The 144,179-nt window shown below is 45.6% G+C and overlaps 1 protein-coding gene and 1 pseudogene across 1 annotated transcript; both read right to left on the bottom strand.

Annotated features, from left to right (window-relative positions):
* Nucleotides 1-10,619: 10,619 nt before the first annotated feature.
* Nucleotides 10,620-26,897, bottom strand: LOC126538431 (monocarboxylate transporter 9-like). The gene is made up of 4 exons (XM_050185276.2): nt 26,676-26,897; nt 18,728-18,871; nt 13,557-14,744; nt 10,620-11,347 (listed from the first exon to the last, which is right to left on the bottom strand). The coding sequence occupies exons 1-4, from the start codon at nt 26,881-26,883 to the stop codon at nt 11,136-11,138; spliced, it is 1,752 nt and encodes a 583-aa protein (XP_050041233.1). The 5' UTR covers nt 26,884-26,897; the 3' UTR covers nt 10,620-11,135.
* Nucleotides 26,898-99,643: 72,746 nt separating this feature from the next.
* Nucleotides 99,644-128,252, bottom strand: LOC140216533 (uncharacterized; annotated as a pseudogene).
* Between the last annotated feature and the right edge of the window lie 15,927 nt (nt 128,253-144,179).

The raw sequence follows: 144,179 nt of genomic DNA, 5'->3' as shown, positions 1-144,179 counted from the left end.
CGGTAATGCCGTTCCCAACTGCACGTCATGTTCAACTGAGCAGCTTGTATATATAAACAGCCGCTTTCCGTTATCCGGTGCACTATCATAATAATATAATGGGGCATCCAAAGGAACGACCTGCCTCACGTAGACTTAGAGGTATATACGAATTTGCTTTGTTTGTTGAAGGACATAAGTGGGCTACAACATGCACTACTCAATTTCAATGCGATGAAAACATGGTGAGACTGACAAAAATAAAATCTTTCCTTGCCTGAATCGAGTTAGCATATTTACAGGCTGTCCCGTAGCGGGGCGTTTATATTGACCGACAGATACAGAGACGTGTTAAGCAGAAGTTACCCCGTGCGTTAATTCGCTCAGGAACTGGCGGCCCTCTGCTCAACAGCCGCGACTCGGCAGTAGCAGAATCATTCGGAACACTCCTCACTTGCATCGACACGCCCTCGAGAATTCAAAGTGTTGTTATGCATTACATTCGAACAGAAACGACTATTGGATCATATCTAATAGTGAATTCAGGAATCGCATACGATCTGAACAGCATATAGCATTAGATTGAACTTGTATGTTTCCACTTCATTTCACATGCTCGCACATTGAAGGCGATTGCCAGACCAGCGATGGAGATTATATAGGTCTTTACTTCCCAGTCGCCCCGATTAAGTCCGAATATACGTAGGGTAATAACCTTTCTCTTAACACTTTTGTTCATATTAACTTTCTATCACTGGAATGATTCCTTCTTTCGCAAAGCCCACTGGTACACTTGGGGTCGGTTCCATCTACAGCGCACAAGAATTGCTGTACACTCTTATTTCCGTCGGTGATAAGGCTCCAGCCACAGGCAGTCGGTCGAAGCTGCCGTGCCCATTGCCGTGAACACGGCACCACCATGTGACAAAGGCATGGTGCTGCCGCCTTTGTTACTGCAAGCGCGCTTACTCCGGTCGAGGGTTATCACTGCTTTAATTAGTGCATTTCGTGTATCTGAAAATTTTTCTAATATTACATATCGTGGATCTCTCTATGTTCTTTGATTTACCGATAAGTTTACTCATCCGCTTCTCTTTTCCGCGCCACGCACCTAATAAACCTGGTTTCTTTCGCTATAATATTGTTTTCTTCGATTATTGTGCGTCACTTATAATATGCCACGAGAAGCGGGCACGAAAGAACATGATGGAATTTTCCCTGCGTATCTCCACGCTGCAGATCTGTGGCTGCTGTGACACAATTACGTGTTACTTTTAGAAACCTGTTTTGAAGCCAGCAGTTCACTTGGCTAAAATTGCAATTGGTAACAGCCGACAATAGCCATGGGCACAACAACGCAAATAAAGACATTTAAAGACATATACTTTAGAAGCCCTCTACAACAAAATCTGGGCGTCCGAGCAACGAACGCGTTCTCGCTAGCAGACGACGAACTTCATAATGACAGCAAAATTGAAAACGTCGGGTTGCATAACCAACGCCTCAAATATATGTGTTTGGAAAAATGGTGTGAACGTAAATTTGCAGTTGAAATAAAGCACTGCTTTAAGAGCGTACAATGCGCAATCGGCCTCGGCGCCCGCGACGAAAGTTCATTGAATATGACGCGGTGCGCGTCCCCGTCCCAATCCAGTTCGCTCCCAGCGCCTTCGCACAATTTTTCCACACGGGCCGCCTGAGCGGGAAAGCACCGTCCGTCCCTTTCGACCTCACGTTAGTACACTTTACCCTGGGCCTTTTATCCCAGCCACAAGCATCGTTCTCATTTCCACCGCCACTAACTTGACCATATTCATATCATTACAACCCTCTCTCTGTCTACAATATCTACACAGACGGCTCCTACACTTTACACTCAGCCGGCTCAGCCGACATCCTCTTTAACCCACAGTGACATATAAAAAAAAGGAATCAGGTCAGTATAAAATCCGTGGCGCTACCAGTTCCTACTAAACATAAACGAGCACGTTCTCAGAAGCTCGTATTTACATCTACACATGACCCGATAACGCTCCTCCACACATTTGCACAGGCTGTTTATCGCTGCTCACTGCATTAGCCAGTCTCAGCACTGTTAACGCCTACATTCCTGATAATCAACGACTTCTTCTATGCAAAACACCGGTGAGCCATATAACCCTATTTCATGACCCAGCACGTATGGGTGTCGTTGGTAACAAGCTCGCAGAAACTATTGCAAACTCTGCGACATCGCACGGCATCTCCCGTCCAATTCTGGCACCATTAAATTCGATGGGATCAAAGATGAGTGCCACATCTCATGCTCAATGGTGTGTAACCTGGACAAGGAAAAATTCAGACGCCGAACTTTTTAAATGGGTTCCAAACATCCATAGCCTTGCCTCGTTTTTCACGCCTAAAAAGCATTATACTTGCAGCTTATGCTCGGTTACCGTTTTATTATTACAGACGTCATCTTTGCCCTCACATCAACTATGCATGCGGTATGGCATGCACGAACGTCCTCCACTGCTTTAATGATGGTCCATTAACCCGTCAAATTGATACTCTGATAAAAGACTCTTCACTGCGATAATGCCTACTCATTATACATCACTACTAATACACAGAGGGAAGAGAGCACTATTAATTCGGCTATGTCATGAAATTTCATCTTCCACATTCCTTGTTCTTCAACACATAACGCCTGAATTTATACACCTTTTTTTATGCCAGCGTTTCCTCTGTAGGCTCCTATGAAAAAGCACACAATGGTTGAGGTTGCCGCAGAGGACCCGACAGACGCACTGCCCGACTCATCACCTCGCTTATTCACGCACCTGCACCAGTATACTATGATTTCCTTTCACCCACAAACCTGTTTAAATCCATATTCTCGTTTTCTCAAAGCTTTCCCAGCTCTACAGCTCTGCCTCACAAATCTTTATGTCTACTATCAAGATGTCTCGTCACACTGCTGACCATCATGCCGAACCCGTTCATGACGCTGTTATTGCTCCGGGACAATAAAGAAGAGAAGAATTTCTTTTTCTTCTTCATAGTCATTTCTCCTTCATAATCCTTCACATCATCAAGAAAATGTAATAGCAGAATTGTTGAGACATCGCAAGTCCATTCATACCAACCCAGTTATCCAAACACTATTTACTATTAATTCAATACTTCTTACTTTTCACTGACTGGTTTCGGCTATACCGCGGTAATTCTTTATATACAATTGCCTTTTTTATAAAATTCCTGTTTGGTTTTTCTACAGCTTTTCATTCTACTAATAATTAGCTTTTAACCTCCTATGCCTCTGATGGTGCGGGTTTTCCTCATATTTATTTGGGTTACTTCTTGTATTGGGGGCTCAAATACATGAGCCACCCGGGGCGTCTTCTTTTCCGCACCAATGAAGCACCACGCTTCATAGATGACCCAGAGGTTGAATAACCGGTAACCACAAACTTGTGCAGAAGGTCCATATGCGTTACAGTACGGCCCAACTCTCGAGCGCGCTCATCCGAGCGAAGAGGCTAACCTCCCTATTTTAAGGCGAATGCCTTTCTTTCTTTCCATCTTCCCCTTCCCCCAACGCAGAGTAGCTGGCTACAGGAATGTACCTCAGACCGACCACTCTGCATATCCTATCATTAAACCTTTCTCTCTCTCTTAAGTTGCTGATTGCAATGGCTCATACCCAAACAACGTGGCGTCCGGCCTAATGGTACAAAAACTATCATCGTCAGCAATAGCTCATACCTCCCTAAGCAAGTAAAAAATTCAATGGCTCATCCCACTCATAATGCGGAGGCTGTAAGCGCTAAGTAAATTGAAGTGAACAGAGCATACATTCATTTGAATCACCCACACAACACACAGAACAGCATACATTTCGATCCCCTGCTGAGAGGATGCAACGTAAAGTCGAGGATAAACGTCGCTGTCGCGGATCTGACCCCGCTACACGAGCACGCGAGGCTCCAGCTAAATGTCGAAAACGAGCCGAAGAAGCCGGACTGCGAGAACAGCAACGCGACGATGCGAGACAGCGCATTACCAAGTGTGCCCCAAGCTTTCTCCTTGACGTGTTACAGGAGTGTAACATGCTTCCGAACCTTTTTTTTTTTTTTCCTCGCCGAACATTTTTCATGTCGCCGTTGATGTCCCCACAGCAGAAACGAGAGTCGATTACCATAAAAAAATGTTATAGCAATGGTTAGTGCAGATATGCAATGTATGAGGGGCTGTAAGGACGCACTAGAAGTGCCAGGCGGGCTGATTGTCTTGACTGTATCTATGCAATGTTAATAAAAGTTCGGAGCAAATTAACTTCTACGTTAATTTGAAGTATATTGAGCAATGCCTCAATTGGTTTTATGGGGCAGTAATTGTTAACTGTTCTCGGTTACATTTGTGAATGAAGTAATTGTAATTGTAATCCGTTGCTTTCTTTTTCTGTAACGTGTACAACTCTGTTCAGTACACTGTGCAAAACACAAGGTGCTCTCGTTATGCATCGTACAATGTAATAAGCGATATTTGGAAACACTATCTAGAACGCTCACGAAGAATAGCGTCAGCCTTTAGACATCAACCAGTTCTCCTTTTCGATCTTAAGAAAACCTCGAATTATCGAGTCATGAATGTCATACGCTTTACATTCAAATAATATGAAGGCAAAGTTCGTGCTCCAGGCTGCAATACGGTCACGACAGCAAAGCAAATCCCTTGATCTCTTGTAATGGGCTTGAAGCATTCACTGCGACTGTTAATCCATGTGGAAAGAAATCAATTTAGGCTTACTTGCGTATTTAATCTCATAGTGATCATCGGCCTGCCACAAAAGCCGCAGATTTGTCGGAATGCATTGTTCCGACAACGATTGCTTGGGCCTGAAAGCGACAAATCAGCTTATATGCAAAGCACACAATATTTTTATATTTTTTTCAAGATAGGTTATTGGACACTTAGCGCTGAATGATTCTGTAAAACCAGCAGTCACCTGAAGAATTTTGCCTTCAGTGATCAAATTGACCACACACATGTTTACCTGAGCTCTGTTCTGATGGCTCATTATTACCTCGCCGCTGCGGGAAAGATCATTTTGCCATGAGTTGCAATAATAGCTATGCAAACACTCACAAATGTCTCAAAATTACGTCCACAGCATGAAACTGCCAGCGCAAGACCTAAATATGCCCTTCCATATACGAAGAGTTGTCTGCTGCGATATCCAACGCTTTCAACTCAGCGGTGGTGATTGCAGTTGTGGCGCTAACGTACGCCGTCGAGGTCACTCATTTTCTGTCCGCGTACTAAAATGAACAAGCTACAAATTGAGCCAGCACTATGTATGAAATAGCTTCAAAACAAACCAGACGCCCGAAGGATCACTTCATTGATCGTTTACGAGGCACGACCTCGGTGCCCCCTTTTTTTTTTTTTTTTTTTTTTTTTGTCCTCGTGTATCCGTTTGTTGCCATTGTGTGATCACGACAGCTCGACGAGCATCGCGCGCAGCTCAGCCGACCCGGTTTTCATGCTGCGACCTTCGCACAATACGGTTGGCACAATGTCAGGTAAAAAATAGCGCGATGTTCGTTGCACAATGCGGTGTTGATACAGAGCCGGGGCAACCGCCTTAGGGTTCGATAAGGGCAGGAAAAGAAGTAGGCGTTCATTTTGGTCCTGGCCATCTCATCATTTCTCAAGAGCTCGACATCGAAAAAAGAGCATGCGACTTTATGAAGCAAAAGTGTGTGTTCGTGACGAGCGTTCATGAGGCAGGAGAAAATAAACGCGGCAGAACGTAATGAGAAACTACAATTAGCCATTCCTTATACATCTAACAAGCACTGAGGCCAAGGAAGCTATGGTGGAAATGGCCATCTCATTTGTCCCCGAAATCGGCCTCCAACACCCTTCCACGAAAGATGTGGAATTTGGCGCGTAAAAAAGGCTCTCTCTTTACTAATATTCTCCAACAACCTGTCTTTGATTGCCCCCTGTGCGAACGCAGTTGTCGGCAAGTGCTGTAGCCGCTACCCCCATAATTTTATATTCTCCTGTCCTTCCTGGGAGGGCCTCCGCGTTCGTACAAATTTCGAAGCTGCACGGCCTCGTCCACGCGGTCTACGCATAACATTGGCCGCCAAGAGCTTGGCTTTTCGCGTTCTCTAACTGTAGGTCACACAATTCACTGTCTCATTGGCCGATTTTTCAGACCATAGTATCGTAACAGCGGTATACCACTCTGCGCCACCAGATTGCACCACCGCTGCATCAGTGACGAACATTTCCTGCGGTAAAAGTGAAAAAAAAGTGCGGCAGCTGTTTCTCGTCCACTTTAGACACTATGCTAAAATCGTGATATCTTTCATCCGTCCTTAATTTCCGCTAGTGCTATATTGATATTTGTCGAGGTTTCTCGATTGTTGCTTCAACCGGGGACAATGCAGTCGTGGCGTCTAAAGGAATCTAACCGACGGTAATCGTGCGACGATCGTAAAATTATGCAGAAAGAAATTTTTGAAATTTTAGAAACTGTACGTTCGTAGCAATACGCAGGAGAGAGAGAGAGAGAGAGAGAAAGAATGATAAATGAAAGGTAGGGAGGTTAACCAGGACTGAGCCCGGTTGGCTACCCTACACTGGGGAAAGGGAAAGGGGGACGGAAAGATTAAAAAAAAGTAGCGAGTATTACAGTAGCCTGAGGTACAGCAGGTGGTCTGTTGAGCGAAGCCAAAGGGTTGACGTTGCGCTCACGTGGTAAAGACGGCATTGCGTCGCGGTTAAGCAGGCCCACATGCAGTGCTCCAAAAGTGTCGAAATACTATTTTATGCTGTATTTTACAGTAAATATTAATTGTGATTTTCCTTCATATTCAGATGCTTTATTCACAGAGCTCGGAAAGGAACCAAATTGAAGATAAAAGGACGGAAGAGCATGGAACGATATGAAATTGAAAGCCCGTGGCTGCACTTAGTGGTCGGCTGGCTTTCGTCATTAGCGGGTTTTCATTCGTTTTGACCTTTGGTACTATTTTGGTCCTTCGACAACTTCGTTGAAAAAGAGAACTGGTGAATGATGTGATGAGACACCTCAGTTCAGATACTCGCAGAGGAGACATACTGGATTGAGTATAAGGCGACGTGGTATAGAAAAGAAATTTAAGCAGCGAGATGGAGGAGTGCGCAGAGCATACTACCTCTTAGTTCAAGGAACAATTAAAGAGGTCCTGAACCACCCCCCGGGCTTGGTGAGAAAACAGTCCGCGGATACCGTACGCTGCTGTGAACAACTCAGCCAATTTTCAAAATCGTGCGCGGTGCGTAGAGCTCCGATTGATTGATTGATTGATTGATTGATTGATTGATTGATTGATTGATTGATTGATTGATTGATTGATTGATTGATTGATTGATTGATGATTGATTGATTGATTGATTGAAAACTTTAATATTCCACTGAGCTGGGGTGCACGCCTCTTAACCTACACGTAGGTAAGGGGCGAGGACGAAGCAGTACCCGTGCGTTGAGGACGGTGAGTCTTCCCGGCCTCAACGGCCAGGCGGATTTCTCGACGCTGGTCGTCTTGAGCCTCGCTCTGGAGCAAGGCCTTCCAGCCTTCCCTACTGTCAATGTTTTCCTTGGCCCCTGGGGAGCCAGCACACTCCCATGTTATATGGTCTAGCGTACCTTTTTGCTTACACATTTTGCAGAGGGCGTCATTATAGTCTCTCGTCTGTATTATGTAGATCCAATGTGGGGCTGTATAATTGTTTCCCTGGAGGCGCCGCCAAATGCGAGCGTCCTTCAGAGAGAAACATTTCGAGAAGTCACTTTTCTCTCAAGAACTGTCTTCTCAACAGAAGCCTGCTCCTTACTCTTTTCTGGAGGCTTTATTTCGTAATATAGCAACTTGCCATGCGCGGCTGCTATTGATGAATAGCTGACATCAATCATGAAGGGTGTTTCGATCAGCGCACTTCTCCGTATTCTTAACGTGTACATTTATGGACGAGGTTTCATAAACAGGTTGACGTAAGCGAAAGTCTGTTTTCGAATTTCGATAATAATTACGTACTTCCGGATGGAGCCGATTATCGTATGCACACGCTCGACCACGGCTACCCTGTTTATTGGCGTCGTAGCCTAGTAGTTCTGCTAATTTCGACTAGTTTTGAACGCTCATCTAGCCTCGAACCACGCGATACTTAAGGTTAGACGATGCGCGCACTTACCAGCTCGCGCTCACTCTTGGCCGCTCCTGGTTAGGCGCCTTGGCATACTATTGATAGTGCATCGAAATGGGCCAATTGAATGCGGCTACTATCCGCCGCTCAGGCTGGTGAAGGACAAAGCCGGTCCGCACCACGTAGCACGGTCAGACTGGAGAACATGAGCGCGAGCACGCACTAAAGTCCTGTCATGCACGAAGCAAACTCCGCGCATTCTGACTACAGTTGCATGTAGCTGAGGTCTGCTACGCGGCCTAGGTACCGCTGCCGCCACCAGGGTCCCGCGACAAGTCCGCTGCCCCAGCGCACTGCGGCTCGCTGAGGACAGCCGCGTTTGGCTTACCTTTGGCGCGTCGTAGGCACCAAAATTGGAAGCAGTAGCGTCTACGTTCGCACCAGATATTAAACTTGAACCGCGTACAACAGGAATGTTCAGTAGGCGGAGCGTTTTGCGCACGCCCCACTAACCTTTGCAGTGCAAGCCATTGAAGAAGGAACAGAAGTACAGTGAGAGCCGTGTTTGTCATTAACTCCGCTTCTGCTGAACGCGCTGGAGTACTTTTTGAAGTTTCCTATTCTAAAGTTGCCTCTTTTAGCTTCAAATGCATTTCTCCACATCGATAAAAAGTCGTTCAGGGCCTATTTAATCAAGTTTCCAGAAATATATTACTCCCACTTTTGTTGCTATTAGGATGAATTTTATTCTATACGTGATTTTCTTGTTTTTGGAAGAGCTCGTCCTTTATGCTTCGGGCCTTTAATTCCATGAACATAAAGCCCCCGAGAAGAGCTAGTACTGTGCAACAGCGAGAAAAGAAATGCGAATAGGCTGTGTTATTTAGCGCAGCCGCCAAAGGCTGCTTGAAATAGTCGCGTGGGCCATTAAGGTGGCCTGACGCTTCCCAAATTCAGTTACAGTGAAGACGAGTAACCTCTAGGATATGAGTTCTTGATAAATGACGAACTGCCACAACCTAAATTAATTTTCACGGTCGACCAATAACATATTACTGCATTTTTGCAATTGCATTTTGTCAGTATTGCTTTATTTTTTCCTTGTAACCCCGTTTGCTTGATCTCCCTACGAATATATTTATGTACCTGCTCTTTGCAACTTTGTAATGTGAATTCTGTTCCGTGTCCTAGTATTATCTCACTGAGTGTAAAGAATTGAACGTTTTCTGCTTCGTTGAACTCTTATACGAGTTTATCGGATCAGAAAACATATAACCTAAATGCGCATTTATCTCAATACCCGAGCATATTGTGATATTGCTGTGTTCTTATCTGTATTGACACGTATACTTATTTAGCCTTCTTTCGGGGACGGCGTTTCACCCGCTAACAACTTAAAGCTATCGCTCAGCGCAAGACAAGCCAGCATGATTGGAACCCACACGAATATTATCGTTGATTCTATCTCTTGTGTATGTTCTCGTATAACTTTGTCGAATCAGATTATATGGCTGACACTAATTGTGTAGTAATTTCTGGAAGGCTCGCGGGCGAGAGCAATTACGCTGGAACCTTCCACGAGCCATGTATTAAAGTCGACGCGCTTGACTCAAAGATTAGATTTTCGACGATCGCCGACTGTGTTGGGCGCAATCGTTGTGCTTTGTGTGTAACCTGTCTCGTGGGCAAAGGTCCCCGCAATGAATAGCTATTTTTGTCATCGACAGTTTTTGTAACTGCATTTTTAAACGTCACTACAACGTCATAATATCCTTGCCTTCGTTTGCTTATACCGTCACATTTTTTTGAAAGCTTGTTCATATTCTATTGTGCATATTACTCTCTATTTTCGCCTGCTTATGCCTGTAAGTTCATTGCCCACTCTTTTAAAAGAAAGTTCTCTCTCACCTATCGCATCCCCTTGCCCCTCCTCCAGTACAGGGTAGCCAACCGGAGAAAATCTCTGGTTAACCACCCTGTCTTTCCTTTGCCTTTCTCTCTCTCTCTCTCTTTCCCAGACCATGTCACTTTGGCACATCCTTCTCTAATAACGCATTAGTATACGACATTTGTAGATGAAAGCTTCAACAAATCTTAAACATGAAGTGTCAGATTACGATATCCTCTAAAACCTAACCCGCGTTGTATTCAGATGTTCTAATTGCACTATAACCACTGTGCGGAAAAAAGCTGGCGTATACATATATTCTGCACAGTAGGTATTGGTTTTGCGTACTAATAAGGCGTACTAAATTGCTTCCATGTATTCACATATTTGGAGCGGTATATATCTGGCCATTTTGCTAATTCCACTCTATGACCACTGAGTGGTTTTTATCCACTGTATTCTCCCTCGAAGAAGTGTTCCATGTTCTCGTGTCTTGACGGGTATCTAGCAAGACACAAATAAATAAATACGATAAGCTAGAATAATGATGAACAAAAATGCGACCCCGTCAGTGCACGGAAAACAATGAAGTGTTTATTTCGGCGAAACGCAAGTATCTCGGCGCTTGCGTTTTGGCAGCGTAATGGATTTGATTACTTAATGTTAGCACACCGTTAAAGCCCGTTGTCTGCGAATCAGTTTAGTTCGTAAGCATATCCTACATTTTCATCAGTTATGCAAAACGACAATCTGATCGCATTTAACTGATGCATTGATATCAGTCTCTCACGCAGTTTCTTCAGGCGTCGGTCAGCTCAGAAAAGCGCAAGTTATGATGTAATGCAAAACCATACACCATGACCTTCTAATACGGCGCATATCACTTCAAATATCACATATTGACAAACTAGCTCGTTAGCTTTTTTTATATATACATATACGTTCGCAAATCTATTCTGACAATTCACTAATAGTGACATTGTGATATTGATGAGCACGTCTCGTCGTGGCAGTGCAGAGCGATATATACCACGAGCCTTTCTTCTAGGGCTCTGGTACCGACGACACTAATGTCCTTGTGCAGTCAATAAATGTCCCTGACGTCCACTTCGGAGTCGAACGATCGAGCGCGAAATCGCGGAGGTGCACACGGCGACCCCTGGGCCAGGTTCCGCCGGCTCCGGGATCGAGTCCGCCGGAAGTCCAAGACGAAGAACGCGACGGCGCAGGTGACGCACATTGCGGACAGCATGCGGTACAGATTCTCGTACGACCCCAACGTGTCACGAAACACGCCTGCAAACGGAACACAAGACACATCCGTCAGTTTTAAAAGGCACTCCCAAATTATTATCTGCATCGCGCAGAGCGAGCGATGCAAATTCCCCTTTAACCAAAAGGCACCAGTGCACCGGCTCAAGGCAATTGCAGATGAGGTTAAGAGGTAGGTTTACGCACATTCACATTATAATTTTACCAGGGAAACATGCTACCGCGTTCTTTCAAGCACCGAGGCAATAAGAGGTATGTATACGTCGAGCTTTTATAACGCGGCAGCGTTAAGGACCCGTGCTGCAGAAAATCCGGTGTCGGCGTCCCCATGAGCGAAAGTTCCCGCATATATTTAGGCATATGTATATGCCATGCTTCGCCATGCGACATGCGGTATATGCGCCTTACACTGCCAAACCATTCTATCACTAAAATTGGTCGTGCCTTGTCTTACGTCCTTGACAAGGTTATTGATGGAAATTTCGAGAGTGACAGTCCGCAAAGAAGTGCCATGAATCAAAACACCAACAGCGCATGTCTTTTATGTTAAATCTGAGACTGAAATACTGGGAGTGCGAAGCAATGACAGAAGATCGGCCCATGCAAGAGTCCGCGTTTCTACCAGAAAGCTCGCCTTCGTGCACAGCCTTCGCTGCCAGCGTTTCCCGATAAATATTACGGTTGCTGCACTTGCCGGGAAGCGTGAGAAGCAGCCAGCCATCTTTGAATGCTCTCGCGTTCCACTCTTAAAGGCGAAGCTTAAGCGTCCTCGAATTTTTTTTTTCAATTTCCTATGAATTCGTCGAAAACGGCACTGTAGCTAGTGCTTTATTAGCCGCCATCCTGAGAAATAAGGAGTCCATTAAAGTGACACTAGGAGAGAAACAACGTAAGCTGTATCAGTAAGCTACCCGTCCACAATGACAAATAAAGCCACCAGTACTACTACAGGATGCTTCGCAAGCCAGAATACAGGCAACAACGAAAGAGTTGTGGCGACGAAGCCTTGAAGTTCCCGCATCAGCTCCCCGTGAGGTAATGGGTATATAGTCAAACATTTAACGGTAAAGGTGAACTACATTGTATTCTTCAGAAAAGTCGAAGTCCGAGCTCAGCTAGGTTGAAGAGAGGCCAGAACGGCCCCACTACGAAAAAAAATAAAAGAAAACACTTTGGTAATCCTGACGTCATATTGAGGTACAACCGCTCAGGTTTCGGGGCTCAGGTTTGATGGAATATACCTATGGCTGAGTGAGCTCTATCAAACGCTACCACTGCCACTAAGATCGACAAATGTCCTGCCGTGCTACGCCTCTCTCTGGACGCAGAGCGAAATGTTAGTGTAGCTGCCATTGCGCCATGTGTGGCACGACAGCGGCGCAAGCCATCAATGCGACACATGAATGATCGTGTAATGGCTTCCGTAAGCGATAATGCAGTATAAGCGATAATGCAATTAAATGCTTTGATTACATGGGGTTCTAGCCAGCGATCTTCAAAACGTTTTCCAATCAAAAAATAAAACGAATGCTACATCTTGTGCACTGCCCCTTTTCTCTGTAAAATGGAGGACACTAATGCTTGTTTTTTTGAAATTTCCGTGAAATCTTTCAGTTTCAAAGTACTGCTTAGAAATATACGTGTATATTATAATCGTCTCCATGTTTTCTGCTTTTAGACGTTTTAGGCGCAGGCCACGGAAAAGAGACACTTTTTAATTCCGTAGTTGCAGGGTTACGAACAAGATGCTTTCATTTTCTTTACATTCAAATTTTTTTTTAATTTTTTATTGCGGTTGGGAAAACCACGGCGAAAATTAACATAACTTTGCCAGTAGTCTTTATGATTTAACATGTTCCTTAATGCCAAAGATTTCTTTCATTTGTGTTAATTCACTTGCTAGAAACTTACAGCGTTTATGTGCTCAAGCATATGAAGATATAACATACCCGAAGGCCGACGTGGCCAAAAGCCACATGTTTGTCTTTAACTTCTGTTGCATACCGGCAGCAATAGGATGCTTATATGCATGTGCGAAAATACATATGGGCGTCAATTTCAAAGCAAACAAAGGAGTAAACCTATCCCCTTCAAATTCTAGCTGCTTCTCCTATCTCAGCCCTGAGTTATCCCATTCTCATTTTTCATAAAAATACGTTAGTGGTGCGGCCTGACTCGTTACGCTTTAGAAAGAGGTGCCACGAGTCATGCCCTTTATAGGTGGTGTACTTACCTATGAGCAGCGGTCCGCCGAAAGCCACAGGCAGCATGGCGATACCGGCAATCCCCCAGCACACAGCCAATCTCTCTACGCCGAAGTGGTCGCTCAGCACCACGGGCTTCAAGGCCACTATACAGCCCGCAGGAATGCCCGTGACCACGGCAGTCGCCACGACTTGGGAAAAAGACGTAGCGTGCGGCATGCCGATCAGACAGAAAGCTTCCACCAGCAGGCACAGCGCCACCAGGAGGTATCGGCTGAGCCGGGCACGATCCCAGAAGAACGGTATCACGAGCCGTCCCAGCATTTCAGCCGTAGCCACGTACGTGATCATGGGCTCGGCTTGACGTCTCGTGGCACCTCTGTCGGCGGCGTAGTCGAGGACTGTCGTCTCAAAAGTGATTGTAGTGTACTCGCCGACGGTGAATGTGATCACGAGAACGTAGAGGACTGGGTTTCGAAGAAGCATCAAGATGCTGTTCCAGACGCTGCCCGATGCCTTCGCTTCGAGGCAAGTTTCACCTTGAGCCACTTTAGATGACTTGCACCCTTCTTCGCAGCTCCTCGTTGCGTGCATCTGTGCGCGCGCTTCCGACTTTGGCAACTTCATATCAATGGCGCTTTCAGGGCCGTATTTACCTGGATAGCATGTGACGCCATTTTCATGGCGGATCTCACCCTTCGTGCGAACGACGTCTTTTACGCCATTCACTGTGCAGCCTCTTGTACACATCGAGTCAGAAGTATTGTTATTCTGAGCACGTAATACGAAACCATTGGACAAGTTGCTCTGCTCTTTCCGAAAATCCCCTGAGAACATGTCACCGCCCTTGCTTGCGCATTTTGAAAGAGCGGCCATTGCTGTGCCTTTCGTGACTACTGCACAGTGGCTTCCTTTATCGCAGCTGTTGCGGTTTCCCTCTGCAGGTTCGACGTTACGTCGTCCGCAGCATAAGGTAACTGGTCGGGGTTTGTTCATGAGCATGGCGATGGGGAGGGTGTTAACCGTGATTGCCGAAAGTAAGAGCAGGGCACCATGGAGACCGTACTCTCTGACGAGCGCCGAGAGAACCAGTGGAAAAGCGAGTGGCGCCAACGTCATGCCGGTGTACTTGAAGCCGCTAGCGGTGGCCCGGTACTTGTCGAAGTACAGCATGTTGTATATTGATAGGGAGAGCATGATCATGCCTACCGCTAAACCTGCAAGAGGGCAAGAGAGAATATTTTAGTATCTAAAACGTCACTTGAACTTGCACGATGAATGAACTAGTTCCCTACACGCTTTGACGAGGTTCATGCGGCTGCCCGGTTCATTATTTGCACCGAGTATGATTTCCCTAGTGGGACAAACTTCTGTGAAAAACGACTATCAGCTGGTAAAATTAGCTGGGTAATAATGTGGTGAAGTAGTGTACGAAGTAATGGAGAGAAGGAAACTTTGTGGAAAAAAATGAGCAGCAGTGCAATGCTAGGACTGGGCAACTCAGACTAAACGCTCGTGAAGGCCACAAGTGTCCCACAATTTATTTATTTGTTCATTTTGTTTTCTTCTTGCTTGGACCTCCCAAATTTAGCTATTGTCACCCATGCAGCGCAGTTCAAGAAAAAGAAGCTTCATGTATGGAGAACACCACCCTGTTTTGTGTGTGCCTTGTTTCGTCAAGAGGTTATAGCGCCATGGCAAGTTTTCTTTAATAGCGCAACGACGCGGGAAGGGAAAACAACGAAAGAGAGAGCGTTTTTGCTTTCCACCTCCTTGCGCTATTAAAAATTTTCACCATAATATACAAACCGCTCCCAATTACTGTGGCTATACCGCCATTTTTATTCACAAAATGGCCCATTCGGATCCGTCAAGTCCAGAGCGACTCTCACAACCACTAAATCTGTGCTTGCTCGCTCTCGCAGGATGGATGAATATAAAAACTTTAATGAGGTCCATTAGGTCACGCTAGTTTTCCAGCCCGAAGTGAGCCGCTCCCACGTTGGGACCAAAAGGTCTAGCTTTTCGGTCGCTTCGAAACAATGCTTTCTATTGCTCTCTCGCTTTTAGACAATAGCCTTCACTCTTAATTTTTCCTGAAATACAATGGTTTCATTCGCAAGCCTGTGCCATCAACCGCTGCCACCGAAGAAAAACAAATGCACAGAGGAACGTGTTAACGAGCATTTCTGGCAAAAATATCGTTTCGGTCCTTTACTCTCGGTTGAACCGTTACATATTCTTACACTCGATAAGTGATGGCAGCAACGGTTGTTTCGTGTACTAGCGCACTCTTATTCATCTGAATTGTTAATGTTTTTTTACTTATACAAGTTATTTATGAACGCAACTAAATTATGCAGCACAACAGGCCCGTGCACATTACGGCCGACGTTGAAGGAGAAGAACCTAGGTAGAATGTCTGCGGTGATCAAAGCTGAAATGCATCGTGAAGGCCAGTCCACGAATATTTTGTTTGGATGTCCGCCTAAAGGTTCACATTGGCCAGTTTGTTTGTGCTCAGTTAAGAAGAATATTGCAGTTATACTTGTTTTCTAACTTCAGAGGTGCTCCCATCAAGCGAGCGCCTTAGCGGAAAAATATTTCGCATGCACCGGGTGATGTGCGTAATTCCTGCAAGCCGTGTCTTGTGTGGACGATCTGATAGAGTTATTTCTAGCTGCAGCTGGCACTCGAGCATATGGTAGCAGATGTTGGATACCTGATTTATTTTAGGTATTCAGTCACATACATTTATACACCATGGTAACGACGGAAAGAGATAGTTAGAACAAGCAGCAATATGCGCAGAAGAGAGAACAACACACCTTAAAAGCGAACAAAACTTGTTTTGCTCCATATGCGTCACGGTTCGTTGCGAAGGCTTAGGGTACGCGCGAATAAAAATGCTAAACACGAGGAACTAAGGCTAAGGTTATTGAAACTCGTTACTTTTATTGCGTTTGCAAACGTTAAACGTTCAAAGAGTAAAGGAAAGTGCTGACTTGGAAAATTCCACAAGGAATTGAAATTCTGCGGTTTCTACGTGCCAAAACGACGATTTCATCATGAAGCATGCCGTAGTTAGGGACTCCGGATTAATTTGGACCATCTTTAACCTGCTCCCAATGCGCGGGACACGGTGGTTTTGTACGTTGGGCCCCCTTGGAAATGCGGCCGCCGCGGCCAAGATTTTATCTCGCGGCCTCGTGCTTAGTATCCCAGCATCTCACTCACTAATGCTATCTCACTAACGAATGCTAAATGTTAGTGGGAAAAGGCAAAGAAAGTTAGGCTGAAAGAACAGTGAACACTGTTGCGGAAATTGCGGTAATGAAAACTAATATGTATACCATACTGAATCAAGTGACCCATGTACGGTGTTGCGCTGCTTTGTGCACGACATAAAAATAATGCAAGAATTGTGAAGCAGAACAATGTACAAGACTGGCGCTACGTTCCGAATAGTTATTGATGAAGCGACAGCGAATGAATATTCATAAGCGCTCGCATAAACAGTGAGCACGCACTGACACATTACAGTGGCCATCACCCGCTCCAATGCGGCATCATTCGCCTAAACAGCCATATATAAATGTTTTTTTTTTTTTTCACGGTACAGCAAGATCAAATCGTGGGGTGATAACATATAGAGTCTTATGATGCAAGTACCAGAAGGAAACCCGCGGATCGCTGGTACGGTAGACTCATTATTATTAGGTATGCCTGTACTAGCCACTAGGGTAAGGACTCATCGGAAATAAATATTCGGCCTGCAAACGACGATACGGCCAGGCAGCCGCATACACTACTCTGGGTGTGCACACGTCACCCAGGCCCATCTTTTTTTTTTTTTTTCAGAAAGTATTACGTCGAAAAATCTCACCTAGGCACATGGCCTTTACAATGATTAGAGGTAATTCATAATCAACATTATAGGGTCCCGAGAGATGTCTATACGTTATATACATTTTAAATTGAAACACTCTTAATAGTTGAAATTACGCCACCGAAGTGGAATACAGATATCGCTAAGTATGGACAGCTGGGATAGTTGGTTGTGATCAGCATTATGAAACATCGTTCGTGTTGTCTTTCTCGTCTCGTCCGTGTTCAATTGTGTGCTGGAACGATGTTTCATAATGCGAATACAGATATGACAGGATGCCCTTGTTTTCGCACAGCCGCTTCACACTGCCTGCGAGGAAGCGGACATATGACGACGACAGCACGTTAGGAGCGAGCACAGGCACCTGTACGCCGCACTTGCAATTTTCATTTAAACTTTAAGCAACGTTATCAGGAAGGTCAATTCTTACTTTTATGAAACTTCCGCTGTGTCGCGCATTTTCGCAGTGCTGCCTCGCCGTATTATTCACTGTCCCTGTGCTTTCGGTTCTTAATAGCAATTCCAGCTTGGTTACGTAATCCGCAATCCTCCTAGTTAGCTCAAATTGCACACCAACTGCTCCGGAAATGCGTTGGTCCCGAGTTCAATCCCCACACCAGGATGAATTTTTCATCAACTTCAAAAGCTTTCTTACTGAGAAACCCGTACGGGTTTCCGTTTTGCAGCCTCGGGCCATTCTCACTTGGATGACAGATTTCTTTCTCATGAAACTTCTTTCATGTTGCGGATTTCCACAGAACTGCTTTGTCATATAATATCGTCTGCCTATCATGTTTTACGGAGAGTTGCGTTGCGTACCCTCTGGGGCATCAGTTGTTCGTTAATGCTTCGTGCTTGTTAAGTGGCCGATTATCGACATGTCACCTTTCACTAAATGTATACGTTTCTACGCACTCTCTCTCCCGCATTGCAACCAATCACATGCGTGATTTCAAAGGAATGCTCTCTTTGCCGCTTCATCCCACACTGCAAGTTCTGTCTGCTACTATCCTGTCGATTACGCAACTTGGGTCACTAGGTATTTTCCAATGGGGCATGTAGCAATGGGTATGTGAATGACCTTGTCCAAAAATCTTCCTAAATAGTTGCGCGCCACTGGGTAGGTGCCCAAAATACAAGCATTACAAGACGCAAGAAGTTAACAAGTCGGCAACTGAAAACTGAAGAAGTCTGCTACAGAGCAATGAATCCTGCCATAAGCTGGATCCTACTTGAGGCTAAGGTTGCTAGTGGCAAAAAAAAAAGGAGGAATCGCATGCAAACACGTGCACAGTTGCATGTCGTGCTCACCGCTTATGAAGCCCAGAGTAAAGCACATCCACGTCATGTCCGGCACGAAAGCCGACGCCACTAGCGCCGCAAAGTTCAGGAGGCTTCCAGACACCGCGATTTGGTAAATGGTGAACCTCTCCTGCAGCAACGTGACCAGCAAACCTGCAACATACGTGAGCCAACCAGCGTTGCAATTTGTACGGCAAACTGAACGCGGACACATATGGTCATGTTGAAGTACACGCACTGTGTGTGAGACGTTTCAGCATGTTTTGAACTGTGCAGCGTGTGGTTAGCACATAGCAGCCGAACGCGGTGAAGAAAAGCAGCTGCGAAGTTTACTACCTATAGGGATTCCAGGCCATATTAAACGACCTCGTCCAACCCGGAAAATAAAATTAAAGCTACAATGGTTTTTTGTTGCCAAAAACCTATTCAGTGCCACGCTAACCACATCGTTGAGCACACGCCGGGAATATCAAGGCTGCAAAACCTTAGTGCTATAACCTTGTAAAGCAAACAAAAGAAGAATAGCAAGATAAACCTCAAAATGTAGAATAGTCACTTTAACTATCATTATAGATCCGCTAACTTCACCGTCGCTTGCAAAAGCAATCGGCAAAACTAAACTTAGCACCAAAAAAAAGGAGTCAGGGTGCGAATAATCCCGCAAGAGTGCGTACATAGCGCAATGTCTAAAAAAAGGTTGTCCTCATTTAGCACCAACCACACCGTGTAAAAAAAGTCACAGCCTTGAGCGGCACACGCAGCACAGTCACAACGTAAGCAGGAGGAGCGCATTTTCGGCTGCACGCACTAGAGGGCCTTCGCGGCGAAGTCTCTTTGCACCGTTTTCGCGAGAACCATCTGAACGGTTCGCCCGGCGTCGACGGCGAGCTGCGACTTGCGCTGCTCTCTGCACAGCGGTCTGCTGTTATACCCGTTACCTTGTTTTTAGGTATAGATAAAATATTTATTACAATAATCGCAAGGGAACACTTTCACTTTGGTCAGCCTAAAGAACAAGCTGTCTTCTGAAAGGAATATTCAGCAGTACAATCGCATCCATGCCCTCAACTAAGCACACGAGTAGTCTCACAAGTAGACGAGAGGCAATATGCAGAGCGCCTATCCAAATACGCAAACGGATACGCGGATATCGTCTTGTTGTACGGATACACTGCACTGAATTTGATGAGGTTCCTTGCATTTAAAAGAAAATGTTGAAATGTAACGACTGCTGGCCGAAGAATATTTACTAAGGTCAACAGTTTCCTATTTAAAACGTGTAAAGTATCGCAATAATAAACAAAAAAACTGAAGGACCACGTTTACAACTATCTAACTCCTCAACAATAGCTAATATCACAATTCTTTACTCTGCACCAACTGAGGCGTCTACAGGGGGAGGGGGGGGGGAGGATTTCTATATTACACATCGCTCTGAAGAATGCCATCTACTTTTTCGTACAACATTTGTATAATCCTCGTAAACGTCCTACCCATTTCATGTTGGTGTAAAATCACACATTAGCATTGGTCCACCCGAGATGTTGTAACAGATATAGTTGACAAAAACGCGATATTTGTTGGTAGTGATAAGTTACGAATTTCTTAACTTTGTGTTACATACCGTCGAACCTTAAGCAAGTTGTTCCTGAATAATTCAAAGTATACAAGTGAGACTAAAGGTGATTGCGCTTCTCTGCTCTTCAGTTTACGTCATGGTTAAAAAGCCGCGCTGTTATACTTTAAATTGGGCTTCGATATCTCCACAGCTAATCTTTTTCTTCAATTTTTCTAAATACTTGACAAGCCCTAATTCAAAATTATGATTTATACATGCGATATCTTACAGCCTTTTCTCTTAATCCAACAAAAGTCCTTAAGCTAGTTCTAGAGTCTAAACGTTTCACAAGCATTTGTAAAGGGAAAATTGGAGCTGGCATGCTTCAAAATATTTGCCACGACGATGGAGAAACATGTAGCTTTATTGTAGAAGAAAAAGTTTTTCCATTGTGAATCCAAAAATACAGCAATGAAAGTTATGATGAGCTAGACGCTGAGGTTAAAGTTGTGGAATTGCACATGCATCATTTTCAACGCGGACGGGGGCGTACCAAAATGGCGCCAAAGAAAAATTTATAGAGCCGTTACACCCTACTACGCGGACGCGGACGGGGGTGTACCAAAATGGCGTCAAAGAAAAATTTACAGAGCCGTTACACCCTACTACTAACAACGCACATACACACAGACTAAAGCGCACAGGTGTAGAATCCCGGCATAGACTCCCGCATGGAGCCAGCCTTCCGCGTCTGATTTCCGCCCGCCGCCCTTGATCATGTGATCAAACGAGTTCATACACGCGGCGGGAAAGCCGATACTGAACCTCGACACTCCGTATGAGGCGGCCGATAAAGTGCGATTGATATTGACTTGTTTTCCGCTGATTTAGAATTGCTCGCATGCGTTGGAAGTGTGTTATCGCGCGCCGTCGCTTAATGTTTACGATGGCTGTTACACAACGCACCATGCTCTGCATGTTGGCGCTACGAAGGATAAAAAGAATTCCTCTCACCCTTGAGACCTACGCTGTCGCGTATGGAGTACATAAACTGCTTAACGCGTGAGTCGCGACGCCGGTGAATTATTGACGCAACACTCTCAATGAGGCAACTTAATGACGCATAACCAGGGAGTTCAACAGCTAGTGTATTTGCTCGCGACGGGCATACGGATTCAATTGAGTTCATGCATGAACAGACAAGTAATGGATGTGACAGCGCGCGCCGTGTTTGTGCGAGCATTCGCGCCCTTGACATGCCGCGAGCCGCGAGCGCATGCATTGGTTACAGGTACTCTTTGCAGCCTTGATATTATTCTCGCCGCTTAGGATAGAAATTTGAAAGGCTCAGAGAGGCTGCTATCATGCGTCGCCGTACGTGCTACGCAGTATGTTTAGTAATCGCAGATAAACATTTGAACGCCTGAACTTAAATATGAGGCCGTAAACGTGAGGTGAGAATTCAGGTGTTGTTCGTAACAACAACAACAAAAAAAAGTGTTCCTGACTGTGGCGACTGCGCGGGTGCGGCTCCTGCACGTATGCACAACTAGTGGCTTTCCCGCATAAATTTTCAACCCAAGATGGCTGAATTTTTCGCTATTGCTTCATCGGGACTTTACACAGGGACTTTATGGAAATTTATGACCTTTAATAGCGACTTTGTATCGGGACTCTACGTAGGCGCCCGCATGAAGGTCCCCTAGCGGAAGCTGACAGATGGCGTCATCTTCCAAGTGTTCGCACCAGCTCCTCCTGATGTCACAAGCTCCGGAAACGTCTTGCGCAAGCTACATAACTATTTTGTACTAAATAAAAAGCGAATTGACATTGCAAATTGTGGAAATACTAAATGTTACAAGCTTTGTACGCCTTCAGTCTTACATAAAAGTACCTCAAATGCCCGAAGCAACCGCAAAGTCAGCGACCATGCGAAAAAAAAAAAAAACGTCATAGCGATGCAGTTTACGCATGACAATGAAAAAATTCAGTTTCGCTTTTCCACTAGCGAATAGAATTTTATGCTGCAGATAAGTAAATATCTAGAAGAAGCTGGTGATATTTATCATTGCTCTACAGCATTCCTAAAATTTCTACATTGGATCACAAATACTTCTCAAACTGACAATGGAATATCAGCTATTCGGAGAATAAAATTATTAGTAGTAGTTATACTAGCAGTAGCGGTAACAGTAGGAATAGTTCGTTGTATAAGGTTTAATGACGGAACAACAATGGAGGCTATGATGTGTCATGCAAAGGGTGAGGTTTTATAGTTAGATGGTGTGTAAAGTAATGCAATACCACTTTTTCAGTTTGTAAAGAAAAGCTTGTGTCTCCAGTGACCTAAAAAATTGTCACTAGATATAAATGCGTCTTACGATAGGATGAGAAAGGAATGAAGTCGCGTTAATGTTTTGTAGAAGTCATGAAAGAATTTATGTGTCTTCTCCTTTAACTCGAGTAGTAGTAGTAGTAGTAGTAGTAGTAGTAGTAGTAGTAGTAGTAGTAGTAGTAGTAGTAGTAGTAGTAGTTGTAGTTGTAGTAGTAGTAGTAGTAGTAGTAGTAATACAATATTTATTATTGATTTCTTTAATTTGGACCAACCATGACACTCACTTTATTGGCTTCGACTTGAGTTTAAAGCAAAGTAAAGTGATCGGTTAGAAAGGCAGCATTGCAGGTATTATAAGGAACGGTGAAAATATGTCCACCTTGTGGTAGTAGAGTATCTCCGACAATAATTCCATTGAACGCACCTGTAGATGCCATTCTTTTAGAATTTGAAAAGGCATTTGACAAAGTTCCACACCAACGGCTACTCTTAAAACTTTCCTTTTTCAAGTTTAATCCATTTGTGCTATATTGGATACCTACCCTTCACAATAACCGGCAACAGTTTGTATTTGCTAACACCCAGTGATCTAACCGATCCTCTGTACTTTCGGGCGTATCACAATGCACAGTTCTCGGACCACTACTCTTTCTAATTTACATTAATGAACTTCCTACTGAGATCTCTTCTAATATTCGATTGTTCGAAGACGATTGTGTAGTTTATCGACGCATAACTAACGCTTCAGACATGAATTTGCTTCAAATTGACCTAAAACACATTGAATTATGGTGTAACGAATAGATGATCGTCTTTAAATGCTAAAAAAACCTCACTAGTTTCTTTCCATCACACACAGCATCACCAATCAGGGAAATGCACCATATACGGCTCCAAAATATCATCCGTTGACTCATATAAATACCTTGCCATAACCTTTTCGACTACCCTAACTTGGTCACAACATGCCATTAACTTAGCCAATGCCGCGAATCGAACCCTCGGCTTTCTTTGCCGGAACCTTGCCCTTGCTCCCCCATCAGTAAAATTATTAGCTTAGGTTACATATGTCCGCCCTAAGTTAGAATATGCATTCCCTGTCTGGGATGCTCATCAACATAACCTATCTAATATACCTGAATCGGTTCAAAACCGCGCAGCCCGCTTTATTTACTCTGAATATTCTTATCATGCAAACGTCTCTGACTAAAAACCCGTGCCGGACTTACTAATTTTTTCACAAAGTATATCATTCACCACTCCAGATTTCAGCTATATTACCAGCTCATCGTCAGTCCAGCCGCATTAACCACAGAAAAGCCATGTATCACCCCCCTCCCCCCCCCCCCCGGCGCAGACTTGCTCCAATCTACGATTACTCTTTGTGAATACCGCGAGGGACTGGAACGGTCGGTCTGCCGATGTCACGCATCACTCCGACGCACATCCCTTCAAGGCTGCTCTCTCGAATCACTGTTTTGTTAAACTAAGCCCATCCCTCATGTAATACCCTATCACTGGGGCCATTGAGGTATAATAAATAAATAAATAAATAAATAAATAAATAAATTTTTTGTTTTATTTATTGGCGCAGGGATCCGACAGAGAATAATTTCTTGAAATTTCGGTGCCACCGTGTAGTCAGTGGGGCGACAAAGGCAGCCATGCTGGAACCATTCATAGCCCTCGAAAGTGAAGCTAGTTGAAGCCGTGCGTAGAGTCTTTTCCACGTCACTTTTGCATCGCAAACGGCTAAGGCCAAGCAAAGCTGCATCCGTGAGGGGGAAGGGCAGGTCGTCGGTGACGGTAGCCCCGCAACATCCTCGTCCACTTTGATTTCACCGAGGCGCGCCTCCTCGTTGTGAACGAGGCCGGTCTGCTACTAGTCATTACCCTCGCCCATCCTAGAAGGCGCGACGCAACAATCTCCTTACGAGAGTGTTCAACGCGACAGGGAGGGGTCCCGGATCGCTGACCATTAGGTGCCGACGACATTCGATTGCCGTGTTTTCAACGGAGCGGCTCATTGCCAAGGACACAGCAACGCGGACGCGGTGTCGAAAATGTACTCGCGGACTTTCCAGCGTCTTTCCCTTTCGTCTCTTTCGTCACATAACGTGGCCTGGGGGTCCTTTACGGAATGCAGAGCGATTTGTGTGGTCGAATCGAGAGTTATCCAGGGAACACGTACCATGGGACTGTTCTGGATATAGAGATCTGCAGCAGAAATACCTGCGACCATGCGTTACCTCCTCTCATCTCTTTCTTTTTTTTTTTTTGGAGTGGGTCGCCACAACCAAAGACAATGGAGCTTCAGATACGCTCCTCTACTACTGGGGGTGAGCACGTAAGACCGGTCCCAATCGTTGCAGCCAACCCCTTTTAGGCCGAATAGCCATTCCGTTTGTGAAAGAAGGTTTCATTTACTCATTCACTGATTCAGCCAGTCGTCCATTCATGCGAGTTTATTCATTCGTCCATTCATTCATGCGAGTTGCACGATTCGCGGCCACTGCAGTCTTTAAAGTGCAACAGTACAGCCATTCTTGCTTTTGGTTCAGCCCCTACTGTTCTTTCTTTTTCTGTCTTTTAGTGAAGAGTTATTTGACAATGAAACCGCTGTGCGCGTTCAATACTAGTGGCACCGGCACGATGACATGAGCATTTTCGTGGAATATTTTTGTGCCATGAGTAACTGTCACGGAGCACACAGCCACTGAGAAAAGACGCCGTTCCCGAAAAGTCGTTAGCCACGAGGATCATAGCGCCGCTTTCCCGCGGAGCGCCCTTCTTCGAGTCTCAGGAAAGGGGGCTTCCTGCGTCAGCACGTAGCCTGAGAGCCGCAGCGCCCGCTGCCTACCCAACTACGGGCGACTGCTTTTCTCAAAGAGCCGCGCCGCAACCGACTAGTTAGTAGGACGTCAGAGAAAATTTAATCGGGCTACTTTAGAAGAAGAAGGGGAGCCCAGAGAAAGCGCGCACGCGGTGACGCGAAGCGTATGTAACACGCAAGTGTTTATTTTTTAGCAGATGAAACGGGACACTGCATACATGGAACGTCAAGTGGATAACGGTAAATTTACGATTATTTATCATTGTGTCGTTCCACAGCGCTGTGCGTACAAAATAGGCAGACTTCATCGACAGAGGCTACTACCCTTAAGCCACAACGCCGTCTTTGCCTACGTGCTAAATTAGCTGATTCAACTTGTCATCCTTTTCGCTAAAACAAGTAGGTGGAAGTACAGCTTCGCTGCGTCGCTTACAAGTATCTCGCCGTTCTTTCTGTGCCTACCATGTTTACCGTAGAGGACACTCAGTTTTGTTAAGTCATATTCTACTATTTTATTAAGTTTTAGATGAATAAGAGTGACGCAATAAACAGCTTTAGTTCTATCGAGTTTCCATATCAGCACTGCGGTAATACCTTAAACGCCAGCTGCAACGAAATGTTGACCAGCGTTAAAAAACGAAAGGCCATTTTCAGATGTCAGTCATAGACTGAATGGAGTCATCGTTCTACACATTACAAGTTAACTGACCTCAAGAAACTCACAAAAAGAAACGTTTTCCCTACCGAAACTGGAAAAGGAAAAAGGGTACACCACCATTACCGCTCCCCCAGAAATGACGCAGACCACGATACGTACACAGTTAGCGTCACATCTGGGCTTGACATATGAGTGCCTGAGGCACCTGCACCACCCTGAAAAATTTAAGGGTCAGGTTCTGATATCTGTCGCATCCGTTCAAAGACCATGAAAGTGTTCGTATTCTCTGCTGTAGGCTGCTATTTGAAGGGCGTTAACACACACAAAAAAAATTATACAATTACCCGGCATGCTGCTCTGACCAGATTACATTGGAAGTATGTAATTTATAACCATTTTTTCCACAGCATACGTCTTTTAGTCGTCTGCATTCCTCTTCACTCCGTTTTGCGATATCTGACATCTAGCGAACGGCTGACTGCAGCCTTTCCGTGCGGCAATGCATCACGAGTAAAGCTCTCCGGTAAAGTCATGGCCTATGTGCAGCACATACAGAGGCTTTTACAAACGTACCGGCCACGTGCGCCATCACCATGTTGAGCGTGAGGGGCCAGCTGGCGCTCTGGTGGCTCACCCCGAACTGGTCGATGAAGGCCACGTAGAAGAGCGCCCCGTTCTTCGATATCAGCATGGCGAGCAGGGCGGACAACGCCGACAGCGGTGCCAGGCTCCAGCAACGGTCCACCATGATGTCGCGGCGGTTTTGAAGCTGCTTTGCCATGTGGACTCCCTGGCTTCCACCTGCAAGCAACAGTTGGAATGTAAGAAGTCCACGGGCATCGCAGTGTCCTCACAGCGAGCGGTTAGATACTTTTTTTACATTTGTAAAGAAAAATGTTTTGGGGAAGCGAAAGAATGTCTCGCTTATGCGCGATGTCGTCGTGCCCTAAAAGTGGGCATCATTGTGATAACAGGATTGCACGAGTAATGCGACGAACAGATAGTCGTTTCTAAAGAGTGCGTTCGCAGATGCCATTTCTTCCGCGCCACACGCAGTCCATTCGCTGGAAATATATGGATGAAATGTTTCGAGCACTTATTTGTCTTGTGTTAAGCCCTCCTATCAAGGGGAAACTCTCGAAAGTGGGCATTGGGAGAGCGTCTAGCGGCGGCTCGCACGGGTGCGGCCCAGTTGATTTATTTGAACGACGGCTAAGACGTTCCGAAACCCATGTGAAGCGTCATGCCAGCCACACGTTTGAGGTATGCTACGACTGCATAAAAAACTCGGCTCATTTTGTATATTTTGGTAAAATACGCCCCATATCTGTTGAGACTCTGAATAATTTATATTCATTGCTGCTTACACGCAGGAGAAACCTCGAGCCGTAAACAAGAGAGCAGTGTCAGCCATCCACGAAGCTACCCGGTCATTAGGATGAATTAACTACGAACGAAGGTCACCACAAAAACATGGCTCCGAGATCGGTATGTCATCCATTCGTCGCACTCAGTGCAAGCCTTTCCGGGTAGCAGCTCGCACCGCACCTGCTGCGTAGCCGTACGAAAGAAATATTATCAAGAAATGATTCAAGGTTAAAACATTTCCATTTCCAAACTACGACGTCAAATATTGATTTCGTGCCCAGAATATGCCATATGACCGAGTCATAGGTAACATAGTTTCCACATGTAACAGACGTTATCGTGAACAATTTTACGTTTGTGGCGGTGCTTCCTGATTTGCGAAGCACCACATTAATTCACCTTAAACGCGGTGGTCATTCTTTATGTTAGCAGTATTATTAAAAATCGCCTCTCGCAGATAACTTAGTTCGCATCCTTCAGCTGGATTATTCAGATAGGCGGACACTAGTTTCACGAGAAATCGAAACACCTATTTAGCTCATTCACATATATTCACTAATTAGCTTCTTAATGACATTCCGGCACATACTACAATTTGCGTACTGTGGCCGTGGGTTTTCACGCCTTATCCATCTGGAATAAAGATACAAAATGACACTAGTTTGAAAATATGCGTCATCAAACTAGCCGTAAAAATGCACCTTCATTACTTTTTTTTACAATACTTTCTTTGATGCCCTGGAGCACAAAAGTAACTGGAATGCCTTTGTATTTAATCCTGCAAAGTAATATATCGAAACTGGTGTCATCCTGGAGATTCATATCATGTGGATTCATCTTGAGAAGTTACCATCTGCAATTTGCAAATTGCAATATGTGCCGTAATGTAATCATTACTAAGTTATAATTATCGAATTTTTGTTAAATACTTGATTATGTGTTTCGATTTATCGGAGTAGTAACGTCTATGTCTTCGGATAATCGAGCCCAAGGGCCTAACTTAGGCTATCTGCCCTCGGCGATATATGAAAATTCTGGGCAACTTAAAAAAGATCACCCCGCACATCCGCACAACAGTAGCGTCGCTTCCGCTTGTCCTGCCATCTGTGCGTTGTCTTTCGACTTAACCAACAGCTCGCGCAACCTGTGTTATGCGGCATGAATCTGTGCAGACTAAATAACTAAAGTTCTACTTTTACTCTCGACTCCACAGTTGCCGTGTCCAACTCCCTCTGACGACAACGCGACACATTATCCTGTTCTTAAATAAGAGGAAGAGTCTTCATTGAACAGAGAAACAAGTGTGCGCTTATTTGCATTCTGCCAGTGTCTTCAAGGAGTATTGACGTAATAGTTCCAACGCCTAATTTTTTTGCGTTATGTGACGGTCCAGGACTTCTAAGCCCCAGAGAAAATACTGCCAAGCCTTAGAGCCCTCTAAACAGTTCGCATATAATAGCTTTTTAAAGCCAATATCGGTTTCTAATTTGTGGTAACATCATGACGCCGAAGGCAGGCACGATGAAGCCAAGATATTGCGAGGATTTGGCACTCGCAATGGGTTGTCAACACGTCGAAATGTTCTGTACCCATGTGAACACATTCTACGTCTGGACGTCAAGATACAATAATCCCTTGGAAAACGAAACCACAACTGGCTGTAGAAAAACTATTACAATTACAATAAACTATTTAAAGCACTCTGCAGCATCTTATTATTTTTGCATTGTTGTTGTTTTTGGACTGCGAACTTAGTTTAACAACAAAATGAATAGCTAAAAATATCATGTCGGTACTCATTTGACATTCTCACAGACAATGCCGCAATATTTCGAAGTGCAAAGATCCCCAAACCTAGCAACACCGACGAAGAGGTGTTTGAATGTAATAACGAAGTGTACCTCTCATGCGCAGCAAGCATATCGGCGTAGATGCCGTTAGGGGTCAGCCTACGAAGCTCGCTCTTACGTTCCAGATCCCTGTAACTACTCGTGACGCCTAGTGATCTGCCCAGAATAATTTCTTTTCAATTTCGGAGTCTTCGACTCCCCACCAAAATTTTTGCATATGAGTGACTTTACTTTCCATCATTGTCAGAATGCTGCAAAGCCTTTCAGTGAGCCTCGCGCTACACCCGCAACATCGCGCTTCTTATTACAGCCAAACATCACTACCTGATTTCCGTCTAACCGAATTTCTGCCACACCAGCACTTCAACGCTTTCTGTGTGCACAGGCTTTCTAGATGGATAAAAGCGCTCCCTCTTTATTTAACAAAATCTGGATGATTTAACTTGTTCTGAAATGGTGCATCCTCATATAGCACACTTTCACGAATGAAGCAAGCTATTCGAAATCTTATACGCCATACGGCGCAGAGAGTATTTCTTAGAGACGCGTGAGATCTATATATACCGTCCTTTTCACCCGGACCAAATACTGCTGTTAACAACCATCTCCTCCTTGTGACGCAAGGCGGTGAATCTCTGCGCGCACGTAAGAAGAGTAAGACGATCCACTGAGCCAGCGCGCTTGTAGTGCTTGGCACGCCTACGAGTTGCAAGAACGTGAGCCGCCGTGTTAGCTAGTCGCAAGTGTTTTCGACTTGCAGATATTTAAAAAAAGCAGGAATGGGTTTTCAGATCACGCGCCTCCGTTTGGTCTGGTACAAAGCACCCTACCGGCCCTGCTCGAACCCGGAAGAATTGAGTTCGCGTCTATGTCCCCTACCCACCCAAAACATGAAAGGCAAGGTCATGGGACACCGAATGTGAAGGCGCAAATCGCGATATGATCCGTCGTTCGGATAGATTCAGCGTTGTGGAGCTAATAACCTTGTTATCTGCGTGTCAAGCTATTTCTTAATCAACAGAGCTGACGCAGCCTCGGTACCATGCAGCTGTGCGAGCAAAATAAGTAGGATAAGTTATGCCATTTTAAGTGATTCATTCACGCCAGTAAAACTGAGACTACGCTGCTTCAGATACGGTACGGAAATGTGCATGTATGTTAAACAGGGTAAACGTACAATAATCGACATATCTCTGCTGTATTTCATTTAGAAATTCAATAATGTCACTCCATAAGCAACACAAGATATGTTTTTTTAACTCACATCAGTGTACACTTGAGTTTTTTTAATTTATCCAATAGTTTTACAATGTATGTCGACAAGAGCGCGTTTTATTTTCAGACAACAAATGGTGTTTGCCTTGAGTAAAATTCCGTGACGTAGGCTTGTCTCTCTTTAGGGGCAACATATTAAAGCAAAGCTTTCATCCCCAATATTTGGCATTCGTCGTCGTTTCCTCGTCGGATATGTTTGTAAAGCTTTGCTCCACATATTTGTGATTTTTCCCCAGGCCTTAGTTTGCCTTGGCTATTTGTGATATTTCGTCCTATTTGGTGCATGTAAAAGCGATAAAGAATTACTTTTCACGAGACGTCCAAGTGACAGCAAGTGTTAAATTAGCCATCGATAGGTTGGATGTGTCGTGACAATATGAGCCCACTATGCTCACGGTATCTTTTTTTTTTTTTGTATTCCCTGGTCACATACCCCTCCAAATCCTAAATTAAGCCCGGGAACACAAACGCAAAGCTCAAAGTAGCGTCTTTGATGCACCGTATTGAGTTTTCACTTCTGAGTAGTTCAGTGAAATAATTATAATTAGTTTCTCTGGGCCATTGCGGTAGCTTAACGGCTATGGCATTGCGCTCGTAATCACGACGTGGGTGGTTGGATTCGCGGTCGTAAACTGTACATTTCTAGGGGGGTGAAATGCAAAAAAAAGAAAGAGAAAAGAACATTCGTGCACAGTGCATTGGGTGCGAGTTACAAAACACAAGGTTGGCAAAATTAATCCAAAGTGACCCATTGCGGCGTGCATCATAGTCATATCGTGGTTTATCACACGTAATACGCCACAATAAGTTAATTAATGTGTGCTAAGATGGTCATAGACTGTTCAAATATGGCTGCTATATCGACATAAAAGCTATACCTGACCTAATTCAGTCCCTGCAGTTCGTTAAGACGCATACAGCACGTAAATAACTCCTTCAAGCCGCGATCAGCAGCCCTTGCCTACTCCATATTAGCGTCTCTGCTCTGACCGCATCCTGGTGCATCACTTCCAGATCTCTATGGAGGTAGCAAGGGCTCGACCGCTAATGTTTTTCTAAGCCCACTTAGCCCACGACAACGGCGAAATAACATGCATATAACTTGTATCGTAATACAATAGCCGGCCATAAAAAACGAGGATGCTACCAGGCCACATTAACGGAATACCTGAAACTCCTCGACGAGAAGATAAGAATTGAAATTTTGCTCAAATTCGCAAGTTGCACCATTGAACCAAAAGGCCGCGCGGCCCACCGGGTAACAGAAGACATTAAGACTACCTTGTCGCCAATCACTACTTTGTTTTGTACAAACTATAGAGCACGAAGCAATGACATCAAAAACAAATAACACGCTCGGACCTACCCTGAGGAACTCCTGAAAGAGAAGGCACAAAGGAAGCCGGAATGACTAGCATTGAATTTGGATACGCACACAATGTGGCGGTCATCTTGCTCCTTTTCCATATTCATCTGTCATTTGCGCAGTACAAAACTCCCGGTATCCGTCAAGCTACGAGAGCGATGATCGGAAAGGAAATGGACACGGAGAGAAACGTTTCTACAAAAGCAAAAGAAAAATTCACAACTGCTCAAACGAAGTTTATCCGGATAATTCATCAGGCAGTTTTAGCTCTCGGACCTATTCTCATGCAATATCACCGCCCTTTAAGTGCCCCTCAAATGGAAGAATTGAATCACTTACACTGAAATAGAAGGTTCCTCTTCGACTGATATCCCCAGAAGGCAAGTTAGCGTGGCCGCAAAGGACGGAATCGATGTCGACGCTATCTTCTTGTAGCTGCTCTTCCAACCAGATGACTCGCTTTTCTTTTGTGCGAGAGCACGGATGTTTCTCACCGTATGCCTATAAAAAGCCCATTCCCATGCAGCCATATGGCATATCGCCAGCGCCGACGATTGCTGCAACTGAAATGCTTTCGCTTTCGATAGCGTCCACGAACGCTGCGCGCGGTTTCGGAGAGAGAACGCGAAACCATCACCCGGCTAAGCACACGTGGCCCCGTGAAGGTTGAAGTGACGATCCGGTCATGAACTTTAATAGGCGGAAAACGTGATCGTGTTTTCGAAATGTGGATAATAGACGCTTGCGTAATCGCGTCGGGGTACTGCATCGCCACATGTATGCCCACCCCTCCTTCTGCCCATTCCCATCTCCGTCTCACACAGCCTACACCTTCGACGCTTAGTCGCGTCGCAGTGTAATTGTTAAGGGTGTCCTGTCGGGCAAGTGGGGCCTTCAAGGTTGCGAAGCGGATAAACGTCCAGCGGTGATCCGAAAAACTATGCCCATTCTCCAGATTTTGCTTTTATCTCGCGCTCTCGAGGGCCACTTTAGGACACCGAAAATAAAGCTTTAGGCCCTTCGGCTAAGCACACGGGACAACGGCATGTGAGGCAGCAGCTTCGCCATACAGGGTGATAATTTTGAAGTTTTATGGTATTTTAAAAGTCGCCAGTTGCAGATAGCGTAATTCTTGTCCTTGAGCTGGATTATTCCAAAAGGACGAAAAATTGAAACACATTCAACTAATTTTTTAAGAATTCGCTAAATGCCTTCCTAATTACTTGGCGGCCCGTATTGTAGTTGTTGGCCTTGCAGGACGTCTCAACTTTAAAGGAATTTCTAGAATGACATCATTTTGGAGATATTATTTGCCAAAGTGTGGGACGAAACGGATGGACATTCAAGTTACCTTCGTGCTTCAATGCATGAAAGATCGCTTTGCTAAAAAAGTAAGCGGAACAACAGTGCATTTCACGGCGAGTTTGATGTCCCATATCTCCAAACTGGAGGCATTCTGGAAATTCATTCCAAGTGAATGCGCCTTGCACACTCACCGGCTACAATTTGCTAAGTGCAACATTAGTGGTGAAATAATTAATTCGGAATTCGTGACATCTTGCGAATTAGTTGAATATGTGTTTCGAATTCTTGAGCACGTAATGCCCGTCTATTTGAATTATGCAGATCAAACACTACAATTGTGTTAGGTGGAACAGGTGATCCTTAAAAATTCCGTTACACTTAAATATGATCAGCCCGTATACAGGGCAACGATATTCAAAGGCACCTGTTCGGTTGCACGACCATTTGTTGAATAATAAGAAATGTTTTATCACGTTGATGACTGAAGCTGTCGGTAAAAGCTCCTCTTCTCAGAGGCAGCTTGACGAGCGCCCATAGCCACCTTTGTACGAAACTGTAACCAGCGGGAGTTAGCACAAGGGTACAAGCGCAGAAATGAACAGGAAGTTCTCCAGCGAATCGCGTACCATGCAGCAAATCTAACAAATACATGCGAGGCATATCCTATTTCTGAAAGCGACAAAACCCAAAAACACAAATGAAGGGTGAATACAGAATCTATTTACATAAAAACTTATGATTTGCAATTCTCTCAATTTCTCTGATGTACATTGTAGAACATCTACGCGAACTTCCCATATTTGTTAAGTAGTGTCGGCAATTGAACTCTGGGGTTCTACGTGACAAAAGCACGACTTGATCATGAAGTACGCCGTAGTGGGGGTCTCCGGGTTAATTTAGATTACCAAAGGATCTTTAACGTCCACCGCAATGTGCGGGACCCGGGCGTTTTTACATTCCGGCCTCCTTCAAAAAGCGGCCGCCGCGGCCGAGATTTGACCCCTGCGACCTCGTGCTTAGCAGCGCTACACCGCAGCCGCTAAGCCACCATGAGGAGTCAGTAGCGTTGGCAATATGTAGGGCACCGTATCTTTTGGATACCTTGTTTTCGGAAATACCACTGGCAGCATTGCTTTGTGCCAACTATTTATTGATATACTGTACTGAGCGTATACAAGAAAGGTCATGCAGAAAATGCCCATTCTGTTTCATTTTGCGCCTGAGCTCTACAGGTAATTTAAAGGTGTAGAGGTTAAGCACACGTAAAATGGCAGCCTGTAGGAACAATTCGCCGGTGTTGCCATCGTAATTCCGTACCACTGGGGCACCGTGGTGAGTGAAATTCATGTTGCGTAAAGAAGAATTGTAGAATTGACTCCGTGGTATTTTATGGGTCCCGAAGCTTCAGCGGGCTTTGAGAAACTCCTTTGAAAGCGCATCAGTGCTCCGAATGTAGCCCCACCGCCATAATCGAGACCCTGGCCTCTTGCTGACTACAGAATGTGCCGCAGCACATTTATGAAATATTTACACGAAGGTGTAAAAAATAGTTTTACGACCTCTATGACTGGCTTACAGATCGACAGAAGGTAGCGTTATGGAGGCTGCGTGTCGGAGTTGCGCTTACACCGGCTGTAACCCACTTCTCGTCACAATACCACGGACCATATAGTTCTTTCTGTGCGTTCTACGATACCACTATTAAAGAAAGCGAATGTAATGAGTTGTGAAAAAGTGCTTCCTCCTGTCCACTTTCTTCGTTTCTCGTCTTTGTGCGCTTTTACAGTTTCAAGAATATAACGCATCTGTTGTGCAATTGTCTCGGGCTTCATCGAGCTACCAGGACTTAGGAAGCCAACCGCCTTGTGTGAAGAGAGAACTGTTTCTCACTGATTCGGACTAGTAAACGTTTGCTCTTTCTCTCGCTCTCTCTCATCGAGCCTTTCTTCGCCACGTTCCTGCGACATGGAACGCTGGATGCATGGCTCTTACTACTGTTTACTTTTGAACTACCCGTACTAAGCTAATCTCTTTGTGTGCGCAGTAGCCGTAAAGACTATAATACGTGCGGGACTGCCTTACTTCCGGTCTAGTGCAAACAGCTCATTATGATAGTTTAACTTTAGACTTATAATGTAGTGTTACATTTCACCAAGCCTGTTGTAATGTGCCTGTTCCCATTCATTTCATTTTCATTTTTCATTTTTTTATTACCTTAAAGACCCACGAGGGGTATTACATAAGGGGTGGGTACATATATTTTGGTTAGCGAGTGTTAACACAATGAAACATGATTGGTAACATTATCGGCAAAGTTGGATGAGCACATGATGGCTGCGATGTCGTTGGGTAGGTCGTTCCAGTCTGCTGCAGTACGGGAGAAAAATGATGCGGCAAAAGTGGTAGTTCGGGCACGAGGTCGGGAAACTTGAAGCGGATGACGAGTGCGATGAGATATGCGGGCTGGAGGGACGATGTAGGGTGGGCGACCTAGTGAACTATGGAAAAATTTATGAAACAAGCAAAGGCTGGCAATGCGGCGACGAAGTGATAAGGGCAATAAGTCTGATTCAGCTTTCAAAGCTGACACACTGATGTCGTAAGAATATGATGAATGGATGAATCTGGCTGCTCTGTTTTGGACTGATTCGAGTGCATTTATAAGGTAAGCTTGGTGCGGGTTCCAAATGGGTGACGCATATTCTAATTTTGGTCTGACAAGGGATTTGTATGCTAATAATTTCACATGTTTAGGGGCCTGGCGGAGATGACGTCTTAAAAATCCAAGTGTTCTATTAGCGGATGAAATGATGTTCGTAACGTGTGTACTCCAGGACAAGTCGCCACACAAGGTAATGCCTAAGTACTTGTATGATAGAACCGGTTGTACAGGGACGTTGGCTATGACGTATGGGAAATGAAGTGGGTTACGGCGACGCGTGAAGGACAAGATATTGCATTTTTGAGGGTTAAGTTCCATTAACCAATTGGCACACCATTCCTGAATGCGGTTAAGGTCGTCTTGAAGAGATGTTTGGTCAGAAGCGTTATTAACCTTGCGATAAATTACACAATCATCGGCGAACATGCGAATATTACTAGAGACATGTGTTGGTAAATCGTTAATATAAATTAGAAACAGAAGCGGACCGAGGACAGACCCTTGCGGGACACCTGACGTTACTGGGATAGGATTGGAGTTGTGGTTGTTAACGGTGACGTACTGTGAACGGTTAGTCAAGAATTCTTCTATCCATTTAAAGATATTAGAGGGAAGGTTCAAATATGAAAGTTTTAGTAGTAGGCGTTTGTGAGGAACCTTGTCAAACGCTTTTGCATAGTCTAGAAAGATAGCATCGGTCTGTACGTTAGAGTCAAGATTAGCCTGCAAATCATGAATAAAAATGGCCAGCTGTGTTTCACATGAGAAGCCTTTTCGAAAACCGTGTTGCGCAGAATGAAAAAAGTTGTGACAATCGAGAAAGCTCATGACATTGGAGTAGATGACGTGTTCCATGAGTTTGCAGGGTACGCTGGTAAGGGAAATGGGACGGTAGTTAAGGGGTGAATTTTTTTTACCCGATTTGAAGACTGGAACGACCTTACCGCTTTTCCACTCGCGTGGTAGTTGACCTGTTAACAGTGACTGTGAAAAAAGTAAGCATAAAAATTGCGCACAAATATCCTTGTTATTCTTCAAAAGCTTTGGGTTAATATTGTCGATACCGGATGAAGATGAAATTTTCATGGTTTCAATTAGGGACGAAATGCCAGATGACGTAAAGACAACTGGTGGCATAGCATAATTTATCACTGAGGGTGGTGCTGAAAATGATGGCGGTATTTCAGTTTCTTTCGTAAATACGGATGAGAAGGCAGAGTTAAACATAGTAGCGCACTCAGCATCAGTGAAGACTGTGCCTGACTCATCTGTGAGGGTTATTTCTGGTGCGTGATGAGGATTGATAACTTGCCAGAACTTTCTGGGGTTACTAGTTAGCATATTCGGCAAGTCCGAGTGAAAAAACGTATGCTTGGCATCAGAAATAGCGGCGAGATATGATCGTTCAGCTTCGTGATATTTCGCCCATGCGCTATGCGTCCCCTGAGACCCGGCTGAACGGTAAAGACGCTTCTTTTTGTTCTCCAAACGTTTCAGTGTTTTAGTAAACCATGGCTTTTGTGAATTAGAGTGAAAACTAATTTGGGGGATGAATCTATTAGTTAGACTTTCGAGTTTGTCTTTGAACAGTAACCAATTTTCTTGAACACTGCGGGAATAAAAACGTGACGAGAAGACTTGAAAAAACGCGTTAAGTTCATTATTTATGGCGTTATAATTTCCTTTGTTATAAAGACGGATGGTTTTATGGTATTTGCGGCTCCGGTTTGGCGTAAGGAGAAGGTTAGCGTGAATTACTTTGTGGTCGCTTATTTCAGGTAGGTATGTAATGGGCTGAACGCTGTCTGGGTGATTGGTTAATAAGAGATCTAAAATATTTGCACAGTTCTGTGTTACACGGGTAGGTTCAAATATTACCTGAGTAAGGTTGATGTTATTGCAAAAATCTAGGAATTCCCTTGTCTCTCCATTGTTAGCTATAGGTGCGGGCTGGGTATGCCAGTCAATATTCGGAAAGTTAAAATCGCCGAAGAGGAAGATGTGTGAATTCGGATGCTTTGCGGACAGTTGACTTAGTACGTTATTAAGCTGACGGGAAAAATCCTGGCTACTATGTGGCGGCCTATAACAAACGCCTAGTAAAACTGTGTTAGGTGCTGCGTGAAAAATTAGCCACAACATTTCGAGGTCAGATGAATCTTGTATTAGGGAACATGACAAATCTTGGCTAACGGCAATGAGTACGCCCCCTCCTCGTGAATCTTTACGGTCTTTCCGAAAAACTTGAAAGTTTGGTAGGTCAGTCAGTATTTCGTTGTCTGTCATGTAACTGTTCAGCCAAGTCTCAGTTAGTATAAGCACGTTGCTGCTTGATGACGAAACAAGGCTAGAAATAATTTCACGCTTAGGAATAAAACTACGAATGTTAGTGTATATAACGGAGAGCGAGAGGTTAGATAAAGAAGCGTTCTTGGCGCAGTTCCCAGAGGATTCACGACGAGGTGATTGCTAATCTGATTGTGAGGGCCGAGTTGCTATTTCCTTGACTGTTTGCGTGGTTTCGTCGAACATGTAGCGCTTGAGACCAATATGCAGTGTCTTAAAATTCAGAGCAAACTTTGTTCTCTTTTCTTTAGCGAACGCGACTAGATGCTTTCGCGCATTTCGTATTTTTAGGGAAAAGTCCTCGCCGACGCTGAAGTTAGTTTCCTTAAACTTATGACCATTCGATAATATGGTGTCTTTAATCTTAGATGAAGTAAACTTGACGATGATTGGACGAGTGTGGTTAGATTTGAAACGCCCAAGGCGATGGGCACGTTCAATGTTCTCAGGGTTAATTGTTATACTCAAGTTCTGACAGCAATGGTTGATGACTGTTTCCTCAGAGCCTGCAAAATTTTCGGATGGGTTAGTATCGGGAATTCCATAGAATATAAGATTATTGCGGCGCGAGCGATTTTCTGCATCCTCAATTCGCGCATCTAGAATGTTTAAATGTCGAGCAAACCCAGCACTTTCAGATTTCATTGCTTCGAAGTCGGTTTTTAGATGTGAAAAAGCTTGGAAATGGGCCTCCAGATTGGTCATTCGCTTAGTCAAGCCGGCTATCGCAACTTCAGTGGAATTGATCTTAGTTTTGAGGTCTTGTATTTCGAAAATGAGCTTGGTTTGACCGGCGGATACATTTTTTAGTTCAGCGAGCACATGGTCGATAGTGTTAGGGCCGGGGTTAGATTCGATATCACCTGCCAAGAGCAGCAAGGCACGCAAAACATTGCCGCAATCAGCTACAAGAAAAACGCAGCACTGCGGGCTCGGCAGCTTCACTAAGAAATAGTTGCTAGTTTTTTTTGCAAACAGGGAATATTTGTTACCAACCTGCATGATGAATACAAGAGGATTAGTGACTTGTGCGGGAGCACAGCCACCGAGCCCACAGAGCGGCGGTGGTGGTTGCAGCACTTTTATATCGGCGGGTGATGACTGTGGTGATGCGGCTTTCCATTGGGCATCCAGGAATAGAAAACCGGGTAGTGGCGTTGTCGGGCAGGGTGAAGCGTTGATGTTGGGTGGAAGCAGGAATAAGGTGCCGTTATCACAGCAGCTGGGTGCTGTAGTCGACACAGTGGCGGGGGAAAGGTCGAGATGAGCAGCGAAGAGCGCGTTGGCAGCGACGGCAAACACCTGCATGATGAATACAAGAGGATTAGTGACTTGTGCGGGAGCACAGCCACCGAGCCCACAGAGCGGCGGTGGTGGTTGCAGCACTTTTATATCGGCGGGTGATGACTGTGGTGATGCGGCTTTCCATTGGGCATCCAGGAATAGAAAACCGGGTAGTGGCGTTGTCGGGCAGGGTGAAGCGTTGATGTTGGGTGGAAGCAGGAATAAGGTGCCGTTATCACAGCAGCTGGGTGCTGTAGTCGACACAGTGGCGGGGGAAAGGTCGAGATGAGCAGCGAAGAGCGCGTTGGCAGCGACGGCAAACACCTGCATGATGAATACAAGAGGATTAGTGACTTGTGCGGGAGCACAGCCACCGAGCCCGAGCGAAAGGCGACGCCAAGAGGGAACCCCTGCAACCTCGGCTCATTTAGGCTGGCCAGCTTGGTGCCACTGGATCTCGGGAGCAGCCGATAGCGTGGCCATGCAGGTCGAGTGCGTTAGCGTGTTTTGTCTTGTCTTGTGTCCCAGACAGTGACGCATACGCACTATGTGGGATTGGCCAAGAAGCAGTCGGTTTTTCGTATGCTTAGAAGTAAAGCCAAGCTAGATTTAAATAGTGGAGCGTGTTCCATTCCCGCGCCACATCCACGTGAGCCGTTTCCTTCTCCACCTGGTCCGCAGGCGATAGTCGCGCCACTACAAAATCTTTCTGTAGCACGGAAGTTGAGGAAAAGCGTTACAAATTTCCCAGAGATTTACGGAAATGTGAGCTCATGACGACCATATTCGTTATCGGATACTACGATACCCGTATGAGGTGCAGAAAAAGTTAAAATGCCTTTAATTAAAAGACATTCGCCTTTAAATAAGAACGAAATGAATGATGATGATGTGTGTTGTTTAATGGCGCAAGGGCGAGTTATGGCCAAAGAGTGCCATGACAAATGGTAATTTTAAAGCCGTATTGTGAATGGCGTGGACAGTGAATTCATCATGGTAGATGTGACATGACTGTAAAAGGGCCTAAAGACTGTCGCCGTAAATGCCGTAAAATAATGACACCGATTGGTTAGGGACGTGGATGATGGCAATTGTGTTTTCGTAAAATCATACGACAACGAAACAAACGTGCCTTCAAGAGGGCTCTCGAATACAACGGCTGTTAATCACGTGTTAAAATTATTTTGCCAAATTATTTTCAGGGTGTCGGTTTCGTCTAAGAAAGCTAAGACTACTTGCAGATTAAAAAGCGGTTCATCGCTAAAAAAATACAGGATGAAGAGGTATACTTTCGCGATATACAGAAGAAAAATATTAGAGCGCAGCTCTTTGGCGTCCGTTCCTGGGTTTCGCGTCGTCGTCGGCGTTGTCGTCGGCCTCGTAACCAGCTCCGCCCCCCTTTCATCCCCCCAGCGCTAGCAGCGACCGACTGATACCGCTGGATGCCGCTGACGCCGCTAGAGAGTCAAGATAACGTGACTGCATAGAACACCGTCGCCGCCATGCAGAAAGAGGAGGAAAGGGTCCCCCCCCCCCCCTGTTCTTGTGTGGCGGATAGGGTGCTCTTCAGTTGCCGACGCGCCGGTTATTTCACGTAGGCCCCGGCACGTCGACGAATACGTGACCACCTTCCCACGGCTAGACCTGGTTCTTAGCGCTGCGGAAGCGAGGGCATCATATTGTTTGTGTCGGCATCGGCGGCGTTGTCCCTGAAACCAACTCCGCAGCTGGGGTTGACTCACTATCGGCGTCAGCGGCATCAGTCAGTCGCTGCTATCTCTTCCCTCCTCCCTTTATCGTGTTGTCCGCTTGCTGCGCGCGCTTCTGCCCCCATCGTTTGCCGCTGGGTGTACACGCCGCCCCCCTCCCCCCTCTTCCTGCGAGTCTCCGGTTGTCAAAGCGCCGGCTCGAACTTAATTCCTTTCTTCGCTCCTCCTCCAATGCAACCCCTGTGCGGTGGCAATCAGAGAGCCAGATCGGTGGCGGCGGATGTGTATATGTGCACCGCCCGAGCCGAAATTGCCGTTGCCGTTCGCCCTGTGCGGTGGCAATCAGAAAGCCAGATCGGTGTCGGCGGATCTGTATATGTGCACCGCCCGAGCCGAAATTGCCGCTGCCGTTCGCCACTGCGAAATTATCTTGCTGGTAGTAGCTGCCTACTTCGCCCCTACCGCACCCACGAAAGACGTCGTGCACTTCCTGCAACTCGCATTAACCGTCCATCGATCCACACCGATGTTAGTAGTGGGGGACTTTAATGTTGACATAAAGACAAACAGCAATTTCCTAACACTTATGCGGGAGAACATCCCGTTCCTCTCGCTCGTAACGCGTCCCACGGCTGTGACAACCTCGCGAGGCACTTGTATAGATCTCGTCTTTGAGAATCAAGCATTGGTGTACCAAGTCGAACATATATCAGTCTATTTCTCCGACCACAAAGCTTCCTTCATGACTGTCAAGAACTGTTAGTGGAGTCTTTGTTAAAGGAATACGTGTGAAAAATAAAAAAAAAAATTTGTGATAGCGCATACATGTGTTGCTCGATTTCTTTGCCTCAATCTATCGAAAAGGTGAAACAGCTTATTTGCTGCGCTCAAATTTCGCATTAGGAAGTAACGTAATCGTCGGTAATTTTTTTTTCTCTGTATTTCTAATGCAGGACACAATAAGAACAGGAAGTACTGTCTGACTATTGCCGCACATACTACAAGTTGGAGGATCGTCCCTAGGCAAGAGCTAAGAGTGAGTAACAAAAGTGTGTCCTATTCTTAATCGGCAAAAAAGTACTTCCTTATATCGTGCCGTTTTTCTAGTTATCCAGTTCCCTAGTTAAGGTTTTATCATGGGAAGCTTATTCAATGCTTGGGTATCCCAGTCTCATTGGCAGTGGTTTCTCAGTTTATAGCGTAGGAAAGGCTTTAGGTTTGTGGCAGGAATGGGAATATTTCCATCTCTGGCGCAAAAATTGACTGACGTAGCGTTTTCCTCAGCAGTTACGTTGCCTTTTATACCTTTGTGGTCAGGTACCTTGCATAAGACAATCACTTGGTTGTACACATATGCGGAGCACAACAGCTCATTCAAAAAGGTATTCTTATGGTTTCGCAAACAAATTAGGGCTCTCACGACACCTAATGAGCCTTAGCAAATGTGTGAGCCTTGTGTGTTTATTAGCAGAAAGTGTAGCGTATGCTTCTGCTGTAAAGATACTGACGTGTGGGTTTGGTGGCCCAGATGTTGAATATGGGGATCCGAGACCTGCGTAAGCAACACCAGCAGGATACTTCGAAGCATCTGTGTAAAATTTATCATAGGAATATTTCCCCTTAAATTCAAGAAAATGCAAATGTATGTGTGCCTCAGGTGCTCGTTTCGATATTTATAAGAAAGAGATGTCACATTGGACAGTCTACCACTCCCAAGGCGGTGGAAGCCGACTAGGATACATGAGGACATTCTCTAAAAGTGGGGACCCTGTATTTTTTTTTCTTTAGAGTGCTTCCCACCGCAGGGAAAAAGGAGGCCTAGTGATTGGGAGGTTACGAAACAACCTGGCAGTGGCTAAGTCGTGAATAATTGAATGACATCGATGATTCAAAACTGATTTTACCTTCAAGGCATAAGAAAAGCCTACATATGTCTTTTGTTAGTATAGAGACCATTCGGTAGATTCAACGTAAAAGCTTTGCACAGAAGTAGTCCTAAAGGCGCATGTAGCAAGGCGGATGCCTAAGTGGTGGATAGTATCTAGTATTTTCAGAGTATTAGGTCCAGCACAATTATAAACTATTGCTGCATAGTCAAGGCATGTTAATATAATGCTTTTGTACAAATTTATAAGGCATCTCCTGTCGTTTCGCCAAGATGTGCGTGACAAGCGCAGCAGCAGGTTCACAGTCTTGAGGCACTTTGCCTTAACATACTTCGGGTGTGGTACAATAGCTTACTGTCTAAAAGGATCCCTAAATATTTGTGTGCACGGCTCACAGATAGCCGTTCTCCATTGAGATCTATTACGTGGTCCGCTAGTATACCTCTCTTGTTAGAAAACATGACGCATGGACTTTTTTGAGGGTTCAGTTTAACCGTTCTCGTCCGCCCACTTATACAATTTATTTAAGCAAAGCTATACTTGTCGCTTGCAGATAATTAGTACATGATTTGTAACCTTCTAATGTCATTCACATATACAGCTTAACACATAGTACTTGGTATGACAGTCTTGGTCAGGTTCATTTTGGCAATAAAAAAGTGCATCTCAGCACACCATCTTGCTGAACACCAGCTTACTGTGTAAAAGGACGTGACAGAACGTTACCAACTCTAGCACGGAACGTACGATAGAAGAGGTAACTCTGAATCCCTTTCAGCAAGTTGCCTCGAACTCCCATTTCAGACAGATCACGGAGAACTCCAACGCACCAGGTTGCGTCGTATGCCTTCTCCACATCTAAACATACTGACCAGAAAAACTGTTTGTGGACAAAGGCAGCAGGAACATTTGGCTCGATGCGGACAAGGTGATCTGTTGTGAATCTACCCTCTTTGAAACCGCACTGTAAGAGATCGAGTACCTTGTTTCTTTCAAGAAAACGGATGAGGCAATGTTTAATCATTTTCTCAAATAGTTTGCATAGAAAACTTGTCAGACCTATAGACCTATAACTGTTGGGCGAGGAAGGGTCCTTGCCATCTTTGAGAATAGGGATTACGATTGCTTCTTTCCAGGCGTACGGAATTTATCTGGCAGAGAACATGGATTTGAATAGTGACGGTAGTGTTCTTTGGGTTTCGAGCACTAAGTGTCTCATCATCTCATACACTATTCTGTCACTTCCTGGAGCGGACTTGTTGCAACAATTCAGCAAGGCCTGGAACTCAGTCATTCTAAAGGGAGGATTGTATCCTACATTGTATGTGCCTTTCCGACGCCAGAGTCAGCTGCTCTAGACAATAAAAAAAATTATGGGTTTTTACGTGGCAAAACCACTTTCTGATTATGAGGCACGCCGTAGTGGAGGGCTCCGGAAATTTCGACCACCTGGGGTTCTTTAACGTGCACCTAAATCTAAGCACACGGGTGTTTTCGCATTTCGCCCCCATCGAAATGCGGCCGCCGTGGCCGGGATTTGATCCCGCGACCTCGTGCTCAGCAGCCCAACACTATAGCCACTGAGCAAACGCGGCGGGTTCCTAGACAGTCAGCCTAGTCCTCAAGAGTGTCTGCTTGTGTGTTTACTAATGGTAGAGGATGCGTTTCCCGGCCTTTTATTTTGTTTACCGTGTTTCAGGCTTTTCTTTCGCCTGTATAAGAAATAATGTGGGAGATGTATTTTTGCCAACTGTCCCTCTTGGCCCGGCGGCGCGTTGTTCTACCTTCTTATTTTATTTTCTTATAGCTGATAAAGTTTTCTGTAGTCATAGAGTCACGGAGGTGATATCAAGCCATATACAGTCTTATTCGCGCTTCCTTAAATTAATTGTTCCACCAGGGAACATAGGTGATGCATTTGTTTGCGGGATACATAATGACACTACGTCGACAATAAATGCAGTTAAATATGACACTGCATGGTCAATACTAAGCGTACAAATGTCATCCCAGGTCAAATATGTCAGCTCTCTGTACCGCTGCGAGTTCGCTGAGTCAAGTTCCCGCAGGGGCACACGTGAAGAGCATTCGTCCCGTTTTCATAATTTTAAAACAATCGGGGAATGGTCACTGCCATATGGATTTTATGCAATTTCCACTCCAAGTACGGCACGGCTGTAGTTGATGCAATGGTAAAATCGATAGACAAAAATGTTTTCCTTGCGACGCTGTAAACAGTTGGTTCTTTCTTATTTAGCAAACACTCACCTGCACTGAAGAGGAAATTTTCAATCGGACACCCTCTGGCATCACATCGAGAGTCGACCCAGAAGGTATGGTGAGCATTTAGTTCTCTAACGACAATGCAGGGCTCCGTAAGTTGTACAATAAAGCTTTCAAATTAAATTTTAGAGAGTTGACAGTTGGGTGGGATGTACAAAGAAGTAATTGTGCACACAGAGAACTCTTAAATTAAATTTGTGCAGGAGTTCCATTTATGTCATCAAGATTGTGGAGTAGACCTCTAGTGCTCCAATGTATAAATCATGGAGCCATATTGGAAGTGTTTTGTGCTGCGTGTCGAGAGAAGTAGTTCAAGTTAGCTCATGAGACGTTTCCAGGCACCGTGGTACGGGCTTTTCCTTTTTCCCCTACCCGCTCCACTGAGCTACACCATTGCTTTGGCGTCTGGGACACTGGAGGAGTGTTGGTTGCATGCATGTTCCCCATCACAGTTCACGCAGTGGAGAGAGTTCTCACAAGCTTCAGAGGTGTGTTCGTGGGCACTGCATTTCGCACAGGTTTGGCGGCCCCTGCAGCTCTGCGAGCTGTGGCCGAACCGTTGGCATTTGAAGCATCTCAGGGGGTTTGGCACGTATGGCCTAACACGGAGCTTAATATACCCTGCCTCGATCGACTCGGGCAGGACAATCGAACTGAAGGTGATTATCAAGCCTCTTCAGACGTAGTGAATGATGCCAGCATGGCGGGGACACTCTGGCGTTTGACGGGCGTGTCTGCACGGGCAGTGGCCCTGGGACCGGCTAGTCCGGAAGTTTGCTGGTCCTTCTTGACTGGGCGCGGAGCAGCACTGCCTGCTCCTCCCATAAGGGGCTGGTGGCGTAACCGCCATCACACTCCGTGGGACTTCGGCGGCCGCCGATCAATGTGGTGCTGCCTTATGGCGCTGTGGCGCCGATGCGGTGCTGCCTCCCGGCGCGCCACATCGGTGTAGGAAGGACTAGACTGATTGTCGAGAGAAAAACGCTTATGTGCCTCTGGAAAAAGATAGGTTGACTTTTACTTTCAGTTCTATGATCTGTTTTTTTTTATTTTTCCACGAAGGGCAGGATCGCGAGACGGCGGGATGATCTCATTCACAGTTGGCACAGTGGTTTGCTTAAGTACAGATGTCAGAAGTGTGTTCAGAAGCGCTACACTTAGCACAAGTAGCACGTCCTCTGCAGTTTTGCGACCTATGTCCAAAGCGCTAACACTTGAAGCATCGACGCGGATTTGGAATATCCGGCCTGACGCGAAACTTACAGTAGCCGTTTTCTATTGATTTGGGTAAACTACTGCTTACGAAAGTGATGATTATATGCTTGGTCGGTATTTGCTTGTCATCTCGCCTTATCATTATCCTTTGTACTTTAACGACGTTCTGCTCTTGCCATCCTTCAAATAATTCACGTTCACTGAGCTGGAGGAAGTCATCTTCCGAGATGACACCACCCACTGTGTTCATCGGCCTGTGTGGGCCCACGAAAACTGGAATGTCTCCAAATGCTACGAGTTTTGAGAGTTTGTCATACTGCAGTTTGTCGCAAACGTCAATAAGATCGCCGCTTCCCATGCTCGTTGCTTTATAACCTGGGCCGATTGCTTCCGTCAGGGATTTTGCTACAAGAGATGGTGTGGTCATTCGCACTGTCTTAGTTTCATGTTGGCTGTGCACAACATGGTACTTTGAAAAAGGATGTTTCCGTTGCATGAAAAAGCAGAATATTTCATCGGTGTGCTCCCTCTTGAGGGGGCGATAAGGCAGGAGGGGGAGTATTTCGCATACAAAATTTGGAAATTGGGCGGCGATGGTGGCCACCCACCACCGAGCCCAACAAGGGGACGCTACAAGATTGCTGGAATACCTGCAGACGCCAGCCATGCATCGCCGCTATCAAATAATATAACATACCCAAGGTTGAATAATAAAGCCAGGTTAACCCTTGCCGCCCGGAAACTCGGAAGAGAGAAGAAGTGAAAGGAAGACCGGAAAAATGAAAATACGAGAGAAAGTCGAAGATAGGAGAGGACAGGAAAAGGCGACTGCCTATTCCTTCTAGGTGGGCCAGTCTGGATGTGCTGTCTATGTGAAGCATTCTTTTTTAGCTGCACCGAATCCACTAAAGACCCTAAAGCCAGTAAAGGTAACTACTTGTTATTTATTTTGCTATTTTGACTTTTATTCGCGAGAACACATTGAGCTTCTTCAATTTTCTTGTTCTCGCTACCCGCGGGCTGCCAGACCCAGCCAGAGCGCATGCGTTTTTTTTTGTTTCTTTTTTTTCGTGTTGCCACTGCCGCCGCGCGGTGCACTTCGGTGACCTTTCGTTTTTTCTGGCCGAGTGGATTTTAGCCTGGCTGATTTTTGAACGTTTTCTACTAGCAGACGAGAAAACGAAACAACGGTCACTCACCGCCATCGCTGTGGGGACTAGACGGACTGAAACGTGTTCGCTTAAGCGCAACCTCTCCAGAAAGTCGTCTCTCGCCGGTGTAAGACACCAAACAGTATGCGTATGGTTCTCTGCGGACCAAGCGTCTCACGTTTTCTTCGATATTCCTTCGGTAGCCACATTACGTGCCCAAAGTAAGCATTCGATTGTGGCCAACATGCTTTCCTTTGCGTTTTCTTTATTAGTGTCCCCGCGCCACACACACAGAAAACACATTGTTGCGGCGCAGCGAATGGTCGCGTAGTGAAAGTTCAGTTTTGTTATGTCTTCTTTTGCGGAAAGTAATAGGCCACGGGACGCTTCAGTTGCCGCATGCTCTTATTATGCTATTGCGATAGCAATTATACGGACAATCCATCCGCATTCCTACCGTCGCCGTCGCCCTCATTCCCTACAAAGTCCAAGGGCGATAACAGCGCCACCGCACGCCGCATTTGGTATGTGCAAGTGAAAGCGGGCGGGTGGGGGGGGGGGGGGTACACACACACACATGGGTGAGCAGATCATAGTGGCTTAGTCTTGTGTGCACAAGGGCGAAAAGCGGGGAGCAAGTGCGCTGCCCTCTGTCGCAAGCGATACATCGGAAGGAGTGGAGACCGGCGTTAGGATTCTGTGATGTGTGAATCTGTGATTGCGCAACATGTATATTTGCTTTGTTTGACGCATTATATACAGTGACTTTTCTTAGATACGTAGATTTCTTGAAGACTTATGCGTATATTTAAATATCTTGTTGCGACGTATTGTGCATATGTGCAGTGAACTTTGTTTCCAGTGACAATTATTTGCACCTTATCAAACTGTATATTCGCATTTGTATATTCCATTGTATTTTCGGATTTCTAATGTACGAGGGCGAGTCAAACGAAAGTGAGCCAACCAACCCCGCGCAATAATGGTTCTGTTCATTATCTGCGAGGCATCTGCGAGGCACACATGCATCTCCCATTTACAAAAGTGACACGCAGCTCTCAGGATAAACGTTCTTTAAAGATCTCATACACAGGGTCTAACATGGTTGTGTGACATAATGGATGCTCGGAAAGTTGAACAGTGCGGTGTCGTGAGGTTTTTGACAGCTGAAGATGTTTCCGAAAGAGAAGTTAGTCGCCATGTGGCTGCCGTGTACGTTGAACATTGCATTTCGTTGACCACAGGGAAGCGTTGAAGGAAACGGTTCAAAGACGTATGTGAAAGTTGCAAAGACGATCCAAGACAGGGCCACAGCCACCGTGCACTCACCCCCAACGCAAATGCAAAGGTTGATGAGCTGATTAGACAAGGACGGAGGATAAGCATAGATGACATGGCAAAGCGTGTGAGCATCAGTCACGGCTAGGTTCACACCAAATTCATGAACATGTCGGTTATCGGCTCTTGTGTGAGCAATGGCTGCCCAAAAGTATCAACCACCGTCACAAGACGGAGAAGTTCGGCGCTGCCCTGACTCATCTGAGCCGGTATCACAAGGAGGCTGACGACTTCTTGTCGGCAATTGATATCGAGAATGAACCATGATGCCACTACTAGGAGCCCAAAACACGACGGCAAAGCTTACAGTGGAAATATTCGAATTAACCACCCCAAAAGAAACCAAAGGCTGTCATTTCTGACGGAAAGGTGTTGTTGACTTTTTTTTTATATAGTCAGGGGCCACTACTAATAGAATTTTCTGAACCTGCAGAGGCTATAAATCGTTTCTTATATTGTAACATGCCGGATCGGCTGCGTATCGCAATCGAGAACAAACGACGTGGAAAATTGACGAACATGGTCATCTTGCTCCACAACAATGCCCGTGACCCCGTCGCTGATGTGGTTAATAGAAAATTGGAAAAGTTCAACTGGGAAACGCCGCAACATCTGCTATACAGCCCAGTCCTGTCGCCTTCTGTCTTCCTCATTTTTGTGCGTTAAAAAACTGCTCAAGGGAACCAGATTTGTGTTGAACGATGACGTGAAAGAATCAGTTAGAGACTTCTTGGAGCAGCGACCCAAATATTGCTATGATACGGGAATCACGCGACTCGTTAATCAGTGCGACAAATGTCTAAATGCTGATTGAGATTACTTTTAAATAAAGTACCCCGTTTTCATGTGTTCGAATTGGGTCACGTTCATTCGACTCGCCCTCGTATATTTTGTGGAATTCCTGCTTTCTTTTTTTTTAATACGACGGTAAATGCCTCAGGGCATACAGGGGTAGGGGATGGGGGTGAATAAGGATGATTAAATTAATGAAAAAAAATTGCGGATCTAGTGAACGATCTAATGCTTTCTATATGTGCTCTCTGTTGCGACCACAATTTCGGTGCAATTACAATACACGACCGGTGACTGCTGCTCCTCCTCAAAACATTGGAACAAATGACAGCGTAATTTTCATTTTTCCTTGGCCGTTGGATATGTACAAAAATGTAAACAAGGTTTCTGACTGACAAAGTTTCATTACCATACATGTCCTCAAGTTGGCCTTTACATTTTTCATATCAGTGGCATGCACTGCTTTGCTGGTTTGGAACTGATATAGTGCTAAAGATTGTGTGATATTTTCTTTACTTCTCAGAGAATAAAAATGCAAGCATTGATATCAGTTATTTCAGGCCAATTTTTGCGACATACGAGTGTATTCTTTTATGAAACCATGCATATTTTCTTGTCTTGACAGTGCGTAGCGTTCAAGAATTCGCTTCCAGCATCTTTGGCAATGTCAATGCAGTTTTTATTCGTGTATTTGATCCCTCGACAAATTCCATAAGGAGGAGGCCGAGCTGCAAGTGAATCCCCCCCACCTTCCCGAACGAAATTTCTGGCTACGCCACTGGCTGAATGCTACATTAAATATTGCAGCACAATGGCAGCTCAAATTTGTCACCATGGATGTCACAAGTAGCAACTTAATCAAGAAAGCATAAGCTTCAGAGTGTCACTTGCATCCCTTGATAAAATCAAAGGAGCGAGCATGCCTTCAAGGTATTGAGTGTGGTTTGGTCTGTGGTTGCGCCAAACAATTGCAACTTGTCCTTGTGTTTCACTGTAAACTAGCCAAGGTCTCTATTTTGGTTGAAAGGACGCTAGGTACAACCCATACTTTAAAGCTATCTGTGAAGCCCTTTCTCGTAGAGAGGAACGACGCCTCAGTACACTATATCCGGAATACCTCTTCCAGTGAACCCGTGACAGCGACAGCACCGCCGGCGTGACGCCTTCACTGTGCGAGAATGTTATAATCTCGTGGCCGTGGTCTACTTTACGCGATTAAAACGCATGGTGCCCAATAGAAACGGGATGAACTTACAGTGTGCACGAAGACATCAAAAAAGGCCAGGTGGTGGACACTTTCTAAAATGCCGAGGGAATGTGTCTAACTCAATCGGCTACTCAGGCAGGGCAAACATATTATAGTTCCAAATGGTTTTCATAATCTCACTGTGGGTTTATTTAAAGAACTTCAGTGTCGAACACAATCGTGTGGTCGTTCCTTAGTGGAGAGGTGGGGTCTACGTATTTGAAATATTCTAACGGTGGATACAGGCCCTTTCCGAAAGGAGCCTTTGTAGTCCAAATTATTCCTTCTGGTCCTGCTTAAGCGAACGATGAGTGAGTTGCCCATATATTACAATGCAACCTGGTACAACGCTAGATAACACTGAGAGATGTCAGGTTTCTATAGTGTCTTGTTTTCGTCGCTCTCAGGAATACATTCCAAGCGTATATCTAAATGCATAATGCGAAGGCTCTCACCTTTGAACGTGTAGGATAATATAAACTCGCACGAAGCGCCGTACCACGCCAGCCGCAAGACGAGCTCTCAGCTGGCGGAACGAACGCGACAATTGTTTTTCGCGAGCGCTGCTATAAAACGATGCCTGAGAGTAATAGGCGTGCTTCCCTCGCCGTCTTTACCCTAGGCGCAAGCGAGCGGCAGCGCGCGCAGGCGGCGGCAGCGCCGCGATAGCGGAGCGCAGCCGCTCCTCTGACGTTCACAGCAGCGTTACGTTTTTTGACCAAGATTGTACGTGCTCACGATGCAGGAATGGGATGTACTTTATCCTATCTGCTTCTATTTCAGGGCACTGAATAAGAACGTGGTTAACTGTAAGGCTATCGCCCCATCTACTACATGTTGCAGGATCACTTCCAGTCAGTAGGTGACAGTTAGTGCCGTAGGTATGGCTAGTCAATTCGGGCTTAATGGCGCAGAAGCGACTAAGGCCATGCTGCACCAGCCAAAAGATATTAAGAACTTAAATGTTCAAGCAGCGAAAGCTGCATTACTTTATAGTGTGTGCGAAAAACCGCTTTCTTCTAAATAGTTCAACAAGTCAGTGAAAGGCACTAGCAGATCATCTCCCAGTATAGAGGCGGGGTGTAAAGGTATGTGTAAGTTATAGAGCTTCCGTAAAAACTTCCGTCTATGTGTTTCAGTATGTGGACATGTCATAGTAATGTGCATTACTGTAAGTGGTTCATGGCATTCCTCGCAAGTTCGCGGGATTTCGTTTTGAAGTAGAAAATTGTGCCTGGTGTGTATGCGCAATTCGAAGTTGAAACAGATCACCTCATAGAAGCGTTGCTGGTGGCTGCACGACTTCCACTTGCCAAGCAGAGGTTTTGTTGCGTGTAACTTGTTATTTATGCACTAGACCCATTCAAGTTGCCACTTTGATGCCAGGGCCTTACGAATCGCTCGGATACTGTCATTCCATGGAAGTGCTGTGTGCGTTATGAGTTTGTGCGCTGCCGTGAATGCGCATCTATCTGCTGCTTCATTCATTCCCCGTGTATCCCAACATAGCTTGGGAGCCGAAGAATCGTATGGTTCTTCCGCATTTATTACAGGCCACGATGTTTAAGATATCGCCAAGCAGAGGTTCGCACGCAGAGTTCACGTTTAGAGCTCTGAGTCCACTTAACGAGTCAGTATATATGATAGCATTGTTCAGCTTGTCGACGGTAATTTATTTTACTGCCGTTCATATCGCATGAGCTTCGGCGGTAAAGACTGAAGCAAAATTATTTATCCGAATGCGATTTTACCAATCTTTCCTTATGGTAAAGACTGAAGCAAAATTATTTATCCGAATGCTATTTTACCAATCTTTCCTTATGATTCTCACACCCACGTATTCTTGTGTTTTACAGCCGTCAGTGTAAAGTTCCGTGTTATTTTTATATTTTTAATAGCTCGGAAATATTGTATTGTGTGTTCTTGTGGAATGTTCTTTTTTTGTTTACGTGTGTTAGTGTCCAGTCACACAGCTATGTAAAATACACCACGTGGGCAACCTTGGTGGCCTTTCAGCTACACTCTTAATCTGGTTCCATATAAGTTCCAGCTAAAAGGGTGATCCACATATGTTTATCTTGATCAGAACGCTTAATAAGTGGAACGAGACATATAAGTGTAGCTTATGTGGGACGTTCGTTCAGTTTTCCTTATGTTTATCGTTCTTCTCTGGAACTCAGTAGGGGCGGGGGGAGGCGGTGTTGTATGATCCAGTTAACGTTCTCCTTAGGTTCCAGTAAAATTTGTAGACAGTGCCCTTGAATATTTTTTGCTTGTGTCATGTTCAACATAGCAGGTGCGCTGCAGTGAAGTTTGCGGTGTATCGTGCATTAGCTACAACATTACACCACATATAAATTTGGCGCTCTTTGGGCGAAGATTCCCTTGACACATACACACATCGCATATAAAATTGCAGGAACTTTGGCTGTATCTGTGAAGCTATCTTACAGCAGTTGACATTTATAAACTGCTAAGGAGAATTTTTAATGATGTCATTTTACATAACAAATGCCTGTTCAACAACGCCGTAAAAAGATTAAAGGACGGAAGCAAATAATATATCTCAGAGAAAAGCAGAACTTGCAGGAACCTCTTGTCAGGTTGTCTGAGGCGCTCAAACTGCCTTTGTGAACCTGGTCTTGCTGCCACTAATTTCAGACGCGCAGTACCCCAAAGCGTTGGTGTCGTAGCCCTCTCTTGTGCTTGTCTCAGTTCGCGCTTAAGTTTGAATGACTAATGTTCACTAACTAGCTCGTCTCTCCATTTTACTTCAGTGCGTCTAAAATTATCAATAACTTGAACTCTAGAAGCTCCGGCGTCTTTCGGTGCCCACTCTCCTGTTTAAACAAAGCCCATAACCGCCTCGGCTCAAGAATTTCTGGTGGACATTGCACTTTCCGGGACACCTTGGTTACGAAATAATTGTTGACGCTGTCAGGTGTTGTGCATTTGACTAACAAGTAGCACCATAGAAACAAGGGCTTTGGTTCAACGTTCAGCCATTTTCTCGCTGTGGTCTAGTACATACAGAGTTTTCAGCGCTTAAGCAATAGGTCAATGACTACAGCAATCAGTTATAATTGGTCCTTTGGTCACGTTGTGGCATATTACGCATGCTCATACGCATGCAAGTGTGGTTGCGTTTTTCTGCTCGTGGTGGCTCTCTTATTTCGACAAGTAAACAAAAATATATTTTTGCAGGGAACGGTCGACTCCACTATTCAGAAGTGGGCAACGAAATTAAACTTTGAGAACTCAAGATACTTCGCAGTATCTGTAGTGAACTGTGTGTATTATAACTGATATCATATTATTTTTGTAAATTATGCACTTCAAGAAAGGAAAAATTCCCTTTGTAAACATCGATTTCTTCATGGTAACTGCAGCTCGCCGAATGACTCTTCCGTGTCCTGCTGCTCCCTTGTTTCTTGTTTTCCTGCAGTGCTGGCGTTCAGGAGGGAAAACAATTGTTTTGAAACGGGCCGGTGCATTACTTTCTAATAAACTGTGGTACACTTTCCCCAGGCTATACGCTAGTAATTTGTCATGTGTATATCAAAGAGCGTCGCATTACACTTTTTTGGTAATGACCAGACTTGGTTTGGTCAAGGAAACGCAGGAAATGAAGCAGCGTGCATCTTGTGCTTATTGTAAAAAGCAACGCTGAAAAGCTGTCTGCAAACATTATGTAGGTTTATTGCACGCGTTCGCGGCCAGCAGCGCCAAACAACTTTGGTGGAACTTAACGTGTTAAGCTGGGCGCTATAATCTTTATTATATGCAGTAACACCTGCATTACGTATAATGCATGTATTAAGTACTGCTCAGCGCCATTAGGAGCAAGATCGATGACATTGAAGTTAAGTTGAGTTGTGCAACCGCCGGAGTGAATAGTGAACATTTTGTAGAGCTTTTGAACTTTTACCTTCACTCCATTGTCGTCAGTTTAAAAAACCAACAGTCTCTACAACGCAAGGGTATTTGCATTGGTTCGTCGCTTGCCCCCAATCTTTCAGATATCTTTCTTAGCGCCTTTGACAAGTATGTAAATAATATTCTGGATGCGTCATGTGCTCATTCTGTAATGAGGTACGTCGAGGACTACCTGGTGATTGTTACCCTGATACCAGGGTCGAAGCTAGATGAAACTGTAGAATCGATAATTGACCCTTTTAGAAATGCTTCGGAGGCTCTAAACTTCACGTGCGAAAGGCCATGTGATAACTGCATTCGTTTCCTGGACGTCAATTTCACTTTAATGAACACGCATGTCTGTTTGGAGTACCAGCCAAGGTTGAACAAGCAACTGATTTCATATGACAGTGCCCACTCCAAGTTAGTAAAAAAAGTGGTTGCAATAAACTGCCTAAAGGAATCTCTAAATAAATCTTGCATCCACAACGTAGAAAACAGCCTTAGGAACCAGGTTACAAGACTGCGCCTAGCCGGTTTCCCTTCGCATTTGGTTTCTAGCGCCTGTGATAAGCTTCTTCGAAAGATCAAACAGGTAAGGGAGAACATTAACAAAGAGAAGCCAGTCGATAGGAAGAGATTACAAGTGATTCCATATTGACACAGGGTGTCCCACAACCATAAGAACGTTGCGCAAAGGCACAATGTTAACCTGTTCAGCGCACCGTGTAAACTGGCCAAGATATACCCTATTCTGACAAAGGCAAAGCCTGAACCATGCTCTAAGAAACACGCAGCGCAGTACACTGAATGCACAAAAAATGTCGTATATGAGACACTCCTAAGCTGCAACCAAGTTTATATCCGTCAAACCGGACGGTGTTAAAATGAAAAGGCTCGCGAGCACTATTGGGCCGTAAATAACAATGCAGGAGGTCATCTGACTGAACATTGTAAACGTCACAAATGCTGTCCGTATCTTCGTGACACCAGGTTTCTAGAAAGAGACATATTAGAAGCTTTCTAGATTGCGAAGGCCGGTGGCACGTCCATTAGGTGCCCGTCAGTGGCACTTACCGAAAAAGAGATTGCTTTTCTGATGCGAAAGAGAGGTCGTGAGGTCACAGTTGTGCTTTTCGTGTTTCTATCTATATAAATCCTGTTTCTTCAAATAAACGTTTAGTTAGAAGTTAGCGCCTGTCCGTCATACATGTTCCTCTTTTAGCGCTCGTTTTTGTAGCGCTCATTTCTTTTCTTCAAGTATGTTAAACCAACTCGCCCACATCTAGGTTCTGCTGGTTCAAAGAAGGACAGGATAGTTGCAAACACGATCCAAGACCCGGCCAAAGCTACCGTGTAATCACCCCCAACATAATTGCAAAGGTTGATGAGCTGATTAAACAAGAACAGAGGATAAGCGTCGATGAGCAGGCAGAGCGTGTGAACATCAGTCACGGTTCGGTTCACAGCATAATTCGTGAACATATCGGTTATCGGCTCATGTGTGCGCAATGGATGCCCAAGATTTTGAACCACCACCAGAAGATGGAGAAGTTCGGCGGTGCCTTGACTCATCTGATCCGGTATAACAATGAGGGCGACGTTTTTTTGGCGGCAATTGCGACCGCGGACGAATCATGGTGCCACTACTACGAGCCTGAAGCACGACGGCAAAGCTTTCAGTGGAAGCATTCGAATGAACCACCCCCAAAGAAAGTAAAACCGTCATTCCCGCCTAAAAGATATTGCTGACTTTTTTTCGATCGTCAGGGGCCATACTGATCGAATTTGCTAAACCTGGAGAGACTCTCAATCGTTTCCGATATTGTAATACGCCGGATAGGCTGCGTGTCGCAATCAAGAACAACCGATGTGGAAAATTGATGACTGGGGTCATTTTGCTCCACGACAACACCAGTCCTCACGTCGCTCTTGTGGTTAATACAAAACTGGCAAAGCTCAAGCGCGAAACGCAGCAACATCCGCCATAAAGCCCAGACCTGTCGCCTTACGACTTAGTCATTCTGGGGCAATTGAAAAAAAAAAAACAGCTAAAGAAACCACATTCGTGTCCCAAAACGACGTGAGTCAGTTGCGGTCAAGGAGCAACCCAAGCAGTTTGATGAGACGAGAATCAAGTGACTCGTTGGTCAGTGGGACAAATCTCTAAATGCTGATGGAGACTACTTTTAAATACAGCAGTCCGTTTGTCATATATTTCAATTCCGTCACATACATTTGACTCGCCGTCGTATGTTTCGCAGAACACCTGCTCTTCATATGTGCTCTCTGTTGCGACTATAATTTCGGTGCATTACAATGCACGACTGGTGACAGCTGTTCCTGTGCAATAGATTAGAACAAATGACAGTGTCATTGCGATTTTTCCCAGGCCTTTGCATATGTACAAAAATGTAAACAGAGTTCTTGACTGAGAAAGTTTCATTAACATACCTGTCCTCAACATGTTCATTTCATCGGCTTTACATTTTTTTTTCATATCAGCGGCATGCAGCTCCTTGCTGGCCTCAAACTCATATAGTTCTAAAATTGGTGTTACATTTTCTTTACTTATTCAACAGACAGAAACTATCGAAGCATTGGCATCAGTTATTTCGGGCACAATTTTGGGGCATACCAGTATAATCTTTTATGAAAAAATACATACTTTTCTTGACAGTGCGTAGCGTTCAAGGATAGGATAAGAATAAACTTTATGTGTTCAACGACTATTGGGGGGGGGGAGCTTTTGGTGCCCGGGGCTAGGCTGCGAGGGGTCCATCGCCCGAGAAAAATCTTCCGAGATCTTCGGCAATGGCCCTGGCCCGCTGGACGGCCCACGCCTAGCCTTCGGGTGCCTCGCTGAGGAGGGCGGCTTGCCATCTCTCAGCGAGGTGCCCCGATTCAGAGGGTCCTGCTTTTGTCTTCCCCCTTCCTCTTGGTCCTTCTTCCTCATGGCGTTGGCATTTATAAAGCTCATGGGCCATATCGGCCCGTTCGTGCTCGCACCACGGGTAGCCGCGCGACGGGTGCACCGTGGACCACAGGCGGTGCAAGTGGTAGGGGTTGCTGAAAGTGCCCGTCTGCAACCGTCTGAGGTCGACCGCCTGGGACCTATCCAGCCGCCCGTGGGGTTGTGTATATTTCCTTCGTTCTTTCCTGTAGTGACCAAGCACTTCTCGGTACGTGGCGGGAAACTCCTGGACATCGCGGTTGGCACCGTCCTTTTGCAGCCGCAGGCCGAGCACTAGCAACTTAGAAACCGTCGGTATTCGGGTCCCCTCCCTCGTCGTGACACGGACGCCCAAATGACGGGCGTCTAGCACGTCCTGCGGGAGGGGTCCTTTCTTGCGTGGTCTCTGAAGCAGGATCTCTTACTTGTCGGGTTAGCAGACGAGTCCCGCGTCTTCGAGGTGCCGCTCCACCTCCGAGACGGCCGCTGCAGCCGGTCTTGCATTTCGCTGACCCTCGTGTTCTCCGTGGTCCACACCGACACGTCTTCAGCGTAGATCGTATGAGTGATGACCTCTATCGCGTCGAGATGCTCCGGCAGGCCGATCATGAAGAGGTTGAAAAGCATGGGGGTACGGAGCCCTGCGGCGTTCCCACACCACCCACTCAGACCGTTCGCGACGGGGCCCCGTCGATGTTGACTGTCGCCTCCTGCCCATTCAGGAAGCTGCTGACATATCGGTGGAACTTGGCCCCGAGATCGAATCGGCTGATCTTGTCCAGTATGGCCATGTGCTTCACAGTGTCGAAGGCGTTCTTCAGGTCTAGCCCGAGCAGGGCGCGCACGTGCGTGCTCGAAGCGTTCACGACCTGTTACCTGATCTGCAGCTTGGCGTCCTGCGTGCAAAGTCCCTTCAGGAAACCGATGATGAGGGTGCCGTAGGCGTCCTTCTTGAGGAGCATCGTCACCCTGTTGAGGCAGGCATGCGCCATGACTTTCCCGACGCAGGACGTGAGGGAGATCGGCCTCATATTTCGGACCTCTAGCGGTTGGCCTGACTTTGGTATGAGTATAACGTCCGCAGCCTTCCACTCTTGAGGAATTCGGCCCTCCTTCCGACACGCGTTGATGTACTCGCAGAGCTTCTCGATGGCGTCATCGTTCAGGTTCGTCAGTATTTTGTTGGTGATCCTCTCAGGACCGGGCGCCGATTTGGTCTTCAATAGCAGGAGGACCGTTCTAATTTCCTGTACGGAAAAGTCCGCAGCCAGCTCCTCGTTGGGAGCCCGCCGGTACTCTGGGTGACTCTGCCCTACCGGTCGAGCGAGGTGCGTCTGCACGATCTCTTCCGCGAAGGCCTCCACTCGTCCTTGTACTTGTGTCGCAGCTTGGCGATCTCTGTACAGGTCGCCGTTCTGGTGCTTGCCGGGACGAGCAGCTGCCTGAGAATCTTCCAGGTGCGTCCCGTGCTCATGTTCCCGTTCATCGTGTCCCACAGCTCCTGCCATTCTTGCTCGCACAGGCGGGTGCAATGCGTCTCGATCTACCGGTTCATTTGGGTGATGTTCTTGTGTATCTTCCTGTTGAGATTTTCTTACTCGCTCTCCGTTGCATAGATTTCTTGGCCGCAACGAAATGTGCCAGCCGGCTGTCCACTCTGGACGGTTGGGGAGCGCCGTCGTCCCCCACTCCGCGGGATCTGTCTCCTTCTTCTCTGGGGGGTTCTTGTCGTCATTGCATCTGTTCGATCTCATCGGTCGCTTTCTCTACGGCCACGAGTAGTTAGTTTTCTGCAACATTCGCTGATGTCTTCGATCGGGCCCTCCTTCTTGTCTCGTTCTCTATTTTTCCTAAATCTGTCCCAGTCCACGATTCTGGCCTTTTGGTAGACGTCTTCCTCGCTTCTATCCTCTCCCACGGTCACGCACAGGATCCTGTGGTCACTCCCCAGATCCTCAAAGGAGTTCGGCCAAGTGACCACGCCCGCGCCCGACCAGACGGAGAGGTCGGGGGATGTGTCGCGGCACACTCCCTGTCCGATCCTGGATAGCGACCCCGGTTCGTTGAGTACAGTCAGGCCGAGCTCGTCCATCAATCCGTCTAGCCTCTTCCTTTTCAGCGAGTCGGCTCCATATCCTCATTGCGTGTGCGGCGCGTTTGTCTCCACATATCAGCAAGGGATTGGAAGTGGCCTTGGCCATCGTTCCGCGAAAGAGGGCGTCGAAAGTGTGAGTGCAGTATCTTTGCGAGGGGGAGCTATATACGCTGAGCACGAACAGGCCGGTCTTTCTTCTTCCACTACTCGACATCACTTCGATCAGGACGTGGTCTATGTCCGACTCTTCATGGAGCACGAGTTCGTGTTCCATGAAGGCCGTCCCAAGCTTAAACAGGGTGCACACCCTGACGTAGCGTTCACGAATTCGTTTGCAGCATCTTTGGCAATGGCAATGCAGCTATTATTCATGTATTTGATCCCTCGACAAATTCTGTAAGGAGGAGGCCGAGCTGCAACGCGAGCCTCCCCCCCCCCCCCCAGCGAACGATATTTCTGGCTCCGCCACTCAGTGCCAGCGAGTGTGAGTGGAGGTGAGTGCGAGTGTGAGTTAGTGCTAGTGAGTGAGCGGAAATGAGTGCGAGTGTGAGTGAGTGCAAGTGAGTGTGAGCGGAGGTGAGTGCGAGCGCGAGTGAGTATCAGTGAGTGTCAGCGGAGGTGAGTGCGAGTGAGTGTCAATGAGCGTGAGCGTAGGTAAGTGCGAGTGCGAGCGAGTGCCAGTGACTCTAAATGAAGGGGAGTGCGAGCGAGTGCCAGTGAGTATGAGTGGAGGTGAGTGTGAATGTGACTGAGTACTGTGAACGTGAGTGAATGCCTGTGAGTGTGAGTGCGGCTGAGCGTGAACGTGAGTGCAGGTGAGTGTGAACGTGAGTGAGTGCTTGTGAGTGTGAGTGGAAATGAGTACGAACGTGGTGTTTGTGAGTTAGTGGACATGAGTGTGAACATGAGTATGAGTGCACTTGAGTGTGAATTTGGGTGAGTGGAGATAAGCGTGATCCTGAGTTATTGAGTGCGGGTGAATGTTACTGTGAGTGAGTGCTTGTGAGCTGAGGTGACTGAATATGAGTGTGAATGACGGTATGAATGTGAGTAATGGCTCGTGAGTGTTAGTAGACGTGAGTACGAAGGTGAGTGAGTGAGCGTGAGTAGACATGAATATTGACGTGGGTGAGCATATCACAGCTAGCACAGCAATTGAAGACGTTTAAAGTTCCCTTTAAGAGTGGAGCGCAATAGCGTAAACGTCCTACGCTCGCATCGGAAATCATGGGAGGCTGTTGTTGGCGGGACCCTGTTTAAGAGGAAGTGGACGCAGCATCGAAGGCACATGCGTATGTCTCGTCCGAACTTCATCATATAAAACCCCGTTTGAGAGAGTGCACATCATCGACCAACAGTTGCTGAATTCGGCAATAATGAAAAAAAAAGACAGTGACTGTATGGGTTAACGCGCTGGTCTCGCAACCTATAGTTCCTGGGGTTGGATCTCTGGCCCGGTATTTTATTTTCAGGTTAACGACTATTTATTTCTTGCCTTCATCAGAAATTTTCACTCATGGCCAACAGACGCCGACAGCGCCGACACCAGATTTTATGTGGCCCCGCGAGAAACAAAACCAAATAATCATCTTCACGACTCAGGCTGACAAGCACGCCACTGGAACTCGGCCAAGTACTTTTCCGGTGATCGTAGGCGTAGCAAGAGAGGAGGCTACCTCTGAGGGAGAGGGGGTATATTAAGATTTCTCCTTTATGGTATGTGATTTACGCATGGTTCATCGAACTTCTCACATAATAATTTCCGAGGTGTTACCTTCCAAAACTACGATATGATTAAGAGGCACGCCGCAGTGCCGGACTCCGGATTAACATTGAACACCTAAGGTTCTGGCATTCCGCCCCCATCAAGATGTGGCCGTCATCACCATCAAAACGTGTCCTCTAGCTTAGCAGTGCTACTTTTCAAATGACGCTTGGCAGAACCACAAGAATAGCCTCAAACGACAACACAAACATAAAAGCCAGCGGATTCTATTATGCTCAGTTCGACGTGCTACCGGTGTAAATTCTAGGATTACAGGTATATTGGGCTGTTCACCATGTTTGTGATATTTGCGTTCAAAACTGCTTTGGTAACAAAGTGAAATAAAATCTGCAAGAAGTTCCAATTAACTACTTTCTTTAGGACTGAAAGAACTCAGCGTAGAGACATATCTCCTCATCCCAAACGCCTTGCGGGCTTCCTCTCGGCAGTTGACACTCGCCCTCCCAGTTTCCGCGCTCAGGAGGCGTAGAGCACCTTCCATAGAGGTGCGTGAGTTGAGGCATTAAGTAATAGGTTCTGCTGTTTGCGCACGTGTATTTAACGTATTTTATATTGTGTAATACTTGAGAAACAATGAGAGAGCGCTGTTAACGTGCCCGAAGCAAGTGATTTCAGTGCATTTCGGCAGAATATCTGCTCTTCTTCATTTTTTTTTTCTTTTGTCGCATTGTGCTGGATGTCTTCACCTAGTCGGAAGTGATTTGAAGCCAGGTCACCTTCTCCAGGCCTGCGAAACTTGCACTTACCACACTACTCTAGTTTATACAGTTTTTTCGTGTTCACGGCATTTATTGTACGAATGCCTCTTCCGCTGAATTCTCGTTGTTAGGCGGGCCAAGGGTAGAAAAATAAATCCTTTCCTGTAGCCAAAAAAGCGCGGATTGAATGCGTTCAAGCAGGCGAACGAAAGTCGCCTAACATTTATTAATTTCTTTAGAAATACTCCCGATCTCACAAGATGTGGTTGCAGGGATGGCACAGATATAAATACAAAAGAAGCACAATCAAGTAATTTATACAATGGAAAACCCTGAAACATTAGCAGAATTACTAGATTAAATTATTAGTAGCAGTACCCCTGATATGAGTAAAACATAGAAATCACGAAATACACAATGAGAGGATGCACAATGATGCTCTGAGATTATTCAACCAAAATCCCTATGCAGGTTTTAAAAAGAATTGTTCACAGAAACTGTTCCGCATAGACATTAATTTCCACCATAGATAATGTTACGCTTCGCTTCTGTCACAATTGTTAGCGCGAGCGCAAAGCGCAGAGACATTCAAAATCAGGAATGGGAAGACCTTTGCATACGGCGCCAAAGGGTCGAGAAAATCTCCTCAGCTTTAAGGCGCCGACGATTCGCCGAAAGACGACTCTTGTAAGTCATGCAATCTTTGTGTTTAATTAATTTATGGGTTTTCTGCGCCATCTCTGCCTTGGACAAGCCATACTCTGAGGAGTGGTGGCCGGATCATACTGAGCGCATCTCTGCCTTGGACACGCCATACTCTGAGGGGTGGTGGCCGTGTCATTCTGAGCGCATCGCTGCCTTGGACACACCATACTGTGAGGGGTGGTGGCCGGGTCATGCTGAGCGCATCTCTGCTTTGGACACGCCATACTCTGAGGGGTGGTGGCCAGGTCATACCGAGCGCATCTCTGCCTTGGACACACCAAACTCTGAGGGGTTGTGGCCGGGTCACACTGAGCGCATCTCTGCCTTGGACACGCCATACTCTGAGGGGTGGGGGCCGGGTCATACTGAGCGCATCTCTGCCTTGGACACACCATACTCTGAGGGGTGGGGGCCGGGTCATACTGAGCGCATCTCTGCCTTGGACACACCATACTCTGAGGGGTGGTGGCCGGGTCATACTGAGCGCATCTCTGCCTTGGACACGCCATACTCTGAGGGGTGGTGGCCGGGTCATACTGAGCGCACCTCTGCCTTGGACACGCCATACTCTCAGGGGTGGTGGCCGGGTCATACTGAGCGCACCTCTGCCTTGGACATGCCGTACTCTGTGGGGTTGTGGCCGGGTCATACTGAGCGCATCTCTGGCTTGGACACGCCAGTTTGTGCTACTGACAGGTGACAGCTCTATCTTTGCTAATCGCTGAAACCTCTCATGAACGAGGTATTCCCGGGCGCGTCCTAATTCATCCTCGTCGGCCCGATCTCCACAATCGTGCGAACCGTGACCGAAGGGTGTCGCGAGGTGAACGGCCGATCACAACACCGGGTACTTGCAGGTGCGCGCATAAGACGGTTATGCCCATTTATGATCCGATCTTGCGCCGCGTTCCTGATTAGACCAAACCGTGCTAGGGTGACCTAGATTTCTGGGAGGGTGAAGCTTTTCTAGAGAACTGCCACGGCGCCGTGCTGCTTTGCCGCACCTGCGGTCTGTCTCCACTGGGGAAGCTGCGCCAAAGCGGCGGGCGTCTGCTATGCGCTTGATATTTGGTCGCTTTACCCAACATTGCGATAAGTAGGCGCCTATAATGCACTACGTAACTGCAAGATAATACTACAACGACTCGCCACACAAAGAACACGTTTGTGTCCTGTAAAAACGGGGATTTTGTATATTTCCTTCTATGCTTGGAGGTTTGTCACCACGGTTTGTCCGTACTTGTGGGACTGTTTCTGGCCCACATTCAGCACGCAATGCATAGTGAGCAGAGGCGTTTAGTTAAGTGTGGCATGACGAACGTAAACGAGCTGGAAAATAGAATAAGCACGGTATGACACGCATAACCAGGAGAACGAAGCAGATATGAACGGCTTGATCATGCTAACGATTTGCACCTTTCATTTACTTCGTTTTATTTCATGCGTTGGATTTGCTCTACAAGTCCGCCTCCCACGCTCTTCTGTTTCCTTCTTAACATGAAAGTAAATTTAGCAATTTATTCTTTATGCTCGCCGGTTCGTACATAGCAACTGTACTTGCTGATCAATTATTACGTAGTTGTAATTACATAATGAAAAGAGACAACTTATGAAGACGTAAACTTTATTTTGCAGTGCATCAAGGGTGGTAATTTTTTGCAAACACACATAACAATGTCATGCCCAATAAATGCTTGCTAGTTTACCTGTCAATCCTACGTCAGGTAGTAAATTACGCTTATGCCACTGGCAGGCCAGTTGCATATGATAGCTTGAGACAAGTTACATGTTGATGATTTATCTGAGGACTCAAGGATTATATAAAAAGCTGTTGTAACAGTTGAACTTTCGCATAATAAATGCGTAAACGGCCGCCCCAGTAATAGGTATATATTCATTTCAATCTAGAAAAAAATAAATTTGTGTTTAAATTGAAAATTTTCTAAACGGAGGAGAGGCCGGACAAATGCAGATGACGCAGATGTAAGATTCAATGCTTCTGGTGGGTTGACCAGATGTCTTCGCGTCATAAGACCTCCAGACCTCGCTATTTTCTCTCTTCTCATTGTCCTATCATGCGTAAAGTAAAGCCCCTGCACCTTTTTTGACATACGGCGTAATCATAGTAATGCCGTCTCCTCATTACATCATCACATGCAGACTCCTAACCTTTCTCGCATCTCATATTGAGCTATAATACGGAGTAATATCATTGCCACATTGCAGTTCCTTCTCTTCGCTCATTCCACAGTTATGCGCTTCTTCCGCATTGCTAGGCATTGCCTCATTGCATCAATTCAGAGCCAATGATGATTTCAAGATGATGCAGGAGATGCAAAGCCAGAAAATGTGGCTTGATCGAAAGGCTGATAGAAGAAGGCAACCAGTCCGGTGCAGAACCGGATCACGCCGAACACGTGTCTTAAAAGAGTGATGAAAGGCTTTTTTTTACATTTGCGGCTATGTGACCTGGAAGTTTGTTCTGAACAGAAAGTGTGAACGCTGTCGCGATATTCTGCTAACCAAGAAAGAATATGTTAGCCGGCTGAGTGCAGCTGATTACACACGTCTAGGTGCGGGACAGCGGAGTTTTGCTGTACCCGTCTGACCATCTCTTTAGATTTATCAGAGATATTGAGAACCTTTTCACAAGGTGTGTCAGTACTCGGGAGCTTCATGATGAAATGCGTGATGCGTGGACGTTATTGAAATCATCAGGAAAAAGCAGGAAGTTGCGGTCGGGTGCCCCATTCGCGGCACTCGCCGCTGAAATTATTCCTTTCTATGTAACTACTCGTCTCCTAGTATTGGTGACGTGAATGGACTTCTGTTTCGCGTTCACAGCCACAATAAACTTCGCGCATGTTTTCAGCTGTAACTCTAAAAGGTAATGTTTGAATTCATGACATTTTTTTATGAATTAAAAAGCCAATTTAGGATTCATAGCATAATTACTGAGTTGACAGCTATTCATTCTTGGTATAAAAATAAGGAAAATATTTTGTGGTAAACTCCTAAAATAAAAAAACGAAGTACTCTCTCGTCAGCACAAATAATCCCAAACAACCTTATCACCCTTGCTCTGATGTCTAATTCACATTGGGATTTGTAAATTTCAAAATAGAAAGCCATTTTCCTTACTGACCGCATTTAAGAATTGCAGTTTGGCAAGCTAGAGTCAAGGCTTATATTTATAACTAAATTAAACAGCTAGAGGTTCTGCGCCATTAACTGCAAGCATAGATCACTTTGTATATGCCAGAAAACCCAGCACGAATTCTATGTAATGAAGATAATAAAAATTCATCGCATTTACTTTTCAGGGATTGATGATGCTCAGGCAGCAGTGTTGTAAGCAAGTGTGGCAATGTTTTCATAGAGCTTGACAGCAATTAGCACACGATGGGTCGTTCCTAGCACCTCTGAAATTCAGAAAACATTGATCAGCCGATGCAGGTAACAGAAACAACTAATTAAATTACAATACCTAAATATAGCACATTGGCTATCAACACCCTTAAGCTGCACTGGCCTATCTAAAGAAAACAGTTTAAATGTGGTACCTCACTATTCAACAAAAAAATAGACTTTTTTGTAGCTTTGTTTCTTGTCTCAAATTTGTTGTCATTGCTTTCTCTTTGCATACTAATTAACCGCAGATTACTACAAGTTGACATTCTATGACAGCTGTGAATCGCTTCATCCAAGCTTTTACTCTTGCAGTGAGAAAGGTAGAACTTTATATAAACATTCATAGCTTACACAGAACTTGAAATGCGACCTCCGAGTGAAGACAGGTGCTCATAAATATAAAAACAAATTATTCATATGCTCGGCACCACAAAAATGGCAAAAGATGCAGACTATATTGACTACACACTACTCTGTGACAACATTGCAAGCAACACGGCTGTCTTGCCAGTTACATGGGATAGCGCAGCGCAGAAACCATTCAGTAAAAACAGAATGAAGGCGAACTGACGGTTAAGGTATCTTACGTAAAGAATTTTTTAGAATGAATTATGTTCATTCAACCAGAACAATACATGCAAACGTAATTTAAGGTTCACCATAATTTGCAGACAGGCTTTTTATATTTCACACAGCAATATTGAAATTGCAAGTTTCATTTAGCAAGTTTCCTTTACACCGTTAGTGTAAAAGTGATAATTTTTTGCACTCAATATAGCATGCAGTGCCCATCAGATTTTCGAACTGCTTAAATGTTTAATTTTCATGAAAAGTTGCGCATACATGCTCATGAGCTCTGACGATCTTGTTTTACTCCCTTAATTTTGGCTTCCTTTGAAACAGCGTCGCAATCTTCTGCTCTTTACTGTAATCATTATATAAAAGATATCTCAGCTACAGGCGGCCGTTATCTTCGGTGATAGCAATTCTTTGTTTCCTCCGGTTGGTGTTATCTGCATTGCCATCATGTCTAATAGTGGAGTGGACACTTCCTTGACCTAAATGTGGGGCTATTGGCAGTTTTTTACCATTTAGAAGGTCAATAAATGGTGTTGAGGCGACTTTCATGCGATATTTTTTTGGGTTTCGCTTATTTTTCCTTTGCAGTAGCAGCCTGCGATAGTTATTTACACGACCATGTTTCATTAGAGTACATAGTGAAACATATTATCGCAACTGCGTATCGAGTCGGTAACGGAATTACACAGCTCTCATCGCAGACAGAAAGCCGGACCCATATTCAAGTTGCAAAGTGGCAAAAGGAAAAAAATGCTGCTAATATACTTAAGAAACCTTGCAATCTGAAACAGACACCATCAACAACTGCGTGAACGCGACGATCCAAAACGTTAAGTCCCGTTCAAGTTTTGCAAATGATTTCCATCGAAGTAGGAACCATTCAATCATATAATAAAATCACTCACCGAATCCCAATAAAAAGGTGTCGTTGCTGCCGTTCTTGCAAAGAGGATTCGAAGTTCTCCACACAAAAACTCAATATCACTTTAAAAAAGGGAAAGCACGAACGACCCGCTGCCGAAAGTTTCAAAATCGGCAAAAAAGAGCGCGAAGCGGCACTACAGAAGTTGAAGTGACTAGCGCAAGGGCAGACGCGGGGCACAAAAGGGAGACAAAGACAAGTGAAATGTTAGAGACTATGCATGTAACACAAGCTTTTCCACGGACCCTGTCAGGTTTAGTAATGACGGAATTATCAACATAATTAACAATTTGAAAATCTCCTCTTTTTGCGGGGCTGATAACATTACCACCAAAGTCCTCAAGAATACTAAAGTTTACTCCGCAATTTTTTTTACTGAATATATGTGAGCAATCGCTTGAAACAGGAGATATACCGCACGAATGGAAACTGGCTAAAGTGATTCCACTCAATAAATCTGGCGACAGGCATACCATACCGTAAAATGTCCACTTATTGCAGGCAGATCTTGACTGCGTTACTGACTGGTGTACTAAATAGAAAATCGTTTTAAACGCATCAAAATACAAATCCAGGCGCTTTTGACATCAAGGCGTCTCGCCACCAGTCTCTTACAGCATCAACAATGCTTCGTTAGCCCCGGTTACCTCGTATAAATACCTGGGTGTACATCTGACATCAAATTTATCCTGTAACCAGCATATCACCTACATTACTGGAAACGCGAACCGCCTGCTCGGTTACATAAAAAGAAACTTTTGTAATGCAACCATTTCAGTCAAGCTCCTCCTTTAAAAAACACTGGTTCGTTCAAAGCTTGAATACGCCGCGTCGTTATGGGACCCTCAAGCTAAGTCACTTATATCTGTGTTGGAAGCTGTTCAGAACCGTGCCGCTCGTTTTATCCTTCGCAACTATGACCGCACATCAAGTGTCATGCTAATGAAAAGCACGTTGTCACTACCATTACTTTCATTGCGCAGAAAAATTTCACGACTCTTTCTTTTTTTTAAGATCTACAATCTGAATCCTGTTTTGAAAAACGCTTTGCTCCTTCCACCCACCTATGTTTGTTTCCTCGCGCATTCACCATCCACGCAAAGTGAGCGTTCCACCTTGTCACACTACCGCTCGCTTAAATCCGAGTGGAAGCACTTGCCAGCAGATGTGGGACTCGCAGACGATCTCGAGCATTTTAAGAATAAGCGTCTGCATTTCTTCTTCATGATGTGTGTGCCCTTCGTTTCATGGTCCCTCATGAACTCGGTGCTGCTGATTTCTAGTTTGCCTTGTTCTTGTTTTCTTTTCTCGTTTTTTTATCTTTCCATGGATGTGCACAATTGCTGAAATCTGTAAAGTTGTGAAATCTGTAAAACTCAGAGCAGTTAGCTGTGTAATGCTATGCATGCAATGCTATGCTATATAATGCAGTGATATGTAATTCCATTTCTTGTTATCTGTGTTATTGTATGTCTTGTTGCACTCCCCTCAATAATGCCCGCAGGGCGATGAGGGTATTTGAAATAAATAAATAAATAAATAAATAAATAAATAAATAAATACCAACTAGCCCGGTCTCACACCCTGCTACCGAAGCACCATTGTATGTAGCGCCATCTTTACTGCTCTGCTGGCGCGGCTGGCTATTTTTTTACTCTCTCTTTAGGTTGATAATGAATTGCGCGCCCCTTTGCGGGATGCAAGTCACAGCATGCCATCGAAGTGGCGCCAGATTTCAACCCGCCAAGGTGCGCACTTTAGAATGTGCATAGGAAATCTACGAAGAATCAGTTTCCGCGCGCTTCATTTGTGGTGCTGATTACGCCACTATCCCCTCACATTTTGCGAAGCATGCCGGCAACTTCCGCGCTTACAAAAGTGACTGTGTGGCACCCCTCCCCCTCCACCCCCTCCTCTATTTCTTTTAGGCTTCCCTGGATCCACCGTGGCGATGCCTTCGAAATTTCCGTATTTTTTCGAAGTAATTGTCTTCACAATGGCTAGAAGTGTACGGCTTTGAGACATCAAGTGCTAGCCATATTGAAGATGTCTATACTATAGCTTGACATAGCTTTAGCTGCTTCTAGCCTGCTCAAGCTGTAGAAAGCTAGCTAGTAGCCAACTGGTGCTTCCTGGTTTACCAGGCTTCTTTAGAACGAATAGCTTTGTTTGCCTCTTTTGTTCGTGTTCGTCGTTGACGGTCGCCCGGTGGATTTGCGATACGAAGGAAAAGCGTGCGTCCTCTCCGGAAACCGAGTTACGGGGAGCGTTCCTCGCCAAACGTCAGCATCACAAGTATTTGAGACGTACGTGCTAATTCACGTTAGCTTTAAAGTTTGTGAAAATTATATGCCTTAACGATGCTGTGGTGCAGCCCTAGCAAAGAAAACGTGGGGTAGTCCACTCGTTCACTGGCTCATTTAGTCGTCGTTTTTTCGTTAGTTTACTCGTTTGCTTGTTAGTTTAGTCGTAAGTACGCTCGCTTAGTCGTTTGCATGCTCTTTCGTTCAACTATTAGTTCGTACGGCCGCTATATATCTGAGACGCACTCGCTGTGGGCACTTAGGCTAGCGCATATAATTACGTAACCAGACAATAATTGGTGCCTATATATCAACGATTGCTCACCGAAGTTTCGGCTGCAACATAGCGCGGCAATTCTTTGCGCCGTAATCACTTCACTGAAGTCACATGTCGCAAATGTTATTTAGGAGCGAGCGCAACCGTCCTCAGTGCATGAACCTTAGTGCAACTCGGTTCGCGACAAACACGTTACTTGGTGAACGGAGGAGGTAACGCTGAAATCTTATTCGTGATGAGTCACTAACCTGAAAAAAATAATTTACTCAAGGTAAAGTCACTATGCTCTTGCTTGAGCCTAAATGGAGCGTTGTTACCGCGTTCGCGCTTCGCGAACGAATACTAAGAAACTGATTTCATTTTCTATGTACGCAGAGTTCCAACTCGATCATCGGCTGCACGTATTTCTGTCAACTTTCAGGTACGAGAAACATCATAGTACCAGCGCCCGCAGCTGAGCCTTTGCGCGTGTTTAGAAGATTGTCAAGACACGCAAGTTGGCAGCACTGTAGCTTGTATTATTCTATCGAATTTCAGAGCAGCGATCGTGCCCCCTGCCCACCTTTGTGCGTTATAGCTGAGACGCGCCACAAATTCACATGGTATTTAGTTTATTGAGGGCTTACTGGAGGCCAGGATGTCGGTATTCGATCATAAACGTGTTATATACAACCATTCGCAACAAGATCTTGCGACACGCGCCACACAGGTGCTCCATACCTAACTGTAGCGCACGAGATACATTCAAAGTCGTCATGGTACGGCGTAACCGTTCGTTTAGGTACTTCTTCAAAAATAGTTATCAAAACAGCAAAAAAAGCTGCCGCACGGAATTTGTATAACTTTCCGTACAGAAATGCTGTATGCGAATTTGCTCGGAGCTAGAAAGCCAACGCGAACGCTTAAAGCGCACCGTCTTGCCATTCATCCTGCGAAAGATCGTCTCCTACGCTCCAGCGTTGTACGCGGAGCCATAGTGGATGAGGGAGCACGTAAGAGCGGAGAAACCAGGTGGAGCAGAGGAGGAGAGTGTCACTCACTTTACGAAGCTTCAGGGGTTTTAGGCAATCCAAGATAGCCACCATGTCAGCTTGATGATTGGCTGAAGGAATATGTCTCGAGGAGCGTCACAGGAAAGGCTGTTTCGTAACCGGCAATTTGACGTTACGTAACGTTGCGCTGCGCCGCCATTGCAGAGATTTTCCGCCGTAATTTGTGGTGCGGCGAGTCACGCGAATTATGCTAATGAGGGGCCATATGCAATGGCAGCAAAGAGGTATGAGTATCCCCGCATTTCTCCCGTCGTTTGGGGTCAGGAAACGTTCTCCATACGCGTGCTCAGCATTTTCATCGCTCGCCGCTTGTGTCGGGGTTTGTCTTTTGGGTCATCATCTAAATAAAACACAGATTCTTTTAGATAGTATTTGGTTGAACCTTACAAACCTTCTGCGACTTTTTGCACTTCTCACTGCTGCGTTTGTGTTGTGACCAAGATTAATTACTTTTCGCGTCATCAGAGGCTATGAAAACAGCGGCTTTTTAATTGAAAAAATGTACGCAAGGTGGCGCCTTGAAGTTTCTTCACGTACATGGCTCTGCGGAAGCAAAGCCATATACATGCAGCGCCGACACTTGCGTCGCGTAAGCGGATACCTCTCGCGCGCGCGACTCTATCGGTGAAATAAAGGCAAGGCGCAGAAGACCAGGACACCAGGACAAACGACAGGACCAGGTCCTGTCGTCTGTGGTCTTCTGCGCCTTGGCTTTACTAATTCACGCTTTCGTCACGCCGGGCTTGGCAATGGAAACTTCGATCCAAGTAGCATGATGTCAGAAAGCTGAGTGCACAGGCCTGATATCTAGGAGGCGCTGGTTTAGCCAAGTGGGTAACACACTCGGCCTCTCAGTGTGGGGTCGTAGGTTCGAAACTCACTACCGCCAATGCTTTACCGTTCCAATTTCTACAGTATTTTCGTACATTAATTCTTTTATAGCGATAACCGCGGCGAAGTTAGATCGCTGGCGAACGCTTGCGCTGTCAAGGAACGCGCGGACTACGCAGGATTCCGAAAGCGAAGTTTACTTTTTGTGGCGGCGATGCCCTGTCCTCTCATGCAACAACAGTTGGCGCGCCATTGCGGCAGCAGATGGTCCCTTTCGCCCGCTTTGCTTCGTCGAGGCGCGCACTTGACGTGACGTCGCAGACAATGGGAACTTAGGCGCCATTTCGCTGCTACAAACGCCGGATTTTTCGCTTAATAGCTCAAAAATTAGTTCACCCCGCCATTGCCGTCGCCGTTGTCCTCAAGCTGTCACTGTGGTCGTCAAGCCGTCGTCGTTATCGTGCCGTTGCCTTGCGCTTGACGTCGCAGACGCGCTCGCGACACACAAACAAGTGAAGTTAATCCTGGGGTAGTCCGTGCCAAAACCACGGTTTGATTGTGAGGCCCACCGTAATGGAGGACTGCGGATTAATTCTGACTGCCTGAGGATCTTTAACAATTCATGGGACACGGGCGTTTTTGTATTTCGTCCCCATCGAAATAGGGCCACCGCCACCGGGATTCGATCTCGCCACCTCGTGATTATCAGCGCAACATCATAGCCGCTAAGCCACAACGGCGGGTTGCACGAACACTTGTTCGCCTTACACTAGGGTGCCTTGATGTCCTGCTCCACCGGCGGAGGTAGAGGACATCGAGGCACGCTACCTTGCACGGACGCGTTGAGACATGCGGTGGTAGTCCTCGGAACGCCGAACGATGCTATTTATTTACTTATTTAACAGATACCTATAGGGGGGGAGGGGGGCACCCCCACGGAACTAGAGCTACGGGGGAAGAGGGGGGAGTTTACAAGAATGCACAAGCTAGGCTTACCATCCGAGGATCAATAAAGAAAAAAAAACACATCATTACGCCGTAATAAATAGGTAACTAACACAGCGTTTACAAACCATTGAAACAAGCGATCATTGCACATGACCGCCACAAAAAGCAAATGGATCACTGGGTGAGACTGTAGAAGCGTCACGCGGTAGTCGATTCGATTATTTATTTATTTATTTATTTATTTATTTATTTATTTATTTATTTATTTTACATACTTTCAAGGTCTGGCAGGCACAACAGAACAGAGTGGTAAAATATACAATAATTGCAGTACAGGGCAATAATAGAAAATAAAGCTATAAAGCACTTTTAATGGCGATCTTGAAGTTAGTAGAGTCACAAATTGAGACTGTAGAGGCGGGAAGGCTGTTCCATTCAATGGCTGTTCTTCGCAAAAAGGAAGAATGGCACAAGTTAGTTTGACAAGATGGCACTTCAATTTTGTGTTGATGGTCGATGTGAGATGAGATGTAACTTAGCGGTGAAAAGATTTTCTTTAAGAGAAGTGTTGAAGTAATATATTCTATGAAAGTACTTGCGACGTAACCAAAGGTCAGGTAGATCTAGTGTTGTTTTCATGGACCTGACGTTAGAATGACGAGAATAATTTGAGAGAATGAAACGGGTGAAGCTGAATGCTTTCAAGGGAAGTGGCAAGATTGGCATGAGCAGGATCCCATATGGTACAAGCATACTCTAATTTTGGATGGACGAGTGCTTTGTATAGAGTAAACGTTAGCGAGGTGGGTGCTGACGCAAAGTTTCGCCTCAAATAGCCTAACGTTCGGTTAGCATTGTTAGTGACATATGCTACATGCATATTCCATGAAAGGTTGCTAGTAACATACAGGCCGAGATATTAATAGGAGTTAACAACTGACAAGGTAGTAACGTTAATATACTATGGGAATACATCACAAGAGGAAGAGCTAGAGGAACCGCGCATACTTTTGCATTTAGTTGTGTTAAGCTGCATTTAATTTAATTATGGTGTTTTACGTGCCAAAACCACTTTCTGATTATGAGGCACGCCGTATTGGAGGACTCCGGAAATTTTGACCACCTGGGGTTCTTTAACGTGCACCTAAATCTAAGTACACGGGTGTTTTCGCATTTCGCCCCCATCGCAGTGTTAAGCTGCATTAGCCATTTGTTGCATCAGTTGTATACGCTATCTAGGTCGCTCTGTAGCTTACCAGAATCACTGATGTTAGTTATTGTGCGATAGATGGCACAATTGTCCGCGAACAGCCTAATGGTTGAATTAGAGATACAGTCAGGAAGGTCATTAATGTAGATTAGAAAAAGCAATGGACCGAGTACCGAGCCTTGTGGTACACCGCAGGTTACGGAACAAGGTCTGGACGAAAATTGGTTAGTAGCTACATACTGGGTCCTGTTAAAGAGGAGTTATGTTATGGTCCGCGAGAAAAAAAGACATTTTGAAAAAATTGATTGTTCAGTTGAATTCTTGCGCTAATTAACATGATCTACACGATGAGTATGTATGAGATATGCTAGATTGCCAGCTTCCTGCGAAATGCGTCGTATACGATTGTCTCGCACTATGCGTGGGAGCTGCGCTTTTTCTTGAAGTCAAGCTTCAATTGCCTCTTCATTTGACTTTCCCACTGCTGCTGCAGCTGCTGTTGCTGTCTTGCACGCCGTGTCAGAGGGTGGTTGGAAATATGTGTAATGCACATGGGAGGGGCTCGGGAGAGGGAGCTATGAGACTTTTCCGACTAAAGAGGCACTTTATTTTCGACTAGAGTTAATTATAGGCTCCCTTTAGGGAGGAGCGAATCCGCGACTCCAAGTAAATGCTCGCTATCTAGAGGCCACGCCTTGAAATAGCTGATCCAGGTTCAGGTTTGAAGTGAAAAAGGATGTTTTATCACGGCATGCGCTGAACGCCTCGCAATTCTCAAATCGCCACTACGCTGCCACGCACAAGGCAGTAAATGAAAAAAATAAAAAAAGGCGGAAACAGAAACACTGTTCTTAGGTACTATTATGCTTGTTGTCGCGGTGGAAAGGCAGCAATGTATGATTTCATCGTTTATAGAAGCTGACGACAAGCAGCGGAGAGCGACTGGAAACTTTCGCGTAGGGAAAAAGTGACATATGTTTCTTCGCAACACTTCACTCGGGTCGACTTCTTTATTGGCGGCAGCTCGACCATTGCTTTTTTTGTTTATTTTGGCGTTTTAAATCAGGAAGTGTACTTTGTTCAGACAGGCGTTTGAAATACAGTAAAGTACGCTTAAGCTTCATTTGGTTTTTAGTCATTTACAGTTCTCTTCCCCAGCATTAGCGCTACCAATGTTTTAAGCAGCAAGAATTTATACAAAAAAGTTTACGTAGGCAACGCTTTAGCTTCCGTTTTGCATGCATAAATTTGGAAGTAATGTGCAAAAAAGAGAATTGAGAGGAAGCAAAGCAGCGCGAGTGGAAATATCACAATTGTAAAGCGGGATGTGTGTGGGTGCGTTGTTCTATTCACATCTGGCCTTAAGTGGGAGAGACCGGAGGTCTTTTATATCCACGAATAATAACACTTGCGAGAAGCGTGCAAATTGAAAAGCTTGACGGTTATTGAATAAAGAAAGGCAGAAAGGCGTGTGATTCAATTTTTCACGACGCTTTGTTCGCGCAACAGTGAAAGGGGCAGCAAGCAAGAAAAAATTAGACTGAGTGAATCAGCTTGATTACAGAGGCCAAGCTGCTGGAGGCCAGAGGTGGGTGGCAACCCTATTTGAAATAGCCTGCGGTGATAGCCTAGACCTTGTGTTCACCAGCCATAGCTGGTCCTCAGGACTTCGGCTTGTCCGCTGGGACTCCCACTGGTCCTGTGTTACGAAAATTTTTGTAACGAAAGAAATAAATATATTCGTGCGGGCGTACGCTGTCGATTGCATTGATAAAGCTACAATTTTAGATAACATGCGCGGACTAATATTTATGCTCCTCGCATCAACTATGCTTGGCCCAGGCACAGCCGTTGCGCGGTGTTCAATTTTGTATTTTGCAATGCATCCTCAGTAGGTTGTTCGCGCTCGTACTGCATTATGATTTCTTTATGTGTCGTGTTACTCATTATTAGGTGAAGTTATACAGCGAGCCTGATAAGAACTTGAAAAGAAATGTCATCTAAGCCAAGATGTTTTGTCCCGGAATAGAACGACTGTCGGGATAACGTTTGTGGCCCATGACTTCAAGTGAAATGCCATTTATTAAGACACAGATGCGACTCCCTCTTTAAAGCTTCTAAAAATGCGCGGCCTTAGGGACAAAATCAGCATCGCATACGGAATTGTAGCGTTTTTTTTTTTTTTTTTTTTTTTACCATGTGCCGCGCATTAAGCCGGACTTACGGCTAAACCATCGGGAAGCCAGGCAGGCGATAGTGAAGTACCTCTGGGAAGCCAATCTTAAATTATGGGGTTTTACATGCCAAAACCACTTTATGATTATGAGGCACGCCGTAGTGGAGGGCTCCGGAAATTCGGACCACCTGGAGTTCTTTAACATGCACCAAAATCTAAGTACACGGGTGTTTTCGCATTTCGCCCCCATAGAAATGCGGCCGCCGTGGCCGGGATTCGATTCCGCGACATTGTGCTCAGCAGCCTAACACCATAGCCACTGAGCAACCATGGCGGGTCGAAGCCAATCTTAACCACACAGAATGAGAAGTATGTTTTCACGAATAAGTAAGTACGCGGCTGCTGTACAGGTACACCTTCGGTGGTGGTGCAATTAAACAGTTTGAACTGCTCAAAGCGAATATACCAACCTGTCTCGAATTTCCTCTGAAGTAGTGAGACGAATGGCGCACGTAGATGGTACAACTTGCTTATTGGAAATCCGGCAAATACGGTCGAAACCAATCATGTACCTTCGACCATGGCACCCGCAAGACGTAACAATTTGCAGGGATCTTGATCAAAGTGGGTGGACAAATGCGTTACTTTTGTTGTCCTTTCGTCACACACGTAAAAGCTTACCGTGAACTGCTCACTGTTCCGAGCCCATCGCTTCGCAGCGAACGCCATGGCATTGAGAAAGGTTTTCCCTTTATCGGAAGTAGTCGTGACCAAGTAGTGAAAGTAGGAGCCGTGCTCGGCACAGGGCAGCAGCCGACCGTCCCATAGATTCGGTACCACTTTCTCCTCCGTGTCGTCTGCGCCCCATGTTGTTTTAGCACAGAGTGTCGCTATGAGAAGGTATTTAGTGTAGGCGGCCAGCAATTAGCGTAGGAGGACGGTTTGGCTGGACATTCAGCTACCGTGAAATGTCCGAACAGGGGTGGCGATCAAAAGCGTCGTAGTCGCAAGAACGAGGACCAACTGGCTGATGCCCTCAGCGGGCCGGTGACTGTGAAGTACGTTGAGCAAAACAAAGAAGCCTCAGGTGACAAGTACCGACAGTATCGGCAGTGATGTCCAGGGAAAGGGGCCAGAAAACAATTGACCGCCGTGGTTCCATTTCTTTTGCACGAAGAACGTAGCCCGTCTGTATTCGTAAAGAGCAAATTGGAAACGCTGGTAGCGCGTTGGGCTGAGTCCCACAGGATGAACCATGACGTCTATCTTTCGCCTCGTGATGTATTTCATGACCAGACCCATAGGGACCTTCACTACATGAAAAGAAGTGTTGAGTTAGCTGAGGGCAACAAAAATGTTTCTTTTTTTATATGTTCAAGAAAATGTTTCATTTGATGTCATATTCTGCGTGAAGGCGCCAACAGACAGACGCCTTGGTCCCGCCTTGACTCGATTTGTGCATTTCGGAGTAACTCAGTTCGATGAGGCTAGCAGACGAGTTTGCAGGAGCGGCAAAATACTTCCGGACCTTGCAGTGCGTTCTTCGTATGGCTAGGTACTCCGCTATCTCCTTTTGTGTAATCGTGACCCATATTAAGCCATGGCAGATTTCACTACGCGCGTTTATGTTATTTAGCAGCGAGCTATTTCTGAGCACGTCTGCATTGATCACGACCGCACGTTGGCTATGGAAAATCATGGAATCGATTTCACGAAAATAAACATCCCATCCGGAGCACCAGGACAATGTTTTAACAGGCTTAATAATGTTCTTCAAAAAGAACCGTCGGAAATCTCCTTTTGTACAAAGAAAGTGGATGTCGACGTCTTCGCGTTCGATCCTTGCGATTACATCGCTTAAGTAAATCGTCTCTTTTCTCAACGCGAAGAAATGAATGTTGCCTGCGAAAGAGCCAAGTAGCTTTTATGAAGCAAGGACTGACGCATCTTGAGAGATAGCGCCTTCCCACTTCGCGTAATTATATGCAGTCAGCTCAAATGCACCAATGCATTTCAGAAGAACTTGATTGACATCTCGCGTACCGAGGCAAATTAACCAAGGGGAGGCTTTCTTAACATTTGCTTGTCGCGGAGGGGCTGAATTTGCGCGTGCATGTGTAAGCCAGTATTGAAGACTTCTGCTCTAACGGAGGCCATGGTGGTCTGCGCGAAGGAAGCGCGAGGGAAGAGCGGCACGCGACGTATTAACTAAAATATTCAATCTGCGTTTCCGAAGCACAGAGGTGTGACAATCTCTTCAGTGGAGACATTTCTTCGATGCTCCGACAGGAAATGTGCAATTTTCTGCTGAAATTGGACGTCTTTCCTAAAAAGATCATCTGCCTTTTCTTTGTGAAGAAAGCAAGAAAACGCCACAGCTTCGGTTAATGTTCATAACGCTCATTGCAAGCAACGGCTTTAATCCCGATCTCTACGCTTTCTATGGCAACTTCCACATTTGTTTGCTCTTGTATCATTATAATACGTTACCTACTTATTCTTTTCCTAAGCATGCACTGCGCAGCAGCTAATGTTGGCGTGTCCCTCTTGGTATGTTTCGTCCCTGCGACATACCTTTTCTAAGATGAATATACAGAAAATAAAGCTTAAACAAAGAAGAGACTCCAGAGCAGATCACAATGCGTGTGCTATGCGGTTTCTTTGGCACCAGTCTCTGTTTAGCATTCACCCTAAGTACGACATGACTGGATATTTTTCCAATGTTCTGGACCCTTTCTGCGTACTATACAGATAAGATCCCTGAAATGGCGATTTGCCCAGGGTTCATGCAAGATACTGTACATCACAATATCCTATGATCTCTGATCATGTCCCGTTTATTTGGGATTGAGTCAAGCAGTAGTGCGAGACCTTCCAAATTAGATCAGGGGACGTATTCTCGCGCGATCAGTTTTCGCGATGCTGAAGCCGTCGCGTGACGGAGTGCTCAAACAGCCAGTCAGCTGATCGGTTTTGCTTAACACAGCCAAGTGTCAGCGTGTGCCTGATGGCTGAGGCGATAGTATTGCCGGAAAGTGATCGTCCCAGAATACTTCCTCATCACACTCTGAAATCTACTAGAACATTCACACAAATTATTGATCTTTCTCGGAAATCGTAATCAGAATTTCGACACAATACAGAGATAGACTACCTGAAAGACATATTTGTGGCACAGGTGGGGGAACAAGATTCGGTAATAGAACAACGCATTTCAGAAACAGGCTATTGGAATCACGCGATCATATGTCATAAGAAAACGCTGGTCATTGCTTCAAAAAAATAAACTGATTCTCTACTGATGCTAATATTAGAGTAAGGCTGAAAAACATCGCAAGATAGCATTGCCAGCAGGTGTTGCGCACGCTATCTCAACCAATGTATGTTTTATGCGTCTACCATAACATTAGACACGCAGTCAACTTCTTTCGTAGAGCCGCACCTTTGCCTACTTAAGGTAAAACCTTTGCATTATGAGATTTTTGCACTTCACAAGGTGTTCCAAGGGGCGACAATAGATGTTGCCCCAGATTTAGGCCAAAAACAAAGAAAAAGCTAGAAAGGTAATCAGCTTCACTCTAAAATGACGAGACCATTGCGGGCACATATTTACGCGAATACATTCTGGGCGCCGTCGCAATCTCTTACGTAATGTCAATGTCATATTTCCATGACGAGACTTGTAAGATTTCCAGGCGTAACCAAATTGCGAAGTCTAATTTCGCTAAAGGTGGAAGTGTTCTGTGTGTTGTGGTTGGTAACAGATCAATGTTAAATATGTCATTTTCCTAGTATGTTAGAGATAGATATTTTTCCCCTAATTCTGCATGTGTCATTTTCTCTTCCACTCGCAGACACACACATGTAGAGAGAGACACACACACACAAGCAGACGCCCGCGCATACATCGCTTCGAAATTCGTTCGATATTTCTTGTCCCCTCGTGGTTCTTGTGTGCTATACGTTGCTTTTGAAGAAATGAATTATGAACAATAACATATCGCAACCACAGTCCTCGACAGCGCTTCCCTTCTCTCGAGTGCCAATTTTGTTACTCTATTAGACCACCTGGCACCTGCTGTACAAATTATGTGCCCATGGGGACTAGCTGGAACTTACAATTGAAAAATTGATACGTGAATGACGAAACATACCTGGGGGCAAGCCACATGACGCGTGCGCAAACTGCCGTCGCAAGAGACTAATTTCTTCTTCTATCTACAATTAATCGTGACATTGAGCGAATTCATCTCTTGATCAGTGAGGCCCAGAGATGCGTCATCGATGATCGCGTTAGAGAACACAATGGCTTCTCTTTGCGCAAATCGCAGTGCTCATTTGCCAAATCATTGTAGACAGTGTCGGTGCAGACCTGTGTTTGGCAACACAGGTATCTTAGGCCGCAGGAAAACGAGGAATGAGAGAGATTCTGTCCACATCATTGTCATAAAAGTCATTTGCTTTGGCTACACGTATCTGTGCCACACTAATAAGGCGTTAAATTGTCTTAGTGCCACTGCTGATTATAGATAGATCAAGGAATGGGTCTCTTTCGATGGAAGTGGCCTACCGAAAGGCATGTCGGCTGACGCACTGGTTTCTTGGCACGCTATCTTCGACCGACTGCGCCTTCTTCCCTCGGATTGCCGTTGTAAAGCCTAGGCAAACTATCGCCTCGCTTAGTGGTCTTGGCGGCATGTCAGTGGTGGGCCATCCTAAGCAACTTCGCTTCTTCTCTACGCGGTTCTTGGTGCTGTCCTGGATTGAATTAGCTGGAAGTAATTGGACCCATGATGATGTCGCTAGCTTCAAAATTTTTTCTTTCTGACACGATAGGCTATTTCTGGCACGCCGTCAACCTCTTTTCCCAATACGGCACAGAAAACAGCATTGAATTTAAGAGCAACATCTCAACAAGGAATAAATACATGATCCTCGTCAAACAATGGTATTGGCTTTGGTGGCTACGGGGTAAAAAAAATCAAAATTACTGAATCTGCTCAGCAGCGTGGCTGAATGCGTTGTTCTAACGAAAGAGCTTCAAGCCTTTTCAGCTAGTCACCGAAAAGTTAAATCAGTGGACTGGAAATATTCTCATGCATAGGGAGCTGTTAATTTATTTGGCTATAAAAAAAAAAGGCCTTGCATGTTTGTCGTTGCACTTGAGAGTCTTGTGAAAACAGGATGATGATGGGTACTTCCCGGCAGTTATAAGAAGAATGCGCGTCCTTGTTAGATATAACATTTTGTCTTTGAATTACGGCCCGTATTCCCGAAATGAACGCCTGCAAAAATATTTCCGTAATCGGGAATAATTCCGAATCGGCAATACCGTAATCGGGAAAAGCAGAATAGTTTTTCTGGTCGTAAAGTGCCTCCTTTTTCACTTTTCTATGGTATGCTTGTTTGTGTTGATAAAGCGATCGTTATGCCCAAGTAACAAAGTGGGCGCTGGTAGGCGTTCTGCGAGCCCTTCGGTGCACAACTAGCAAGTCTCTATCACACTATATTGGGAATACTGTTCAAGTGGTGGCAAGCCAAGTGCGCTTCTTCTCGCGGGTATTGTTAAATAGATTTTTTTATTCTGATCGGTTAACTTTTTACTTTCTTGGAATAAGAGACGAGACCACATCGTTGTAAAATATTGTCCGTTTATTTTCTTCACTTGATGCACAGGCGTCCTCCAGATATGTTGGAATAGTCTACTACTCGTCGATTCCCAATCGATCCTGTTGTTCTTAGTTGGACTGTGCGGGGCAGTAGCAAGCAGTTTTTATGTGATCCGTTGCCTGGAAGCTTATGGTTCATTTCATTTTTCCGGGCGCTTCTTAAACGAGACCACCCGTGGTTCGCACTCCCCTCGTGCCCACGCTTGATGGTGTAGTTGCAGTGCCAGCGACCACAGAGCGCACGCCTCTTCCCGCATTCCTTGTAAAGACTGTCGTCTTATTTACCTTGGGCTCATTACCCCGGCCTTCCCCTGTCAGCAATGTTTCTTTCTTGGTGTATGCAACAGACGGCAAAGATTTATTGCCCTCTTCATGTTTCTTGCTTTCTGCTCTTATGTTCCTCCTTCCCATTCTGTGAACTGCGTCATTAAGCTGAAGCTCTTTTTGGGCCTGCTGTTTCTGCGTCGTCTGCTTGGAGAGGTGCGCTGCATTATTCGTGACTGCTTCACTTCCAAAAAGGTGCTCCCTCGATCGTGATGAGAAGTTTGAAGAAGGGGTTGCTTGTGTTCTGAGAAGCTGCTTCCTTGAATCCCCCCCAAGGTGTCTTGAAGCATTCGGCACTGAGTTGAGTCGCTTGCGGACGTCATTGGAGATTGCACCTGATGTTCTATTGCTGGTAATAGCTTCCTCATCCTTGGCTCTGATCGCACGCTGGTTGGGCAACACGGTAACGTTCGAGGCGGGATGCAGGTCTTGAGCAGCGGAGCTCGGGGGGTAACTAAGTTTGGCTGCATGCGCTCCGAGCGAAGCGAAAGGGCTTGTCGTAATACGCACTGCGTGTTTGGAGTCAGGATGTGGCCTAGTTGTGCCGCCATTTTCACTTGTTCCGAAGCTTCCGGTTCGAAGACCGACTGACGCACACGACGTCTGCTGGAAAAGTCCAACGATAGCGCCCAGGAGCAGCAAACGCATCTTGGAGCTGGTCGACGCCGTCGTGTACTCTAAAGAAAGTTGATCTGCAGAGATGGCTGAATGGAATGAGTTTTCCTTTATATACACGGCGCCAAAGCGGTCACTCCGCGTTTACGTGTGTGCGCGAGGTTTCACGGTACACGTTCAAAGCGCGTGCAAGGCAAACAGTCGCCGAGCTGACGGGCTCGAAAAAATCCCAATGCAGCAAATGCCAACCTACGCATTAAATGATTCCAGCTTTCGTTCATGCCACAATGCCAAAGAAATGCTTAAAAGTCACACAGCGCAGTGTTTGCGCATGGCCCTACTGCTTAGTTGCAGCCTTTTGCTTGCAAGAAAGTTGCGAAGGATTAAGGTGGTGTCGGAACGGCGACTGTCATCTCAAACGTGCAGTGTTTCTGTATCCGCACATGAAAACTTAAGTGCAGGGGTTGGAAAGGTATCGCAGAGTGCACAAGAGCAAGGCATGTGGCAACGTTCCAAGTATAACGTAGGCTCTCACGTCCCCCCAAGTATCTATTACCTGTGCTCGTAACTGCAGGGAAGCGCCGTTATTTGTATAACCAGCGCCAACAAGTTATCCTGAATACAGATTCGGGGGGGGGGGGGGGGGGGTGAGGTTGGCAGACGCTAGCACAGCTGAAAAGGAAAAGACGTACTTATTTCAAGATGCCAGTACCTGCTAGGCTCTGAATATCAAGATAAAACGAAATTATTTATGAAGCGAAGCTTCAACTCATTAAGGGAAATGTACGACACGCCAATGGTCGCAAACCAAATTACCGCAAACTTCAGCAAAATAGATAACTAGGTGCACACATAATACGGACCCTGCCTCTAATTCACGGAACTCTCGCTTAGTTGGGCTTATTGAATGCGACAGTTCCTGTGGTCCTTCTCAGTGAATTAGATGAAATGTGTTAAGACATTCATTGGTCTCCGTTATCTACCTGGCCCTTGCAGGTGATGGAATTTGATTTCTTTGCAACTTGCCGCTTTTCCATTCGACCTGTATGTACGATCTGTATGTGACTATGCGAGCTTGCGCGCCTTCGATTCCCCAATGAACTGACCGAATTTAGATGTAAACGGAAGGTAAAAAAATATGCAGATTTCACATCCCGCGCTACCACGCCCTCGTTCCTAAATTCCAGAACGATAGGGGCATCACCACACTAATCAGAAAGGGCCTAGTACCCATGGAACATGAGATTAAAGGCCCGCAGGCCGAGCATATAACACAGGTATCATAGGCAACGAGATGGCGGACAGCCTCGCCCATAGAGCGCTGTCTGGGAATCCATTGAGAAGAGTGCCTCAAGACGACAACAGACTCTTCAGAGAAGCAGTGTTGTGCCACCTCAGTTCTTTGTGGAGCTCACCTCACAAGCCATGTGTGATCAAGGGCCTCAAAAGAAACCAAGCCACCTTACTGCTCCGCATTCGCACGGGCTCTGCTCGAACCCCTGCGTGGATGTATAAGACTGGCCTGGCGTTATCACCATTATGTTCAACGTGTGGTGTGTGCGGTGACATAGAACATTACCTAATGTGCTGTACTGTGTATAACGCGGAAAGGAGGGTGTTATTCGGGTCCCTCAAGAAGACAGGAGTTCCTCACAGCTCTTTTCAAGACATTGTTTTCCCGCGCGGGAACCGGTTGTGTAGGAAGGAGGTCTCTCGCCTTCTTTTAAATTACCTACAGGACACAGATTTGGCCTCCACATGGTGAACTGAGGAGTGACCATTTGTATTTTGTGAGGTCTGTGTCTGATTATGTGATTTACTTACTTTAAGTTTCGCTACGGTGGAGCAATTGCCGGCAGCAACTGCAAGGCTAATCCCACCAGTAGCCTACAACAACTCAACTCAACTCAACTCATATAATGATAGAAATTATTCCTAACAGAACGGAAAAGAATAGCATCTTTATTCTGAACATATACAGTAGCCCATCCAAAAGACGGCAGCGTTTTATCTCCCTGCTCAAAAAGGCAGCCGAGCTCGCCGGCCTGAACCCGCTAATAGTGGGTGGGGACTTCAGCGCGCCGTGTCATGCCTGGGGATACGGCCACACCACAACCAAGGGAAAACAATTATGGCAGAACTAGCAAGACTTGGAATACACGCTCATCACGGATTCCTGCGCCCCAACGCGTATGGGCGATTCGGTTGCAAGAGATACCACACCGGACTTAACAATGATCAAAAACATCGAGAGGGCTACCTGGAGAAACGCCCTAGAAGACCTAAGTAGCGACCACATGATCATCGAGATCACGATCCCCCGAGCGGGAACCACCCTCCCGGTCAAAAGCTTCAAATGGACAGACTGGGACAAATTCCGCAAGCACCGGGATATCAGGCCAGACCCTTGACGACAAGACAAGAAACACCAGAGTCATCCTAGGACTAGACCTGGAGAAAGCTTACGACAACGTCGCTCACGAGTCGATCCGTGAGGCCGTGTTGAGGCAGGGCCTTGACGTTCCCCAGTGGGAGACCTGAGCCCGGGTCGCGTTAAACCTTGCTGGACGTACAAGAAAGTTGTATCCATCCAACCATCCATCCATCACGCACTGTGAAAATCGATTTTATGCGAAGAATTTTGTAAGTAGCGCGCTATCTAGCAACGTTGAGGGTTCTTCATAAAGTCGCCAGATGGAACATGTTTGTGTGAAGCTAACAGTTGTGTTTGGCGCAAACATGTCTGCAACAACCGAAGCCAGAAAACAAAGGTAGTAGGATGGCGACAACATTACGACAGTTCCTTTTCTTATTCTAGAAAGAAAGTCGCACCTGTTTCGGTGCGACTTGGACCGACTCCGAAGAGTGTACAATAGAGAAACAGAGGTGACTCTTATTAGAAAAACAGAATTTTGCCGGTGCGTATATAACCGCGTACCGTTCTCGTAGCGTTCTGTGATGAGGAAAGGACTGGGGAATGTAGGCCGATCTCGAAGGTGGGTATGCAGTCTAACACGCAGCCGCAAAGCGCTAGCTGTCACGAGGCCAGATCTGGAGAAACTTAGACGCTCCACTCGTGACGCGAGGGAAAGTGAATGTCAAATCTACGGCCGAATGAAAACTAGCTGGCGCACATGTCCTCTCGCTCCTGCTATGTGAGGCGACGCACGCACCTGTGGTCCTCAAAGAGCTCGTTGGCATTGGCACGAATGAAGCGTGCGTGCGATCGTGGCCGAGGGGGATGTTTATAACAGGAGCATAATAATATTCCAAATATGTCTGTATTCTGTGCCAAAGCGGGAAATTAAGAAATAAAAGTTGGAAGGCGATTCGACCTCCAGTTGAAGACGATGAAAGAACAACCCTTCCTGAGCTAGTTGAGGCTGAGATAGGGGCGGAGTCACTGTACAAGCCACTCTATGGTGTCACCCCTCCCATGAGGGGAGTAAGAGGATCGCAGGATCCTTACAGCTCTTGCCGGCACTACCTTCGCATTGACACGCATTTTTAGACTGCGCTATGTTCGCGACCAACTTACATGTTTAGACTGCACTGCTTTCGGGTTTGGCCCACATTTTTGCGCATCATGACGTGTTATTTACGTTAAATCATTTCCGGGGTGTTACATGCCAAAACTGCGGTCCAATAATGAGGCACGTCGCTGAGGGGGAAACGTGTTTGTTGCGGTATGGTTACAACATCGGGATTCTTTGCTTGTGGTCCTCTGCTTGAATCGGCCTGTCGGAGAATTCATTTGTCTTACTTATTGAAACAAACTGGCTGTTTCCCCCGAAGGACGAATTATTGACTGCAATAACAAGGTTCAGCGTTGTGCTTAGACTTCTCGAACGGCGTGAAATCTCGGCCCGACGCAGCACATAAAGGGACTCCTGCTGGGCAGTAGTCACAGCGCCCTGTTAGCTGCTACGAGACGCCTGACAACGTTGGCGCGATGAAGAGTGCCGCCAGTGATGTTGCACATGTCGCCCATCGACGGTGCACGAAAACCTGGCTTTTCAACAAGAGAAAGATGCGTGCTATTGTGGCCTGTAGTAATAGAAAATGAAAATAAGGTTCTTTTTGATCTAATAATGTTTGTTCGCCTTCACAGCCTCTGCGCTCCAGAATGTCTGTGACCCAGACGCACGTCCTTCGCGAATGTTCTTCTGAGAAAGGATAAACTCCTATCTGGAGATGCTAAAACCACAAGAATGCCCTCCGGAGTAGTTGTTGAGCTTATAACTCTTGACAAAACTAAGAGAGTCTTGAGTTGATTATCATGCTAGTTCGTATAATTAAAATTAAATAGACTCACAGCATCAGAGGAAGAAATAACTAGAGGTGGGACGGGCCATCGCTCGCAACTAACTATATCAACCCGCGGTTGTGGCTTAGCAGATTTGGTGCAGCGCTGCTAAGCACGAGGTTGCGAGATCGAATCCTGGCCGCGGCGGCCGCATTTAGATGGGGCGAAATGGAAAAACGTCTGTGTCACGTTCATTGGAGGTACGTTATAGATGTCAAGGTGGTCAAAATTATTCCGTAGTCCCTCACTACGACGTGCCTCATCAGCAAATCGTAGTTTGGGCACGTAAAACCGCAAAATTCAACTAACTTTATTCTAAGAAAACGTGCGTTGTATGAAGCCGTGGCCAAGCGTGCGCAATAAAATTCTCCGCATTGCGCCACGCCAGATCGGAAGATCTTGAGAGATGCTAACATACAAAACCACAAAAGAATTTATATACGAGCCAGGCGATAAAACACAGACGTATCACTGACACAGATCTCATTTTTATTCCTTATGTGATAGGCCTCCATCGTTTCACTTGCTAAAGCATTGTTGCTCTTTCTTTGAATGCTGACAATGGAAAACCTTGCCTCAAATTTTCAGGATTCCCGATGCATAACCAGATGCGCTGGAAGATTGGTTTTTAAAGAAAGCTCATGTTCCATAGCTCTATTATTTGCGCATCGGCGTGTTGGACGAATGTAAACTCTGCCGCAACTGAGCGGGATTTCATGAAGCACCCCTACCACGCATGTTGCATATGAGCTTGCATATCATTTCCCGCACGACGAGAATCTTGACGGTCTTTCTCTACGCGGGCACAAGCCGCACAACTTCTTTGGTACAGAGAAAACCAAGATTAAAGGTTACTTGCACCTATTAGCCACGTTTGTGCCGAGACGGCAGCTTCAGTGTCCAGTACTCCAAAAGGTCCTTCGATACGAATCTTGGCCACAGGGAGACAAACACTGGAGGTTTCCACGGCTTGCCTTATCCAAGCACATTCTCCCGTTAACTGGCCTTCCTCTACGCACGACGGATGCACCACGTCCATTGTGGCTGCCGAGTCGTGAAGCACCCTACACGGTTTGCCGTTTACCACGAGGTCTCGAATGTATGGTTCTAGCAATTTCAGATTTCCCTCGTTACTAGTTAGTGACATTAACACTAGTTTGGGATTTTCGCATCCCACGGAGATATGCGCCGTTTGCTGGAAATTGTAGCAAACTGTTGGTTTCTTGGCCTCGAAAGCTTTTTTCTTTGGCCTTTGTGCCCTCTGTTCGGGTGACTCCTCCCTTCCCTTGCTGTTCTCGTCACTACTTTTCACTGAATCTGACCTTTCCTTTGATTTATACTGATTCGACTTCGACCATCGCTCTGGCTTGTCGGGTCCTTATTTAGCCACCTCCTTCTTAGGAGCTTCGTTGCCTTCGAACGCACGGCGGGTTACGTACTGCTCAGCGAGATTTGCCGCTCTCGTGATAGTGTCTACGCCTGGTCTATCCTGAACCCAATACTTGATGTTTATTGGCAGCCGGCGGTAGAACTGTTCTAACGCAACGCACTGCGTTGTCTTTTCGGCGTCGCCGAGTGCACCATCTTCTCTGAGCCATTCCTTCAGGTTTACCTCCAAGGTGTATGCAAAATCTGAGTATGACTCGTTTTTGGTTTTCTTGACTTCGCTGAATTTTCGCCTGAATGCTTCTGCTGATAATCTATACCTTTTCAGCAGATTCGCTGTGACTTCATCGAAGTCATCTGCTTCTTCTTTCCCCATGCGGCCGGTGATATCAGCTACCTCAGGCGGCAGTAACGTAAGCAAGCGTTCCGGCCACGTGTTTCTCGCGAATTTTGCCTTCTCACACGTGCGCTCAAACTGTACCAGAAAAAGACCTATGACCCCTCCTACTGCGTAGGGTGCCATCAAGACTATCATTCTGCGCTCGCTTTCACGTGCCTCTGTGCAAGGTGTTCCAGTATTTTGAGCTTTCAGAAGCTCAATCTCTAGGCGCTTCATTTTGAGTGCGTCACATGCAACACGGTCGCGCTCTTCTTTTTCCTCTAGGCGCTTACGCTCTTCTTCTTTCTCTTCAATGCTCTCTAAGCATTCCGTCAGTTCATCGTCGTCTGCCCCGGTCGCTTCGAACGCCTCAATGATCTCCGGCTTTCTCTTTGATTTGGCAATTTGGAGGCCCAACTCCTTGGCCAAGCTCAACAATTCCGGCTTCTTTAGTGCCTTCAAGTTCATGGCTGCCCTTAGTGATGCTAACTCTTCACTCTATAACAACCTCGACGTACTCAAAACTTCCGTCAACGGTTAAAGAAAAATCACTGCACTGTACTTTCCAAAAAATACGTAAAAGCCAAGTGATATCTTAGCGAAGAAAAGCCCTGCACTCACCATATGCAGTCATGAATCCAGACACGTTCCTTCCGAGCGTTGTCGCCAGGACGAAGAGGCTACGATCTCGTAGTTGTCGTCCAAGTTGGGATCTCCTGGGTTCCGTATCCCAATCGCTGCCAGTCAGTTTGTTGCGTACTCCAGGTTAGCGTACCGTACTGCTCCCGAGTTGTAGCGGCGCCTGCCTATCGAAGCTCTACCGACATTACTTATCGGGTAGCGTGGCGTTGTCGGCGAGCTGCAGGCATCCGGTAGACCATGGCGACCAAGCAAGGACGAGACGATTTCTAGTGCGAAACTTGCACGGTTTATTCAAAGGTAGATGAAAGAAAATGAGAAGAGCATGAAGTGATCAGAAGTACATTTCGGAGCCCCTTAAATAGGCTCTCTACAATCGTGGGCGGGATCTTGCTTCCGTGAACGTCACGTGACCGGCACAGAAAGAGCTGCTGCAGAGAGGAGCTTGCTGCAGAGAGGAGCTCGTCACGCCTCCTGGAATTGTAGACGCCTGTCCGTCTCTTCTGCGCGTTGCGAGTTCGTAGAAGTTCTCCTCTAGGTCCAATTCGAGGAAAGGGCCTCTCTAAACTCGCCCACCCACACACACAAAAGGGGCCTGTACGCTGTGGGGCTTCCGGCAGAAAGGCAGACACTCGAAACGGTCATGGCGAATTAGGAAGTCACGCTTCATTTCGACGAGGCCTGGTGGAAGAAGGCCGGGTGAGAGAAAGTTCTTTGTGCACGAGGTGCGGGACGCCGACCCTAACAAGGCGCAGAAATGCGCCGGGAGTTTCCATACATTTGCTATCGCAATCAAAATTATTCATTAAGCAAGTACTTCGAGCCGCCACCTGAGGTCACCACAACCAAAACTGCCGGACCATTCTTTCTAATAAAGCTTGTTTTCTTCTTCTTCTTAACAAAGTACTCGAGAGCGATGTATGGTCATTATCAGCAAAGTTTCCCAGTGACGCGAAAAAATTCTACATCCCATTAAATTTACATCTGGAGAAAACAGAGGGTCACATTAGGTGAAACGTACAGCACAGCTTCCGCTCACTCGACTTGATTATAAGTATCCTAAGTTATTAATTAATCTTTTTTCCACTTTAATGTGTTAAACGACCCTCGTAGTCAGTCTCGCCGAAGTATTCAGCGAATCGATTTAGCTATTTTGTTTATACTCTGTGAATATCAGGGGAACTAAGATAATGTGTTGGTGTAGAACTGTGGTGCGAAGATACCAAGCGCATCTGTAAGATCCTGCGTTCAGAGCTCTTCATTCCCTCATAAAAAAGTTTTTCAAGTGCTCGAATCAGTTATATAATGATATCTTGCGTTGTGTTGCCCAATATCCCGAAAGGACATTATGTCACAGCATGTGTACATTGAATAAAAATCGTAGGCAATCTATGTGCGATGTGTGGTGAAACGTTAACGTTTCTACATTAATAATGTTACGTCTCAACACCACAAAGGCGTTAATTAGACGTTTGCCACGAGGCAAACACCCACCCATTCATCAGCGCCTATCCAGACGTCAACACACGTGGACACCGACTGTTGATGGGTCCACAAAAGGCCACAACCTCCATCACTACCCTGCAGCCTGAACTAATGATCAGGGGCGCCACCATCAAATGCTACTGAAGAACGACGGTGACTTTTGATGCGCAGTTAATTAGACGTTTGCTGCTAGCCAACAACCCCCCCCCCCCCCCCATCCATCAGCGCCTATCCAGACGTCAACACAGCGTGGACACCGACTCTTGACGGGTCCACAAAAGGCCTCTGCCCACCACCATTACCTGACAGCCTAAACAAATGATAGGGGGGGAGGGGGGCACCAAATACTACTGAACAAGGATGGCGACCGTAGATTCGCACATTGCTATCCTGCCACATATTCCACACAATCGGGCTTCAGAGGCGTGTTTACTACGGAGCGTTGCGATACCATGGGCGTGGTGTCGCAATGAATACAACGATTGTGATTTCCTGATAGACAGTCTTCAGATTCCCTGGTCGACTCGCCTAGGGAAGATTACGGTATTAAAAGCGGAGGCTTTTCGTGCAGAAGGGGAAGATGGTCCTGATGTGAACTCGGATGATTAACTTGTTCCTGCATGGGGTGTTTCCATACTGGAGCCGTGTAATTAAGCCAATAAAACCTTTTTCCCTCATTCCTACCGCTGGACGTACTCGTCGATGGCCCTCGCGGATTTCTTGTCCTAACGCCACCCTAAGCCGCAACAAGGGGTCTCGACATCACCGCAAGAATGCCGCACTTACCACCATTGTTCCTACAGCCGTTACCTTGGCGATGTGCCATGGGCCGCTTAGTAGTGGGCAACTGTTTCCCGTTGACGTCGCTCCAGAGTGGCCTTCCTCAGTGGGCCCATTCACGCACGGTTCCTCCCGGATCCATTCCTGCGACAACTTTCTGTCTTCGCTTGGTCCACCTCATGCGGAGCCGTTTTGCTCATGCCGGTAGTTTTTCTAGTGCCGCCTCTTAGGCTGATTCAACTACAGGTTGCCTGGAGCCTTGTCTGGGAGAACCCGTCTTTTTGGGGCTTGCATGCTGAGCGTGCCTTTGCCTCGCCTGTAAAAGCCACAGCAGCAGAAAAGCGTCCGTCAACCACAATCCACTTGGGGCTCGACACCAGAGCAAGCCACTTACCTCCACACTTACCACCGTTGTTCTTACAGTTTAGTTACCTGGAAGCAGCACCTTGTATTTGGTCTAGTAATTACTGTTTTATCGCGGCGTCGTGGCCACCACCATTACTTCGTACACTGAACCGATGTTTTTTTTTTTAATTCGCGTGGGCTCGTTTTTGTGTATAGTCTGGTGCTAATCCTTTCTGGCGATGATGAAATTATTGTAGGCCCCATGAGCAAGGGCGGAGGCAGATGCCTTCACCTAAGCCATGGAAAAAAAATTTTACTTGAGGAGGGGCAGGCTAATTTACTTGCCGAATTGATACTAAACAAGGAGAGGTGTGCAACCGCTCGAATGAAATTAAGTTCCTAGATGCCAGAATTGTAGCTTTGAAAACATGCAACAAATCCGAAGAGCAAACATCCGTTGTTGCCACAACTAGAACTAACTTGTGCAGTGTTACTGATCAGCTGCGTAAATTTCATCTAGGTGTGATAACTCTAAAATCGCATGCGATGCTCTAGCCTTCTGTATTTTGGAATTGAAGACGCCCTTGACGAAGATTGGATTGTCTCAGAAAAAAGTTCTGCTGTGAGAAGCTTCAAATTAATGTGACAAATAACCAATTTGAACGCTTTCATAGACTAGGCAGGTACAGTGACAATACACGCAGGCCAATAATAGCAAAATTAACTTTCTTCAAGGACAAAGAAAACATTCGGATGCCAGCACGCAAACTCAAAGGATCGCCGTTTGCTATCAGGAAAGATTTCTCCCCAGCAACACGAAAGCGAGAAGACAGCTCATTGCATTCAATCAACCAATCAAATATTTGTTTTTCTTTTTCAAACCAGGAATACAACAAGAAGGATATGCAGAAGAAAGTCCCAAGGTCACAAGACAGTACCGGGACTCTCTGTACATGATTATTGGATACAAATGACGACATTAGCAAAGAAATATAGAACCAAGCCAACAGAAGAAACATGTAGAAACAAACAAGGTCTATATATGCATAAAACTGCTTTGTGATGGCATAAATATTTGATAGAGAAATACGAATTCCTACTAAGCCTGAAAATATGCATGTAAAGTTAACATGAACAGTAACAGTGCATCTTTATTACGTAAAATAATTACAAGGAATAATTAGAAAGAGAGGAAAGAAACAAACAAGCAAACGAACATAGTAAATATAATAAATAAATTTTAACCGAATTATTTATTTAAAAGATGTGTTTTAAGTGTATTTTTAAATGCAGTAAGAGATGATGTTTTGATGTGGTAGGGAAGTGGATTCCACATTTTAATAGCGCATAATGATGCTGTCATTTTACCGTAATTTGTAAGAGCCTTAGCCAGCAAGAAATAATTTGTCTGAGCAAAACGAGTAGGGTTAACGTACTGCAAGGAAGCCAAGAAAATGAAATTGTGTGCTAGATATTTATTAATGAATCTGAAAAGCATAGTAATTAAGTTGAGTGCGAATATGTCAGTATTTGTATGCAATTTATTCTCCATGCGTGTGATATTAATATTATCTCGACTAAAGTTAGAAATATCGCGCAGAGCTTGGTTTTGTATGTGCTGAGCAGATGTTAAGTGGCCCTGATACGTCTTGTCATAAGCAGCAATCCTGTAAATAATATTCGCGAAGACACAGGAAAAATAGTTCAAAGTAACAGTTCACAGGCTACGCATAGGCAACAAGCCATTTAATATAGCTACTTACTCGGTTATTCCTTCCAGTAGATAGCTCAAGGGCAGCACGCTTCTAAAAAGCTATAATCGATATAACTACTATCCATGCGTTTTACATGTATTTTAATAGGCCGCGTCGGAGTTTTACCCGACTTAAAGGCTAAACCCCATGAGAGCGATTTTATGCGCAACAGCGACGAGCGACAGCTTCGAGCGACAAACGGGCCGTCGCATGAACAAATTGCTCGCTTCTAGAAACCTAGAATTCGTCGCTCGTCGTCCGCAAGTGCTATGAGCAACTAGCCAATAGCGCGAAGCCAGAACTGGAAGTACATCACTCAACTACTGATGATTGTCGCACGCTGGGAGCAAACGATTGAATTTTTACACGTGCAAGGATAAGAACATACTTCAAGACCCTCAGAAATATTTTATGATGCTTTTTACAGTAAAATACATCGACCTAAATTTATAAAGGAAGCGCCACGCTAGTTTCGGCACGTATATTGCTGCCCTCATACCGGCAACACGGGGACCACGTCGTTCAGAATTGTCGCTAGCAAGGGGTACGACTTGTAGGCGACGAGCGAACGCGACAGCCATCTCCATCGCGTTGCTTGCCGCTGTCCCGTGCAAGATCGCTTGCATGGGGTTTATACATAATGTTTCCTCTTAAAGGCAAAGCTTAAAAGGCCCCTCACCAGGTCCGGCCATCATGAGCTGACAAGCGCAGAGCATACATTGCACGATAACAATCGTGTCTCCAAAGTATTACATGGCTAACCGGCGCGGAAGGATCTGAAAGTTCAGTCCGAACGCCCTTTCCCTCTTCACTCGCGGTCCCCGCGCTCCAAGCCGGACGATGACGTATTCGTGCCCCTGCGCCTACGTAATCGTGTCCGGAGCGTGACGTCGCTCGTGGTGACACGTGGCTTCGAGAATTATACAACATCTGTCATCTGTGCGGTCTGTTGCTTGAATTGACGAATTGAAGTTTAGAGAAATAATAAAACACACAAACGGAATAGCGTGTCTTTTTTTTGTTTTTGTTTTTTTTTACTTCGCACCGAAGCAAGAGAGATGTACTTCCGCTTCGTCTGCTTGTTCCCGCGGTCGTGCGGTCACGTGTGCAAGTACCGAAACTATGCCCTTTTCTACCGTGTGCCAGCGGCATGATCGCGCTCTGCGATCCGCTTGTTATGCCTCGTATTCGCAACTCAAATCAACATTAGGGGGCGCTGCGAAGCCTGGCCCAGTCTGGCTACACTGTGCAGCATGGCGGCTTTACGGAGGTCCCCGCGTACGCTGACCTTGGTGAAAATATTAAGTTTCTTGCAGTGCGATGTTAATTCGCGCTGTTTTGTGGAGGGAGAACGGGTAGTGGACGCCGAGCACCTCATTTTAGTCGGTACCAGTGGTACAGTGAGTAATGAAGTAGAAGTGGTCGCGCGTGTGTGCAAACCTCCGGCGTGACAGCGGATCCGCACGAGATTGTGGTGAGAATCACCGACGCATTCCGGGACCCATCGATCGTGGAGGCAAAGTGCTCGTGCACTGCTGGATTGTCGCAAAAGTGCAAGCACATCTCGGCTGTTTCTGCTGGTACATTTGGTGTAGTTGTCAGTCCCTTTAATGTTTCATCTCTACATTGCGTTTCAATGCTGTTCATATTGCAAAGATTGTATAAAGTGAAATGCTCATGTGCGTGCACCGTTGTAAGCAGAGACGCTATTATGTGCCAAACTGCAACTTAGTTTCACCTTGTGCTGTGGCGCATGAGGTTACCTATCACAATACATATCCTGTGTTTTTTTGTTTTTTTTGCCGACATGACTGTTCGTTTCCTATGGCTCATACGTTATTGTTTCACAAGTTGCGCACGAGCAACTGCGTGATATCAGTGGCGACTCAGGCAGAACTCATGAAACCAACTTTTGTTGTCCTTGTTTGTGCCCTTCTTAAAGGGGCCCTGAAACTCGCATGCTGCATAATATAGATACCACGACCACCACAAGCCCTGTTCGCAGGACGATCAGACAGCCGTGTGTATTGATTGGTCTCTGTAAGTGATGTAGCTAGCTCCAGGCGTCCATCTCGCGTTTAGAGAGTGCCACGCGTGCCTGAACCACAAGTAGCAATGTGTAAAAAAAAAATGAAAGGAAACTTGAGCAGGACCTTGCTCCCTTGCCATGCACCGTGTAGCTTCCAGCACACTAGCTGAGACGAAAGGAGAAAGCAATGCATCGGTGCAATAACTACTAATTCCGCTTGCACTTCAATGATTCGAAAAATTTTTGCAGCAGGCGATGTCCTTTTGTAGTGAGGTCACTACGATCAGTTGAAAGTATTTCAGTGCCCCTTTAAGTGATTGTAAAGCGCTTTAAGTGCACGTTAAATTTTTATGTCACTTACTCTCCATTTATTGATATGTTGATAGTAAGGACAGCTCTATATGCTCTCTGGATGTCAATAATTATCGTTCACTGATGTTAAGTCTGCACAAGTGTCTCCCCATTTTGTATTACTGGTGGCTTAGTTATGCTTCCCAGGACAGCCATTTGCACTGTATTCAACAAATTGGGAAGAAGCATAAATTATGGTACATATACCAGCTGGGGTAATTTGAATCAAACCATTCTTTCAGGGTACTCAACTCTGGTGGCCAAACTTTTTAAATACTCATCGTATGCAGGTTTGACACTGTTCCATGTTACTTCTCATGTTCTGTTTGGCAAGATATACCCTCATATGCTAAAAAGTGCAACAAAAATGGGCTTGAGTAAAACGTATGAGGCAAACACCTTGACACTGAGTACAGTGAACAAAAAATTGAGTGCATGTGGTTTATTTTGTGAAAAAATACAAGTAAGGCAAGGGACAACAAACAGCCATTGAAGAATAACCACAACTCTATGCACACAGATCATAAGTGGACTGCAAATATCTCGGGATACCATAAGATGAAAACTTGCATCAAAATGCGTAGCGTAAATCAGCACTTCAATGAAGAATACAAGTTGCAAAAGAATGTGCATTGCTAATTTACAAAAAGTGTGTTGAAGTTGAAGTCTGCAGGTTTGGCCAATGCAAACAAGTGAAGCATGTAGATCACATGGCAACGATCGTGTCTGAAAAGTATGAAATGGCTGAGTGGCATAAAAGAATGCTGGATTTCCAAACAGAAGACCGCATGCCCTGACTCTCAAGGCTGCCACGCTTTGACGGAGCCAAGGTCACACGCACAAATGCCTCTATGCAATACAGGCTACTTGCAATGTCGCCAGCCATTGCACATGACTTCAGGTGAATCACCTAATGCTGAATATGCAAACGTGCCACTGGAATTGTGAATTTTTTAAAAAATGCGGGGTACGACACGTTCATGTGACATGGGCTCTTCGCTTTGGTATTGGAGAAGGCAGGGAAAGGACACTTGCGCACCCTAGTCGAGGCAGAGACAAAATGCCTGCTGGTAGTAGCGCTTGCCTTCTGGCAGCATGGTAACAGGACAGGTTCTTCCATTTCCCAAGATGTGGCAAATTTCCTGCTAGAAATGGCTTCAGGTACTTGGCTTACAGAAACCAAGGTTGTCCAAGTGACATCGGGTGAATTAATTTGAAAATCTTCGAATAAGAAGGCTTTCGAGACGACACCTTACAAATACCAGTGTATAACCAAAATTTGCAATAGGGCCTGGTTAGGGGCCCTTACGAGGCCATGCACAATTAAGTTTTCCTAAGAAAGAAAAAAGACAAACTCAGGCAACGTAGCAACACATGTTAAGTTCAAATGGGCTGCAACAATACACAAGATTGTGGAGATGTAAAAAAAGCAAACAAAACATTAGAACAGGCTATGGTAAGGAAGTACACTATGGAAACAAGGAATATAAAAAGATTGTTGGAGGAGAATTTATGTGCCAAAAGTGAACCAACACCACCATTTTAGGAGGGGCACTATAAATGATTACTTTTCAATGAAGGAAAAGAAGTGCTTTCTTCACACTTCCCACTAGTTTAAAGGGGTTGAGACACCAAACTTTGAGGCTATAAAAAGCATACTGCAGGCTTCCTCTGTATGCAAAGACACTCAACATGAAGTGCTGGACACAGAAAAGTTTAGAATATATTTTAATTCTCTTCCAAAGAGTGCCTAAATGCTCGTTCTCGTGATCGAAACCCATCGCTACCGCGATTGACACCGCTGTCACTGTGTTGGAAGCACAACGAAAGTTTTAGTGACGTAATACCACATTAGAGTGACGTGCAATGAGTGGTGACCCACAGCACCGGGCAAGCCTAGAGAGGCTCGAGTCTAGAGTGCAATGAGCCGCGTCAGTCGTAGTCATAATTGGAGCTGCCGCAGCTAGCCAAGACAACTGTCGGCGTGGTTTTGTTTGCCTGCACTGGTACAGAATGTGTGTGCGAGACCAGACGATGCAGCAGTGTGTGCGTCACAGCTTGGTGGGCCCACGTGACCAAGCTTCCTAGACATTGACATCACTGTCAAACTCTGCGGCCAAAAACCGAAACTGAAAAATCGTTCACATAAATAATGCGATATAAACTTATTTACTGAGAATATAAGAGTATTCGAGTGTGTACCATGCTTCCTGGAGCAATAACAAACATTTGAAACAAAGAACGCGCAAGCCAAAAATTTGATGTCTCAACCCCATTAACGTGACTTATTTTGCCATACAGAGACTGGCTGACATGTATCGTAGTGTTACTGGTTTTAAGATGAAGCCTGAAATTCTTGGTAAGTTGTTTCAGAAATAACGTAATCCATACTCAGAGGAAGATAATACTTCTGACAGGAACAACATGCTTTTAGTTTCTAATTAGCCATGCAATTACATTACCACAGCCAAACCACTTGATCTGTAAGAGGACAACCCAACAAAGGTCTATTTCAAATGTAAGATAAGGGCAAGCGCTGGCTTCACCCCTGCTGGTAAGGAACATGGCGCTTCCACTCCTGCAAAGTTTTTAAAACTTCCTTGCATGGAAAGCACGAACCACTTTTACGATGCACATAATACGTTTGGGAAATGTATTGATGCAGGACTCGCAAAAATTGATGTGTTGCTAAAATCGGTGATGAAAGGTTTGTGATGCCTGCAGCTATTATAACAATGTCGTCAAGTAATCCCACCATGCTCCATGGGATTCTTGTAGACAACACTGAATATTTTCATTCGCTGTATAGCACGCTCTACATAAACTCTTGCTGATGCTATCTTTTGTGTCCTAAGTGAATCACCCTTTGACATCTGCTTTTGTTTTCTGAATGGAGGCCTGATTAACTCAATTAAGTTGTCCGCACAAATGTCATCAATAAGAAAGCCACGGTCTGCCATTATGGCATCTGATATCGGGTCTAGTTGCTTGATGAGGCAGCTTTGCTCAAACAGGGCCTTGTCTGAGGTGCGGCCTCCATATCCTTGGCTTATGTGGGCACTAAGACCACTTGGTGTAACAGTCACCATATATTTAACCGTGAAACCTTTCTTATAGAAGGGGTAGGTCTGTAATGCACATCGCGAACAGTTGGGCTGGCTAATAGAAATTACGGTGCAATCTACAATGACACGCACATTACTGAAGTGTTTAAAACAGACAGGCAAATGTTCAAAATCTTTTGGTGGCACAGCCACAGTTTTAAAAGTTCAGACATCAACTGAGCAGTCTCTGCAATTATGTTGCTACATGTAGTTAGAGAACAGTTAAAAAGGTGACTCAAGAATGTAGTGGAAATATTATGCTTCAATTTCGCCAATGTCAATGCAATTGTTTTTACACATAACTGGTGCCGTCCTGAAAGTGGATGAATTTTTGTGTAGCACGTCACAAGCGCATTCAGAACATCGAATGATGGCAGGCCTGTGAATGTATTTGCGTTACTACTATTTATCGTGTTCACAAACTTCTGTGGAAAAGAACCCGATGTCACTTGGACAGCCTTGCTTTCTGTAAGCCTTATCCCTGAAGACATTTCTAGTAGGAAATTTGCCACGTCTTTTTCCTCTGTTGAGTGCTCTGCCATTAATGTCCGGGGGCCAGGTTGGCAAGTACATTCCTGTCACAAAACAAAAGCAAGAGTTATAATGTCTGACATATCTGACGCGAGATGCAGCTTCTTTTTTGTCATTCCAATAATGCACGTCAATGTGTTAAATTCAATGTTGGGAGTAGGAAAGTCAGAGTTTTTGCATCAGTTAATTTGCACCCATCACACACCACAATCCTTTCACGAAGTTAATCCAGAAAACATGCTGCCGGCTAGATAAAGACAGCTACCACATCACAAATATATAGAAAAAATAAATTGCCATATTTGCTATGTCCTTGTCACTTATGGTGTTTGCAAGGCATTGGTCCATGCTGTTAGGGGATGGGAAATCGTCCTGCAATGTCAGATAGAGTTCACTGCAAGGAACCAGTGGTTAAGCAATGTGTGCACAAGTTGCAGTTAATGTGCACCCATCACACACCACGTGCTACAATGCTTTTACGATGTAAATCCAGAAAGCATGCCGCCGTCTAGGTAAAGACAGCTACCACAACACATACACATACAAAAAGAAATTACCATATTTCCTTTGTCACTTATTTGGTCCATGCTGTTGCTGTCAGGGGATGGGAGATCGTCCTGCAATGTCAGAGTTTAATCCCAAGGAATTAGTGGTGAAGCAATGTGTGCACAAGTTGGAGGCAGCCAATTTACCATGGTGGTCGTGCTGACAGGTGCATGGGGCAACACTTTTGCTTCTAATGGGGAGGCAGCAGTTTCTTTGCTTGATTCATTCTGCAATGCATTAAAAGGTGTTGACATTTATTGCATGCTTGTAGCCATGGTGTATGTACCATAAGCAGATAAGTGCTGCACCATGCAGTCAAATTAACTTACTCTGGCTGACCGATACGCACGTTGGTGAAGTCTTGCCAGTGAAAGCTCTTTCATATGAGCATCCTTGTTCTCATCATAACATGACGTCCTTGGCAGGTTTCCAGTTGGTATTGCATTTTTTCAGCAGCTGTCTTTGACGTGCTACATCTGAAAAAATAAATGAATTGTTTATGCTTTATTGTGCCTCAGTATGGGCTGCACCCAGAATTCTTTCTTTTTACCTCAGAAACAAGGCCACAATATTTATAAAAAAGCATTTGCAAGGAAACGAAGCACGGTTTGAGTGTGCAGGGCTATGCAACGTTGTACACCGAATGTAGCATCTGCAAAATGTAGTTGAAAGCTGCTCCTAACACAAAGTACACAGGTGCAAACACCACCATATGACTGGAGTATTTTTGCCACTGACTAATTGGGGATGACTTAATAATACAGATAATGCTAGTTTAGGTACTAATACTGCACATATATATGGGACACGTCAGTAGACGCCGGACGCCGTAAATTTTACTCGCAACTAGCAAACGCGTGTAAAATTGACGTGTGGCTGTCGCGTAAGTGGCAAACTTCTGCAATGAACGTGATAGGCTCGCCGTCGGTGCGAAATACCAGCGTCATATGGACACTCTTGAGCGCGTCGGAGATTCTCAAGTGCAAGTGGCAAATTCGTAATCAGTCACGCTGGGAAGTGCCCGTGTGCAGTGCGCCTGTGCTGCAAGTTCATCCGCACCACGCATATTTATTGCGCTTTAGCACGCCACATACGTGGCGCGTTTACACTCAACACTTCCCGAACTTGCTATTACATCATTCGTAAACATTTGAATCTCCGACGCCCGTATAAGTTGCGCGAGACGTGCTGGGCATCAGAAGCCTCCCAAGTTACAGCCGGGTGTAGCCAACGAGTGCAGAGGTGACGTTCCTCGCAGAAACCGCTGTGAAGCGTCGAACATGAGCTCTCATTACAGCCAATGTGGTCAACGAGTGTAGAGGAGACGTTCCTCGGAGAAACCGCTGTAACAGGTCTCGAACCTGTGCTCGAATTTCGCGTTGCGGCTACCATATGCAGCAAATAATGCACAGCCCAATCGCCAGTCCTCGCAATGTGAAACGTGTTTACATAAGGTGACACAGCGACATGTATAATGGCCATGCACAATAGTCATGCATTAGGTTCGAGTTCACAAGTTCACAATAGTGTCTCACCTGGTAAGGAGAAATTATCCCGTGCAAAATGCCGTGAGCAAACAGTCATTGTCAGCGTCACAGCCTTGCCGATGCGGAGGTTAGCGATCCACCTAGTTCTGCGGCTTTCAGCTTTTCGACTCGGAGGGAAATGCGTGAACGGAAATATCGCTGTCCTTCCATCTCGCTGAGACGCACTAAGAAACACAGTATAACTGCTTGGCCGTTCGCTTTTTCTTTGCTAGCAGCTCCATTCTTCCATCCGCGACAGCAGCCTCTACGGCACACACGGCGACTGGACCTCTGTATGGCGTTTCTCCCTACTGCCGCTAGGTGTCGCATGAATTGCTGGAGTTGCGAATTCGTGTAGTACTGAATTATACCGCTAGTCATGTTTCCTTGTGCACGGCGCGCAAAATCTTGCGCTCCGCGAACAAGGCAACCGCTCGCGAGCGAGGCCGTCGGCCGAAGTGCTTAGCGCCGAAAAAAAAGTGACGAGCAAAAAAAAAAGGGAAGGCGGGGCCTGTGACGTATGCGTCCCGCGATCCTCGAGGTCCGGTATGGGAGAACGCAGGGAAGGAATTGCCCTTGCATAGGCTAGACGGGGCGAGAGGAGGGAGCGTCTTGCATGGCAGTGGAGCCCGCCAGCTGTAATCATGGGTTCGCGGCACTGAAATATTTCCATCTCGGCTTTATTGAGCCGGTATGAAAAAATTTGCGGCAGAACGCTCCCTAGAGGACACGTAGCAACTTCCAGCGTGTAACCGAAATTTGCTATGGGGCCTGGTGACGGGCCCTTTAAGCGTGCCCCAAATTTTTTCAATGTTTGTAGTACGCGACGTGCCGAGAGGCAGATCGCAGCAATAACGGCAACGCGGCGGTATGCGAGTCATGTTCGAGCCGATGACGAATGGCGATAAAAAAAGGAAAATTGACATGTAACATTAGAAAACGGAGCCCTAGGAGCCACTTTACGGTTCTCTTGCACACGCTACTTGGGTAGTGCTGGCAGTCTATGCCTGGTGCGTGCATTGTGCGAACTACTGGTAGCTGACGACGCAGTGCTGCACTCAGCCAACTCTTGCGACACAACGCTTGGACACTACCTGCCGGCTAAGGATGAAAAAGAACGACATTGAAGTACTTCAGGCAGTACGTAAACACGCGGTGCCACATAACTGTAATTTAAAACTTGCAAGATGTTATAGGATCTGTATTTATATTTATTGAACAAGCAGGAACATTATGCTATTCTTCGACAAGCGCCTATTATGATGACGCGCACTGCTGAGGCGGCACTCTCTCGTTTACAGGCAGCGTCCTCCCCTTCTTCCATGTCCGGCTTGGGAACGGCCCATGAAGTGACGCAAGCTGCGAAGTAGGCCGTTCCCTCTCCCAACTTTTATAAGAATCCGCCCCAGGTCTGGCTTCTGATTAGGGAGAGAAAAGAACGACATCGTTACCAGCATTGCGGACTTTACGTCTTCTAAAAGCCTGAGACACACCACCAAAGAAGAAAAAGAAAGGCAATTGGCATTTCTGGACTGCACGGTTGGCGGTCTAGTCCGGCCGCGCGGCCCCCCCAAACTTGCCAACGTGGGGTGACGTGACGCGGGGGCCGGTGAGCTGCCGTCGAGAACAGCGATTTTGCATTTCATCTTGATACAGCTTTTCTCTTTGTCCCGCTCAAGCCAATGCGTGCACCAAAGTGTTGTTAACACAGCTACAAGACAAGGAACACTAATACGTGTGCGCCAGCACTCGTGACACCTGCGGAAACCAGCTGTACCGACTGAGAACGGCATGACCGTGCATCTACTTTGCTTCGTCACTTTCGCAAGCCTCACGCCGGAAATATATGTTTGCGCGTAAACGGCACTGAATTATGTATTACCTATGGAAGAAGACCACATTTCGAGAGCATGAATCAGAAGGCAAGAATACATCTAGTGGCAGCACATGTACTGTACAGTACCACCACCAACCACAGCATTTCGAATTTCACGCAACAGAACGCTCTCGTGCGAAACCACGTGCCTCTGGAATAATTGTTATGCGTTCGGCGATGAACGTACCGGTTAGACAAGGAATGCGGGAGAAAGAACTCAACAAGGGTATTCACTTTAAAAGGACCTCAAAGGTAAAACAAATCAATTAGATTCACTGAAGGAGTCATGCGTTTCGAGGCGTAAACTTGTCGCAGTGAAGATGTTTGGGTAGCGCTTGTTGTTTCCTTGTGCAATTACTTTGACAAAATGGTCAGGAGCCAGCACATCTAGAGGGATACTAAGGATCGCTATACATATATACATACATATATATACATATGCATACATATACATATATATACAACTTGGTACACGTATATGCAATGGGCAGTGTCGGACGATGGCGGGCCATAATGTAGCTTGTATGAAAAATAAGTGTGAGGGGGACTTCGACGAAGACCGCTTCCGCGCTAAACATTGGCAGTTCAGCCCTAGCTTGAACCACTGAAAGCGATGGCAAGGTTAAGCATTGTGTTCCAGCTATTCCCATGGTGTTCCACCAATACGCGGTGGTAGGGTGCCTCGATTGAAGCGCCGGAGAGATGCGGTACTATCGAGCGAACATTCGGGGAGCCCATATAAAGTGACGCGCCACGCTAGGCTACTGTTGCTGTAAAGCCGAAACAGCGCCGCAGCAGTGTCACAACGCTGCTGAGTAAAAAAAAGACGAAAAAAAAAACGCCGGTAGTAGTGGGCGTCGCACCTCTATTGTGACTAGATCAGAGCGACGGAAAACCATCTGCTTTTGTCAGTAACCAATAAAACTAATAAATACATTTCTCCGCCATTGGATAACCTGGCGCCACTGTCGGCGTGACGTGGCATCAGGGATCACGTGGACACAGCGGCCGCGTCGTCTGTTGCGGAAGCGCGAAGCGAGCTAAAAACGAAAGTTTAAAGTCCCACTTGCGCTGCGGTTCTGATTAAGTTTTGACGCTTTCCCGCCTTGAGTCCCTTCTTGGCAACTTTTGAAAGCACTATAATATAGGTAGTGGCTGCCTTGGAAGGGTGCAGCATGCAGGCTACTGCTCGGCGATGCACTGCCGGACGCACGCAACGGAGGCCGGTGTCAGCCTTCTTCACATGTAGCCGCAGGAGAGGAAGAAGCCGCGTGACCCTTGGCTCGCGGAACTTAGAGCCGGCAAACAGCCATCGGCTACAATTCGGGTATGCAGCAAGCACAGCCACGAGGAAGATTTCTGCTACGGCGCCGAGACAGCGACCTTCGGTCAGTAGCAGACAACGCGCACTGTGACGCTCGCCCGCACCCGCTGCCCGGCTAATGGCATCACGGTTTGGTGTATGAACTTGTTTATGCTAGATATTGGCAAGTTCATTGGAATGGAAAGGGATCGGCAAGAAGCAAATTTAAAAGAAGGCATGGCATATGGTCATGTTTGCGGCATGAATTAATGCACTGCATGGATTACGAAAGAGAAGCAGGGGGAAATCGCGCACTGAGAAGACCGATAAACATACAGTGCGACCCAACTTGAGAACTAATATTGAAACGTTCAAGAATTTAGAAGAAAAAAAAAGATTGAATCGTCGCGATGGCACAATATAGTCGCCCTAGGCGTCGGAGCCTCTATAGCAAAATTATTTTTGAACAGCTTCTGATAACGTCCACGAAACAATGGTTGCTTGTATACTGTCAAATACTCATATTCTGCGGCCTCAATAAAGGTCAAGGCGCGGTGCAAAAACGCACTCGCAGGGAAAGCGAAATATTGTGCGCTGATATGCATACAGGCGCACACTCGGTCACTGCGAATCCGTGCGATACCTTCATTGAGGCTTCATTCCATTATGCTCCATTTGGTTATGCATACAGCCCACTAGAATAACATATTTCACATAGTTTGTTCTCAGCGTTCGCCTACATTTCACGCAAGAAGCTTCGGGAGACTCCATCGCGGCGACCGCGCGCAGTGGCGTTCACTGTATATTTTCGGTAAAAAGGTAGCGCCTGTAAACTGTGGTTTCTGTTTGACGAAGATTATTATCTTGACGGTAGAAAACTTCCGTCGTTTCGAGAGTACTTACAAAAATGTCCAGAACCGCGTGGTGTTTTAATTGAGCGCCGGCAGCCAAACCTACGAGGAGCACGCCGCGTGATCCCTCGTACTACGCAAGGGAGGCGCTTCCGACAGATAGCGACTCGGTAAGTCCTTGCCCCCAATATTTTGTACCACCTTGTGATAGCCGCAACTCTACGCAATAGAAACGATTTGTGCACACAACGCTCATGCCAGTAGGGGAAGCACTGTCCTGGACCTTACAAAGCCTACTGAGCGATGCGGGACGATGCGTCCACTTCGTCGCTTTTTCAGCCAAACGCACCATGTTTCTCCGGAGACCTTCCGATCCTCCTCGCACTGGTAGCGCATGCGCCGTTGCTATCGTAACAGCACGATGGCCAAAACTTCACAAACGCGTCTTCATTGTCCGTATTGCTCTGGCAGTAAACGAGGGATAGATGTTGGACCGATGGAAACGACGATACATCCGCCTTTCGACGGGCAGGTGGCTAGATAAATTAGGTGCATGCTTCACGCTCATTTGGGCAGGGGCTTGTTATGTTTCTGCCTAGCTGAACCCGATCTTCCCGACTGCTTGGGTAATTACACAAGAGCAGGATCCGGTCTGGACAGCCATGAGTGCTCTGGTGGTCAATTCTGGGTATCGGCGAATTTTGACATATTGTCAGATCCTGTAATGCGGATTTTTGAGCCAATGAGAGAGGCCGACTGGGACAAAAAGAACTGAACATGTTGCCAATTGGAGACTAAGCAGGGATTCGCCGCTGTCCAAAATAGCACACCAAGAAACCAAAACGATGTGGCACTGAATAGAGTGGTGCCAGATGTCAATGGAGTTGGATACAAATGACTTCCACTCGATCAAAGCGTCTGGAGAGCCTGTGCTTGTCGGGCTGTAGCTACTCCTCGACGGCAAATAGTCAGTAGAGCATATCTATGCTTTTAGTTTACAAAACCAGCACGTGCCATTTGACACCCGCATCAATACTCTGGCGCAGTCACGATTTGGACCTTAAGGAGAGGGCGATAATCTCAGATAATCGTCCCAGATCCCGGTGAACTCGTCATTTGGTCGCGCCTCCAGTCTACAGGGTGGCTGGGGCTCGATCACTCTCCGAAATTTTTCGGGAGGGGAGGGGGGGTGAGGTTGAGGGGCTCTGTTTTCCTCCCTGGCGATGGTAGCAAAAATTGAAGACGGCGCAAATAGTGAAAAAGTGCTCGGACTGGCATCATCTTTCTCGTCGAGGTTCCTGTAAACAAAGGATATTAATGGCTTCAAAACGAAGATACGGTAGATTTCGGTCTGGAATCGAGCCCAGGGGTGCTATGCAGGATGCGCCGAGTTTCTCGTTCACCCGAGTTTTACCCGAGTTTGCTCGACGGCAGTCAGTGAACGGAGATAGCGTGAAACGCGCAAAGTCTGCAGGCAAAAAAATATGTAGACAAAAAGCCGCGTATGACAACATGAGCGCACCCTGCGCGGCACGCTGCTTTCACGTTTCAAGCGCAGACGGCTGCACAACGAAACTCGCCAGCGCCGCGTATTGTTATCAACGGATTATCGCAACTTAGCGATACCGTGACTGTCCCGCTGTCCGTCTGCAGACTTGCCGTGAGCCGCTTGCCACGCCTTTCCCGGGCGCGTCAAGGGCGTGCCTCCTCTTTCGGGGACTATCTTTCTATCCTCCATCGAATGCGAACTGGGTACATGCGGCGCATTCTTGCACCTACGCTTTCGCTCAAACGAATACGTTAAAATACAACGAATAAAATAACGAACATTTTTATTTCTTTAAGTGTCTGTTTTTCGTTTTGAATGCTAGAAATTTCTGATGACAAACGGAGATCGAGCAAATTATTAAATTTTGCACTTCTTGCCGCGAGTGGCGACAGTGAGGCGAAAGCTTAGAAGCGGATACATTGAAGCGGGTCGCACGCACGAGGCAGTTCATACGGTGAGAAGTCGCCTAGGGGCGCTACAGTGCTATTCTCAATAATGTCAGTGATCACCACTCTTTCTCTATTAGGGGAATAGAAACGCAGCGCCGTGGTACGGCTGTTCATCGCAGGCGCCTTAAGGCCCCCGCTTTACCAACTAAAAACGATACACTAGTCATAAATACGGGAGCAACGGCTGGCGATGCAAAATGGTGGTCCGTAGTGCCCGTAGTGACGCAGTTTAGTGAAAATGTACCAGTTTATCTTTGTGCGCGAAGGCTCGGCGATGCATTGCGAAGAAGTGCGTGCTTCCTATCGACACAATTCATCGCTTGTCATCGCTTGCCCAGTGAAAGTGCCTCTGAGCGCATGTACGCAGTATTGGAGTGTTTTGTGCGCACCAAGGTGCTTGCGGATTACTTATGCTGGAGCCAGCAGCGATCGCAGAAGGATATCGTAACGACACCGCAGCAATCGCATTTTGGCAGGTGAGGGCTCTTGTGTGCGGCTATGAAATGAGACTTCGAACTGAGGAAGGTGGTGGAACTGTTGAGTGCGCAGTGCTTGTGATGAAGAAATGCCATTGCACTGGGTCTAAAAGAGCGAGCGATTCTCGGACGCTGATCGTGTTTACGACGTTGTGGCTCCGATACATCACCGATGACAGAGCAGCCATCTCAAACGACTGCTGCGATACGCACTCCTCAGCACCGTCGTCACCCTCGGCGCATCGACGCTTTGCAAGCAGCTACAGTGACGTGCCGATAATTATTTACTGTGCGCTACGTCGCCACAATGCAGGCAATGAAACCGTGCTGTGGGGCCATCTCAGCCCGAGAAGCCAGCGACAGTCAACGCTTTGTTTTTGATAGTAGTGCGCAGTACATCACCGATGACAGTGTGTTGTGCGTGTTTTATGTCGGTGGTGAATATTGTTGATGCCTCTCAGCTCGGCACCGCGTCGCTGTTGCCGAAAGATAAGTTGGGCGTGGCCCAACCGTGGTGGGTGCGCGCACAAGAGTTACATGCCTCGCGCGGGGCGTGACCTCTGGCTTTGATTGACAGGCGAACTCGTGCTAAACTCGTACATCGCGAAACCCCCTCCGAGTTCAACTCGGGAACATGGCGGCGGCAGCAGCAGCCTGTGTTATTGCAGCCTGCGGCAGCAAGCGTCAGTATGACCGTCTGGACCCGTTCGCGTACATGACCGCCGTGGAGTTTCAGCGTCATTTTGGCCTGTCGAAGACATCAGTGCGCTGGCTGTGCGACGAGCTAGGCGAAGACTCTCGTCTGTGGAGACAGCGTGGCGGGCTTCATTCGCTCACCGTTGAAGAGCAAGTCCTCTGCGCCCTCCGTTTCTACGGGACTGGGAGTTTTCAGGGAAGCGTCGGCGCCGAGCGTTACATTGGACGTCATCAAACTATTGTGAGCCTCTGTGTCAGAGATGTCTGATAGGCTTATTGATGCGGCAGTGCGGAAGTGGTGGCTGCCTTTCCCGAAGACTGCGGCTGAGCGGGCATTTATAAAAAAACGCTTCTTCGCGGAAACATTACGAACGTAGTCGGGTGTGTCGACGCAACGTACGTAGGAATTAAGGTGCCTTCAATGTCAGCGTTACTGTGATTAGCATTGAAGCAATGTCTAGACGCACCATATTGCCAAATTTGTCACTTCTCTGTAGCCGACTTAAATTTTGTGTTTCCGACGTCACGCATGCGGCAGCCTATGATACTGTCTTTTTCGCTGGTTGCTGACTTTTTACCGATTGTTCTACTTGTCTCAGGGTGCCTTCCGAATGGCTCACTTTTTTGGGGAAAGAGGTTAATAAAGTATAAATAGATAAATGGATATCACAAATTGTGTGAAGTACCCTGTGAATGCTAATCTCATAAAGAACTTGGTTTTTTTTATGAGATTACTTAGTACTTAGTACAAGTTACTTAGTATGCATAATGCTGAATTTTGGTCATGCGTCATCTATCGGCCACACTATCAAACAGCAAGGCATTCCACAATTTCTTGCAGTGCGAGATGCGGATGTCGCGCCAAGCCGGTTGTGCCTATGCATTTATGGCAAAATGAAAATGCATTGAGAATCTTAGTGTGCTGGCTTGCATGAAGAAAATACTTCAGAGTGTTTGCTGTGTTCACTGTTGGTGCATGTGCCAGTGGTTCAGTGTATTTCTTTTGGGGGGGGCAGCGTTATTCTGTATGGACAAATCGTATGTTTTCGTCTCATAATAGGGCTCTAATTCTTCAGCAGTAGAACAATGCAGATCCAATGCTCTGCAGAACTCGGTGTGCGTGAAGATGTTGTGAACCACCAAGGCAAAATTACATATCGGGAGAAATGTGGTGCAGATGCCAATGAAAAGTGGGTCTTTAACCTGCCATGATAAAAATAAAGATTGCAGAGCGAATAGACCTTTTGTACAGCTTTAGAGCAATGATTACACAAACTGTGACATGCTCAAACGTGTAAATGCTTGCCGCAATGTGAAAGTAGGATGAGCAATATGCAGCATATTTTGGCATTGAACATGTCTTGTAAATGCTATTTTTATTGTGAGCCTCAAGCCTCGCTGTCACGCCTTTCCCTCCGGCACTCCCTTTACTGAAACGCAGCACTGTCTTTCTATTGGTGTCATGATGATGATGGTAACGGCAGCAGTAAGGCAGGTTAATGCTTGCCCCTTTGATTCCTGCGAGTTGAGTGGTACAGAATATGGCACGTGCATACACCTGTGCAGCAAAATTTTATGCTTGTGGTGATTTGTTGGAAAGCTAATTCGTGTTGGGACATTTCAAAGATGTGCGCCATTGTGGCTTAATAACTAGATCATTGGTGAGGTTGAAGACTCGTTGTATCGGTATAGAAGCTTGAAGCTGAATTGCACCACAATTCGACGGCACACAAAGAAGAGAAATACACACAGCCGAACGCTCTGCTGTGTGTGTTACACTTCTTTGTGTGCCAACGAATTGTTGCGCGGTCCAACTTCAAGTAGAGCATTCGGCCTCTTTGGTGCAGGACTGAGGAAGAGAAATACACACAGCAGAACGCACTGCTGTGTGTGTTACCCTTCTGTGTGTGCCGTCGAATTGTTGTGCGATCCAACTTCAAATAGAGCATTGGGCCTCTTTGGTGCAGGACCGAGGAAGTGTGAGCTATTCGACACCATGCCAGTGCCTTGCCACACAGTTATGGAAGTCTGAAGGTTTGCAAACAAAGCTTTGCTTTCAAATCTACCTGCTCATGTAATACAAGCACTGATTGAAAGAACCATCATACAAAAATAATGGTGAAATGAATGGCCTTTGAAAATTTGTATGTTGACACTAATGACATAATAGGTGCCACAGCAAACTCGACAGTTGTACTGGACAGAGCACTTTGTTTCCTATGTGAAGCACAAGCTTTCATTACATGCTGTGCAGATAACCAAGCTCAGTTTGTTTTAACGTGGTACACAACATTCACTGTAATCTGTTTTTGATTCTAAAGTGCCCAACACCACCTCTTTTTCAAGGATGTCATGGGAATATTTGGTGAGAACTGTTTACAGCCCCTCATAGGAAGTGTGGCCAGCCAGCTTTGCTTGGGTGCCTTTATAGATTTCTGTTCCTGATCATTGTGTGCTATCAAGTTGCTAAAGCCTATGCAACCAGTGCAAGGCATTACGTGATTCTATAGTCGGATACAACTTTAGGAGGCCGCAGAATCTGCACTTCAACGGCAGGTGAACACAAGCCTGCACCAATGGGCACACACTCTACACTGACGTCATGCCGCTGGACGCACTAATACCCGCTCATTGGAGAGGGACTATTTCTTTAGACGTGGAGGCAATCGGCTGCTGCGCTTTGGTCATCTGAGCGGGGCCTCTCCTGTCTTGTGAAGTTGTATCCGACTAGAGGATGCCGCTTTTCATACAACACAAAAGGACAAAGTGTACAATTATTTGGCCTGTGAAATGGATACATCACAAGTGAGCTATGCATGCGCTTAAGCTGTGTGAAAATTAGTACATGCAAATATATGACATTGTTAAAGAATATGTGGTACGAACGTGCATGTAATGGCACGTTTAAATCGGGGAGTGTTGCATTCATGTGCACAGTCTATAGGTGATAGCATTATTAAGGTCATGCCGTTTCCTGTCTTCTCATTGTGAAATACACACACCGTTCATATTGTGGCTAATCAATACCCACTGTATTCTTGCACATAGAAAGAACAAACAGCACAATGACGTATATGCTGCATTAGTGTCTTTTTCATTTACACGGTCCAGGTTGTCTTATGTGTTTGCCCATATTAAGAGACATCAAGTGCATGTTACAAGTGTCCCAATATGCACAGCACAATGTTTACTGCAATAATTTTATTTATGCTCTTGAATAATAAACAAAATAATAAACTGAAAGCTCCTTTATAAGGTGTGTTCTGGGGGCTCGACTGGAAAGCAGTGAGTGCACTGATCCTACTGTTGCAGAGCAGCCCTCTGGACCTAGCCACACTCTCAAGAGCATGTGCCTGGCGCTCGCCTACTGCCACCAGGCGGTTGAGTGCCTCCAGCAGCAGAATGTTTTGCTGCAAAAAAAGTGGATTGTTGGAATGAATCAACCGCATATAAACCATTATTTACAAATAAAAATGCTCATTGCACTATTGGTACTAACTGCCCTTGACTGTGGAAGCCTTTAGTGTATGCATAATAAAACAATTTGTTGGGACAACATTGCTTTATTTTTCATAACGGGTTGTATTTTTCAGAGCCAATTGTAATGTTTATTAGTGTGCCAACAGCTGACGTGTCCTCGAACCTTCACGAGTCTCTACTGTCAGCACCACAAACCTATTTTTGTTCACTTCAAAATCAATGGCGCTCCCCACGATCCCGTCTTATGCGAGCTGATTGCATCCTATGCCTACAAACATCATATTTTTGTCCCATTACGCAATTTTCTACCATCCTCGGCTGCAGTTGTCTCTCCTTGACATCCATTCTGTCACGCTTATGTAATCACCTGTTATAAATTGGCAACAAGTGATTGAAGATGTGCATGGCCTGCCCACCGATTCCATTTTTTTTTCTTAATCTCAACTAGCATATCAGTTGCTACGGTTTACTACGCCACTGTCTTCCTGCCTTAATGCTATCTCCAACAATTTTTGTTACTTCGCTTTCTGCACAGTCCTCGACTTCTCAAGTTTCCTTGTTTACCTCCAGGTTTATGTCCCATATTGCATAACCGGTAGAATGCAACGATTCTAAACATTTTTCAAGGATATCGGTAACGTGGCGATCACGATTCGGTAATGCCTCCCATGTGCTGTTCAACCCATGAAATTTTTGTATAAGTTTCCTGCTTTATATCAGTACCTGCGATTGATATTTCACCTGGATAAAGATACTCTTCCATAGATTCTGCGGGCTGAATGTCACTGATGAACTTCTGTTATATCACTAAGTTAGTGAAGGTTACCTTTATCTTTTCCATATTTTCGCGGGCCCACGTACATGTAAAAGCACGAACACTCATTGGCTCTCAATGCCTTTTTTAAACTGGAGGATATTCAGTTCGTTACTACGAAAGTGACTTAATCCGTGCACTATTATTATGCTAAATATGAAACAGTAGAAATATACTTATCTGCAGTTTGTCGATGCCTCCGTCACTGTGTTGGTTGCGAGATCCATCGTCGGCACCACCTCCTTGTCGCATCGTAGCTGTATCGGCTGTCTTCGTTTTGCACACACTATGCAATATTCGTGACACTCGCCGTCACGCAGAGTGGAGGAACTCAGCGCACTCACAGAAGCAGCACCGGATAAGTTGTTTGTTCAGGATTGTGCCGTGAACAGTAAGTACGCGTTGCGATCTGTAAAATCGCCTAAGCTATTCGCAGTCTTTCGGGGTGCACGGAAAGATTGCTCACGGAGGAACAGAACTATCCAAGAAATAGTGGTCATCGTCGAGCCTGATCACTACGTCGCGCACTGCAAGCTCGTTGTACGAGTTTGTTTACACTGGGCCTCTTCGATGTTTAGCCGCCATGCTCGCCCGATGAATGTATGTGATGACGCCACCACAGCGTTCCCTCGTGGTATAATGTGAAGCGTACTAAATTACAAATTAGTCGAATACACATTCAGTGTACATCTTGTAAGCTTTAAAATGCTTTTAAACCACGTTAAACTAACTAATAATATTGTATTAAATGCATTTGTTTTATAACTCACTTGTGCGTGTAATGCACTTGGTGGAACGACAAACAAGTGAAAGAAGGCGCGACCATGCACCGACGTGAGCCCCAGTTTGTCGACCGCCCAGAAGGCAACGCCCAAGGAATGATAGCCACCCAGAGTGAATCTAGATAAACCAATGAAACTGGAGGCTTCTCGAAAGATAAACTGTGTCTCGGTACCATTTGTGCTTTCATCTTGGGGTGTCGCCAGAGCTCGTGAAGATCCCGAGTTTCGCCAAACTCGGCGCATCCAGCATAGCACCCCAGGCCTGGTGGATGCGAAACGAGCATGCTTCCCCGATGCCACGGCCTCTTTTATTTTTATTACCAGCTTGGCTACAAGCCTAAAAAGGTATTGTGATCACGGCGTCACCATGGTTGTGGCTGACTAAAGATGTGCCCTACTGAGTGCGTCACTGAGCACGTGACAGCGCAGTCAATGGGGAGGCGATGGCGCCACGTCATGAGCATTTGAAACGAGTATATAAAATAAAAATATTGGTTTAAAGATAGCTTCTTTGGCAATTGGACTGTGATTATGCAAGGTGGTACAAGTATTCGGTCTTTTATTGCTTGTGAGAAAATTAACCTGAAGACTTCAGTGATTCCTACGGTGAAGTCGTCTTAATTGACACGCGAAATAGGCAGGAATTATACGCGTTTAGACATTATTTCTTCTCCAAGTAAGCAGGGCTAACGGCTCACAGAGCAACTGTTTAATTGGTTACATTTATCTGTAATTAAAACATGGCCACTTACGCACAGAGGTCTATGTGAGTTATGCGGATTGTTTTAAGGTGCTGCGGTGGACATTACATGCATGAGTAACTCTTCTAATCCAGCCTCCAATTAACCAAAGTTTACTCTTTAACCTTGCAACAAAAATTTTGAAACATGTAATGGGAAATTCAAGCTACCTATTACGCCAGTCATACCCATCCGTTCGCAGTCTCGTGCCTTGAACCCCTTTCGATAAATGCACCCTGAAAATATGCTACGTATTGGATTGGTACTCTATTTAGCATCTATTATGAGTGCATTTTTTGACAGTCTCAATCACCGTTAAACGCTACTGCAGATTCGTTCAGGCAGTGTAAAGGAATAGGCTAGTGGCTTTGTAAACGTCACGTGTTCCGCGGCCGGCACATCATTCCACAGCCAATTTCAGACAATGACGTATCTCAAGATGTAGTTTTCCCGATTTTATATGTTATGAATAGAAATTGACAGAACCGACCAATAAAATTGCATTAGATTATGCAATGAGAGGCTCACAACACAAATGTACATATTCATGGATTGATTTCCAGGAGTGTTAAGTATAAATGAAGTATGCACAAAAACGTGATTATTGGGACGCCACTTAATAAATAAATATATATAGAATGAGAGAGGCCGAGACACAAAAGTAAAGCAGGAGGGGAGAAATGAAAGAAGTGGTTTGAAAAAGCTCGTCGGGTCTCAGCCTTCCCTCACTCTCCTTTCCTCCTGGGGTAATGGAAACTCCCCGCCAATGCTTTATAGCGCATTCGCTTAGTGCATTTTCGGTTGCTTTATAGCCTTTTGTCTTAGTGCATTTTCGGTATATTCAGGACTTTCTCAAAGCGTCTTGTGCCGTAACTGTCGCGGTGTATTTTTTCAGCTTCTAATGTGTGTAAACTTTTATAAGTATGAATATTCCTTGGTTGCATTGAGAAAGCTATTCTTTACGTCACAACAGGTATTGCACCTTTTATACCAAAGCACCGCCGCTTTTTTTTTTTTTTTTTGAAGTGAATGTTAGGAGAGGTTGGCGCCTTTATGTGGTGGCACCGGCTACCCCTTGTCACTTGGCTGACGAAACAAATTTGCGCAAAAAGGGAGAATAGCGACACTAAATATAACACTCAGTAGAACACCGGATCAATAAAAAATATACAGTCCAACAGTACATGAGTCGCAAAGTTCTGTGCATGAGTTCAGTCCACGTACGCATATATGAAGTCCGATGTTTTGAACAGCCAAAACACACAACAACACTTGTGATACACTCCAAGTACAGGACAGAATTATACGTATTGCGTAAAAGCTGCGATCACCACATAAACCAACTATGCACCACGAACAACGTTTATGTAACTCATTTAGCGTATTCGGATCATCCAATACTTAATATTTTCCCAAAATGTTGGTCTCCTCTAAAAACGTTTTCAGAGTAAGAAGCGCTCTTTTTTGAAGGCCCGCAGTTGGCCATGGGCCAAATATCTTTCTTTAGAGTGAATGGTCTTCTGTCTAATATAAACAAATTAGCCTGCAGTACCGTTCTTTGTGTATCGTATTTCGAGCACTCGAGAAGAAGATGATGCACATCTTCGTCTGGATGGCCACAAGAACACTGCGGACTAGAGACACGTTTTATTCTGTACAAGAAGTGTCTCGTAAACGCAGTACCAAGACGCAGTCGGTTTACCAAAGTTTCAAATTTTCTGTTGTCTCTTAGAGTTTCCGGCATTGATAAGTTTATACATGGGCCTATTGAGTATAACTCCGAGTTTTTAGTTTGCTGGTCAAACCAGGTAGTTTTGCTGAGACGACAAGAAATCTGTCTCAGGATCAGACGGACTTCACTACGCAATAGGGGAAGATTGGTTGTCTCTGCGTTATTGTGCGCTGGATTCGCAGCTGCGTCCGCTGCAGTATTACCAGGAATATTGCAGTGCCCAGGAATCCACTGAAATGCAATTACGTGGTTCATTGCGCTTGCTTTTGTAAGTTCTTTGAGCGTCTCATACAATATCGAAGTGTTCAAGGAATTTTTCTTATTGCTCTGTAGTAATGTGAGAGCGGCTTGCGAATCGCTAAAGATAACCCATTTTTGCGAATGTTTTTCTGAAGTTATGAAACGCAAAGCACACAGGATTGCAAATAGTTCTGCCATGGTGGAAGATGTCTCCCGGGATAATTTAAATGTTTGCTCTAGCGCTAAATGTGGAATGACGAATGCTGAAGCCGAGGAATTTTTATGACACGAACCATCTGTATAAACGGGGATGTACTGGGGATATAATGAGTAAATTTGGTAGAGTGCCAGTTGCTGTGCGGCTACTATGAACATGTCTCTCTTAGATATAATCCCGTCAACCGATAACTCTATTTTAGGGTACGTTAGCATCCAGGGAGGGTAAGTAACATCCACTTTGCATAATTCAAATCTTGGTAATAATGCTTTATGTTCTCGAACAACATCGTGAATTTTGCTTTTGTTTCTTTCGGTGAGCGCAAGGTTTAATGGATGCTTCTCGTGTTGGGTTAAGATGCGATAAATATGTCGGCATGTTTCAACCGTTCGTATGACTGGAAATGGGGGGTGACGAGCTTCAGCAATTACTAAAGAAATCGAGGTAGCCTGCGGAACCCCAAGACACACTCGCAGCCCCCTTGCTAGTAAACGTTGAAGACGTTCCTCAGAAGTTTGCGATAAACCATGGAGAATAGGTGCCGAGTAAGCAATTTTTTGTTTTATGAGTGCGTTATGAACTTGTAGTAGCGAAGAGACTGATCCCCCCCACGTTGTGCCTGCGAGTCGCCGAAGTACGTTTATTACTGCATTGGTCTGTTTTTCAATTGCGCGGATGTGTGAAGCCCATGTAAGTTGGCAGTCAAGAATAACTCCAAGAAATTTATGCTCTTTCACAAACATCAAAGCTTACCCGTTAAGCCTAAGTTGGAAATTAATCAACTGTCGTCTAGTGAAAGGAAGTACGGCTGTCTTTGCGTATGAAAGACTCATGCCTCTTTCTTTTAAAAAGGTGTCGATACTATCAAGGCCCTCTTTCAGCGTTGTTTGAATGTCTTGTATATTAGAACCAGAGGCCGATATGCAGATGTCATCTGCGTACAGAGAATACCGTAGACCAGACGGGAGCTTTTGTGGCAAGGCTGCCATGACACAATTGAATAAAAACGGACTGAGAACACTGCCCTGCGGAACGCCCTGCGTGATGCTGTGATAATTACTCTCTCCTTCTATTGTTTCCATAAATATTTTTCTATCTTTCAAGAAGTTTGACACCCATCGCAGCGTTCGACCGTGTAGGCCAAGCTCTAACATACCAGCAAGGACGTGTATGTGACTTACAGTGTCGAATGCTCTTTGAACGTCTAAGAATACTGCTACTGTCACATTTCCGCAGCTTCGTTCATGTTCGACGTATGTGGCAATATCTAATACTGCATCCATTGTACAACGATTTTGTCGAAAACCGGTCATGCGGTCGGAAAACACATGTGTGTGTTCACACCACCATTGCAGTCGACTGTGTATCATCTTCTCCATTAGTTTGGAAAAACAGCTTGTGAGACTGACGGGTCGGTAGGAGTCAAGACAAAGTGGAGTCTTTCCTGGTTTTAGCACTGGAATTACCCGAGCTAATTTCCATGAATCCGGTAGAGAGAGAGAGAGCAAATGATAAAGGAAAGGTAGGGAGGTTAACCAGGACTGAGCCCGGTTGGCTACCCTACACTGGGGAAAGGGAAAAGGGGACGGAAATATTAAAAGAAGAAGAGAAAGTCTACTGGGTATATCGTTCGGTCACTCAGTTCGGATCACAGACGCTGACTCAATCCAGTTGCCTTCAAATATCGCAGCAGAGCTTTTGTGGCCTTTTGTAGCTGCGATATGCGAGGCCATCGTCCCAAGATCTTCTTCAAGGTGAACGGTGTTCTATCTACCTGATTGAAAGCTGTGCAGAGGTCATGTCTTTCGTTTTGAAAAGATTCGCAGTAGCACAGTAGATGTTCTATAGTTTCCTCGGCACCGCAGGCATTACAGTCGGCGCTATCAGTCATTTCAATCAAAAACGTATATGCATTGGTGAATGCGACGCCCAAGCGTAAGCGGCACAGCATTGTTTCTTCATTTCGCAGAAGTCCTGGTAACAGCCGCAGTTGCATAGAGGGGTCGAGGGAATGCAATCGTTCTTGGGTGAATTCAGGTGTGTGCCACTTCTCTAATGTCATGCGGTGTGCTACCTTGCTTAGGTGTTGGGCTGCGTCGGTCCGCGATAAAGGTACAGAAACAAGGGTTGCTCCTTCGTGTGTTTTCCTAGCAGCTTCATCAGCGAGGTCGTTGCCGGAGATACCGCAATGGCCAGGCAGCCACTGAAACACGACGTCGTGTCCTTTCGCTATCATACGATGGTGCATTTGTCGTATCTCCGACACTAGTTGTTCACACGACCCGCGACGGAGAGATGACAGAAGACATTGTAAGGCCGCCTTCGAATAGCAGAATATTGCCCACCGATTAGCGGGTTGGTTGTTAATGTAATCAACGGCACCTCGGAGGGCAACAAGCTCCGATCCGGTCGACGTTGTCATATGAGAAATCTTGTATCGGACGCTAATTGATCGTGATGGTATAACCACTGCGCCGGTGGAGCTGGTCTGAGTGGAAGAGCCATCCGTATATATGTGGACTCGGTCAAAGTAGAAAGTGTTCAAACAATCCAGAGCTGCTTGCTTCAGGGCCAAGGTAGGCAGGTCGGTCTTCTTCCTTATCCCTGGAACCGTGAGACGCACTTGAGGTTGTTCTAAACATCACAAAGCTGAGGTTGAACGTGCTGAGGGTGTGAAGCCCGATGGTAGACAGGCACGATGGATGCTGACCTCGTTGGAGAAGGACGCCTGTGGTCGTCGTTCTGGCAGGCAGGCAAGAGAGCTTGATTGCATGCGTGAAACATGACGAACATGGGCCCTAAGCGTATCGATGCTGATGTAAGTCGCGATCGGATGGTCTCGAGCCATTATGATGGTTCCTGCTGTTGAGGCGCTCCGCGGAAGTCCTAGGCAAACACGTAGTGCCTGTGCTTGCACGCTCTGTAGTTCTCGAAGATTTGACTTGCATGTTTTAGCAAGCACGGGAGAGGTGTAACGTAGCAATCCGACGAAAAGTGCTCGATATAACTGTAGCATGGAGCCCACTGAGGCTCCCCATGTTTTCCCGGCGATAAACTTGAAGACATGAACAATAGATGTGAGCTTCTTCTTCAAGTGGGCAACATGGGGGCTCCAAGAGAGGTCCCGGTCCACAATGACACCCAAAAACCGATGATTTCTCTTGTAGAAGATAGGCTGGCCATTAATGCACACTGGATAATGAGACATTGGTTTTCGTGTGAAAGCGACTAACGCACATTTTTCTGTTGAGATGGTAAGGCCCTGTGTGTGAAGATAGTGAGATGCCTGTGTTGCTGCTTTCTGCAGCCTTGCGCAAACCTGCAGACGAGTGACCGCTGATGACCAGATGCAGATGTCGTCGGCGTAGATTGAGACACTCACTGTTTCCGGTAGGGATTCGGCCAGCCCAAGAAGTGCGAGGTTGAAAAGAATAGGGCTTAGAACCCCACCTTGGTGAACTCCTCGGCATGTGTAGTGGTCGGTAGTCGGACCATCTTCCGTACGTACGAACATGGACCTTTGTGTCAAGTAGTTTCTGATCCATCGATGTACTCGCCCTCCTAGTTCAATTGTCAAACGTGCGTCTAGAATGGGTTGATGGGAAACGTTGTCGTAAGCGCCTTTCAAGTCCAGAAAGAGCGCTACTGATAATCGTTTCCAAGATTTTCGCTGTTCTACAGATGACACTAAATCGATGACACTGTCAATCGATGAACGGCCTCGTCGAAATCCCGCCATAGAATCAGGGTAAATCTTGTGGTGTTCTAGGTACCATTCGAGACGCATGAGGATCATGCGTTCCATGAGTTTCCCGACGCAGCTTGCATGTGCTATAGGCCGATACGATGCCAGTTCGAGCGGCGACTTTCCTGCTTTTAGTAGAGGTACCAGGCGGCTGCGTTTCCACTCCTGTGGGAAGACACCATCTTCCCATGAACTATCAAAAAGGCTGAGGAGTTCTCTTCGTGCTTCTCGGCCTAGGTGGCACAAAGCAGTATATGTTATGCCATCGGGCCCTGGTGAAGACGAACACCTACAGAGCGCCATAGCAGCTTCTAATTCTTCCATAGAGAATGGAGCCTCCATGCTGGTATCTCGTGGACCGGGGATGTCGCTTAAAGCCATGTCAGGGACTAAAACTGTGCCGCCGGCGATTTTCGCGCAAAATTCCTCTGCAACGTCTATCTCGCGGCGGTTTTGATAGAGAGCGAGGGCGTTAAAAGGGTGTCGTTGCTGGGGTCTTGAGCAAAGACCCTGTAGGGTACGCCACACACGGGACAATGGCTTGCGGGGGTCTAATGACTCGCAAAAGCATTTCCATCTTTCACCCGCTAGCTTATCCATTCGGCGTCTTATCTTCTTTTGCATGCGCCGAGCTTCTCTGAGGTCAAGAATTGACTTTGTGCGCCTGTACCTCCTTTCAGCACGGCGACGTATTGTACGAAGCCTTTCCAATTCAATGTCACTCTCTGTACGCGTTTTCGAATCTGTGAAGCAACGCGTGCATTCTTGCATTGCGTCTGCAATTATGTCTTGTAATCTGCGTGCGATATGTTTCTTGCAGGTGTCTTCTACTCGATCTTGAAAGACTGACCAATCGATTTGACGAGATACATCCGGTAATGCGGCGTCTAGACCATTGATTCTCACATAGGTCGGAATATGATCACTTCCATGGGTTTCAATATCAGTGAACCACTGCACGCTCGAAGTCAGGCAACGTGACACCAAAGTCAAGTCAAGGCAGCTACTGTACGTTGTTCCTCGCAGAAATGTCGGACTTCCATCATTTAGAAGACAAAGGTTGTGGCCTGATGCAAAGGATATTAGTGACCTGCCCCTCGAATTTATCCTGGAGCTTCCCCATATATGGTGGTGAGCGTTGAAGTCCCCTGTTATTATCCAAGGACCGGGAGTAGTAGCCATAATATCTTCTAGTCTTTTGCTGTCAAACTGACTTGTTAGGGATAGGTAGACGCCAATAATAGTAAAAGACAGCCTCTTCTTTTTCACAATGACACAGACGTATTGGTTAGCGTCGTGTGGCGCTACGGGTTGTGAAAAATACGTTAGGTCCTTGCGAATATAAACCAGAACCTTACGACTACTGGCACACGTTGTTGAAACAAAAGGTTCATATCCTGATAGTCTTATGGAGGCTGATAAGTTCGGTTCACAGATCACCAGTACAGGAAAGTAGTAGTCAAACACGAACTGTCGAAAATCCGAAATACGTGACCTTAGGCCTCTCGCATTCCATTGGAATATGGAGGCACTTATGACATCATCCCGGAACGATCGCTGTTGCTGTCGATGAGCCATGGTTCTGCTGTAGAAGTTCTCAAGCACTGGACTTCTGAAGGCTCGCTAGAATCGGATTGATGGCATCCAGCACTTGCAACGCACTACGAGCTGTTGGTGTCTGTATCTTGTCCAGAAGAACACGAATAGCGCTCACCAGAGAGCTAATCATGACAACAATTTGTTGATCTTGGTATGTCAGTTTATCAGGAACAGTCGAAGTGTCCCTTGCTGTAGAAGTCTGATTTCGCTCAGTAGGAGCATGTAGCCTCGGGAGTGCAGGCCACGCGTCAGCAGCAGGGCTGTTCGTTGCATCTTTGTCCTTTGAGCTGACTGCGTTTGGCCTGGGCGGAAGAGTGGGTGGCAGTGTACGTGGTGGACGCTCTGCAGAAGCTTTGGAGGTTCGTGATCGACGTCGGCGACGCGATCGTCACCGCCTAATAGATATTGCTGCCTCTCGGTGAGACGAGTGGTCTCTAACCATTTTCCTCAATATTGCCATTTCCTTGCGAACTAACGGGCATTCCTTCGAGGAGGCACCGTGAGGGCCGCTGCAGTTTGTGCACTTCAGCACACTGGCTTCGCACGTGTTAGTGGTGTGGGGCCCAGTGCAGCGAGAACAGATGGTAGTGTTCTTGCACACACTACTCACATGCCCAAACTTCATGCACTTCCAGCACTGCAGCGGTTTTGGTATGAAGGGGCGAACTGCGTGTCGGAAGTGGCCCACTTTTACATGCGATGGTAGGGATTCGCCTTTAAATATGATTTTGACACACCGTGACGTGCCGAGACGAAACGCGTTTGTGATGATGGTGTTTTCTGTAGCTGGCTTGATTAAGGTCGACAGATCGGAGTCGACAATGGTCTCATCAACATCGTAAATTACGCCACTACTGATTTGTTTGCACAGCGGAATATGAGGGCGGACTTTCATCCCGTCAAGTTCCGTGACATTGCGCAAAGAATCCAACGCAGCCGCGTGTTCTACGTCAATCGCTAGGACGTTCTTACGGGTGTTCACTCTGATGTCTTTGATTTCATTCGGAACCAGTGCCTCTAGATGTGAAGACACGGCTTGCCTGTTGAGGCGTCTCAGGTTGTCAGTAGCGAGAACTGGCGTGAACAGGATGGTGAGCTCCTCGGTGTTCCGCGAAGATCTCACGGTGGACTCACTCGAATTCGAGGATGCGCTGAGAAACCTTCGTTTTACTTTACGACTCCGCACCAGCTCGAAGGCGTCGTCACAAGAATCTTCACCGCTGACATAGTACTGCATGGTGTCGTCGCTGTCAGTGTCGCTCTCGGTGCCGTTGAGCTTCCTGGAGGCAGCCGCCGCGGGCACTGCCGACTCCGGCGGACGCGCGTGAGACCCCATCTCCATCGCAGTTAAGGAGGAAATAGCAGTTCACTGGCAAAGTCTAAAAAAATCCACAAAATAAGTAGAGCTGGAAGACTCGGTGTTCTGCCTGAAAGGCACTTCGTCTTCTTCCTCATGAATCCGGTAGAGTCTCTCTTATCCAGTTATCATTAAATATCTCCAAAAGAGTCATTCTTCCTACTGGACCTAGGTTCTTTAACATCACATACGTAACACCATCTGGGCCTGCGGTTGTCTTTGTACGGCATGACGAAAGAGCACTTTTCAAATCATTTAATCTAAACTCACAATCAAGTTGTGGATGTTGTGACATAAAGCACGCACGAAGCTTCTGTTCTGCTAGTGTTGTCGAACTTGCAAATTGTAAGCAAGTAAACGGAATTCCTGGTCTGGATATAAGTTGACAAAATTCGTCAGCAACAGATGTTTCCGGAGTGCTTCGAGCTACGGCAAGGGATCGAAATGGATGGCTCTGGGTAACTGGACCACTAAAAGATCGGACAACGGACCATATTCTGGGAACTGGAGTAAACGGAGACAACGACGCGCAGTATTCTCGCCATTTTCTTGTACCTAATTTTTGTAAGCGCCTGCGCGAAGTTGACTGAACTTTCTGTGCCATTTTGTAGTCGTCCAGCTTTCCACTGCGGCGGTAAGCCCGTTCTGCGCGCCTTCTAATTGCTCTTAGGCATTCATATTCACCGTCGACTGCAGCGTATTCATTTGGAACAATGACTTGCTTTGTGCAGTTCTTGTAGGACTCACACAATGTATTTGCAAAACTTTGAAAGTTCGGATTTTCACCCAATGAATTACTTAAATGGTGCCGAAAACTTTGCCAATTAGTATACTTTGAGTAGCGGCGGGTCCCTTCATTCCGTATGAGGCGATGTTTGACCAGGATCGGAAAATGATCACTACCGTGCGTTTCTATGTCCGTTGACCATTCAACACCATCAAGAAGGTCTTGGGAGCAGAGCGTAACATCTATACAGCTTGAGTACCGAAACCCCCGCAAGGACGTTGGAGAGCTGTCATTTAACGCAATCAGATTACTTTTTTCTGCGGCAGACTCTATAATGCTTCCACTGGAATCATTATATTCACTGCCCCAGATGACGTTATGTGCGTTGAAGTCCCCACAAACCAGCACATGTGAGTTCGCGATACCAAACACATTCACCAAGCTGTCTACTGATATTTTGCTAGAACATTGTAGATAAAAACTGATCACTGTGACGCTTGTATTTCTAAAAGATATCTTGCATGCTACGAACTCCGGTATGTTTGAATCGCTCGACTGTATTAAATAGGACGGCAGGTCTTTTCTCACGCATAACATCGCTCTACTACTTCCAGCAATGCGCGATGATTTATATATAACATAGTTCGAAAGACGAAAGTCATCTCGTACGCCTGCTTCCTGTATGCATAAAACAGGAAAGTTATGTTGAGCTAGTAGTTTGCGAAAATCAGCTGACTTATTTCGAAGGCTATTAGCATGCCACTGAAATATGAAAACATTGTTATAACGATTATTCATTGTAAGCCTGCAGTGGAGCTGTTGGTGGTTGTGGAAGCACCAACGATTCCATAGAAAGCAGTTCTTTTACCTCTGGAAGGTTGTTTGCGTGTGGAATGGCACTGAGAATAGCACGCAGAGCTGTGAATAGCACGGGCAGGATCATCTGTGCCACGGGTAAAGACGCATAATCACCAAACGACGCTGAAGCTCCATGTGTGCTCGAAGCAGGTCGCTGAAGAGCTGACTGAGATGGTCGCTGGGATGACAGATGTGGTTGAGGCGAATGTTGAGGTAGTCGCTCAGATGTTAGGTTAGGCTGCTGTGTCAATGGCACAGGGCGTTGTTTAGAAGGTCGGCAAAATTCACTCGAAGCCTGAGCAAGATGAGTAGTGTTCTCTGGAGGTGGATCGTGTCGCTCGCTGTCAGAATGTTGTCGACCTGAGTGCTTTAGAGCTGCAGAATAGTTCATATTGACCACTTGCTCTTTCTCTTTGTTGGCCGTTAGGGGCGCGCATCTTACAGCATCAAGGTTGGGTGGGGGCGCATTACGAGGAGGCAGCCTTCCGTATTTAAACTCATGTCTGCGCAACCTTGAGGCAGCTCTGCTCTGAGGGCACCCGGAGAAGGAAGCTGTATGGTTTCCGCCACAGTTGGCACACTTTGGCTGACACACAGACTTGCACTCTAATCTGTATTGTTCCAATCCCAAGCGAAACAGACATAACAGCGGGTTGCCTGCTCCTGTTGTAACCAATGCTTAGAAAAAAAGTTACTCAAACCGCTCTTGTGGGGTTGTAACTAGCTTGCATTATCACTTTGTTCAACCTAAAGGATGTTAGGAGGAAGCTTTAGCTCAGGCCCAACTCCGATGCGGCCTATTAAAGTACATCTAAAACGCGAAAACGCTTTTCTAGACCGATATTAATAAAATTTGTTGCATTCGAGAGAAAATAAATTCTAGTGACTGCTGGCAGCTGAATTTTGACTTAGGGCCTCAATTTTAAGAGAATTTTAAAGAATTCGCAAGTTCTAGAAATATAGACGCACGAACTTTATAAATTAATAGCTCTCCATCAAGAACAGATATCGTGGTTCTGTAAACGGCATCCATTAGATCATTCTAAGCGGACAAATTCGATACGTCAATTTATATCTTACGTGAAAGTGTTACGTTGTGTACAAGGGTTCTGGAACACCTCTATTTCCAAATTACTAATTTTTTTGAGATTCATGTGTAACATATCGCTCTTGCCCGCTTTAGATGTACTATCATATGCAGCTCACAGAATTGTGATATCATTTTTCCTTGCTGAGTGACAGAGTTGTAAATTTGATAGTTTTGTTTTCTGAAATTTTCTTATTTTTGCAAGTTTTTAATAAAAGGTTGACGACCTAAATCAGAAATTCCAAACCAACAGTCACTAGATTTTAAGCTTTTCGTTTAAATGCAACAAACCTCGTCAAATTGGGTGCAGTGGTTGCCAAGGAAAACGAATTCCCCTTTCACATGTATTTAGACAGGAGCACCTGCGCTAAAGCTTCCTCTTAACGCTTAATGTAGAAAATAATTGTTTTAGAGGCATCGCATCGAAAAATTCTTTATTTTTCGACAGTCCTTGCCACGCTTACGAAGGAAGTCCATCGCAATGTGCTGGCCTCCTTAGGTTCTCCTCGAAGGCCTATTAACACACCTAGGGCCACCAGGCATATCCCCTATTTGCCAGCAGGCGCATTGCCCTGGGCATGCTTCTTCAGCTTCCTCGCTTATGCACTGCAAAAGGCAAGCGACATCGTGAAAATATTATCATAACAATCAAGCTTACGTACTTTAACAAGAAAGGTAGCTCACGCATACTCGGAGCGCGTGGCTGCCGGGCACTTTTTGTGCCACCGGTGCGCGTCGGCGACCCCGAGCCGAGGCATTTTGGCGCCCCTTGAAAGCGAGAGCGTTTGTGATTAATTCTGCTATGTATTCAGCCACTCAGCGATCATCCAGCGCTCACCGGCGATGCAAAATGCGTCGGCCGCCATGGGGTATGAGTGCCGCGCAAGGTAAATTCATACGGTTGCAAAAGCGAGGCTGAAATGCAGTTCCAATCCAGTGAGGCAGCGACATCTGTTACAGTAGTACGATTGAAGCGCGACTACATCTCGCGGGGAAAAATGCCACTTGATGAATAGTATGCACCCAATACGTCACCAATTAAAACATAAGGAAAAGTACAGACAATGTCATTAAAAAGAAAATGCGAAGTCACAGACTGCTTGCTTCCATTCACGAATAATTATGAGTACGAAACTGCGCATGCTTTCTGAAGTTTGCGCGAGGCGATCCGCGCTGCCACGGCCGTGGTGCTGCGTACAGCGCACAGTACGTCAAGGTTAAGTGGGACGAGCGGCCAGGGCACTGCTTTCTTTTCAGTGAGGTGGCCGATGACGAAAAATACTGTGTTGGCGCTAGGGTCGAAGGTGAGTGTGCCGCATCCTGGTCGCGCCGTTGGAAACTACAAGTGATACTGCTCGGCGGGGTCGTTCATACCACTTCGCACGCTGGTGTTTGCGATCGCACCGCCCCAATGGTGTTACTAAATGGTCATCGCGTGTATTTATGTCTTCATAATAACTGGGTGTCTTTTAATGCGAAAGCATGGTATGAACCTCAATGAGCGAAAATCTGGCGTCGTCTGTCTCGCCACCGAGCAGTCATACCAAGAATGTCCGACTGTGCAAACAGTAAGAACACGTCAAAAATCGTATCGACGTGAAATTTCTCGGGGAGGTTCCTGCTAATAAAGTAAATCAATGGATTTATTTAAAACGAAATTTGTTAAATGTAGGACTCGGTCAAAATCGGACCCGGGCCACCGGGGTGCGAGACGTGCACGCTTTGCCGACGCCGCAAGCATGCTTTTTCTGGTCGACAGTTTTCGCATTTACAATTAGTGCATTTAAACCATCTGACAATATTTCTGTTATATATGTCATGAATACGTATATGTACCCTTTGATTTCCCGACAAAGTTAGCCATCCGTCTCTGCTCTTTGCGCCACACAGCTAACAAGCTTGGTTATCGTCAATTTCAGTACTAAATTGTTCTTTTCGATTGTACTACTTCATCTTGAATATTCCACCAACAAGAAGTGGGCGTGAAACAACACGATAAAAATTTCTTGAGCAGCTTCATGTTGCAGATCGGTGGCTGCTGCGACAAATTATGCGCACCTTGTAGAAAGCAGTGTTGAAGACAGCAGTTTGCCGTGCTAAAGTTAAAATTTGAAACAGCCGACAAGAATCGAGGGTGCACCAAAGCAAAGAAAGACATAAAAAATGTACTCCACAAACTTTCTACTATAAAAACAAACGCACGCCTGCCAGTAGATGACACACTTACCAATAGCAGCAAAATTTAAAACGTCGTGTTGCATAATCCATGCCTTAAATATATATATAAGCGTTTAAAATGGAGAAAATATTCATTGAATATAAAGTAAAGTATTATTTTAAGAGCGTATATGCGCAATCGGTCCCAGTGCCCGCTGCGAAAGACCTTAACTATCCCACGGAGCGCGTCTGCGCCACAATCCAGTACGCTCGCAGTGCCCTGGCACAACTTTAACGCAGCGGCGTTAAGGGCACCGTGTCGCAAAAAATCTGGTGTCGGCATCGAGCATCCGGTGCCGACCGCTTCGTCAGCGAAAAATTATTCCGAACCACAGATGCCGAACCATGCAGGCCCTCCGCGTGGCCTAACTGAAATGAAGGGTGTTACTGAACTAATTGAATTTCTCAAAGGAAAATGCGTCAGAAAAATTGTAAAGTACGACTTACACACAATCTACAGGCATGAAAGCGTCGCAGTGGAATTTGAATATACGAGAAAGTATAATTCTGTTACGCGGAAATTCAAACAGAAACCTCCTTTTCCAGCCTTTCTACCATTCACAGAGCGACGCGCCCAGGTCGGTTCCTTGCAACAATACCATCCAGACTGCGCTTACATCCGCACACCCGCGGCCTCCTTTCTGTACCAGAAAGCTAATCTTCGTGCATAGTGTTCACCGCCAGTGTTTCCCGGTAATCGTTACGGTTACATGAGCTGAAGTGCCGTGAATCGTGTGAATCAGTCAGGCATCTTTCAATCCTATGGCCTTCTATTCTTAAAGGCGAAGCTTTAGCGTCCTTCAATTTTTTTCCACACGCGGCGCCTGAGAGGGGGTGCGCTGTCCGACTCACTCAACCTATTCTAGTACACTCTACTGCTGATATATGCCATATTTAGCGCTGCATAGTTATACAAAATGAATGGCCACAATATAGCATTAACTTTATCAGGTATGATTAGGAACCTTCTTTTTTTAACTTCCTTTTTACTGAATATTACGTTTTCGCTATGTCTTCGGTACCACAGAAAAACTACAGGTGGACACGCGCTGTATTAGTGACGATGAAAGGTTGCTTTTTATGAATTATTTAAATGTGGTGTTCATATTGTAATGACACCGAAATAACAGAGGTGTGTTGGTATTAAGGACACATGCAGCATGTTGTACGTAATTCAATATCGTAATTCAATTCAAACTCGTTGCCCTGAATTCATGCAAAACTTTCCAGACCCACCGGTGTAATGCCTGCAGGTATAGAAAGAGGGCTGTATATACAGATGCGTCAGAAACGTGTTTGATCGCGACGCGATCTTAGGGAGAATATTCTAATTTGCTTGAGCTTCAATTGTACTATTGTGTGGTCTGCGTATGTAGAGATGTGGTGTGAGCTGACCTAGTAAATTTGACGCGGCAAGCCTGTAACGACAAACGTTCCTTTTTTTTCCACCGAGAAATTGGCCCTGCAAAAAGTAGATGGCGCTGCCATGCCGCTACAAGTGAGGGAAGCTCGCAGTAAAATTGAGTATGAAGAACGACTGAGGAATGTGGAAGAAAGTAAATGGGCTGGGAGAGTGTTGAGGTACAGGGAGAACATTGATTCACAGTGGAGGAAGAGAACTAGAAAGCTTACCAGCAAGTATGCGGCTTGTAGGGTGGGCAACACAGCAACAAAGAACGTCAAGCGGAAAGTCAAACAGGCCGAAATAATCTCATGGGTTGTGGCAATGGAAAAAAAAAACCTGCCACGAGTAACTACTTAAGAGAAAAAAACAAAATCAGCAAAGAAAAAATTTATGACGATTTTTCGAAGCGAGATCGGGATGCCTTAGAACACGCGCCTATAAATCGAGGTATAAGAAGGAAGAAGAAGCATGTGCTTGCGGCGGTAAAGCTAGAGAAACGATGGAGCATGTTTTATTACAATGCCAAGACATCTGCCCAGCGGTCGACTTAGGCACCACTGGCCTCCTTGAAGCCCTTGAGTTCAGCGGGAGCCGGGGAAAAATAAGCATGCCCGCAATAGAGATTAGTAAGAGGCTATTGGAAGATTAGTAGAAGATAAGTAGGGAAACCACAAAAAACGGAGACGTACGAAAGAAAGTTAAGAATAGGCGGTCGTGAAATTTGGTTGTGGGAGTTCTTCGTGTTTTCTTTTTCTTTCTTTTTTAAGCTAGCTAGGACATTAGGCAGTACAATAGCAAGAGCTTGGTGGCGCAACCCACCACGCCGTTCCAAAAGAGACGCTCATAACATCGATCCATTCAGCCGCCACTGGAAGACGTATGGGCTTCTATATGAGTCTCGCTACCATGTGCACATATACCTTGTATTGCGTACAAGTCGCTGAGCAGCTGTACGCAGATTCCTGAAAGCGATCTACCTTCCACCACTGTGCCTATGCGGCGTATAACTCGTATGGCGATGAAACACAGAAAGCATGCACCTCTATATACTATCGCTGGCTACGCCCCTTCTACAGTTCGCGCACCATACTAGCTAAATTACACAGGTCCAAACTCAGCCCATTCAAGTTTGAAAATGAGTTTCATAATCTATTCAAAAACTATTGGTTCACGGAATAAATTTTTTAGAGCATCTCCCTTATAGTGCGATGTTTTCCTCTATTTATTTCAGTGCTGCGACAGGAATACTTTGTTGTTGTTTCTCTCAGAAAAAGCGTGACATTGTGAAGCAAGTACCCATCCGTGTTGCGCGCAGTAAGAAGAGCTCGTCGTCTTTAGCGCAGTCATGATTCGAGAAGAAATTCAAAGCAATACTCTCACAATCATAAGAGAGAGAAAGAGACAGAGCAAAGAGAGGAAAGGCAGGGAGGTCAACCAGACGAGCATCCGGTTCACACAATAATAAGATCACTGACTGTCACAAGCGGCTCGGAGTAAACGATAGTATACCATGGCCTATAATCTTCCATGTTTTAAATAATACAGGAGTATAGCTGAGCCGCCTACAAACTGCGAACTCGAGCCTGCACGACGAAGTGAAAATATGGAAAGAACGTCGTATCGCAAGTTGTGGCCTAACGCCTCTCCAGTGCGTTATCTATCTACACTGATCTACACACTCCAGTGCAGCCATTCTTTCAGGATTTCTGCACCCCAAGAAAACGGTATTGCTTGGCTCTTGACGTTTACTACGTTAAACCGGCAAGTTGGACGAGTTGGTGGAAGATGCAGTCTAAGTCTTTTGTACTCCGTTGGTTTCGCGCTGTTTGAATTCAACGACCTTTACTCTGCTCTACTTCAAGCTTTTTCTTATCGTTGTTTTGTTTCACCTTGTATAACAGCATTCAGTTCAACTAAATTAAGTTCATGTCGTTTTACACCAGTTTCATGTAAGGCGAGGCGCACCATAACGTGCGACTCGCAAGGCAAGGCTTTTAGTGCTTGAAGCGAGCGTATATAGAGCAGAACGTTCCCAGGTTCGTAACCGCTGCAAATACATTCCTAAAGCGTTATCACGATATACGATATCACGATATCACGGTGTCACTACGGCGTGCCTCATAATCAGAAAGTGGTTTTGGCACGTAAACTCCCATAATTTAATAATTTAATAATGAACATAATGGTCAGTATCATGAAAATAAAGTTCTACGCGTTACGACTAAGAAGCAAAAGTATATCTCCCCTTTGCGAAAGCTTTTTTTCGAAATGTGCGTCGTAACTAGAGCAAGGAAGCATGGCAAATCGAAGACTTGGCAGTGCTTCGTGTCTTCGTAGTTCGCACTATTTAAAAACAGTTCACGTATTATTTAAGTGCTTCCAGTCCAGGCACTATTTCTGATCTTGGTGCAGGACTGATCGCACACTTGTGTTCTTTAAGTAAAATTAGGTTTCCTGGGGAGATTCGTACACTTAAATCGGCGTAACGTTCGTGTTTAAGGTATGGACATTTTGACAAACTACAATGATTATACACCACACTGTACTTACCCCATGCACGCAGTATAAAGTAAAAATAAAGTGAAGGCGAAAAGGTAAACAGACTTCATAGTGCTTCGAGGAATCCTTAGCTACACTAACGAGAGCTGCGACAAGTGTGCATGCACGCTAAAAGCTTGCTACTTTTATACCTCCGAGCACGGAATCCTTAACTATGGTCAAATTTTCTTTCATATTGAAATAATGTTTTTTTGCTTATCCTGTGGAGCATGGGAACAAACTTTATTTACCCGACAAATAAATTTTAGAGTACCCTTGGGTTACTTCCTGCGGAATCGATCTATAGGCAAAGGTCAGTGAAGATGACATTTCTCGGAGAAACAAAATATATTGTCCTCGAACGACGGGAAGCTTGCGCCTCAAAGGAATAACTATAGTGACGTCTTTAAGCACGCAGGTGAGTGACCAGTGGAAACGTGCGCAAATGCGATCAACCGGAATTTATATAAACAAGAGTAAGCATGGCATTTCTTTATCCCAAGTAGAACCGGTCGCGGGTCAACGTTCCCAGGTTCCCAGGTTCGTAATCGCTGCAAATACATTCCTAAAGCGTTATCACGAGCATTACGATACTGTACGATACAAACTACCACAGCGACGCCATTAAAGCGGCTGTCAATTTGAATCATAACTGTGAGCCATGCCCCGTGCGATGTGTAAGCACAAGAATGTACTGCATCTGTGGTTAATCTAAGCAAACTGGACTTTCAAAATTTATCTGCCGAATATTATGTGGTTTATCAATAAGTATGCACACGCTAATCTTCCTTTTTAACTGATAGGAATATTTATCCGAGCCGCACGATACATTTATCTGTTTGCATTGCACCAAATTCAGTGTGAAGAATGCTTAAGCAGAAGCTATTATTCGTGTGATTGCACTATATTATCGCTTCCTGTAAAAAAACCAAGTATTTCTTTTTCACAGGGTCCTAGCTCATAAAGTTCATAAAGTTCGAACTTCACACGAACAAAACGCATTGATAATCTGTAAAACACTTAAACGTATTTTTATGAACACTTTCTGCGAGCGATATCTCTGATATTGCAGTGCATAGTAGTGCCTCTGATTAATCGGCGAATTGTTGGACTGCATCGTTTCCCTCATGTCGAGGTGTGGTTGCAAATTTTAGGATATCCTTTGTCAAAGTAACCTATGCAGTGCGATAGAACAGTTTATGCGAAAGGCCTTAAGCAAGCAATGGTTACACTAATGCTCATTATATTCATATTCTCTCTTTCTTGGTAACCATGTCTGTGTTAAGACGTCCAGAATTCTTTTCCTTTACATCCGGGTTTCCAGAAATGTTTCTCATAGGTCTCATTTTAGCCGTAAATATGGGCGATTTTCTTTTATGGAAGCTTCAGGGAAGAATGATGACGATCATTATTTATTGGCATCCCCTTTGAAACGGCGCGGTGACAAATAGTCACCTAACCAGCTTGAGGTAATCAGGTGCACTATAGATGCGTTACATTTAAGCACTTTTCTATACAGCTCGTGAATATTTCTTTTTTCTACTCCCCCAAATTTTTCTTATTTGTACCGCTACCTGTACCTGTGACGGACACACCCGCAAAAGGACTTCCATGGCGTCAGCGATGCGCCGTTATAGCGGGACATCTGTCTACCAACGATCGAACCCAGCAATGCTTGTGGTTTAGACCATCAATTGTGGCATCATCAATTACGGTGCCACTTAATTTTGGTTCCACTAATCATCTAGCGCTCGACTGGGTCCGCTAATCATCGAGGTCCTGGGTTCGAGTCGCAGCAATGGTCGTGGGTACAACTCCCACGAAAGGTCGTGGGTTCGGGTGCTTTATTTACCTCAATTTGAACTACCTGTGCATTAATTAACTTCGCCTTAACACCAATGGTTGAATTCGACCATCAATGGTGGCACGATTAATTTTGGTACCATTGAACTTTGGTCCCATCAAAAGGTTGACGTTTCGACTCCGATCAATGGCTGTGGGTAGGACTCACACCAAAGCCGCCCAAATTAGCTTTGCCTTAACTAACACCAGACGTCGTGGGTGCGACTCCTGCCAAAGCCTTTGCTGGGAGTTGAACCTACGACGTCTAGTGTTAATTAAGGCAAATCTAATTAGGGCACTCGAGCCCACGACCTTTAGTCCAAAGGGCGTGAGTTCGAGTCCCACAAATGGTTGTGGTTGGCACCCAAAATTTTGTTGCCATAACGCCGGACGACGCATTTCTCGACGCATGATTGAGCCACTTGAGGTTTTTGCGTTTCGAAACATATAGGACATTACACAAATAAGAACAAGAGCTTTGTGGCGCAACCGACCAATCCGTTTCAAAGGGAAAGCTCATAGTGCCGATTCGTCCATCCATCCGTTAAATAGCCTCAACCAATAAAGTTTTAAAGAGAACATCTGTTTTTGCATTTCACACTGGTCATTTGCATTTACAGACTGAATTATTTTGTATTTCTAGTGTTACTGTTCAACAAACTTAAGAGAAATTAATTGACGGCACTGTGATGGCACGCAAGGTAGATATTTAAGATCGATGTGTTGCAAGTGATTTTTTTTTAATTAAGAGCTGTCTCTTCTGTCAACCTACGGGACTATGAAACAGTGAATAAGTACATAACCTAGACCTGGGTTAACATTACTAAATGCCAGCTCAGGTACTGTGAGAGCAGTGGTGCGCTTCAGAAGCCTTGCTACCTGTATTAGTTCAGTCGTCGTCTTCTAATTTCTTTTTGTTGCTCCGCCATTGTTCACTTTACAACCTGCTCCGTTAAGACTAATGTCAACGCTTGATCGAGGCTTTTGCTCGCTCAACCACGTGCCAGCTGATACAACCACAGCTTTACTGCGAAAGCGCTACTAGCCTACCAACCTGGATATATGAAGCCCTTATGAAGTTTGTATGAAGCCTTTTCTATTGCCATGAAGCGGCAGGTTCCGTCTCCATTATCGGACTACACACACACGCGCCGCCTCGCGTGACGTCATGAATATCGACCGCATTCTCTAAAAAGGTGCACCCATGCCGCGTCGCTTAGTCCCTCCTCTGTTACGCCTCGCCTTGTGCGCAACGACGCCCATGTGTCTTTGTGCGAAGTAAATGCGGAAAGTAAATCGGGATTGTCGTCGTAAATGTCTACAGAAGAGATTCGTCGCGTCATGCGCCGCAAGCAAGAAAGAGCTCGGCGACAGAGACAGCCGGAGTAGACCGATAAAGATTTGGCCAAGCGATTGCGACGGTAGCAACAAAGAAAACAATTAATGGTATTGAAACTTACCACCGAAACTGCCCAAGAACGACAAAAGGGATTGGAGAACGGCAGATTGCACAAGCGTGACAAGCGCGCTGCCGGAACGAATGAACAGTTAGTAGCGCGACTAGCTGCCGACGTTGCATACCAGCATTGCATAGAAAATGTCCTTTCGCACGATCTTCCACAGTTGGCGCAGCCAAGCTGTTTGTAAATTTTTCAGTCTTGACAAGTGCGACTACAACTTGTTCCACTATCTTGCTTCCTCGCTGAGCACCGCACTTTCTGGCTAATAGAATGTTGTAACTGAGTGGGTTAACGGGCTAGCGGTACGAGCAGCCGAAAGGATATGGCAGTGAAGCGCAGAACGAAAGGAAAAATAATATGAGATAGCACAGTGTTGCTTACATTTCGCTCCGAACATATTTCACGCGCACCGGTGGCTGCATAGAATGCATGGATTTCGCTTATCTAAGAAGTGCGTCTCTCGGAGTCGCCAGTGACGGGCTCTCAGCTTGGCTATAAAACGAAAAAGAAAGGAACTAGACGCACCGTCAAGTTCAGCTCAAGCGGGTTCCTAGCGGAACCTGGGCAGCGTTCTATCTTTCGCTGCCGCTATGAGCCTTGTGAGCACTCGCATCAGTGTTCAGGATAGCGTTCTGCTGGGCGGCTGTATGGAAATTGCTACGATACGCCGGTGTGAGTGAAGCGGGCCGTTCACTGTCTGCTAAGACTGCCTATTAGGTGAGCGATCCGTCGCTCCGTCGAGCGCAGTAAACCCCCTGAATAAAACAAAAGGTAACAACATACGTATACCTTGCCGCCGCAGCTGCGGCGAAGAGAATGAAATGAGGCAGGAGAGAAGTTCTTCGTCTCCCAATTGGTTGGAAGCCGTCACGTAATGTTTGTCGCAAATTTTTCATCTTCTTGGTGCACTCACCACTATGACAGTTGGCCATTTATATCAGTTGGCCCTCGAGTTGCTGCGGGGAGGCATTCGAAAGGGATTTCAGATGTCTTAGCTAAGTTTCCTGTCTACCCGCTTCACTCAAGAACTGTGCTTTCGCTTTGTTTTATGTTAGAGATTGATTTTATAGGGTGCTGAAGGTACAAACGTATACGAACGCAGCTTTTTTTCTTTGTTGATGGGGTACGGAGATCAGGCATGGCTAAAAATTAAATTATGGTGTCTTACGTGCCAAAACCACTTTCTGATTATGAGGCTGGCCGTGGTGGAGGACTCCGAAAATTTCGACCACTTGGAGTTCTTTAACGCGCACCTAAATCTAAGCACACGGCTGTTTTCGCATTTCGCCCCCATCGAAATGCGGCCGCCGTGGCCGGGATTCAATATGGCGACCTCGTGTACCGGTCGCATATAAACATAATACATAAATTTGATGATGATTAATGGGGTTTTATGGAGCAAGGGCCAGGGAAGGCCAAAGAGCGCCAGCCCTGTGCATTTGTGGTGCAGTCTGCAGATGCGTCGAATTGTTATTGAGGAACCCTTGCAACATCGGTTCTTCTTCCACTCAGCATGTGCCCTTACTTACAAAAATTACAAATTCCTTACAAACAGCTTTCCTACAAATTCATTAGTTAAGGTATCTCATTATTAATAATGATACCAGATTCGCACGTAACTATGGTTTTCTACTGCCTTTTGGTGTTCATTCTAATTATGAAAAAGTGACGTCGTCCTTCGCGACTATTAAGCTATGGAATCGTTCATCCAACACCATTAAGCCTTCATCATTTATTACATTCAAGCATGCCCTTATGCTTTTTTACATGTATAACTATTTTACATCGTTCATTACATTACGTTTCTCATTTGTTTGCATTGGCAGTATTTTGTGCACTATAGAATTGTATATAAAATTTGCTTTTTATTTATTTAATTATTGATGTTGTATTTGACGGGATTGCGTTGGTTTCTTTCACTAGCTTGCTTATCTTTTACACATACATCTCTCAATCTTTTTATTAACCGAGGCTCCCATTGAGTCTTTGACGTTGGGGACCTCGTCTGTATATTGTGTTTAACCCATTCACGGCAATAGATGGAGCCGAATGCTTAAAGAAAGCTAGGTTCGATGGTTGGAATACCTTGTGCGGATTTTTCCTCCCCTATCTACGAAAAAAGCAAATTTCAGTACCAAATTGGTCCTAATGCAAGGCTGGTAGCGTTGCTTTCATTCGTAACGATAGAGAACTTCTGCGATTTCACTGCGTGCCGTGAGATACAGCAATGAATTATCGCGAACATCACCTCGATTGTCAACAGCTGTACCTTTTTTGATCGCGCTCGCCAGTATAAGTTGTCAAAAATTTCTAATACAACGCTAATCGGGACTGAAATAACGCAAACTCATCCAATGATGTGCATTACACTAAGCTTTCTCCAAGTAGAGTCACAAAGTTACTCTAGTTTGGTTGTGGATTCCACGACTCTACGAAAATGTTTCGATTAGCAAAATCAAACACTTGCCCAAAACAATATCGCTTACCTGTCATCTTTAACGAATCGAAAGAAGCCGGCGTACACCCCAGAGCAGTAAAGGTGTTACGATTCCTCCACATAACCATCTCGTCATGTGACCCGTGCTCGTCTGCCTCAGCCATTCATTGATATCCCGGAAAGTGGATGGTTCCGAAAGTTTCCATGAGTTCTGTGAAGTTTTTCTGACATTTAAAGATATTAACCAAGTTCTACACCAGCCTCAACAGTTGGTAAATGATTTTGAAGTGTAATGTTATCTGGAAGCTATAGATAGAACGGGAAAGGACCGAATCACCTGCACAAAGGTAAATACAGGAGGAAATGGTAGTCGATAGGTTATTGATCAAGATCAGAAAAAGTACTGGTCTGAGTATGGTGCCTTCAGGAACTCCGGATATAACAGGCGCTAATGACGAAGTATGCCCATTAGAACAGACACATTGTTTCTTGTTTCTGACAAATTCACTTGGCTAGTCGGAGGGCTTAAGAGAAAGCTTTACCTCGGATGCTCCTATCTAAATATATGTAAATGGAGAATTCGTATTTCTGAGCTACCACTGCACCAAATTTGACGAGGTTTGTTGCATTTAAATGAAAAACTTAAAATCTAGTGATGTTAGTTTCCAATTTTTAGATTGCCAATTATTTATTAAAAATTTGCAAAGATCGAATATTTTAAGAAAACGAAGTTATTTAGTTTACAACTCTGCAACTCAGCAAGGAATAATGACATCAGAATTCTGTGAACTGGATCTGATAGTACATCTAAAGCGGGCAAAATTGATATGTCACAAATGAATCTAGAATAATTTAGTAATATGGAAATACAGCTTTGGCAGAACCCTTGTACACAGCGTAACAAATCCAGGTGAGATACTGACACGTGTACTTGTTTCTTTATCGGGCAACACGTTTCACCGCCTGACAAATGTTATCGCACAGCGCAGGACGCGCCTGCATGTATCGGAAGTTTCTCGAACGTTATCGATGCTTACATCCGCTGTCTGTGACCGAACCTTGTGTAATCTGATTGCATGTGTTCGCGACGGGAATAATGTAGAACTTTGTGGAAGGCACACGGGTCCGAGCCATTACTCTGCAACATTCGACGACTGACGTATAAAAGCCGATGCGCTTGACCCGCTGATCAGATTTTCGACGATCGCCGACTGTATTCGCCGCCATCGTTGCGCTATAAGTGTAGCCTGTTTTTCTGGGCACAGGTTCTCCCAAAAGAAGTTAGTTTTGTCTTACACAGTATTGCTACTGTGTTCTTCAACGTCACCACCACGTGACAATAATAATTGACAAATCGAATTTGTCCGCTTTGGATTATCTAATGGATGCCGTTTACGGAACTGCGATATGTGTTTTTGATGCAGAGCTATTTGTCAACTTCGTCCTTCTACTTCTTTAACCTTCTGAATTTCTTAAAATCTTTTTTATAAAATTCAGCCCTAAATCAAAATTGCGCTTTTAATAGTCACTAGCATTTAACTTTCTCTCTCACACGCAACAAGTTTGATTAAAATCGGCCCAGGGGTTATCTGAGGAAAGCGTTTTCACGTTTTAAATTTGTTTGAATAGGCGGCGTCGGATTTGGGCCCGAGCTAAACCTTCCTCTTAAGGAATAGCCGTTTGTCTGGCACCTTGTCAAAGGCGCTCCCGAAGTCCAGGAACAGGGAATCTATGGGAATATAGTGATCAATGCTCGCGCTGATGTCACGAATAAATAATGCGAGCTGAGTCTCACAGGATAGACCTTCTTTAAAGCCATGTTGCTGTGGGTGAAAGCAGCCAACATAGATTAGAAACTTAGTTATATGTGAATAAATGACATGTTTCATTAATTTTGAGGACGTACTCGTTAATGAAATAGGTAGGTAGTGGTTACGTGACGGCGTAGCACCTTTCTTTGGAACTAGGAAAATCTTGCCCATCTTCCAGTCTTACGGCACCAGTCTTAATGACAGAAACAATTGGAAAAAACTTGGGAGACGCTTAAGCTTCGGCTGAAGAGCAGAACGCGATATCATTAAAGCGTCTCTGAGTGCTTCTGACGCTTCTAGACAACTGCAGCTTACGCAACTGTAACATTTACCGGGAAATGTTTACAGCCAGCGCTATACACGAAGGCGAGCTTTCTGGCTCTCTTTCTGCTATTCTACCTCCCCCTCCTCCCCCCCCCCCCCCAGACGCCGCCGCTACCCCGGATGGTAGAAATGTGATGCATGTGGTGGCTTCAATGGTAGGCGCGTTTCGCTAAAGCTAACCTCACGGTAAAGTAACGCTCAACACCGCGGATGGCGTGCTTACTGCGCAACGCGGCCCTTAAAATTGTCGCTATTCTATGAGAGAAGATGACGCGTGTACTATGTTTGATATGCTTTAACACCTTAGAATTAATTCCATCGATGCCTGCAGAAGACGACAACTCAAGATTGTCAATTAGTTTACTGATACATTGAGGGCTCAATAGTATGTCGGGTATAGTGGAGTAAATAAATGCAGGAAAATTGGGCAGTTTATCATTCGTTTAAAGGTGAATAAAGAAAAAAGTAATTTAGTACATTTGGAAAATGTGCTTCTGGAAGAGGGTTATGAGGATCGTCGCATAAAGGGACAGTTTTATGGTGGCCTGGTTCATTTGTTTTCTATAATTGCTTTGGAATATTCTGCATTATTTAGGCAATGCCGAAAAAGTAATCGCTGCATAGGTTCTACTGCAACGCGCTCAAGTGTTTTTTTTTTTTTTTTTTCTGTGGCATTGTATCTCGCTCAAGCGCATGCGTTGTTTTAATTTTTGGCCGCTCGAAAATATATCTTCGTTTGCTTCTTCAGACGTTTTAGCTTTTTATTGAACTTAGAGGATGATACGCTCTCTGTAACATAGTTGGTATGTATTTGTTAATTAGATCACTAATTCGTTTTTAAATATTGGCCAGTTTGTTTCGACTGATCTGCCCAGAAAGTCAGTTAGGAACCGAGGGCAGAACTCATTAAAACTTCTTTCTGGGCGAGTTGGTGCATACTTGACATGAAAACTGTTTACAGCGCAAACACATGCAACCACAAAGTATAAGGGACAGGACACAAGCGCTGACTGTCAACTAACTTTTATTAACGGAAGACGGGTGCCTTATATAAGGGGAAAGGCAGAAGTGAAGTTCTGATTGCGGCGGCTGAGACCCTCTTCCAGAAGCTAAAACTGGGAACACGAGTAAAAGATGACCGTCGGAAGACCGACAAGCCTTTGGTTGTGCCGTACCTGCACAAGACTTCGCACAGTCTTAAGAAGGTAGCCAACAGGCATGGGGTGTCCGTTGTTTTTTCGGCACCCAACAAGCTGGCACAGTTATGCCCACGCATCTGCAACTCTAAAAAAAGAGGTTGCCAGCTAAAACACGAGAAGCCGTTCATCAAGTGTGCCACAGGAGTGGTCTACGCCATTCCCTTGAAGTGTGGAAAGGCTTATGTCGGCCAAACCGGCCGCTGCATTAATGAACGCTTGGGGGAACATGCCCGAAATTTAAGCAACTTAAAGGACAAGTACGCACATTTGGTCGCGCATGTAATTGGATGCACAGGATGCGAGGCTCGTTTGGGAGAGACAAAGATTCTCGGCAAAAGTGCCGACGCGACGGCGCGCGTCAGTTTGGAAGCGTTCTACATACACAAATATGGCAGCAAGTGCGTAAGCACCCCTTCTGTATCGCTTTTTGCGGCAGAGCTTCATTTTTTGGAAGCGGCTGCTTACTGATTTCATTGTATCTTAGTATCCCTCGCCTTTTGTAAGTGTTTGTCTACTTTTTTCGTTTTCTTGTTTCTTCGCGTCTGAATGCGTTGACTGCTGGCACGTTCGTTCATCGATGCGCATCGTCATTTTCCCCGATTGTATCACTCCCTTCCCCCTTCACTTCTGCCTTTCCCCTTATATAAGGCACCCGTCTTCCGTTAATAAAAGTTAGTTGACAGTCAGCGCTTGTGTCCTGTCCCTTATACTTTGTGGTTGCATGTGTTTGCGCTGTAAAAAGTTTTCATGTCAGGCAGAACTCAGCTTGCATTATCCCCTTTATCCAACAGTCTTGACTATACCTTTATTTTTTATGATGTGATAGCTTTCAACGAATGGAAGCGTGAAATTTTATGTGAATACTTAATCCAGGTGAAGTTGTTAGCGACAAGACATCACGATGTTACGTTAAAGAAAGGCCAACTATGTGCACAATTTTCTCAGTAAGTCTCGTTGCTTAAAAGATTAGCTGTATTGGACCAAATGTGAGGCACGTGTTCATCAATTCGCATTCTTCATTATTCCTTGGTTTAGATAACAGCAGATCAGGCTAGTTTATTGAAGGAAAGTAAAAACCGCCGTATAAAGCGATGGAAGGGTCATGGTGTATGGACTTCACACAGCAAACCAATTTGTGTAACGAAACAACGAAGGAATGTTCAGTGCAAGGAGAGGGATAGCATATACCAGATATAACAGGTGGATAAGAAATAGTACAAACAAAAAATAAGGTTTCGATTGGCGTAACCACGTCCAGTAATTAGCAGTTAAGACTACGGTGGATAGCTAGCATCATATCACCACCACCTTCGCGGCGCTTTCGAGAAATATCAATATCGGGGGAATTCAGAATAGTTAAGAATAATGAGCAGATGAATTTACCCATCTTTCGATAAGTGCTATTATTTTATGGTGAATTGCAATGGCAGATACGAAGCACTTGTGGTAGTAGTTTTACTACTGCTTGCGGATCAAGTCGATTTCATTGTACATTGAGACTACCTCCCGTATATTTCAATGGCGCTCTGGGAGCCGCTACGCCGCTCCATCCACTCCACG

The sequence above is a fragment of the Dermacentor andersoni genome, chromosome 3 (assembly GCF_023375885.2).
Source record: "Dermacentor andersoni chromosome 3, qqDerAnde1_hic_scaffold, whole genome shotgun sequence".
NCBI lineage: Eukaryota > Metazoa > Arthropoda > Arachnida > Ixodida > Ixodidae > Dermacentor > Dermacentor andersoni.
This window is presented reverse-complemented; position numbering and strand designations above follow the sequence as displayed.

Excerpts from the sequence above, each read along its gene's own strand:
- LOC126538431 (XM_050185276.2), bottom strand. The coding sequence starts at position 26,883 with ATGGCAAAGCAGCTTCAAAACCGCCGCGACATCATGGTGGACCGTTGC. Across the intron at positions 14,745-18,727 it reads TACTCTGGGCTTCATAAGCG|GTTTAGCGGTAGGCATGATC; the intron begins GTGAGCACGACA and ends GCCCTCTTGCAG. Across the intron at positions 11,348-13,556 it reads CGGCGGACCGCTGCTCATAG|GCGTGTTTCGTGACACGTTG; the intron begins GTAAGTACACCA and ends TTCCGTTTGCAG.